Source organism: Callionymus lyra, chromosome 11 (assembly GCF_982586985.1).
Source record: "Callionymus lyra chromosome 11, fCalLyr1.hap1.1, whole genome shotgun sequence".
Classification (NCBI taxonomy): domain Eukaryota; kingdom Metazoa; phylum Chordata; class Actinopteri; order Syngnathiformes; family Callionymidae; genus Callionymus; species Callionymus lyra.
Window position 1 is genome coordinate 11,974,061 of NC_141828.1, and position 107,579 is coordinate 12,081,639.

General features: G+C 38.1%; 1 protein-coding gene across 1 annotated transcript; it reads left to right on the plus strand.

The window, feature by feature from the left end:
- Positions 1-649: 649 nt before the first annotated feature.
- On the plus strand, positions 650-70,663 carry plpp4 (phospholipid phosphatase 4). Its single transcript, XM_087803327.1, has 7 exons — positions 650-1,023; positions 33,301-33,409; positions 42,300-42,390; positions 49,935-49,998; positions 50,062-50,186; positions 63,482-63,652; positions 65,614-70,663. Exons 1-7 carry the CDS (start codon positions 935-937, stop codon positions 65,826-65,828), a joined length of 864 nt encoding a protein of 287 aa, XP_087659453.1. The 5' UTR covers positions 650-934; the 3' UTR covers positions 65,829-70,663.
- The last annotated feature ends 36,916 nt before the right edge of the window (positions 70,664-107,579 follow it).

A 107,579-nucleotide genomic window follows, 5' to 3' on the forward strand; every position in this document is an offset into this window, starting at 1 on the left:
ATTTAATTTAAGGCCAAAATATGTTTTTTTTTTAATATTATATTGTATTTTTCTTAGTCTTATCTTTTTTTAATGATTGAAATTAAAATCGTTTCTGGTCTTAATTGTATCTATAGATAAAGTCCTTTGCCACACAAACCTACGTTAATGTGTTGTAAAATCCACATTATTTCCTTTACTTTTAAAAGTCTCTTCGCCTCAATGGAGATGTGACGTAGTTAGTTGAGGCTCATTAGCATATGCCTCCAACTTCGCCTTTTTCACCGCGGTTCCAGCTCCGGTCAGCGAAACTAAATAAGACCTTTACAAACATTAAACTTTAATGTTTAAATGCATCCGCCAGACTGTGGAAAACCAAGGCAAACAAACGCACCTGTGAACATTATATTGGTGACATTCAGAGATACAGCAACCGGCGCCAATTACACGCATCAACTGAGGCGCTGCCTCACCTGGACGCACGTCCCTGGTTAAAAGTAAACTTTAAGATTGTCATTAAGAAGTGAAAACCTATTTTACATCTGTATTATATTCTAGGGAGGGAGGGAGGGAGAGAGAGAGAGAGGGAGGAGAGAGAGAGAGAGAAGCTGGAGCGTGAAGGCAACAACTTTCCTCTCACTCCTCCTCAGCACCATCATCCCTCCTCACTCCTTCCACTGATCCACCTCAAGTCCCACCTCAGGTCCAGTGAAGTGAAGCCGCAGTGGATCCTGGAGGATCCAGAGAGGGAGGAGAACACAGTTCCTGGAGACCCCCAGAGTCATGGTGGAGACCCCAGCCGCCCGCGCGTGACACTCGAGAGCATCTCCGAGCGCGTGGAAGTGGATTTACCGACACCGAGATAAAAAAAAAAGGGGGACCACCTGTGAAGAACTGAACTGACTTTTCTTTTTAAATCCATTTTTTTTCCCTTCACTGGAATATCAAGAGAACCATGAACGCGTCTCCACCGGACCGCAGGAAAAACGTCAAGGACCTGGCGCTGGAGATCGGGATCCGAGTTCTGCTGTTCGGAGTTTTTGTGTGAGTAAAAGAAAAAAAAACCAAACACAACTCGGATCTTGTGTCACGACGTGTTTCTTTTTCTGTGTATTCACGTGGGTTTCAACGGACCTGAGTCATTAACCGAGCCTTTGCTGGAGAGCAGCGGTAACAGGTTGGAGCAGCAGGTCCAATTACAAGTGAGGTCTAAACCACCCGGAACCAATGAGATAGTGTGTGTGATAGAACCGAACCAGTTCTGTAATAATAATAATTAAAAAAAGAAAAATGTTTAGCCAGACAATTTGGGTCGTCTTGTATTTGTAAGAAATCTTAATTATGAGATATTGGGTGTTAAAGTGAAACCTAGGGACTTGATATAATACCATGATGCTTTGCCGCCCAGCAAACCGATCAAAACTGTACACTGACTACAGTGTTTACCGTTCAAATAAACATTGGTTAAATAATTTGTTTATAATTTATTTATATTCGTACATAATTAACACGTGAGGCAAGAATTATAGAAGAGTAAGTAGAGTAATGTAATATTGTATTCTGTTAAAAGTCTTTATCCAGAACTATTACCGGCCATAAATTTAGTGCGAAGAAATATAATTTTTGCTGATCATTCTATTTTTTTTTTTTTTATATTAATGAGTATATTGCTAATTGACTCAACTTTGATCTCTAAGAGGTAAGTAAGTAAGTAAGTAATATTTATTTATATAGCGCTTTTCGAGACCAGGGTCACAAAGCGCTTAAACAATCAAAACAATACTCAAAAAAGTATATACTTTAAAGATCAAGATAATACTGAGACCAACAGGAGTTCCAGAAAATCAAGGAAAAGCCTGAACAAATCTGACTAAGTGTCTCTCGGGGAATTGAGAATACATGTTCAATTGCGTTAGAAGAAAAACCCTCAAACTGATTCTACATATTTACCATAACTACACATATGATACTCTTTCTGATGGTGCGTTCATGTGCGTGTTGAGTTCGGGAAATAGAGTTACTGTTGTGGGTCTGTGCCGGTGGATACGAGGCGAAGCAATGCTGTACGTTGTGTGTCTGTGTCCATACAGACTCTGTAAAAACCTGTTTACCTCATTCAGCTGCATTAGTTTTTAGAAAGAAATGTTTTAAATTTATGATCAACTTTAAGTGGTCGAAAAGGTTCCCCATGTTTCTCAAGCACTCATAAGCCATTGTCCTTTGACGTTAACTATAGTTTTGCCATCATCCCACGTATTCCAAAATGTACATTTGTTAAAATCGTCTATAAATATTCCTCAGTAACCGAAAAATCTTCAGAGATTACAGCAGTGGCGTCTGGTGAAAAATATTCTAGGTGAGGCTCTTTTCAAATACATTTCCCTGCTTATGCCGATAAAAGAATTGTCGAAAGTTGTCTAAACTTATTATTACATGTAGACATCATCATTTTAAAAGCTAATGAATTATAATGTTTATTATCCTCCATGTTTAGATATGTATGAAAACCCATTTTAATTATACTTTTAATGAACATCATAATATGCATCATAACCTACTTCATACAGAATAAACCTAATTAGCTAAAAGCTATTAACAACCTGTCCTTTGCACCAAAACATCAGATTTACTTTCTACCAAATTATCACAAATACACTGCAAAAAATTACAATAACAAACAATAATGTAAACAAAAAACTAACTCAAGTAAAATGAATATATCACATCCATAAATCTTCCAAAGAGCATGTGATTGTCGACGAATTTTTGACAACTATTATAGCAACTATCAGGGTTGCTTTTTCCACCGCCACTTGTTCAAAGTAAAGGAGAATAGTGCAGAGACCGCCATCTAGTGGACTCTGACAATAATGACACTGGTCCATGAAGCTTCATCAGATCATCACTAGTAATTGGGGACAGTAATTCAATTTATAAATCTGTTCTTTTTTGTTTTGTTATCAACATTTTCTCTGACAATCAATATTTCATTGAATTAGTAAAATCTAGTGAGGCTTCATGAAACAGCTGTGTATCACGATACAGTGTCTTCACTGGCCACTCTCTACTTTATATTCTTGGGCTCTAAGTTATTAAACCTGGTATCATTTTCAAAGTCTTTCCGTCTATCTGTATCGTGAAGCCTCATCAACCCATCACTTGTAAAATCTAGAAGAAAATGTTTCTTTATCTTTTAAGATGCGTCTTATTTATCGCATCACAGCGCCACCTACTGTCCTCGAGGTGTAATCGTTAAAAGTGTTGATATAAATTTACATGAACACATTTTGTTTCGCAAGCAAACACATTTTCTGCTTCAACTACTACAAACAAAATTGAAAACTTAATTGCTGCTGAAATACTGTTGGGATTTTGATTTTCTTTTTATTAGCTTTAAAATGTTAATCCCGTCTTCTTGCCCGGAGCCTCTCGGAGCGCCGTTTTTGTCATCACCGTGCACTGATTTACTGCGTGATAGGATTTAAATAAAGCCTGAGGTACTTTCCACAAAACATTCTGCAAACTCATTTTCCTTGTGAGACGCTGGAATAAAATAGAAAGGGAGAGGAAATGGTTGTTGTGAATAAAAAATGTTAAATTTCTTAAAACAAGTCTGGAATAAATAATGTAATATAGATAACATGTTGTTTATATATATACATGTGTATATATATATATTAGTTAAAAAATACATACTATTGAAGTTTATAAGTAAAAGACTGATCATCCTTCTTTTTAAATCTCACGTGAATAAATCATTAAACTTGTATATCTAAACCGGATGCATAAAAACGGAACAATTACAGTGAAACAAGTCAGAAATATGGCTTCAAATGAGCACCGACCACCTTTGCACTCTGGATAACACATCGAGCTCATTAAATTTTTCTTAAATGTCACGGAAAAGCTACAAAATCCCAACATATAAAATGTAAAACCAAAGTGTTATCTCTGGATTTTCCACATTCAAACGTCAATATATTTAATTTATTATTTAATGTATTATTATCTCAAACTGTATTGGGTGAAAATCGAAAATCTATTTTTTTAAACAATCAACAAATGGGGCAAAGATAATGAACAAAAATAAAAATAAATGAATAACAAAGGTGCACTTAAACAGTACAGAGTAATAATAAAGGATAACGAGGCGAAAAAATCTGATTCAATGCTCTTAATTTGAAAACAGGAAGTGTATTTCCTACTTTTAAAATGGCGTTTGGGGAAATAACTGCAAAATTTAAAGAACAATTTGAATGATTCTCGATTAAAGTGTGGCTCAAGGTTATAGAAACCCAAAATACAGATACGCCGTTGTGTTAAAATGTTGTTTAGTTACGACGGGTTGATATCACTGTGTTTAGTGATGTGTAATAAAAAAATATATATATATATACAGTATATACGCCCGGATCTGCCGTATGTTGCTTCTGATTGGTTTATTTTGTGTTGCCTTTCCGTGGTTGGCCAGATTTGGGCCAGACACACAATATTTCTGTTCAGTCAACCACGTTATTTTTAAAGTTTGCTAATGAGTGCTGGTACATTTGGTCAATTTCCATGTTCTACTCTGTGGCAGCACACGCAATGTTTGTGTGCGTTTTCTGTGTCTTGAACTTCAACACACTCCTGACTGAAAACAGCATCGCGCTGCATATTCACGAGTTATTTGGCCTCATTTGCGAGTACATTATTCATGTCTGGGGCTGATTTATGTGTGTATCCAATTCCGAGGGTGCACACATTTCAGAGAATATCGTCGTCATCATCATCATCATCATCATCATCATCATCATCATCATCATCACAATCACCAAGTATCTGCTGTAATCTGCCTCGCGGTCCCTAAACCCTTGATCACCAAGGCTCACTCGGGTCGCACGACAAGAGTGGACTCTGGCAGTCGAGTCTTATTCCTCCCTGCTGTCCTCAAACCAAACTCCAATTTATTTATCTATTCAAGTCAAATTATATCGTTTCTATTTCTGGCTCTGCTCCGGGCACATCCCAGAAGACAGCAGTGCAATTACTTTATAGTCTTCAGCTGCTATTAATAAAGTCTGATTTGAAGGATTTCTTAAAATAAAGTTGATTTTTTTTTTCTTCAAAGAAAGACAAAGAGGATGAGTAGTTGTTTAAATACACATGTATCAGACGGGGGAAGTAGACACAAACTTTTCTATGCCTAATTCTATTTATTTTAATCAGGTTGTCTGCTGTCATCGTCATTTAAATACATCTTAATTTGTGAAATTACCTCTCACTCTCTTTTTAAAAACTTTATTAATGGGGGCATTTAGAATATTTAGAATAAAAATAATTAATTGTGTGCATCGCTATATATTTTTTAATTAAATGCAGCTTATAAATGACAATAAGTCAACTAAACAAAAGTGTTAATACGTTTTTTATGCAACCTAAAACTTGTATGTCCTTGTCTCAATACAGCAACCATCTGAGGCAGAGCATTAATACTAACCTATTTCACAATGATTACACATTTATCGACTTTACATTCATCAACTAAAGTGCTAAACGGTATTTATGGACTCATGAAGCTTCATGAAACAGTGTCATTATTTCCAGAGTCCACCAGATGGCGGTGTCTGCAGTATTTTCCTTTGTTTTTAACAACTGTTCTAGAGAAACGTGACATCATTTTTAAACTGATTGGCGCCACCTACTGACCTCTAAACAACATGACACTGTTTCATGAAGCTTCATCACTACTAAACAGGATTCTCAGAACAACTCCTGAAGAGTATAAGTGATTTAAAAACGAATGTAAACAGTGTTTGAAAGCACAAAATGCATTATTGAGTTACAATATGAGCCAGAAAGGGATATTATTAATTTAGAATATTTGTAGCAAAGTGTTATTTCACATTTTTTCAATATGAGTCTCACTTAAAACCATGTTTAAATCAACTTTATTTTAGTTCACAAGCTAAAAACCTGGACATTTAATCTGTTAATTGGACAAATGCAATAATAAAAACTATTGTTGACCAAGCAAATGATTCATAGTTTTAATTCACCTCACTTTGGTTGTGTCATGTTTATGTCTCGTGTTTTCTGAAGTAATAAACAAAATCTCGTCTTTTCTCCCATTTTTCTTTCCTTTCATTATGCAGTCAAAAGCCACGAGAATGTTGTAAATATAAAATGTGCATAATCGTAAAAAAACGTAATCAAAACACTCACTCACAGCCGATTTTTTAAATAATTCTACCGACAAGGAGTCAAACCGAGGCCACCCGTATATAATTGTTGTCATGGAAATGTCATCATCCGCTTTCTGCTTTTTATATTTTCGCCCGGGCTCTTTCTTCACGAGGGTGCTTTAAAGCACCGTCGCCGGATATTATACCTTTCTGAAATGATGAGTCAGTTGAGCCGTACATCTAAATCTGTGATGTTTTATCCACAACAAGCCTGTCCACACATCCTACTCCCGCTATACGAGTGCGAGACCCCGGGGGATTACGGCTGCCGGTGAATATCGTGAACTGGAAATTGCTACCTTGAGCGTGCCTTCAGCAGTTAAGACCAAACACATTGATGACAGAAGCAAAGGTTTTTTTTCCCAAGCAGAACGTTCCCTTAAGCCTTGCACCCGGGTCTCGGTGGACCAGCCTTTCCTACCACAGTTCATCTCACTGCCAAATCCGTACGTGGATAGCCGAAAGGTAAAGTGCAGAAATGAGAAATCTTAGTCTGAGATGTCGATGTATTCTGAACACTGAAGGATTCTGAGTTAAACCTTGTGTATCATTGATAATGGATACAATCCAGCGGATATTTGTTCTCATTATCATTGTTTCCTCATAGAGATTTGATGTGAAAGGGTCATGAATATGTTAACCTTTTTGTAGTTTGCAGTGTTTGGCAGCAAATGATTGTAATCACTGGGACTGTAAAGCTTTGCAACCTACACAGCATAATAAGTCTGAGTGGGCTGGAACTGTATGGCAAACAATTCAATTCCTTTTGACATCAACCATGATTGTTAAACTGTTAAATCAATCTGTGAGTAGTACAAGTTCTCTCCATGGAGGTTTGACTTATACACCTCCAGGACACTAGGGGGCACTGTGATCCAGATTCAAAGGGCAACTAATGTGTTGATTTAAGCGTCTTGATCTTCTATTGTACTTATCAGTATGTCTCTCTTTTAATTGATTAAGCATACATCAGAAAATGTGCTTAACCCCGCCCACTGAAAACACTTAGTCTATCTGGAGATTCAATCTTGTTTACCTAAACCACGCCCACTTTGATGTGATCGGTCAAGTATAAAAGTTTGTCACCACGTCCCGGAAGTCTCTACCTTCAAGACACATTGTATAAACAAAGCAGGGTGTGATTACAGCTGCCTGGAGGAGGAGTGAAGCCATTATTACATCATAATGGACTCTGATCTCGTAACCTCTCGTCCGCTGAGAATTCAGACGGCGGAGAACTTTAAAGTAATAAGTTCAAAACGTGGTCATGATGAGGGACTTACTGCATCTTGGTAGATGAAGACTTTAACGTTTGAGTTTGCCAAGTTTTTATGGCAAATTGATTTCGACAAAAAAATCAAAGTACATTATATTCGTGTCAGTTCAGGCCCTGGGAAGTCGGTAAAGCACGTGCTTGGAATTCAAAAACCCAAAATTATTTTCATAGCCGAGAATATACCGGCTCTTCTTGTCTCATAGCATCGATTTTTATGAAACATGAGGAGGAAAGCAAATCATCAAGTCTCTGAAAACATTTACTCTAAACATCAGGACGTCTTGGAATCATGGATCATAATTACCATAAATACATGGTGAACCGAGAAATGCCATTGTGCATGTGTTCCCAGATTTCGCGGATCATGTTTTGACAGGCTCTAATATAGAGATAGATAACTTCCATGAGACTAAGGGTTGATAACAAAAGACTAACGACCAAATGAATCTCAAAGCACAAACACAAAAATCCCCTTAAGCCCCCAAACAAAGGAATAGAAACTCTGATTTTCTTTACCAGTTAATTTAAACCAATGACAAATAAATTCCTCAATTTAAGAGGAAGGGTGTTCCAGGAGTTTTAAAACAGATAGTATGTCAACTATATCCAGAATAGTCAATATTATTTAGAACATGCTTGAGACATTTCCCGCCAATAATTTTCCGCTGCAATGGGTCGGCATTTTGGAATAGTTGACCTTTCTGTTAAAAAATAAATTAAAAACAACAAGCTCACCAAACCACCATATTTTTTAGACTTCAGAAGGTGGCGCTGTCAATTGTAAAATGAAGTGAGTTGTTTTTTTAACCCTTTGTTATCAGTGGGTCAAGGTGACCTTGACCTTGTTTTTGGACCTTCGGGTCACCTTGACCCTGAGATAACATAAGGGTTGACAAAAGCCTAAGATTAAAGGGGAAAGAATGACATCCAGTCTCAATGAAATCTGTGTTATTAACTGTATTTTTCAACCAGAGAAAGTAAAATTCGCAATTTTTAAAATTGTAAAATAAAAGTTTTCCAATGACACAATAATTTGATGAAGATTCCATCAGTCTAATAAAAAACTACAAAGTGAAGCTGCTGAGTGTCGATGCTAATGAATACTGAGAAAGGTTTTTCTGGGAGTAAATTCTCAATTTTTCTGTTAAACTGGTTAAAGATAAGATAATAAAATCCTTTATTTGTCACAAAGTGGCAAAGTTCAGTTGTCACAGTAGAAACAGAAATAGTATGAGATTTAACTTTAATATATATAATATAATTTATAGAGCCCTTTTCCAGACCAGGGTCACAAAGTGCTTAAACAGTCAAAATAATACTCAATAAAATAAATACTTAAAATAACAATATAATAAATAATAACAGTACTAATCCAAGATAAATAATTACAATCAACAATTACAATTTGTCAAAATATAGTTATAGTGCTACACATTACAGAAGTACAGAAGTAAAAACTTTAATAAACAATCAACAGTTTTTATTATACTGTATACAGCAGTAGACAGGAAGGAGCAGTGGAATCTCCTTCCTGTTGAACATATAGGAGCTTTTATTTTGAAGCTCTGAATCAGATAACTCCTGGTATGATGTCACTTTTCACATTTGGCCCCCAGGTATTTGCACTCCATCAAATTTGGTGCTCCTTGAAAAAAAAAAACTGGAAATCCCTGATGTAAGTAGAAGTAAAGTCAAACTAATTTAATCATTAAAACCTTTTGTCTTTTGCAGTTACATTTTCTTCCAGCCCAGACATTTCAGATCTTTGTACCGAATCCAATTACGAGGTTTAATGAACAAAAAAGTCTGTCTGAATCAGATTCTTCCACCAACAGTATGTTTTATCAAACCTCATATACTTTGTATTGTCACAACTGTTTCCCCTATCTTTATTAAACACACAGCTGCTCACCAAAGGTGAACGCCAGGGGTCAGGGGTCGCTCTGCCTGTCAAAGGTGAAGTCTGGATAATTGGGTTCAATTCTCGTCCGTCGAGACTGTTTCAGCTTCCGCCACATTCGGCTTATTTGTTCATCAAAACCCTCTTTCTTCAATAGGATCTATTTCTGCACGTTCTATTTAAGAGCCATTAATTACAGCAGGTTTTTTTTAAAAGGCGACATTGAGAGGTTTGTCGTGTCTTTTGTTCTATTTAAACTGCTCTTCGTTCGATGCTGGTGATTTATTTCTCTCTCACAGTCAGCCTGACTGTGAGAGTCCAGACTCCGGGTCGAACCGGGCTGTCGATGGAAGGTCAAATGAGTGTCGTCAGTGTGTGATGGAACCGTTATCACAGGTATTAACCCCGACCCGTGGGTCGGACTTCCTTTTTCTAGAGGTCAAGATTGAGACCAGGGCCAAATACAATGTCTTCATTAATACGAGGAATGTGCATCAACAACAACAAAAATAGAGTTTTCACAAGCTCTACGGTTCCAGAAGAATGTCTGCTTTAAAATAAATATTCGATAATTATATTAAATTAGACATTTAATCAAATGTAATTTTTTAACTGAACTTTTTTTTGTTTTCTTAATCAAACAGCAAAACACACAGAAACATAAATACACAAAAGGAATCTTCATGAAGCAGTGTCATGTTGTTTAAAGGTCAGTAGGTGGCGCCATCTTGTTCAAAACAAAGTAAAATGGTGCAGAGACCGCCATCTAGTGGACTCTGAGAATGATGACACTGCTTCATGAAGCTTCATCAGACCATCACTACAAAACATAGAATGGGTTGGATTGATGTTTCCAACAAAAAATATATTTAACACAGTCAGACAGCGTTCAAGTAGTCTTTTAGTCTTTCGTTTGCCATATGAACTAGTGATGGTCTGATGATGCTTCATGAAACAGTGTCATGTTGTTTAGAGGTCAGTAGGTGGCGCCATCAGTTAATGAATAATGTGATAATCTGTTAGAACAGTTGTTCAAAACAAAGGAAAATAGTGCAAAGACCGCCATCTAGTGGACTCTGATGAAGCTTCATGTAACAGTGTCATTATTTTCAGACCATCACTAGTAAAAATTTAAATCCTTGTCCATTTCCCATGGAACGTCTTCCAGCGTTTCTCTTACTCCGTTTTTATTTTGTCTGTAAAATTCCATTTTCTAGATTCCAGAAATAAAATTTGTCCATTCTCTAAGTGTTGGTGTTTCCGCTTTGTACCAGTTCTAGGTAATGGTTTTCTTACAAACCACGTTTTTTACAAGATATGCGTCTCCTTTCAAAATGGTATAAGAATTCAGAAAAAAAGGTGCATATTTTTGAAAGTACAAATTGTACCCGAGTATTTTAACAATTTCTTAATGTACTTACTAGAAAATACAGGAATGGTCAACGTACATTTCACCACATTTTCGCCAGTAATGTTGGGATTTTGACAACCAGTAATTTTCGACCCATAAATTGAAGACATTTCCTGATCCATCTTAACAGTCAAATTTTGTAAAAATCAACTCCTGTATGTTGAGTTTAACAATGATTATCAGCAGAGAATGTGTCGTGTGTGGGAGGATGTAGGTTGCGCCCACGAAAAGGTGAAAAAGTTTCTCTCTGCCAAAGATCAACATGAGGTTTCTCCAATGTGTGGCTCAAGAGGTTAAAGTAGCTTCTATGGCCCCAGGAGCTCAAGTGTTCAATACTATTAATAGATCATCTCTCAGAAAGACTCTCTGCGAGATGCTCGTTTTCACAGAGCGGATCAGAAAATGTAGCTTTTTTAGCATTTGGAATATCGTTGACAAACATGAGCTCAGAAGACCAGCAGGTAGTGATGGTCTGAAGCTTCATGAAGCAGTGTCATGTTGTTTAGAGGTCAGTAGGTGGCGCCATCAGTTTAAAAATGATGTAAACAGTTGATCAAAACAAAGGAAAATAGTGCAGAGACCGCCATCTAGTGGACTCTGAAAATAATGACACTGCTTCATGAAGCTTCATCAGACCATCACTAGTAGCTACTGCCAAGTAAAACGGGAAACTCACACTTCAACGCTGAAAAGTGTTGACTCCTTCAAAATATTTGTGGGTCCAGATGGTAGGACCACGAAAAGATAATAGGCTGCCGTCTCCCCCGTATTGACAGCAAATGTCACAAAGATGTCCAAATATAATTACATTTTCTGGATTCATGGGAGTTAAAACTTGATTTTAATCTCCTGGTACAGTATACACAAAATAGTTTCCGGGTCAACCTAAAGCAAAATGCTTCCATTTCCATTTGTCAGGAGAGTCAAAGAAAAGGGAGTTAAGCACAGTTTCAAAAATATGAGCAACAAGTCTGTGGCGTCAAAGTCAAAGGACGACGAGAAGGATCAAAAGGTTGCAACAATTTCCTCCAAGATTTTCCAACCAGAACTGACCTCTGTAAGAAGATACTGAAGGAAATAAAAACGATGCTCCAAAAAAAAAACCCTCTTTCAAGAACACTGAACAGGATGTTAGAAAATATCTATTTGACGATATATTGCAAACTTTTTCCCTTTAATATATTGATATATGAGCGATGTATATTTTTTTTTCTCCAATCTTCTTTCCCAATGTTTTCCAATTAATTTTTTTATTTGGTTATTTTATGGTTTATAATTCAAGTTTGTGTAAAATAAAATAATTAGTACAACAAAATAAAATAAGATAAATGTATTTTTACTTACAATTAACATTCAAATATTTACAGAGTTTGTTTCATTTTTGTTTTCTCAATTAAACTTACCGGCCGCTATATGGCAGCAGTCATCACTTCCTCCGCAGGTAAAGTAACAATGAAATCCTGTAAAATCTCAGCAATGACTGAGGACAAGAGGATACAGTCTATTCTAGCAGCCTTTAAAGCATATTTTGGGGGCATATTTTGGTTTCAAAACCAAAGAAAGCAGTTGTGACTTTGTCAAGATTCATGTGAATTCTGCAACACCAGAGACTACTAGAAGTACTTGACAATAGTAAAAATATAAGCTTGTTCTTACAGTATCTCGATATATTGCAATATACTATTGTTGCCCCTGTATCGTGATATGTATCGTTTTGCCAGATTATTGTCAATACACAATGAACCGATGGCATTATAATCAAAAAGCACAACATGTATGTAATTTAACAGAACCTAAATTTTCATCGAAAAAGTATCAAAATTCCGTGGGAAGTAGCTCCTGGAGTATAAAACTCGGGACAAACAAACAGGACTGACTATATTTAGGAACTCATTTTTTACTTCAAGCCAAGATTAGTGATTTTCTTAGAGAGTTATCTTCAGCCATGATTTATAGGAGTGGCTCAGGGTGAAACTAAAAATCCATAAATGACCAAAGAAAGTCAGGAAAAAACAGCCTGTGCTATGTATCAATGAATGTGAATGAGTAAGGTCAAGAGAAATAAAAATCAATTAAAAGAAAGATTCCAACTCTCGAGCTAAGCTGAGATAAAAGATTTCGATGATTTCTGCCAACGGTACAAGGTTGTTGGCAACCCTTCAGTCCTGAATCTATCATCTCTCTCAGTTTGTGTTTTTCTAACCTTCAGACGGCGTCAAACTCTCACTCGGCTGCTTGAAGACGAGTGCCCCAGGAGATTGTTGAACTCACGTCTGGGGCTCGGAGTGTCTTGTTTATGATGTCACACTTGCAAGTTTTGGGGAAATCAGGTTGTTGTAAAGTGAGGAAAGTCGCTGGAGATATTTCGTGTTTACATCTCCTGAAAGTCTTACCGCTCTATCAGCAAAACGGAGTCGTGGCAGCTGACAAGAAGAGCCGGGATTCCCTGACAGCGCGATATATGTATTTTCCAATCTGAGCCGCTCTGACATTTCATTTCCTGCGATCTTTTCGATGAGCTCATTTGGCGTGACCCCTTCCTGCTGACGGGCGCCTCGTCTCTCGTGACGCTCCGGTGAGACTGATGGCTCATTAGAACATCATGTCACGTCCTTCGATCTGTGCGAAAACGCTCATCGTAGGGATCTGTTTAGGAGTGTTTTTTGGAGTCTCAGACGGGTCTACAGGGGTCAGCGTAGAGAGAAAAACATCTGAATTACATGCGTTATTGTCTTGTTCAGGAGTTTAAATGGACGCTCAAGCTGTCTTTCAAAGAGCCAAAACCAAAATTTTGAAAATTAATTTTTAAAGCGTGCACATTTATAATCGCTGCAACTCTAAAGGTCAAACCGATCTAGAAAATTAAAGTACCAGGTGATCCTGTAGTTATGAGATCATTTAAAACTTTAACTGGTGGTGTGACACACAACAGTGGGTTACAGATGTGTTATTTGCTTTTATTTTGAAGGACCTTTACAGAATGTCAAACAGTAAACAGAAAATAAGCGCTCACTAGTACAATTAAAACATCTCTCTCAGTGCGAGAGTGGAATTAAAAAGGAAGGAACTTGCACTTCAGCTCTATATACATGGTGTTGATGCCTTCAAAGGATTTCTGGATCCAGATTGTTTCGTGTAAATATAGCATAAATACTGTATGTGTGACCTTTGTGTGGAGTTTGTATGTTCCTGTTTCTTGTCCCTCTATCAATATTTCCTTTACATTTAAAAAAAAACATGCATCATGTGGATGGAAGAAATCCAGACAATCACCTCCTTGGCAGGGGTAGTACAACAAGTACATGGGGGTCGAAATATTCCATACCTTATTTATGACACTTTTAGAAAGTTTTCAATCCATCTTTACCTTATTCTAAGTTAGTAATAGTGTCAAATAGGGTTATTTCAACAAATCAGTTCTGAAAGTAGAAAACTATGACGATCCTCAAGGTGTCAGAATCTGCTAAATACACAAAGCTGCAGCAATGAGTTCACTGAGAGGGAGCGAGAGCGCGGTTGAAAATTGATTCAGGCCAATTGGTGAGTTCTAAAATAAGTTTGGAATTTAATTCATTTTAGTCAGAAGGTTTTGTGAGTCTCATTGAGTCTCACTTTAAATCATGCATGAAACAATATTTATTTTTGTTGTGAACTGGCAAAAAAAACCACGTAATAATAAAAGGAAAATGCAAAATGTACACGTTTATATTCTTAGAATGAGTTTTTAAATTATTTTTAGTTAAAATATATGTATTTATTTTGGGAAAAACTAGCTAAACACCTTTCTTAAGAAAACTCTTGTTGGGAACCAAAAATAAACCCCATAGTCAGAAAATTATTTTTCTCTGCAGGGTTTCTGGATTCTGGAGTAGGTGGAACGAATAAAAATAACACTATGGAATGAACCTTTGAAAAAATACACCTGTTGAAATACGAGGACAGAAAGTGATCATATTAGTCTTTTAAACAGACTTTACAGTTAATCTTCCTCATCTTTCCTGACTCTGTGTGTCATACTTATTTGACTTTAAGTGTATGGGTTTCACTTTGATTTGAGGTCAGGTGGGAATGATCAAGAAGATTCATGGAGATACGAAGCAGCTGTTGCCGTTGATGAATTGCACCACATGGTGAAACAATGTGTTCTTACATGATAGAGACCTTGACTGGAGGAAGCAGTGACCCACGTTCATCACTTCTCTGCTCCACAGTCTTCCCTCCTGTGGCATAATTCTGTTATTATTACTCTTCCTGTCACTGTGCGAGGAGGTTCTCCTTGGCAGGTACCTTTTTTTTTCCCGATGTGCACCGTTACTGTCACTTCCAGCACCAAACCCTTATCAGTACCGAGACAGACGAGGAGTTGGGAAGATGAAAGAGCCGCCCTCCCAGTACCAGCTCTCTCCCGGGCCCTTATATATATATCACAAAAAGTCCCCTCTGCCCCCTTATAGGAGCTTTCAGCACTTCTCTTTGCCAGTGAACCCCCTGAGCTTCTCTGTCACACTAGATTCTACCTTTACTAGCATCTCCTCTCTATTTCACTGAAACTTTACCTCCCAGTTTATCACATTGAAGTGAGTTGAAAACAACTTTGGATTCATATTTATGTGAGAAATTGTCATCACTCTGGCTGCATGTGTGTGTGTGTGTGATGAGTACCAAGGGACGAGGTCTTCTGTCACATCATGGTCTTTTAAAACAAAACAATATTTGCCTGCTGCGGAGAAATACATATCGTCGGTTAGGAAGGGAAGGTCACACGTCCACAAAGGTGTGCAGAGATGATGGACTATGTTGGTGTAGATGCTCTTGTTTACATAACATTTCCCTTGAATAACCTTCATGAGAGCAAATGAAATGAAAAATAAACCATATGGTATCGTACTTCTTTATGAACTGGTTTGAACCTCTGATGTTTTATAGTAAAGAAAGACTATTGGCTTCTAAACTTCTAGTTCTCTTGGGGCGTCAGAGGGACAGTGTCAACGTTAGTCATTTCCCTCGACCCCAAATTAGGTGGGAGGACGCCGATAAAAGTAACCTCTGAAGCCGATAGGTCACAATTTTCGCTAAACTTTACTGTGGCCGAACGATTTGACTGAGGACAATCAAATGTTGGAAAGTTACAGACCGTCGTCTGAAAATTGTCAGAGTACATTTTCGAGTCTTAAGCTGGTCCGAGGCCTTCCCTACGAGATCTTGAAGTTGACACAAAAACTCAAAAGTTGCGCGGCAATCGCCATTGGGAAATCAAACCAATATCAGGCAATTTTGAGCCCAAAGAAAGTATTTAAAAAATAGAATAATTAGGCACCTGTACAAAAATAAGAAAAATTGAGCTGCCGCCCACAAGAACGAGCTGGCTTAGCCATCTGGTATTTAGTAACAGAGGGACATCTGAATAAATGTTCACGAAAAGGTAAGAGTCATGGGACTCAAGTTGGGAATAGTTTGGCAAAACAAAAATAAATCACCTCCCTGAGAAGGCGGTTAAAGTAAATTTAGCAGAGATTCAAGTCTAACATTAACGTATAAGAAGCCACAGACGAGAGGAAGACTTTACCATAGAAGATTTTAGCTATGTAAAGACTATTGTAAAAGGTATAGACCAAAGAATACAAGTGAAGCTAACTCGGCAATTAAGAGAAGGCTAGTTAGTTAGTAAGTAATAAATGGTTATTTCTAGAGCACCTTTCTAAGAAGACGTCACGGTCTGGAGAACATCTGGGACATTGAGTTGGGACAGGGCAAAGTCAAGGGCAGCCGTGAGAAGTTGCTGTGAAGAGATAACAGTCGAGAGAAGATAAGTGAAGCCATCTAGGTCACAGTCAGAAGATGGCTGAGAAGAGATCACAGACGAGAGAAGAAATGTAATGTTCTTGGAGGAGGTCAAAGTCAAAGGACGACTAGTACATTTAAAGGGCCACTAAAGTGTTGATTTAAGTGTGTCTTAAATAAATGTTGGACTCTATTGTACTCATCAGTATGTGTCTGTTTGTACAAAACTCTTTTCATTGAAATATTTACATTAGTCATAAATCCTGGAAGTGTCCACCTCCAAGGGGCTCATTGTATAAACACAGTGGGCATGTTTACAGCTGGCTGGAGGAGTGAAGTCATTATTACATCATAATGGACTACTTTCTTGTAACCTCTCGTTCAAAACATGGTCATGATGAGGAACTTACTGCATCTTGGAGAGGAAGACTTCAACATTTGAAACATGAGAGTGAGTCAGGAAAGTTTGCTTTTCATATTAGTTGCACTTTAACTTAGAAGAGGCCCGAATCAAAAGATGAGATGTTTACCAAGAAGATTACTTCTAAGAGGTCACAGTCAAGAAAATGACTTGTAAAGTAAACTTCATGAGGTCACAGTCAAGGGACGTGTCCTTCACCAGCTTCTTTCAATTACCATCATACTCATGGCGTGCTTAATTTCATGCCTACTTTAGATGTTTCCATGTATTGATGTCTAATTAATTCAACGAGAAAGTTAACAATTGCATTTTTCTGTCTTGTTTTTGACCTTCAGCATTGTTTATAATTTACATCGTTACATCATTTACATTTCAACCTATTATACAAATGAGATAATTTCCATTTTTAAACAGTCGTGCACGTCTTTGAACTTGCGTTACTATCGTCTGTTTGACAAACAAGAGAAACTGTAATAAAAAAAAAAGCAGACGAGGCAGAAAGGACTGACGTGAAGGAGTCTGCTCATGTCAGCATCACTTGACTCGGAGGAAAACAAAACCAGAGGAGAAGATAAGATAAAAATAATCCTACACAGGTTTCAAAACAGACTCTTGTTCCACGTAATGAGCCAAACTGTCAAAAGATTTTACTTTTTTAGGTCACATGTCAGTTGAAGATGCTCAACACCAGAAATGTTTATTTATCTTACTCTCTTGTAAGCGACAATTCCAAGTATAGACTCCTGTGGAACACCACTTAATAAAATAGAATATAAAGATAGAAAGTGTTGAGTTTCGACGCTAATATTTTCAAAGTCAAATAAGGTGATCACAATAGGCCTAATAATATGTACTTGTAATAATCTTTGAGCTGTCCCAATAATGAGCTCCCGTCAGGAGAAAACACACAATCGCATTAAATGTGTCGACTCATGAGTCATTGAGCGCTCGATAGACTCACAATTCAAGCTGTTTATCAATTATTCTGCGCTCAGAATTAATTGTTTTTGTCGTGGAGGCCTTGTGTGAGAATCCAGTGATTGAAGCTCATGGTAAACACGGCTTGTTATGAGTCATTAACGCTGTTGTGATATGAAATGATGAAATCATAGGAGCAGTGGCACGTTCCTCAAAAACCTGATTAAAACCTCCCACACACAGCTGCTGTTAATTTCATATCTGAGTCTTATTGTCTTGTTTTTCATTTTAATTGTTGTTGACTTGTTTTTAATTTAATTTTAGGCTTTTATTTTTCTCATTCTGGTCACTTTATGAACTTGAATTTAGTGGAGAATCATACCCGTTAATAATGAGCTCAGGTTCAAGAAAACGGACTAATTTACCTTGTATTCTTCCAGAGAACAATTAATTTACATGAACAATGCTGGTCAAAGTTTGCGTGGAATTTGCATTTTAAGATGATGTAAAAAAAAAAAAAAGAAGCACATTTTCGGTGCGCTCCAACATCTTTTCACATGATTAAATCCACAAAAACATTAAGTCCTCCTGCCCTAAATTGTGGTTTAAAGGCGGTTCTCTCTTGGCCAAAAATGACTTTAAAGCGACGAGAGAAACAAAGGTCGTATGATTTAACTTTCCTCCTGGAGCTGAGAAGTCAATAATCTCAAGGAAGACTTGATGAACTACTAATGAATCATGACCTTCTTTTCACCAATTAAAAGAGAGCTTTGTACAAACAGACACACACTAATGAGTATAATAGAGGTCAAAGATCAGTTTAAGAGACGCTTAAATAAACACATTAGTTGATCTTTAAACTAGGACTTTCTTCTATATCAGAAATTAGGTCGAGGGGGCAGTACTAGGCGTAAAAAGGGATTCCAGATTTCCCTTTTTCCAGAAGCTTCTAAGGCCACGCCAATCCATCAGTCAGAGGATTTATCAGTGCATTTTATCTGCTGATATGACAAAAGTATGCAGATTTTGTTTGTTTATAAGATGCTATTTGTATTCACAAAAAGGATAAATAGTTATAACTGTATATTTCTGCTTATTAAAATGAAGCAACAATGGATAATGGATGAGGTAGACTGGAAGAAACACAATGTTTGTTAAGTTTCTTTGCACCTCTTTGCCACTCAAATTATGCATGCTTTTAAGAGCATGAATAAATTATAATATGCAAAATTTTTAGGAACTATACGCCATTAGCTAAGTGATTATTGAAGTTTTTGCGTTGTGCGTTTGATTAGTTCAGTGTGGTCTGAACTTATTTTAGCTTTCAAGTTTTGTATTGTTTGTTAATTATTTTCCTTTAAATGCTGTTTCTTATACAGTTTTGTTCAGTTTTATTTTTGTTATTCAACAGGTTTGTCTGATCAATAATAACAAAACAGTTATTTAATTTGCTACAGGGGGGGCGAAAATCACCTGAGACCAAAAATAATGGCATCAAAAATGATGATCATTGTGCACAACTATAACCTTTCTTTAGAGATGATGAGGACAACTTCACTTATCAACCCTTTACCTGTTTGTTTCTGCCCCGAATGATGGGTTCATTCATTGAATCGTTGTAGAAAATGATCAACATATGTATTGAGATGTCGGCCAAAAAAATAAATCCGGTCAAAGCTGTTGTGTTTACAAACTAATCTGACAAACATTCAGCTTCTACAGTCACAATATGGTCACACAGTAGTCCAGAGCTACACAGCAAATCCCCTCATCATCTTCGCCGTCTCGCTCTGCTGTGGAGGGATTGATTTTGTTTTTGTTTGCGCCCCATCTCTTTCCTTTGCTCCCCGTCACAGACCAGACCGGTCCCTGGAGTTTTATGGAAATCCTTTCGGTGAAAAGAATGAGGTACGAGCCGACAGATCTGTTTCTAGTGATGTGTCTCGAATCGCGCACTTCTCTCGGGGCACTGCTTTACAGTACACTTACTTGTGTAGTGCGCAAATTTCTAGAGGGTATTACTGTCACAAATCAAACACTGCTGCTACACACTCACCAGAAATGACTCGACAGCTTCTTCTTCTACTGCTTTTTAACACTGATCGCAACCACCTGTTGAAACACTATCGTCGACACTTGACAGAGCTTTTCGCCAATTGAAACATGTTATTAAGTTGTGTTTCATTTTGTTATTATTGTTGTTGTGTTGTTTTGTGGTAAAATTAGTGTTTTCTCGAGACATTTGCGCCGGTATCTCCTCTGAAGACGTAGTGACGTAGCTTCCGTTTAGCGTCATCTATGTCACTAAGATGGCGGCCGTTGATGGTGGAAAGTGTCCGTCGATCCACACTCAATTTTCAGGCTGTTTGAGTGCACCAATTGAGTGCTCATTGTGCACTATAGTTTCGCAAACTGCTCATCGGGAAGCCCTTCAAAATATTAAGTGTAAGTGCAGAAGTGCGCAATTTGGGATACACCCTAGTGCTGTGTCTCAAATCGCCTACTTCTCTTAGTGCACTAGCTGTTAGTATGCATCAGGATAGAGTACGTACTAACTAGTACGCAAATTCTCAACAGATAGTATGTCTCAAATCAAACACTGTCGCTACGCACTAACAGGAAATGACGCGACAGCTGCTTCTTCTACTACTATTTAATGATGATTTAAACCAGCTGTAGGAACACTATCGACACCTACTGGCAGCAGTTTGGATCAAGAAATATGAGAAACAAAATATTCGGGAGATATTTACGCCGGTATCAGCACTGAAGACGTGTCATCCTCCTACTGCTGGCTGAAAATGCACCTAAAAATGCACTCCATTTGAGTGGTAGTGACGTAACATCTGTTAACAACGTCAATGTCACTAAGATGGCGGCCGTTTACGGTATAAAGTGTCCATCTATCCATACTCAGTTTTGTGGGCGTTTTAGTACGACAATTTAGTGTGTATGGAGCACTATATTTCACATACTAAGAATTGAGACACACTTAACACACTAAAAGTAGGAAGTTTGGAAGTATGTGAATTGAGGCACACCCTAGGTCTCGACAAAATAAAGCTTAAAAATATATTTTCGTTGTTTATGTGAGCAATTGAATTTTGAGTAACATATCAACAAATAAATAGGTTGCAGTATTTGTTTTTTTGCAGCATACACACACTCCCTCGTGTGCACTAAACACTTTAAAACAAAATGAAAATGCTTTAAAACATTTGGCTACAAGACCATTATCATAAATGTGATTTTTCTTTCCTTCTTGTACTTTTTTCTGATGTGGGATATTTTTAGGTCCCCTGCGGGACACGTTCAATCCTTCTGATGCTATGATCGCTTTTTTCTCGACAAATCAAGTTATCATTGACCTCTGAAGGTCACGATTGTAGGAAGTGATGGAAGAAAGCTCTGATAAAAAGTAGTTGTGACACATTTCGTAAGAGGAACATTTTTAATGGGATCTGGTGAGATGGTTGAGAACAGATAGAAGAAGAATTACATGAACCCCCAGAGAGGATACTAATGGATTCCATCAGATGATGTAATAAATGAAGATGGAGCCGGAGTGTAGCGGATGTGGATTTGTGAAGCTTGACCTTTACTCTTTAATGGAAGAATAAAAAAAATGGCTCATAGTGCTTTAAATCTGGAGAGCACTGGGCTGGTCGTGAGCATGGTTACCTGAAGTTGTCCTCCATATAAATCTCCCAGCTTGCAGTGTTCTGGAGGAACACATTAGCGGAGACCACACCGGCGTTTATGTGAAATAGGAGACGAGCACGAGGAGACAAACTATGGTACAAGCTCGGAGACGCCTCGCTATAGAAAAGCCTCCAGGCTGCATTTCTTCTAATCTTGTTGCAGAACACAACTCCCGACGCTATGGACTCGCTTGATAGATTACCTCCATCAACATTCTCATTGACTCGGCTCTCGGTTGCTTCTGGCTTGTCATTTCCAATCCTGTACGCTCTTAACAGTTTTCTCCTCTAGCTAGGCACAGCCGGCTGTGACGCTGCTGTGATTAAGATCCGTGTTCCGTACAAAAAACAAATTAAAAAAGAAGGAAAAGGCAGTTTTAACCGAAAAAATTGGGCACATTGTTTATTGCACGGGAATAGTTTGTGGGGTCAATCTTAGCATGACAGTGTTGAGGATTTAAACGGCAAAAAAAATAAAGTGTTTAGAAAATAAATGTTTCATGGTATGCCAGGGCTGTACTGAAAAATGTGTTTTTCACTTTCATGGATTTTTCATATACTGTTATATACGACTTAAGTGACTGAATTTGGGAATACTGTTTCAGTGGGTACCATTTCAGTGCCACGCACAAACACACAGTGAAGTTTTAAGTAGAGACTGGCTTCAGAACGGCCAAAAACTACTCTCAAACCAAAGCATGCGTTAATGAGAAAGTTGCGTGTCTGTGTTATCTGCTAATGTTGCTAAGTGTGGGCAACACAAGCTACTTTCTCCACAACCTGAGCCAAAAGAACACCATCCACCATGTGAAGGATGTGATGTTTAAACTGTTACTACTGAATGAAGTTCCCCATGATTGATACTTGAACATAATGCATGTGGTAGTTGTGCCATATTATGTTATTCTTGTTTATTTTGTACTTATTTTACATACTTGTTCGATTGAAACAAAGTGTATTTTGACTGGACAAATTCATTGTAATTCTTTTCTAATTCTAAAAAATTATATAACTGCCTACCCACTGTTATTATTTGACTGCACCGCACAGCCCTATGGTATACTTTGAAAAAAGTTGAAAAAAATATCTGCCAAGCGATGTCCTCTTCAAAAGAGTATTTAATAGGAGTCAACATGAATTGACACTTAAGTCAAGAATAAAAACTAGGCTATTAGGTTGGCCATAGTTGAGATTTTATCTGAAGAAAGAGGGAACAACACGAGTGAAAATGCAGATCCATTCAGAGGACAAGGCTGAATGACTTGAGAACCAAACTGCAAAAAAAGAGCTGTTTGGGAATATTTTACCTTTGCTCTTTTATCCAACAAAACATTTTAGATTATGTTTTACTGTTATTTAAATTAATAAAAATGTAACTATTTGATGTATAAGACTACATTTAATATAGTTGACAAATAATAGGCCCGAAAACAAATGTGTTTGTGGTATCCCTTGTGTTGTCTCTGGGTCAAGGCGAACAACCTCCCCGACCACATATGTATCTATAAAAGACAGGTAGGTTGTTAATTAAAAGAAAATGTTAACAAATATTAGGTGGTTCTCAAAGTGTATCTATCTAATCACATATAATGGATTTGGAAGTTTTCTGGTACAAAAAATTGTTGATCCGATTTTGATTACCACCTGGATCCGCAAAGAGTTTTTCACTCTGTTGCAGTGCTTGTCTTCTTCGCTCCGACTGTGTGTGTTATGCAAGCAAGTTCCGGAAAACTACTGCCACCTGCTGTTCTATTGTGTTCAATTATTTCAAATGCTAAAAATGGCAACAAAATATATCGATAAATACATTAATTGATTTGGTTTAAAATACACAATATTAGCGAAAGTCTGAACTCCATGAGCCCTTTGGAAAAAATAAAATAAAATCCATTTCCATGGTTTTATTTTCACAGCCCTCCTGACCACCTTCTTTATCACCTCAATCCCTCCGAGTCTCCGGCCATTGTAGATTCCCACCAGCACATCTTCTCATGCCAACGCTCTGTGCCCTCTTTGAAAATGCCTCCTGGGTGTTTATCTCAACCGGCCACCTGCAGTCCGACCGGGCCAACCCTCTATTCTGTTTGAATCTCTCCTCATCATTTCAATAAAACCCGTGCACACACCTCCGTTGTCACGGCACGCCGACCGAGGGGTTACAGTTCCCCGCATCCGTGGGCCATCTTGAGGATTACACCGGGGAAGCCGAGGCACAACGGCTCGTCACTCCCCGGCTCTCTGTTCTCTGACAGCACTGCCGATGTGTAGTCCTGACACGTTCAGCCAGCCTCTCACAGTAACCAGGAAAATAAACACAAACTGTAGCGTCAACACTTAAATTAATGTATTATTATTTATTATCATGTGAATAAACCTTTTAACTCCTTTTAAAGTCTGTGTATGTTTATGCGAACTAATCAATAAAAAACAAATTAATAATCCATAATGTTATGCTTATCAACTTTAACATGGACAACATAATGACCTATTTTTCCACTTTTGATCTGTGATAGAATCACTAATGTGTGAAATCTGCAGCGTGGAGTGATGCAACAATTTAAATGATACTACTCTGAGCCAATTATTGTTTTTTTCTTAACACACCAGTGATTGTTTTCGTCTTTGTAATGGTTTAAATTGGGGTAAAAAAGACTAAAGGAGAAAATGTAATGAACAAACTTCATTCCGTTTCTCTGCACATTAACACCCAAATTTGAGGTTTTTGTAAATAGGATAGGACTTGGAGAAGTTAAAGTATTTGATTAAAGTTTAGATGGTATTTTACTTAAGTACAAGGACTTGGAAATATAAATATCGTAGATTAAAAACAAAAAAAGTTAAGTGGTGTGGCTCTCTTGTGTAGGACAAAAAGAACATTTAAATATTTTGTGTATTAAAATACGAAATACACCCAAATACATATGTACCTGGTATTTCTGAATAGAATTACTTCTTCATTGATCCAATGCACTTTTATAAAACTCTGCAGCAAGAATTCTGAGCCGCTCTAGTAGAAGAACTCACATTTCCCCGATCCTTAAATCTCTTCACTGGCTGCCAGTTTCTTTCAGGATCAACTTTTAAATTCTGGTTCTTACTTTCAGATCTATTCATGGTCAGGCTCCTCCTTACATCAGTGATCTGATCCAGACTTACACGCCAGCTCGGGCTCTGAGGTCTGTGGATCAGAATCTACTGATGGTTCTTCGCACACGGTTCAGGACCAGAGGAGAGAAATCCGATTTTTTAAAGCGATTTGTGACCCTTGTGGTCTGGAAAAGCGCTATACAAATATAAAACACTTACTTACTTAAGAGAGTACAACGTTGTCAGAATAGAACATAACCCAACTAGGTTTACACATTACATTTACTGTAAATGTGATAAGCTACAATGTTTGTATCATTTGTACTACTTTGAGGTACAGATTTATGTGGAACAAGTGCAATATTTCAAACAAAAACCAAAGGTATAACTATATTTGACTGAAATAAAATCTCTTAATTTCTTACTTTCTAACTCAAGAATACTACAACTTGTATCTACTATTTTCTGTGTGTTTCACTCCCTCTCAGTAAACTCAGCTGTTAGTCGGTGAATTCATGTGGCTTTATAGTATAGTATTGAAAAAAAATGCATTATTTGCACTATTTGAACTCTGGATAACATAAACCTTTGGAGAGTAACATTAAAATGAAATGCAGCTGCCAAATCCTGATGGTCAGGGTGAAGATGTTTAAACCTTTCTACTCTGATTTGTCTCTTTAGCCTCCAGTTTCAGATTGAAAGAGACAACCTCACGAGTACACACTCCATGCGAGTTAAATAATGATCTCTGGACACTTGATCCAGAAGTAGAAGGAAGTAAAAAAATGACAATCGAATCAAGGTCTGATGTATCCGTCAGTGAAACCCTCCGTCTCCTCGGTGACCTGCTCTTTATAAAAGCTCAGCAGCAACGATTTATCAAACCACAGTAACCAGGTTTCCTGCAGTCCTGCGGTGGACATGGAGTTTAATTTGACTTGTGCCAGAATCAAATAGCTTTCTGAAATCAAAATGATTGCTCGAAAATTCCATTTCTTTCTCCTGCTGGTTGAAAAATGTTACTTTTCTGTTCATCAGTAGTCGAATCTGCACAGTGTGGCAGAATATTATGGAGAGAAAGCATTTAAAAAAGAGAGATAAAACACCTCAGTGGAATTATATTAGTTATTAACTATTCAATATCCCCGGGGGGAAACCCAGGAGGAGCATTAGCCAGAAGCTAGAACTACATTTTATAAACGTGTGAATCTTATTCTTGGTGTCTAAACTCCGGCAATAACCAAACAAATGAAGCCCAATGTGAGACATGTTTGAAAACATCATACACACATGAGTGTGTTATGGTTTATTGGCAAATATATTAACAGTAACAAAATCCTTTAGAATAAACAGTGACAATGTAAGATGAATAATTTAAACCCATATTTGTACTCACACTCTTTATTTAGGGCAGGGATTTTCCAACTTATGGCCTAGATTTAGTAGAATCTACTTTTAAATTTCTCAGTGGCTGTACTGCCACATTATTAACTGTACCTCAATACTATCTATTCAGACTCAATCTTGCCTTCAGAACCTACTTGTATATTCATGGTATTGATTCCATAAGACATTGAAAGCCTTTCTTAAGATAAGATACAAGTAGAGTTTGTTCCCCTGCACCCCAAAAGACACTACAATGGATAACATTGACCGGGTCTTCAAGTTTGGCCAAACATATACGGTAAACCTCGCAAGTCTATTTAAACCAACTTAATTAGGGATAATCTATTATTGATTCATTGTTAATAAGAAATGACTTAATTAATTAAATTAACTGGAATTAATAGTTTTGAACCCATTTATCGAAAATATTTATATTTCCGAGTTCCTGTACTGAGTAAAATATCATCTAAACTTGAATAAAAAACTTTAGTAGTTAAAGGTAGAACTTTGCATCCTGAAGAGTCCATAGCTGTCTCAAATCGCAAACTTGTGTACTCAAAGTTAGTATTTTTGTTAGTTGATCCCTCCACAGGATTCAACACCACTAACTTTATTAAGTATCAAGAGAAGAATGACGACAAAGAATAAGAGCCAGATCGAAGAAACAAGAAAGATGAAACTAAACGAAGCACTTAACTTTGCTTTTCTGTAGAGACGAGAGAAACTTGACGTTGGAAAGTCAACAATAACAAACGTTGTTGTTAGTGTTATTGTTGACTTCATCATTGGAATCTGTCTCATGCAATAAATAACAACCACTGATCAGATGATTTTATTTGTTTGTTTTTTTACAACTCAGCTTTTAATGGTGATGTTTTTTTCTTTATAACATAAAGATTCGCACCATAAGATGGCAATTAATGTTACGTATACAGTAGAAATAACCTATTCACAGTGAAATTCAGGTTCTCAGAAAAATAAATTTATCAATCATTGAGCGATGATAAATCCCACACGAGGTAATTTATTTCCATTCTCCTTTTCTTCACTTCTCTGTTCTGAAGTTTTCTGCTACTTGCTTCAGTAGTTCCCTGGGGTAAGAGATGGTGATTTGTGCGAATTGATTGTAATGATTTGACCCAACATTGACCTTTCATCAGCACTAACCAGAGCCTCCATTTTCCTTCCACCTACGAAATGGCATTTTGATCTAACGCCAGACGTCGCTGCAATCCGTCAGTTGAATGGCTGTTGTCACGGTACACATCACTCGTCTAAAACTATGCCTCCTAGTCGATATTCTAACAAATAACATACATGATCAAATCATCTTTGAAATCCAATGCTTTAAAGTCACGTCAATGTTTCCTGTCCTCGCAGGTATTTGCAGGGCCAGTAGCGTGATGCAGGTCGATTAAATGAGGTGATAAAAGCCACATGTACATGTAAAATGACTCTTTATTCGACTGATGTCAGAAGTTTGAGGTATTCTCTGCATTTAAAAACTATAGATTGTAATGCCTTAAACTCACAATAGACAAGCCCATACTATTTATGTACCTTACCAAGTTGTCTTAATATTGATTCATGTATTCCTTGAATAGATACACTAGCATCACTTTAGGGTTTTGATAAAAGTAAGTAAGTAAGTAAGTAATTTTTATTTGTATAGCACTTTTCCAGACCAGGGTCACAAAGCACTTAAACAATCAAAACAATATTCAATAAAGTATATATTTTAAAGATCAAGATAAAACTGATAACACAACAGGAGTTCCAGAAAATCAAGGAAAAGCCTGAACAAATAGAAACGTCTTAAGATGTTTCTTGAAGGAGTCAGTAGACTCCATCAAGCGCAAAGAGAGAGAAGATCGTTCCAAAGCTTAGGAGCAACAGCTTGAAAAGATTTCTCTCCTCTGGTCCTGAGCCGTGTGCGAGGAACCATCAGTAGATTCTGAACCACAGACCTCAGAGCCCGAACTGGGATGTAAGGCTGTGAATATCCCCTTTTTTTCTGGTAGCACAGATATTAGTCAGTATTTTTACTATAAAGAACTGTGGTCACAGATTAAACTTGCTGCAAAAAAAAAAAAGGTACACAGATTGTTTTCATGAGGCTTTAGAGTAACCCTAACCTTAACCATTACCCCACCTTGTCTCAAAACAGAAGAGAAAAAGGCTATTTTTTAAAAGCTTCCATTTTGCAAATACGCTTGTTGTGCAACCTCTCCAACCTTCACACTTCGAAGAGCCACCAAACTTTTATCGACGTCGAAGAACAGCAATCTCGGTTTTTACAACCTCCTGCAATTGGTCCACCGAGCAAAGAAAAAGCCTGAAATATTTCTATTTGCAAACCACATCTGCTGCTCCACCGTCCCGTCCACAATCTCTGTCCGACCTCCATGTCTTCAGCGGTGCGGTTATTGAAAACCCTGCGGCCGTTAAACGTTATTGAACATCCGACTTCTCCCGGACCAGGAACAGGAATTCAGCAGCGGTAAATGAGGCGGGCGGTTTGCGGAGCGATGGGCTCGGTCCAGCCTCTGAACTTAATAGCTTGTAAGTCACTTTTCACCTGCTCCGGGTCACTGGCCTGAATCCCAGGCGGAGTCAGACGAAGATGGCATCTGGCTCGGATGATTGCTCGCCTCTGACTTAATGGCATTTCAGGCACAGATGTTCAGCCCCAATATCTGAACCGTTTTCCATCTTGATTCCTGCAGCTTGCAGCTCATTCCCAGGATGCCCTGCTGGTCGTGCAATTAAATGCATCATTTGGGGTTGTTATGAATGTTTCATTGTTGTTGACAAAACTCATTTCCTATCTGTGGTTCTTATCTTTATCTCCCTCACCTGTCCTCTCCCTCTGTACCACCTATTAAATCCTCTTCTTCCACCTCCAACAGGTCCTACACTGTCTTTCCACTCCACAAACCATCCACGCTTTTTATTGGGTATCCCCCTCCTTTTGTGAAGGGCTGTCAAACTGGGTAACAATTGGATGGAAAACTAAACACTAAGGTAACAAGAATAAGAAATATGGGAAGAAATGCCATTTCAATTTAAAAAAAATAGTTAATAGTTTTTAAATAGTTATTTTATTGTAATTTATTTAGTACTTAGTACTCTGCACAATTTCACTTTAATGATTGTGTTCTGTATAAACTGCTGCCTATCCGTATCTTGAAAATGAGACCCTGGGTCTCGATGATAATTTTATCTGTATAAATAAAGGTTAATAATAATAAAAAATAAATATCATATAAACATTTACGATAAAGAACTTTAGACAAAATATTGATACATTTTTTATTTATTTGTGGGATAAGAATTACTAGTGATGGGCTGATGAAGCTTCATGAAGCAGTGTCATGTTGTTTAGAGGTCAGTAGGTGGCACTATCAGTTTAAAAATGATATGATTCATTAAAATAGTTTTTCAAAACAAAGGAAAATAGTGCAGAGACTGCCATCTAGTGGACTAGATGATTACACTGCTTCATGAAGCTTCATCACTAAGAAATTCTAACAAAAGGAAAACATTAAAAGAAGAAAAATGTTGCATATAAAACTTATATTTTTACTCAAAAAAGGCTGTATTTGGCTCCTATGGCCAACTTTGTACTCCCTTTTACATTAAACACATGTTAAAAGATACACTGATGTATTAAGAATATTACTGTTAATAAAAAAAAAACAAGGTGAGACCAACTAAAACTGGTAGTTGAAGGTTAACCACATGAAAACAAATGACATGGACATGATAATACTGCAGAGTCACCACACAGTTGAAAAACAGGACCAATGAAGAAGAACCATAAAATGTTAATCCCCGTTTTCTTGAGATAATGTCTTTGTACTCGCTATATAGAAGAGGTCTTGTGGTTCTTTTTGTGGTTTTTCCCTGGTTCACCGACAGATACCGACACTTAAGAAGTTGAACAAACTTGTGAAAAATTCTATGGTTATCTGGCTGTTGTTTTTTGTCAACACTATTACCCCACGAAACATGTTTAACCAAATTTAACAATGTTATAGTTGGAAAAAAAAAACATTTTTTGGAAAAATGGGCTGACTCTGCTTATCTGTTCAGAAGCAGTGAGGATCTCGGTGGCACTTTATAATAAGATTGTGTTGCAAACAGATGTGAGGGATTCAATCGCTTATTAAATGAGTATTGATGCTCTACTTTCCTTTCTTTTCATAGTTTTATTTCAGCATCTGCTTCTTTACTATCAATATCTTTAAGAATTCAAGTAAAGAACAGAAATTTTCTCAACCTTCCTACACTTAGATATTCGTGGAAATACTGGAAAAATCAGATTCGTTTTTTAATCAAATTTTGCCTTCATCTGACTCTCCAGACAGGTGTGCTATGGTTCCCCGTCTGCAGTTCCCCCTCTTTCTTTGAAAGATGTGCAGATCTCTTTGGTGAACCCAGAGTCTCAAGTCACGCCTGGATAATCGTCAATTAAGTCACGACAGGGGTAGGCTGCCGGGTAGATTTCCCGATTTCAATAAATGAATGCACCAGCTCATCCACAGATCCTCTCTTTCAGCATCGGGAGACAGATAAAAAAAAGGGGCAATCGCTCTGTACGTCATTACCTTATTCAACATTTGCTCTACTAATACAATCCTCATTGTGCCGTCTCTCGTCACGCTGCCACGGTCACCCAGTTTCCACCGCTTGAAAGTCTGATTCATTGTACAAGGGATCTCATTCTCCAAGATTGAATTTTGCTCTTCGTGTAGATGGAGCTCGCTGTCGTGTTAAGGCCTTTTGAAATGGACCGGATTTATAGTCGGAAAGCAGGAATACATAATTAATCTTTGAGGTCTGGTTGATTGTTCAATGAGCCCGGATAGAGGATGAAACTGAGACAGATATTTATTGTACCTCAGAAACACACACACACACACACACACACACACACACACACACACACACACACACACACACACACACACACACACACACACACACACACACACACACATTTATATTGGCCAAAGACAGTGGGGACTGAGATGGTGCAGACCTCTGCAAAGGAGCTCCTTTACACCCATTTGTTAGATTGATTGGGTCAATATTTCAGATACTTGTTTGAGTGCTTTTTAAATATTGATAGCAACGAGCTGAATTCGGCTTTGGATGGCAGAAGCTCACATTGACAACTCATCTAAAAGGAGCAAGAAAAATTGCTGTAACTCTCTTTATCCCTCCAAAAAAAGTGTAGATCCAGATGGCATCCAGCAAAACAAAGTTGATGCTTAGTTAATCCAGTTTTATATGATCCATTGGCTTTGACTGATCAGTAGTGATGGGCTGGTGAAGCTTCATGAAGCAGTGACGTCAGTAGTTGGCGCCATCAGTTTAAAAATGATGTGACGTTTCATTAGAACAGTTGTTTAACACAAAAGAAAATAGTGCAGAGACCGCCATCTGGTGGACTCTGAGAGTAATGACACTGCTTCATGAAGCGTCATCAGACCATCACTAATGTAGCTACTGAGCTTTTGTAGCCGACAAAGACCTCACCAAAAGTCATCTCTGCCGTCTGTCTCTTCAGTTGTCTTTGGGTCTGCCCCATGCTAACGCACTTGAGCCATTCCTTGTGAGCCCAATCGTGTATAATCGCCACCGTAAAACTCTCAATGTTCACGGCCTGCTCTCCGGTAATAGTCGTAAATGCGTCTGATGTTCCACCGCAACGGTCAGCTCTGTTAATCTGGCAGAATAGAATCACCTTCTGTGTCACAGTTTGGCGAAGAAATGAGCTGATAAGACACAAAAACAAGGGAACGGAGTCGTTCGCCAGGCATATAATGTGTTATTAGCCGTGTTTAATCTGTCTCCGACCGCTCGCCGTCGATGTAATGCCGCCGACGGTAAATCGCAGATAGCGACTCAGCAAGGTGTAAAATGAGCTTGTTCTGATTACCAAACCATTATCATCTGCAGCTCTTTAGCAAACCGGCAAATAGACTCGTAATGAAAAGGACATTCCACCACCATTGACGAGGATATAAGTTACCGTCTGACTGTTTTAGCTTAATCCAGAACGATGTTTGAAGGAGATGCTGATGACTTTTTTTCTCACTTACCTAGAGTACCTAGTTAGATGATCTACTTAAGGGACCAAAGAGGTTGATTCTCAGCTCAAGGGATTCTTGATTTTCTATTTGTTAGCTGTATTACAAATTAGTTCTTGGTCTTTGAGGAAGATTGTTTTTTTTATCTTTGCTATAATCTTCTGTCAAATGAAAGAAAAGGGGTTTAGTTGTGTCAGTTTCTGGTTTTATATCCCAGTTATTATTTTTAAAGTTTGTCTCTGACCCGTTGCTCTTGGTGGTCACATGACACTCACAAACTTTTTGGGTTTTCTAATGACTGTTAAAAAAATGAATTATTTATAGTGAATGTGCAAATTTTACATTTTCTTTGCATGAATTAATTTTTGGTTTCGTCAAGATAATATGTTCAAAATGTTTGAGTTATCGCTGAACCACGATCACAACTGTCAGAATTGAACAGAACTTATTAACTAACCTGTTGTTTTACGTAGTAAAGATATGAATCAAGAAGCTCTCAGCTTGCTAGTTACAACATCACCTTTTATGGAACAAAATCCTAAACAAAACAAAACTATAAAAGCACAAAACCTCCAAGCATTCTCTTATTTACTCCGATATACTTTTCTCAAACCCCAAATGATCAACGTGAAATATTATAATATTATTTTTATCTAAATAATTTAATTCCAACATACAAAAAAAAGCAGAAGCAAGAAAGAATTTGATCTTTAAATGATTTGTGGACCTGATGCCAACATTGAACAACACTGATTTAACATATTTTAAAACCTTCAAAAACCTTCTACATGCCCTTATAAACCTTTCTCACTTCCTACATTCGTTTTGTTAAAAAGTTAAATTCACATAAGCAGATGAGATCATGGACTCTTTAAAAGTTGTGTCAATAAGAACTTTTTTCTTTGGAAAAAGGTCACATTTCTTCATCAACTATCCACAATCCTGATGATTTACGAAAATAAATTGTCGATTTTTATTGGCTTCTAATTTAAAATCATAGCTGCTGCCGCTGGCACGGACCTTCAGTGGAAACGCTCTTTGTGAACCTTCTACGCACTGTGACGAACAGAAACGCAACATAATGAACTGACGAGTGGGCGTTCTTGTTCCGTCTCCAGATTCACGGAATTCCTGGAGCCGTTTGAAAGAGTGATCCAGCCAGAGGAGCTGTGGCTCTACAAGAATCCTTTGGTGGAGTCTGACCACATCCCCAAGAGGGTCATGTTCGTAAGTACCTCTTCATTATGGATGGTTTGCCACTGAAAGAAATCCTGGTTATTCCCCAGATTAAATCTCAACCCAGGGAAGCTCAAATACTTCATTTACAGGATCAATAGTGGAAATCCTTTACCTTCCACTGCAGAGGTGAAGCCTGAAAAGTGCTGATAAGATATAAAACGTCTCTTAAGAACTGTATTTCAGGATGCCAATATCATCCTGCGTTGGACACACACACACACACACAGGGTCAAGTGGGTTTTCCATTCTTCCGCTCGCTCTCGTGGTAAACACTTGGCGTGTCCTCCAGAGATCCTCCTGGCCAACACTTATTATCAAGCACATATTGACACATCCTGGCAACCGGAAACCAGCTTCAACAGCAACATGATGCAACGCTTTCTTTCAGATGAATACGAGAAGATGATAAAAGAAGTGTTGAGTAAAGAGGAAGGCAGTTTACAAAATATTCCAGTTAGGAAAATGATGTCATGTTTACAAGGACAGAGTTCTCTATTAACTCTTGCTTGCTCTGTGATTAGCAAAATAACTTGATAAGTTCTTAATGTTATTACAATTAAATTCAAGGTAAGTGGTGACGATAGATCTAGGAACCGAAGAGTACATTTGTGTATCTCCTAGAGTTTCATCTGGATCGAGGGAACCGTTAAGGAATCTTAGCTCTATTTAAAAAAAGAATTAAAGGGACACTATTCTCAATTAAAGGGTTGTTTTTGGCGACCCCGCTGTAAGAAAAGTGTAACTACACTGCCATAAAATCTTAAATTCACCATTGCCAAATACTGCATGACAATTTCTTTTCATATCGAAATGAAGATTTCAAAAAGTCTCTTGGTGCTTCATATGAAAATACCGTGTGAAAAACAGTTTTTATGGTGATAACATGATTACTCAAGAGTCTGAGGCGGTTTGTCCAGACAAAGTTACGTAGTTATTACAAAAACAGAAACAGTTATTAATGTTTTAAATCAAAGCAATCATGATAGGAAATTTGTGGGGAAATGTCAGTTTTTAAATTGGTTCATTCTTTAAAAGGGCAACAGAAATGTTTTTTCATAGAAAATCATTCTTTCATTTAATGGAAAAAACATGCTGTTGAACTTCAAGTCATATTTTTAACCATAACAAATATGAACATATTCTAAGCAGCTCTCTTCTTGCTAAAAATGCCAAAAAGTGTAGATTTATATTTACAATGAGATTGATGTTTAAAGTGATAGTTCTTGTCGACGAAGGGTTGGGATTATTTTCAGAGTAATCTGTTCTTTTTTACAGTTATATCCTAAAAAGTATGTTCATTTTAATGTAGTGACTGTGCTTGTTTGTCTTCGTCTTTATCTTCATCCACAATGATGCAATTCGAAAACATCCAAATACCTCCGTTATGCTCGTCCGTAACGTTCATCTTGTATGGACGCCTTGACGAGAGATTTTCTTCCGGAAAAAAACTAAATTTGAGTGAACAGTAAAGGAATCATAGCTTTAGCTATGACTTCATAAAACTCACCAAACAAATAGAAAATTTCAATGCATAAACCTCCCATGGTGACATAAGTTGCTATTTCTCTGGTCGTAAATTGAATCATTTCCTGTGATTCATATTGAAAAGGTTGTGTGTTTAAGGACACGATAGAGCATATGTGATCTAGTGGTGGTGCGTTCAAGGACGCACGTGATTGTGCGCTCCAGCCTTTCTTGCAGTCATAAAAGAAACACACAAAAGGACATGGAAAGGAAATTAATCCAACATAAACTGAACAATGATTATTGTATTTCGCTCTTAAACTGTTTATATACTGATAATAATAAATTAAATTCTTATTTTGACGCACAACAATTAGCATTTACACTATCACTGTCAAACTGAGCCTGAGAAACCTGGGTGTTGTATTTGATAAAGACATGTCTCTTGTTCGACACTTTAGAAAACTGACCAGAAACTGTTTCCTTCAACTGAGAAAAATCTCTAAACTTAGGAAAATGTTGTCGGAACTTGATCTGGAGCTTGTAATCCATGCGTTTGTTTCTTCTCGTCTGGACTATTGTAACAGTTTGTTTTCATGTCTTAACAAGAAGGATCTGTCTCGTCTGCAGTTGATTCAGAACTCTGCAGCGAGAATTGTGACCCGCTCAAGTAGAAGAACTCACATCTCTCCGATCCTTAAAACTCTTCACTGGCTTCCAGTCTCTTTCAGGATCAACTTTAAAATTCTGGTCATTACTTTCAGAGCTATTCATGGTCAGGCTCCTCCTTACATCACTGATCTGATCCAGCCTTACACCCCAGCTCGGGCTCTGAGGTCTGTGGATCAGAATCTACTGATGGTTCCACGCACACGGCTCAGGACCAGAGGAGAGAAATCTTTTCAGGCTGTTGCTCCTAAGCTTTGGAACGATCTTCCTCTCTCTTTGCGCTTGATGGATCTACTGACTCCTTTAAGAAACATCTTAAGACGTTTCTATTTGTTCAGGCTTTTCCTTGAATTTCTCGAACTCATGTGTTGTTCTCAGTATTATCTTGATCTTTAAAGTATGTACTTTTTTGAGTATTGTTTTGATTGTCTAAGCGCTTTGTGACCCTGGTCTCGAAAAGCGCTATATAAATAAATATTACTTACTTACTTACTTACTTACTTACTTACTTCCTTCTACTATCAACCACTAGTCTTAAAAGTTAAATTGATGTAGAAGAGAATAGTTTGATATGTTCTAGAGGAGAACAACATGTTTCAACACTAAATCCAGATAAATTCAGCTTCCAGGAGTCAACAGTCGGCTTCATGTTTTCCTTTGAACTGTTCTTCAAATGTCACCCTATCGTGATTGACATGTCTGATCTTTTATTCATGAAGCCGTTTTCTTAAAAGTTTAATCCGATAAATGGTCGAAACCTACTTTGTTACCATTTTCTTTCATTTGATTTTCATCTTTTTTAAATTTTTCATAGTTTCTTTTACCAGCTGTGAATTTTTCATTTTTACTGGCTGAAGGAAGCGAAGGGAGCTTTCAAAAAATTATGAACGTCTCTGAACGGAGGATCTTTGGTTTGACAGCGTGTGAGGGAAGTGTCAATCACCGTGGTCTCCTCCACGCACGTCCATCTTGGTGGCGTGCAGGACTCGTAGGTGTTGCTGAGCCTCATCTTCCCAAAATAGTTTCTTATGATTCAATTTGTTCAGATTCCCTCTGAAGTCAGAAGAGATAATCCGGTTCCATTAGGTTTTCTCTTATTTATGTATTCAGGCATTAAAGAAAGATTTGAACTTCCACTGAAGTTCCCCCGCTCACCAAGTTATCGCTCAGCCGCCCTGAAGGTGCCGAGAATGTACCCGTCCGATTAAAAATAGCTCATGGAGGATTTACATGAGGCTACAGTGTGACTCACAGTGACCTTCATCAAGATACTCAGAATTATCTTCCGCCTCGAGAGGATCCCGTTTTGATTGGATGAAGGAGTGAGCGGGATTTTTTATTATTTTTTTTGCTTGTTATTTACCGTTGGCTCTGAAGTGAACACGTTCTCCTCGTCAGAGTAGCCAAAGGTCGCGCCTGTCTGTTGACTCACACAATTATCTCCGAGTCTTTTTTTCAACGCGTCCTCGCTGATCACGCGTTTTCCCCAAATGTAATTAACTGGCGACCGACTCAATTATAAACTCAATAAGACTTTGTGAGATGTGGTTACGGAGAAGTCTCCGAATGGAATGTAGTCCAGCATGAAGATGAGGTATTAATAGGCTTAAACTTCTTCTGGCGGAATTAAACTTTAAAATGGATCTCGACTTGCCCCGAATGTTTCTACGTTCTCAACGATTATAAGCCCTGGCTAGTTTGGGTGAAGAGACAGGTGACACCGGGACATCCACTCACACACACAAGAAAGGTTATGGGAAAGTTACAGTCATCTTTTTTGGACTTTTGGGAGGAAATCCTCCTATCACTGAGCTTCTAAACCCGGTCTTAAAATCGTTCAGGGGCCAAATCTGTCCTGACAACTATATATACATATATTTGGGAACAAAAAGAAGAATTAAAGGGACAATATTGTCAATTAAAATGTTGTTTTTGGCGACCCCGCTGTTATAAAAGTGTAACTGCACTGCCACAAATTCACCATTGCCAAATACCGCATGACCATTTATTTTCAAAACAAAATAAAGATTTTAAAAAGTCTCTCATGAAAATACTGTCTGTAAAACTGTTTCAATGGTCATAATGTGGATACTCAAGAGTCTGAGGCAAAATGCCCAAAAGTGTATATTTAGAATTAAATTGATTTTTTTAAAGTGATCATTTTTCCAAAATTCAAACTTTGGCACTTTGCAATGATGCATTTAAGATGTTATGGAAGTGCAGTTAAACTTTTCTTACAGCGGGGTCACCAAAAACAACATTTTAATTGAAAATATTATCCCCTTAATTCTCCTTTTAAATAAAGCTAAGATTCCTTTTACACTTCCCTGGATCCAGATGGAACTCTAGAAGATCCAAAATGTACACTCATTTTCTACTCGCCCTCAGTGCTCTGTTGCTCTGTTCCTTTTTAGAGTTATATAAAAAAAATGTATTGACTGTAGCTCAGTTGTCTTCGTCTTCATCTTCGTCTAAAAAGACACTTAAAACAGCTTTAATTGAAGCATCGACAGGAGTAATTGTTCCAGAAAAACTTAAACTTGAGTCAACAGTTTTGGTCAAAACTTCTTGAAATTTTTGAGAGCTTGTACCAAACACAAATGGGAACCAGATTCATAGAACCAACGATTTTAGCAATACAAACCTAATGATACGCACATATTCTCACTTGTAGACTCTCATTCATCATCCCTCCTTCCTTCATGCCAAAGTGTTTGTGCTTTGGAGAAGCATCTGAACTTGTGAAAGTAATGCACGTAATTAACTTGCTCGGCTTCTGCTGCCCAGCATCTACAAAACAGCTCCCCGGTGAAAGTGAGAAGTGTTAGAACTATTGCCCTCAGCTTCCTTCGCATCTCGACAAGTCCGGTCAGATTCTGTTTAATATAAATTGTTGAGGAAATCCATCCCTTTGTTGCTTCACGTTGTTGTGTCAACAACTCCCTCACACCCGGGTGACCTCCGTCGCAGCAATCATTTTCCGGAACATTTAATATAAATCCTGGTTTGATGCCAGAAGTTCCCGCCAAATAGTTCCTTGTCCTTGACTCCTTGAAACAGGCCTCTAGTTGCCCAATGATGCTTTAAACGCAACTTTATTGTCAACAGTATCTTTAACGGTTGCGTCTGAACTCATAAACAAAAAAGACTTTATCGTCAGATAACAGTTTCTTCTTTATCTTCCGCCCATTAGCCGTCCTCCTGGAAAGGTCACGACTTTTTTCAAACGAAGCCATTATAGAGACAAGTTTGTAATTGGTTGCTGTTGCTTTCCAAGGCGTTCATCCATCATACGCTCTATTCTTAACATGTTTCATTATGTTGTGCAGCTGTTGCTTTAATAAACCTCCTCACGTCGTGCAGGAACAGGTGCAGACCCAAAAGTGGAAACAAATCCAATGCAAAGATTGGATGAAAAAAAAACACTCAAGTCATTTATTCGAGTCAATAAAGGAGATCAATCAAAAGTTTCTTATGTTGCTCTGCTTTTCATTTACTACTCAAACTATTTGCATTTACTTCTTTCTTCTTCTGAGTTTTTGTTATTTTTCTGAAGCAGTGTCAATGAAACTGTTTTATTTTGAAATGTAAAAAATATTTTCTCTGAAATAAATGAAGTCTAAACATGTCAACACACTTGTTTCGGTCAAGTTCCAAAATCAAAAACAAAACAAAACTGTAAACTATTGACAGTTACTAAAACACAAACGCTTCTGTAAGATCGTTTCCGTTTCAGACCTCATATCATACAAATACTGCTAATAAAAAACTCATACACAAAGTCTGTAACAGATTGGAGACACACGAATAAAGAACAACATCGTCAGCATACGATCATGCATGGACGCAAGGCTGCTCTTGCTGATTCAGCAAAATGGTGAGATTTCTTTTCATCCATTTATCCGTCCATACATCCGACCAACCACCCATCCGACTACCCACCCTACTATCCATCTGCCTACCCACTCGACTACCCACTCGACTATCCATCTGACTACCCACCCGACTATCCACCCTACTATCCATCTGACTACCCACCCGACTACCCACCCTCCTATCCACCCTACTATCCATCTGACTACCCACCCGACTACCCACCCGACTATCCATCCTACTATCCATCTGACTACCCACCCGACTACCCACCCGACTATCCATCCGACTACCCATCCGACTACCCACCCGACTACCCACCCGACTATCCATCCTACTATCCATCCTACTATCCACCCTACTATCCATCTGACTACCCACCCGACTACCCACCCGACTACCCACCCTACTACCCACCCTTCTATCCATCCGACTACCCACCCGACTACCCACCCGACTACCCACCCTACTACCCACCCTACTATCCACCCGACTACCCACCCGACTTCCCCCCCTACTATCCATCTGACTACCCACCCGATTATCCACCCTACTGTCCATCCGAATTTCCATCCGACTATCCACCCTACTATCCACCCTACTATCCATCTGACTATCCTTCTGACTATCCACCCTACTATCCATCAGACTTTCCATCCGACTTTCCACCCTACTTATCATCTGACAATCGACCCTACTATCCAACCATCCACCCACCCTACTATTCTTCCGACTACCTATCCGACTACCCATCCGACTATCTATCCAACTACCTATCTGACTACTCATCCGACTACCCATCTGACTATCCAGCCAGCTAACCATCCGACTACCCATCCGACCATCCACCCTACTATCTATCCAACTACCTATCTGACTACTCATCCGACTACACATCTGACTATCCAGCCAGCTAACCATCTGACTACCCATCCGACCATCCATACGGCTACCCATCAGACTATCCATCCGACCATCCATCTGACCATCCATCCGACCATCAGTCTAAATATCCACTTGACTATTCCTCTGACTATCTAACTATCAATCTAACCATCCATCTACCTACCTATCTAGGCTCCCTCCGCCTGATCAACTCAATCAATCAGTTTGTTAATTTTTAATCAGGAAAATCCAGCCCTGCTCACATTTCAACGGAGGAATGTCAGAATGTCAATACACCCTTTGGTGTTTGTGGCTTATTGGGCTGCCTCTCTGCTATATTATGAGGTGCCAATCAAAACCTGTTTCTCATTTAGAGCCATCGATACTGTTTGCTCCAATCAACCACAACTTAGAAAGATTCCCCCGATATCCTTCTCACATTCCTCCTCTGAGGAAAGAGTTTTAAATTTGTGGATTGTATTGAGTTTTTCAGAGGGATAAAGAGACATTTGGAGAGAAAGTCAGTGAAAGTCGGAGAGACAATGTTGGACCAAGAATGTTGGATGGAGATACCAGTCTACTGCCAGTTAATGTTGGGTAGTATAATAATGAGATTAGCATCTGGATCCACTTGTGATATATAAAGATGTATTACCTTTCCTAACCTTTTTTTTAATATTTTACATCACATTCATTTGTATCTTCTTCTGTATTTCAAAGGCTAAAAAAGAAAGTTATTCATCTATTCAAAATGAGTGAGAGGCAGTAATACCTGAACTAATCAGCTTGTTATTATCGCCTATAATTATTTAGTGTGAACAAAAACCGTCTTGTCGCATGATTCAAAGCCGACTTCTTCACGCTGCACCATATGTCTCCAAATAGCTCTTAATGTGAGGTAACACATTCAAAGAAGCAGTGGAACCTGGTCATAATTGGTCGACAGATGGATATGTGGGTGATGTGATAATTGTAACTAAAATTAAGTCAATGGAAGTTATTACAACCTTCTGGTCGTCGCATATAAACAGACTTCACAGGTGTTACAAAGAGTTGTGCTGAAGAGTTATTTGCCTTCATCCTGAAAATGAAGTGAAACACTTACATTTGTAGGGAATGTAGACATGGTGGATGGAAATTAGTAAAAATTAGTTAAATTAATAATTTCACAAGATTTTCAATAAAAAAATAATTGATTTGCACTTGAGATGAATAGTTACAAGAAAAAATGAGAAATTACGATTGAAAATGATCTTCAAATACCATTTATAGAAAATTGCTTTCATACAAAGTTTTAAAAATCCATTGTTGTCCGACTAAGTACAGAATGTAACAGAAAATATTCATGTAGTACATTTGGTTTGTATTTAATATCATTAAATCCTTTTAAAACATTAGATACTCGTCGTGCAAAAGATTGCTATGATAACGACTTTTTAATGAATACTTTATTTTATACATTTATTTTTTGTTATCTTTGAAAGTACATTTCAATAATTTTCTTAATCTGGGTGCGGCAGATTTTTTATGAGATACATCGTCAAGATAGTATTAGCTATATATCGTGGAAAGACACCTTTATCAGTTTTTCCCCATGTTAAATGTGATTATTTTGTCATAAAACAAAAAAATATGAATGAAAAAGAAAATATACCTAGGGGATATTTATATTTTTTGCCATAAAACTGATATGGGAAGTCTAGTTTATGATACGATGTATGATATTTTGTCCATTTAAAATGTATAAGATATTTTATTTTTACATGACTTATGGCTACTGCTATAACTATCCCTCAATTATTTAAAGTATTAAACTACTTAACACACATAACATCACACATATTCTTATCTTATCTTGAAGTTTCATCTAAAGATTTGACATAAATGTGAAAATAAATAAATTTCAAAAAATATTTTTTCTTTGTTGAGCTAAAATGAAAAAGGTCCAACAAGGATAAAAATTGTGATTCTTTTTATCCACTTCCAGGCCATTTCCTTCCTCACTCCACTGGCGGTGATTTTCGTGGTGAAGATCATTCAGAGGACAGACAAGACGGAAATCAAAGAAGCGTGTTTAGGTAAGGCTGAAGTTGTTTTGAATGTCTCTGCTGTATACAATGTTGTCTCGTTTGAGGAGTCAGCCCTTTCTTGAAAGCTTTAAAAGCTTTAAAAGAGGGCGAAAAACTTCTCTACCTAGAGAGACAAACCAGCGAGAGGCATGTGAAGTGAATTATAAATGATGATTACAACGTTCCGTTTAAGAGACAAATCACAGAACGCAGCAGAGCGCCTGCATTGTGACTTCACATCTCCAAGAGAAGATCAAAAGGACGCTGCCGTTATACGTTTCCTCGCTACGCCAGTTTTTTTTATTTTTGATTAGACTCAAGCAAACTGTCCCCCTTTTCACACGGAATTCCTGAGTACAAAGTTGACCCTGTGGGAGTCAACATGCGCCACAACGTTACATCGCTCACGGTGGGTTTGTTCGAGAATTCCATGTGTGCAAAGATCAGAGTTTTCTTATCACAGTTAAAATAACACGGTGTTCACTTTATTCTCTAATGATCCGTTTACGTAAACCCGCCGCAATTTCACACGGCTGCCGGAAAGTTGTTGGTTTTTTTTAACAAGATTTTCATTAACATGTCAAAGTCCATCATCCCCTGTCGCTGGATCCACAGGGATCACAACCACAATGAGATAAGTGTTAGTTTAGGGGGGTCTGTATTGACTGTATTAATGTGGCCCAAGGAGCAACTGATTGTATTGAAAAGGTTTGAGAGCTTAATGAAAATAATCTAATACTTAAACCATGTATCAATAATTAATAAGTTAATCTCTAAATATAACTAATAGCTATACTTATATATACTTGTTTTATCACTCCCTCTTATCCTTTTATTTGTGTTTTTATACATACTGTAGTTCTTGCTCTTTAAATACATTAAAAAAAAAAAAATCCTAATTGTGTTTTTCAATTATACTCCATTAATTATATATATATATTTATATATAATATTATTTATGAAAAAGTGTGTCATCTAGTATTTTTAGAATGTAATATAAAATACTATATAACAATATTATAATTAACACATAATGGAATGTTATGGGAAAACATTGTTATTTTAACTTTTTTTTTCCATTGGGTTTCCCCATCGAATAAAGGCTGTTTTTATTTTATTTTTCTTGACCGGCCTTCACAGTATATAATTTTGCTACTTGGGAAATGATTTGCCCCATAACTTTCATAAATATAAAATAAAAAATATATATATTTAACCCCCATGACAGACAAGGTGTCCTCCATTTCAGAAATAATGCAAGTATTTATTTCAAATGTCCTAAATTTGAAAAAATAAATAGTACAATTTTGTTTTTAATTTGAAGATTTAATATATAAAAAGGGTTGGTTGTTGTAAATGTCACCGCAAACTTACTGCATCTAGCTTTTTAACTGCCAAGCTGATCTAAATATTACAGTATAGTAGTTTTTAAATATAGCATAGTAGGTTTAAAATGTTTTTCACAGTTGGAAAAAAGTGAAACCATGTCCATGGATCATGGGTTATAGGGCGGTAAGGCGTGGGTCAGTGAACCCTGTCTTAATTACAAGAAGAGCCAATAAATAATATGAAATCACTTTAACAAACAGTGTCTTTGTAATAGCCTGATGAAGAAAATTATAAATCCTTAATTATATACATCTACTGTATGTCGTCAGCTCTTCTGAATATCGTCGAGCACCTGTGCTGACCCTAGATCAGGGATCGAACTCTAGCATGAAGAGGTCGATATTAGCTTCTCACGAAGCCTCAAAAAGTAATGGATCCGAACGCCTTCTTTGAGTTTTAACGGCACTAAAATCAATTCTTCGTTATTGTTTGTCAGCCTTCAATTGTGTCCAAGCAAATCATTCTCACCGGCAAAGAATGTGAGCAAGGTTCGAGCTTTCGTGCCTGGAAGTACAAGAGACCTTGTTACAAAAGCAAAAGGAAATTCACAGATAAATTATTTTGGCAAAGTTGTTGCGATGTTGTGAAGATGGAAAACAATCTTCTCAAACTCTCTAATTCAAACTCTTTTGACCGGAGGTTCACTTGAAGTAACTACTTGTTCATTTGGTGGTTTCACACCAGAAGTTAAATGCTGCTTTTTGAGCGTCTGAGATGTAAATGATGACGGAGTTCTGTTGAAATGTTTGTCTTCGAATAGTGCAAAGTGATTTGTAGAAAAGTAATCTGGAACCATGACTTGAAAATACTGGTCATAACCAATGACCACTTAATCACAAAATTTGGAAAAATCACAAAGGAATCTCCTCCTTAATTTTCAGTGCATGTTTTTAAGCGAGTTGCCATCTATCCTGCTATCTTTGAGGAACTCCTTGTCTAAACAAAGCACACATGTTAGAGAGATCCTGAAAGACTTAGTAGAAAATAGTAAATTATTGCAGTGTTTTTCCAGACCAGACCGTGAAAAAGATTTTGAGGTTCATCAACTGCCAAAAGGTTGTCAACCCTTGTGTCAATCTCAAGGTCAAATTGACCCAAAGTGTGAAAGCAAGTGTGTTTGTGGTGTCCCTTGTGTTGTCTGTGGTTCAAGGTGGATGACCTCCACCACTGTATTTTGCTGTATTTTAAGATCACCTTGACCCTGACCCTAACACAAGGGTTAAAAATCATAGAAAATAATGCCACATCCAGACAGATGGAATGCGGCACTTGTAGTTAACAAAGCTAAACCAGGATCTAGGAGAGAATGTTGACAACATCCAAATTTGTTTGAAATTTATTCATAAATTACTGTTTATTTTCAGTCAATGCCATTTGTTTAATTTAGCGAATGTAAGAGAACACAGAGGCATAAACTTAAAAACGGAGAATCATCACGATGAGTAACTTAATGCACTTTAGAAACAAAGACATAAGGTATAGTTCAGCTATCATCCACACGAGAGATTGGTCCACACTCATGCTAAATGGGTGGGCCATAAAATACAATCCCAAGGTCCCCAAATGGCCCTCGGCTATTGATGGTCTAATGAAGCTTCATGAAGCAGTGCCACTTGATGGCGATATATCTGCACTATTTTCCTTTGTTTTGAACAACTGTTCTAATGAAACATAACATCATTTTTAAACTGAGGGCGCCACCTACTGACCTATAAACAGTATGCCACCGTTTCATGAAGCATCACTACCTGTCGGCCTTCAGATTAAGATCCCTGCTCTGACCTTATTTATTTATTTACTCACTCACTCACTCTCCTAAAGAGTCCTTCTGGACACCCACAGGGAGAGTTTCGATCAAACCAAGCGTCCCATATGTGATCAGGTCAACAGGTTCTTGTTCATTTGCGCTTCTCCAAATTAACAAGCTGTTAAATAACAACGTGAAAGTGCGTCTCTCAGGGCCGGAGCCGTTGAGTGCTGGCAGTGTGAGGTGAATTCTATTGGACGACGGACTCCACTAATCTAGCAGGGCCTGCTCGGGGGCTAATGATCTGCCCCGGTGGTCCGCTTCATAGCTAATTAGGAGGTGTAAAGTTTCAGGCCGGGGCCCCGACAAAAGCCAGGAGCGCTCTCTGGTTTCACTTTACGACAATGAGACTGCAGAGAGCCGATCGTTCGTTCCACACCGGTGGTGTCACAATAACGCATGCTTCACTTATTTTAATACAATCCATGACGAAGCAGATATTCTTGCTCGTCTTGAAACATCAGAAACAAATCGTGAGCATTTAATTCACATGTTTCTCTAAATGGTTTGAGTTGATTTTTTGTTGTTTTTTTTTCCTATAAAATTTTAGCTAGCAGGGAATGCTAATAAATCTAATTAAAGTGGTGATTCATTCCAGCTCCTCACACCATCCCGGTCGTCTTATCGATCGTCTCTGTACCTCATGGATCCTATTGTCCTTGCCAAGATTGTTTTCTCCACTTTCTTTCCCATTCTTCTCACCTTTTTATCAACTATAACGTGATAGGCCTATTTTGAAGACATGATGTCGTCTTAATCTAACAACACACATCATGTTTATTATCCAGTGTAGGGGACATTCCTTGCTGCCAGATAAAGTGTAATTGTTGAAGAATAGAAAAAACAATCAAGTTGTGCAGATTTTTCATAATTTTGGCTGAGTTTCTTAACTTTTTTATAGGTTAACTATCTAACTATACTAAACTTTTTGCAAAAAATGTTGTGTTAACCCTTTTGTTATCTCAGGGTCAAGGTGACCCTGAGGCCCGAAAACAAATATGTTTTTGGTATCCCTTGTGGAGAATCAACTCCCTGATTTATATGAACACATATGCAGTGGTGGAGGTTGACCCTGAGATAACACAAGGCTTAACACAACATTGTTTGCAATTTTTTTTTTAATCCAGTTAATGGTATTATCATTTCTTAGATTGGGACCCCAATTGGGCTTCTTTTGGTTATATTTATAAAAAAAAGTTTTTGATAATTATACATTTTAAAATAACGACCCTCCAATTGACTTAAACTTCACAGATTTTCTACTCACCCTCATGTCGACTAAAGGGTTGGGATTTTTCACAGAATAAGTTACAGAGTTACAGGCAAAAATGCATGTCCATATGTTGGTCGCGACCGGTCTCTACTGTGTACACTAGGACTTTAACCAAAGTTTTTCCTGTTTGTGTAGCATTTTAGCCATTTACTCTGAGGTCTGTGGATCAGAATCTACTGATGGTTCCTCGCACACGGTTCAGGACCAGAGGAGAGAAATCTTTTCAGGCTGTTGATCCTAAGCTTTGGAACGATCTTCCTGTCTTTGCACTTGATGGAGTCTACTGACTCCTTTAAGAAACATCTTAAGACGTTTCTATTTGTTCAGGCTTTTCCTTGATTTTCTGGAACTCCTGTTATGTTATCAGTTTTATCTTGATCTTTAAAGTATATACTTTATTGAATATTGTTTTGATTGTTTAAGCGCTTTGTGACCCTGGTCTGGAAAAGCGCTATATAAATAAAAATTACTTACTTACTACAAACAAGCTTAAAATATGGACTTTTCAAAGTCTGAAATATTCCTCATGTTCGGGCTTAAATATAAGATAGACGTTGCAGACTGTCAGTACTGAGGACAGCAAAGTACTTTATTAACAAAAAGAGCAGGCAAAAGGCACTGACAAAAAGGCACAAAACATTGGCCAACTGAACTGAACACATCCTATACTTGAGAAAACCATGTACCACAGAAACTTGGTGTCATGACAGAGACAGACAGACAAGGGAGGGTTTTAAACACACAACAATCAATCAATGTGAACTGGGATCAGGTGAGACAAAGACACAGGTTACACGTATCAGGTTGATCAGTTCAGAGCAAAAGAGGTAAGTAGAAGTTAACAAGACAGGAAGCAGGACTTCACAATAAAACCAGGAAGTGAGACGAAAGGGAACTTAAAAGACAGGACATGACACAGACGAGCAGTATGGAGGTATTTGGATATTTTGTAATTTTCCTTTTCGCCAAAAATAAGTGACGACTATTTGCTAACATCCTATGAACATAGATTTCTCTCTATAACTTCAAAAAAACAACCCTTGGTAGATATGAGGGTGAGTAGAAAACTGAATTTGAATTTTGGCTGAACTCAATTTTAACACTGAATTTAGACAATATTGACTTTTTTTTAAGATTTAATTTGGCGTCAGGGAAGCGTTTTGTCACCTGAAAACATCAGCCACGCAAAAATTGTGTTTGGTGTGAACAAACCTAACCGGGTTAAGAAAATATAAAAGAAAATACTCAAAAAAATAAGCAAAGAATCATCCAAAAAATAAAACTTGGATCATCTTTTTTCAGGTTAATAATCAGAAACCCTGAACTCCTGAATAGTTGCAAGAAAATGTGTCTTTCAGGCTGTTTTTCATTCGAACTGCTCAGATCTTTATGTTGTATAGTTGAGAAATCAGACCAGTTGACCAATTAATAAATCAAAACCCAGAATATCAATACGTGGTGATCTGCAGTGAGCCTCTTTCGAGAGGTCGCCAAGACAAACTGATTTTAGTCTGGCACCATTTCAAAGCCATCAAGGGGGCCAAGCAGGAACATCAACAAGGAAACGGAAGAGCCAATCCTCTGTCGTGAGTGCCAAAGAGTGTGGGAGTTTCTTGGCTGCTCCCTTCATTAGATAAGGGACTCGGTGGCGGCTTGAACGTCTGCTCAAATTCATCATCATATATAATTGTTTATATTTGAAAACTTTGCAATAAAAGACAAAATCAATGGATGAATAAAAAACACCAGACAAAACATCATAAGTCAAGTTTGACGAAGCACTTTCCTCTGCTTTATGTGCTGCAGTCATAACAATCCTTCCTTTGGAATACATTAAACAAACACTCAAGCAGCGAAGAAATTCATGTGGATTGTCCTAGTAATGAGGTTCTTATATACAGTGGGAGATCACGAAGCTAATTATATCTTAAAGCCACGTCCCAGTGTAAAATACATTAAGACAGCTTTACATTAGCATAATGACAGCAGGATGGAACCTTAGATCAAATGTGTCTGCAGCTTCGGTTTTATCACCAACACAAACCAATCTCAGAGCCTTTTATCAATCACTTTTATTGGATGCAGAATCTGCCATTGCTATGATTTTGCTTTTCAAACCTCTCGTGATGGATGGATGACAGTGCATTATTTATGGAGTGTGAACCCCAGACAGCCAGAGTTTGCTGCTTATGAATTAACCATTTTTTTTCTTCACACAACTGATGACAGCCATCTGTCCACCTTTCTAGTACAACACTGAGAAAAAATGACCATAAACTGTTTCCTTCAGTTGAGAAAAATCACTTAAATTCAGGAAAATGGTGTCACAACACAATCTGGAGCTTGTAATCCATGCGTTTATGTCTTCTAGTTTAGTCTATTGTAAGAGTTTATTTTTGTGTCTAAACAAGAAATGCAGTTATTACAAAACTTTTTAGCAGAAATTCTGACCTGCTCTAGTAGAAGAACTCACATTTCTCCGATCCTTAAAACTCTTCACTGGCTGCCAGTTTCTTTCAGGATCAACTTTAAAATTCTGGTTCCTTCTTTCAGATCTATTCATGGTCAGACTCGTCCTTACATCAGGGATCTGATCCAGCCTTATACCCCAGCTCGGGCTCTGAGGTCTGTGGATCAGAATCTACTGATGGTTCCTGAACATGGTTCAGGACCAGAGGAGAGAAATCCTTCCAGGCAGTTGCTCCTAAGTTTTGGAAAGATCTTCCTCTGTGTTTGATGATCTACTGACTCCTACAAGAAACATCTTAAGACCTTTTTATTTGTGCTTTTTCCTGATTTTCTGGGACTCCTGTGTTTGTCTTTTTTTGTCTTGGCCTTTTAGAGCCTGTACAGCCTTTTTTTTTTTTATATGTATTGCTTTTGAACGTCAAGCGCCTTGTGACCCTGGTCTAGAAAGTCGCTTTACAAGTAACTATTACTTACTTACTTACTTACACCTGTGATGGAGAGTCCACGGGTCCTCTTTAGCGCTTGTATCCCTGCATTATGTAGCAACTCTGGGTGTCTTTGTAAATGAGAGTGATGATCTGGCTTGTTTGACGCTGGCTTCATTTCCTTCTGCAGCCGTGTCCCTGGCTCTCGCCCTGAACGGGGTCTTCACCAACACCATCAAGCTGATCGTGGGCAGGTAAGGGCATCAGCTCCATTGGACACGGTTGAGGTGATAACACTTGTTAATTCTGATCCACAGACCCAGACCCGACTATTTCCAGCGGTGCTTCCCCGACGGCCAGGTGAACGCGAAGATGCTCTGCACAGGAGAGTCTCATCTGGTCTCAGAGGGGCGCAAGAGTTTCCCCAGCAGCCACTCATCCTGTGAGTTAATGGCTTCATTTAATAAAAGAGTAGACCTTTATCCATTAACTGATATCATCTAGTAGGCCACTACTATCTCCTACAATACATCCAATCACCAGCCATTCTTTTTATTACCCTGACTCTAGCTGAATGGTGTGAAACTCAATTACACAAGGGGTCAAATTCGTTTAGCAGTCACTTCATTCCAAGGCTTCATTTATCCTAAGTATCCCTGTTTTTCTCACCATCTCATCATGAACATTATTCTACTTGGATTTTGTGCCAGCCATCCGACAGGCCAATATTTGGCCCTAGACCATTCATATTTCAACATCTAGTACTTTACCCTTTCTCTATTTTTAGAAGCGATCTGGCCGGTATGCAGAGATATCCAATTGGTTCAAAAACGACTGCACTGTGTAGAGTTTTGAAAAAGAAAATGGTTTCACCTCTTATCCGAGAGGCTTCTTCAGTTTTACGATGATATGTACGATGAAAACGACAATTCAATGGACTGATAACTGAGGTTTCAGGCGATCCAAGTGCCACTTCAGGAGGAATCCAATGATCTCCCTAATAATTCAAAATGAACGGTCAATAAAATGCTATATATTTGAGTCCAAATATTGAAGTGGAGTCGTAATAGAATTCTAGCGCCGACGATGTCATGTAAATGATTCACAGCTTGTTTCTAAATCCTCCCCAGTTTTCTAAACCCCTCAGCAGCAGAAAGCTCGTCACTTTAGATAGCATGGCTGCCAGGTAACAAGCTTAACAATTTATTGTAAACATGTCGTGCGCGGCTGTCAGCGCACAACTAACTAACACAAAAAAGTTCTCCCAGAATGGGATTTTTTTTTTTTAGGAGTGAAGCAGTGAAGTGTGACAATACTCGAGATTTGTAAACAAATGCAGAGATAGGGTATTTGCTGAAGTGGAAAATGTGTTTTTGTTTTACACAGGTCTGCCAAAAAATACAAATAAATAGTTAACGATCAATTGGAATTATTCTACTGTCAGGCTTTTCTACTGTTCAATTTATTTTGGAAATATATCTCTGTTATGATCTATCAAAATGGTGATACCTCTTCTTGGAGTATCTAACACGGCTGTGGTATAAAAATGTATTGATCAAGCCTTGAATGACTTTAAAATATCGATCCAGTTTGCTATCAGATACTTACCCTTTTCTACAGCTGGTTTGAGAGTTTGTTTCTTACTTTAAACATTACTTATGAACAACATTTGGATTTTTTTATTATTAGTATTGTTTAGAGTATTTGGAGACGATTGGACCTGGATTATAATCCAGATTATACTTTAGTATGAATGGTTGTGTATATAGCACTGTGAAGGTGCAGTTAAATTTATTCATTAAAAATTGGCTCTTATTATTAGTTTAAATCATTTTTTCGACCCCAGGAGCATAGCAAGCCTTTCCTGGCTCATCCTGCTGAATTTCTTTCATTTATTGCCTCTATTGACCAATAAATTGACACCCATTCCCGTCATAATTGCTCCTAAGAGTCTTTTTAATATTCCTTATTTTCCAATTAAACACGAGGCTGAGACGATACTGATGCTGATTAAATCTCATTCTCTTGCACTGCAGACCTTTTGTCGGACACATTTGGACTCCTGAGCTGTTTTCCACTTCCGCAGCAATAAATAATTCAGGTGTTTGTTGTCAGGTGGTTGGATGTAAATTGGTGTGCTGAGTTTCTGCTGAGGGCAAAAAAAAAAAACCCTCATGAAAACGAACCTGAATCATTAAAAGAAGAAAAAAAAATCGAACTTTCTCACACTGCAGCATATCTGTGTTGGATACGGCTTTGAAATACCACTCCCCCCCCACATCAGCTAAGAGTTCAAAAGTAAAATGCTCATAATGTTGAAGTGCACGGAATGAAAAACGGACGTTCCGGCGATGGTGAGCTCGCCGTTTACGTTTGAATTTATATTACATTTCCACTCCATTCGATGGCTGCACTTAGAATTCATGAGGATATTTCCGAACACGGTAAAGGGGACGCACAAGTATTGCATGAGCGATTACATAGGGAATAATGTTCCGCGCTGCTGAAGGAATAATTTAGGATGTTTTGTTTGCCCTCACGTACGGTAACACCAGCCCTGCATGCAAATCTATTAGTGTAATGTCTGAGGGATGATGCTGCTTCCTTAGAAAACCTGATCACAAATAACAATCCTCCAGTCAAGCACTTCGGTTGTTGACTCAAGTGTGTGACCTGTTCGCTGGAGAATTATGATGAATTATTGTTCACTGGTACCACACTTGGGCTCTGAATGTCAAACACTTGTTTTTCTTCCTTCTGCGTTGTAGGGGCAGCACCATTAAGTGGGCCAGATGTATTCTTAAAAAGTCAGCGATTTTAAGGGGACACCTGGTTGTTCCCAGACTGACCTCTCTAGTATCTCATGGGTCTGCACCTGGGCCGCTACCTAGGTGGACAACAAACAATTGTCCTAGCTTGTCTTAACGCTTGTGTTATCACATGGTGACCTAGAGTCCCAAAAACAAATGTCTTTGTGGTATCCCTTGTGTTGTCTCTGGGTCAAGTTCAAGGATACCACAGACACATTTATTTTACAGCATCCGGGTCATCTTGACCCAGAAATAACAGAAGGGTTAAGGGCATCTGAGTGGTGGACACCAATTAGATTGGGTTAGGTTAGGTTAGGTAGAACTTTAATGATCCCTCAGGAATGTAGCATTAGTACTGAAAACCATTTCAGACTTTCCTACTGAAGGTGGAAGTGCTGTATTAGCGTCAGGCACCTACGGTCTAAACTGATGGCGCCACCTATTGACTTCTAAACAACGTGACACTGATTCATGAAGCTTCATCAGACCATCACTAACAACCACTGAGACCATAAGTTGTATATACTGGGTGGACATGTGTTTGCTTTGGAAAGTTCGTCAAAAGTTTTGGAGTGTGAAGGTCTAATTCGCTGTGCAGGAAATGTCATCTTCATCTCCATGGTTGTTGTGCAGCAAATTGAACATTATTAAAGTAACATACTTAAATGAGTCCATCTGTTGAGTTTAAGGCCTGTCTATCTTGTGAAAAGTGGATCGATCTAGCAGGAAGGGGCCGTAACAGTTTGCCCCATTTTTGGATCGCTATCAAAGCTTTTTCATACTTATCTCCAATATGATAGGCGAGATCACTCCAGTTCCATGTGTGACATCATTGACAAGATTGTTATTGCCCGGAAAAAATAAGGAAAATTTGGCACGACAACCCTGGGAGACGTGGAATGAACTGGTCAAATAATCACATCCCGGTTTATGGCACAATTGGAAAGCAATGTTGCAATTCTACCTGTAGATCGATCGAGTGAAAACCTCGGAAGTCACAGCACAATGTTCTTCATCCTTTTGTAAGGAGATGAAGATGTAGAGGTCTTGCTGAGGCAACCCCTGATACCAAAAGACACTTGATTTCTCGCTTATTTTGAAAAAAATCTCCTCAAACTGCATATTTAAAATATTTTTTGCAATTGTGTGTGAAATATTTTAAGATTCCAAAGCAGGCTTCGAATTTAAACTTTTTATGTCAAGGCAAGTGTTGCTTTAAAGAAGAGCATACATTTAGGGCACCAAGGGAAACATTTATTTCGAAGTAGCAGTAGGAATATATAAAACGGCATTATCATTCTATCAATATTATCGTTTTCATTAGCGGCTTATATTAAATGTTTACAAAAAGTATACAAATCAACGTATGTTACACACACGAATCAAAATAAACACGCACATAAACAACAGTTTTAGGAACTGACGAGTTTCGAGGGCAAACGAACCACTAAATACTTTACACACTGCATTTAAACAATCGAATAAACCTAAAAAAGTTGTGTATTTTGCTAAATTTTTCCCAAAAGCCTGTAATTTCTCGTCCTTTCCTTTCACCCTTTCCTTGCTCGGCATTTTTAAAGTTCGCTGCCTGACCAAAATTCACCGGACACCTAATGTTCCTTCAAGATGCTAATGTCATGAGTGTATCACTAGGAACTGCTCGGCTGTTTCCGTCGTCAGTTAACCTTTGGCACAAGCTTCCAAAATGTCTGAGCCCATGTTGTTTACCTTTTAACGATAGATATTGAACAGTTGAAAATGATATGTTATAACAGTCAATTGGGGACAATTTTACTATGTTCATTCGACGAAACAATTACGCTACCAGTATTTATGAACAAATGAAAAGCCAAGGGCGGTCACGGAAAGTTGTTTCCCTAAACACAGGTATATTTTTGGGGCGTTACGGCAAGTGTGGAGGACGGTTACGGAAAGTGCTGTGGTTGCCGCGGTGAAATCCGAACTCTACCAAAGCAGCTCAGAAGCCAAAAAATACTTGACGACTAAAGCGTCAAGTAAAATGTTTAAAAAATGTATTCATTTCAACAAACAGTTTTGTTAATTCAGTGAAAGTAATTGAATAATCGGCTTTTTAATCCAAAAAATATAATTCAATGTGGATATTAATCCTCTCCAGTGAGCAGAGAAGGTTTGAAGAACTTTCTGGGCGGTAAGATGATGCTATGAGACGTATTTCTTAAAGGTTCTTATTAAAGCGTCTTCAAAGACACCTAATGGAGGAGAAGCGCTTTGAAGCTCTGACTGTTTCCCCAAAAGAAATGCCAGCGAGAGACTCTGCATGGATTACAGTCGTCAGCGCAGCAGCTCTAATAGCCTTATGCTGTTGCTCTGTGACTCAGAATGTGATGGAGAGAATGTTGAGACGAGGGCACGGTGAGCGCCCATATGCCAGCACATCAAGAAAGCAAGAAGAATTCAATTTCCTGTCCGTCTCTTTTCATCGGGACAAATCTTGTCGTACCGCGAATATGTTTTCGCGGCTTTTATCCTGACAAATGTAGGAGCGGGGCGCCGAGCAGGGTCGCCGGAAAGTCAAGAGATGGAGTGGGTGTAGCGCCACGTCAGGAGGAATAAATTCAATCTCAACCGCTATTATTCCAGTGCAGGAATATGGTGAAGAGTAATCCATCAGATTAAACATTTCCGCTGACTGAGTTTGTGCTCGACAGTCAAGTAAATAAGGAGAAACTTTCTGACACGGCTTCAGGTTCCACTGATTAAGTTTTAGGAATGAAAGTAGATGTTTCCCTAGATGAGATAAATAAACAGATAAATATTCATTCCCTCAAAAACTCCAGTAAACAAACTGCACAATTCTCATTAAATTGCTTTTTTCCAGCTTCCTTAAGTCTACCTGCACCTGTCCATCATCCAGCACTCTTCTGAAATGGACATGTACCTCAGAGTCTCTCACAAATGACAAACCTCATCTCTATTGAAGAGTTTCCCTTGATTTTTTTTTTTTGGTCAAATTTTGTTGTTCTTTACCATTTTCTTTAATTATTATTTCTCTATTTTGCTCATTTCCTGTTGTTTTTATAGGTTTTTCTACAACTCTGGTTGTTTTCTTCATTATTTAACAATGTATTACTTGATTCCCTGACAGTCATCTCTTTATCATTTCTTCCTTCATTTCAAGCTTCTGAATAGATCTTTGAGTGCAAACCCAAAAAAAATTGTAATCGAGTGTACTTTTCAGATTCTGGTTCACCTTTCCCTTTACAAGGCTTCACATCTTTGAGGTTATTTTTGAAATGTCTTCCATAAAAAACATAACATCTAGCAAGCAAAGCTGCAATGATGTCCTTATAATGATGTCCCAGGTTAAAATAGAAACAAATAATTTCCCGTACTGGCATCTTCCTATTTGTAACAGGAATAGACTCGAATAGACTTCAAACCGTAGTAAACCGGAAACATATAGTTAAATAATATGTCCAAAAAATCAATGGATTATTCTCCTAGCCTTTTTTATTAGTTTCTTTCTTAGGGTTAAGGCACTTCCTGGTCTGATCGAAGTAGTTTCATTGCAACTTTCTTTGGTATTTTGACATCTTCTGTGACCCTGATAAAACTCCCTGGACCAAAACCAACAATCCTTCTTTTATCTGTCAAATAAATGATTCTCTACAGACTCATGTTTTGTGGCCATCCAGTCTGGTGCCTTCGTCCCGGAGGACGATCAAATAAAAAAGTAATTAGAAGTGAATGTTCTCAGAGGTCTTCCTTCATCACCATCCATCATCTGTGCCACAGAGATTCTCAAGAGAAGCTCGCTTATACCTCTGACATTCAAATTCGGTTAGCTTATCGTGGTGCGTGGCTAGAACCGTTCGGGTCGGCAAATACATTCCGGCTGATTACTCACAGAAACACTCTTCACTTCAAGTGTCCAAAGAGGTTGAGAAACAGCTTGCGTGGGAGCCAGAGCCGCAATTATACAGCGCTAATAATGAGTTCCTGTTAGGCTGCTGTGTGTTAATGGATGGCTCATAAGTGGCTGGTTAATATGCAGCTTTGGTGCCCAGGAACACAAGAGTTTCTCATGAGTTCCAGTCGGTGTCAGAGGTCAAGTCATGAGAGATGTATTGCTGCCATTAAAAGAGCTTCTGTGCGTGGGTTTGCTATTAAATCCTCAAACTTTAGCACTAATATTTGAGTCCAGATTTCTCTTTATAAATGGATAAATACTATAAACCTGACTTTTGAACTTTTGAAACTTTTGAAAGTACTGAAGACTATTAAAGACCGGAAAACCCGAATAAAAAAAAGAATCCCTGAACAAAACCTACTGCCTCTGTCTTTAAAGTACTGTGTACATTTTCCTCAGGTCTCAGAGAAAGTTGATCAGGTCTTAGGAAAAATGTTATCAGGTATCAGGAAAAAAATAATTAGATCTCAGGAAAAAAAAACTATCAGGTCTCAGAGAAAAAAATTATCAGGTCTCAGGGAAAAAAAAAGATCAGCTCTCAGAAAAAACCCTCTCATTTGTAAGACGGCCTCAGGAAAACGTCCAAGAAGTAACATGAAAACATCCATCAGATCGAACATTCTCAGTCTTCAAAATAAAAGTATTTCGCCAAATCGACCTACAGCAGTATTAGGCAAAAATGAATTTAACGTTTTCTTTTTTTAAGTACTTGTTTATTGGAAGTAATTGAGACCTGATACATTTTTTCCTGAGACCTGACGATGTCCTAAAATGAACTTCTTTCCTCAGACCTGACCAACTTTCTCAGAGACCTGACGATGTCCTAAAATGTACACCGTATTAAAGGCACATTAGGCTCAAAAGTTCAGAATTTGGACATCATTTGTGATCGAGTGGGTTCGGGTCCAGTAGAGTTTGTGGCATTTCCGGATGAGCGTCTTCACATCCATCACTCTCTGTGAAATGTGTGGAAAAATATTCTTGCGTGGCTTGTCAATGCTTAAAAAATGTTTTGGCTTCTTAAAAAGAAAACCATTTTGATTTCGCATCAAAACAAGCCCTCAACCTTGTGACTGTGAGTGGGAAAAAACTGCACTCAAAGAAAACATTTTCACAACCTATAAAACAGTTATGCTTTTCTTAAATATATTTTTTACTGCACTTTAGAAAATAACTAATTTGATTTTTAAGAGCTGGCTAAATCGCACACTGCACTGTAGACTCTAGAAGAAAACAAACAAATGCAATACATTTTCGTCTAAATATAGTTTTATTTTTTTTTTAACAACATATGTTTTTTCCTGTTACTGTTTTCAATTTGATATGAAGAATTGTAAAAATGTTATTTAATTGGAAATTTGAGTAAATTTCGCCTCTAGGTGACTGGAGCTAGCACAGTTAGTCAGTCCTTTTATGTTAAAGTTAAACAATAACTTATTTTCAATTGTTTCCCGATTCAGTATGTGTCAACAGGTGGAGAGTATCTAACTACTATATCTACTAAATCGCTTCGGAAATTGCCTGCCAGACCTTGGCTACGCGGTTTGATTGTTATCTCCTTCCAGTTACATCAAGGACCACAGTCTTTTGAGAGAACAAAGCGTTGTGTTGCAGGCTGTCATCCATCTTATCTTCGTAAAAATGTCTAAAATGTGATGCAATTTTAATGAAATAACACAACGAAAAGACAAGAAAACGGAGAGAATGATTGACAATTCACTGTTGTTGTTATACTGGCTCCTCGTGAAGTGTCTATTGTCCGATTCGCATGGGATTAGTATTACCGGGGGACCTCTGGTAATTTGTAATAATTACAGAGAATGTCTGAGTTTTAATCCCTTGTGAATGCACCATGTCTGTGATTTGTAATGTAATAATTCCGCCGCAAATGACCTACTGTAATTCACCAAAACACAGACGTCAGGTGATAATACTAGTCCAGTGCGAATCCGAATGTCTGTGTTTGTAATTCTGAATGCTGCATATATGCAGCTGTAATGGACTTCTAGGCACTCGCCATTGTGTTAATGTTTACTTCCGCTGTTTTATTTTGAAGGGGTTGAAAAGGAAGTAGATGGTTGTTGTTGTTCCACATGACAAAAGTAAAGAAGACGTGCGCGCTGCACAGCTACAAACTAAGTTACAGCCTCGTTGTTTCCCGCACGAATACACTCGGTTACACTACTGTAACAGACTGTGTCTCTTCTGTAAGAATAATGTTGGGGCAAATAAATGTGCCTGGCAGCGCTCTCGCTGTTGAGCGTCTGGATAAGTTGAGAAACGAAAGAAAATAAACGGTTGTCCACTTTATCTTAACGCTTGGTTAAACTAACTTTCTCTTTTAGTAATTGCGCTCCTTTTTACATCTGTATCTCTAGGTAATGTCAGTAAAAAATGACTATTTTACAGACGTCGCTTATCCCGTGTGAAAGCACTTAAAATAACGCAGAGGAGGGTCATTTGCAAAACACAGAGTTCCCCAGGTAATGCTTATCCCGTGCGAATAGGGCCTATTAAAAAAAAAAATTATATATAATTTTGTAAAATTTCTTAAATTGAGGTTTTTTCAAGGAAAGAAACTTGTCTTGACCCAGCATTGTGTTACAAGTGGCGAGAGAAGTGGGATGACCGTCATCAGATTTCTTCTGATTGCAATCAGCTACTCTGGACTGTTTCACTCAATACTTATGTTACATATTCATGAAAACTTTCATCACTACTATCAACTTCCCCCGTTTTGATTGGATTCCCTCGGTACTGAATATAATTGCATTTCCTGGTTGCTTGACTTTGCATGAACCTTGTGTTTGTTTGAATAATTAAAAAGCCATCGCACTGCACTCATCACTCTGGCTCGGTCCCAGTGTTTCGTCGAGGGAATCATTGTTTGAATCGTCGATGGCGAATTACTCGAGTTAGTCTTTTTGTCCTCTCCGTGTGCAGATCGTCGTCGCTTTAATGAGTTAAAGCTGCTCATCGAGCGAACCCGCTGCTTCTGTAATCACGTTTATTATAGCGTCGTGAGAGATGGTTGTAGGTTACGAGACACAGAGATGGTTCCCTCTTATGTTTTATTATGTTTAGACGTCTCAGCTCGTTGTGAATACAATACATAACTTTACTGCTTTAAATATAGTTAAACTATCCAGTTATAACCCTCTAGCTTAGCATGCCAATTAGCTTAGCATGCTAGCTCGAAAAAAATTGTTACAATAGACCAAAAAATATACAATAAAATACAAAAATACTTTGCAAATGATTAAAGCACATTTTATACATCAATGAAGCTACCGAAATGTTTAGCAATGAGTAAAACATTTAGCGGTTGAAGAGTTAAAGAGGATTTTGAGAGATTTTTTTTTTTTTATAGCCCATTTCTGTGTTCGACAATACTATTGTCAGATTGTTGTATTTATTTATATTTTAGACAATATCAGTCAAGCCTTGGGCTAAATAAAACGCTGTTTTTTTTCTTTCGTGAGCTGCTGTGATTATTTTCCATTTCATTTTCTAAAAAGCAAGTAACAACTTCAGTACATGTTAAACTATTTATTAAAATGGCTCCTAAGTCATTCTACGTCTTACTTTTATACGTATTTCTATGTTGAATGAGCACCTAAAATATAAGGGTTATTAATACTTGTATCGTTAAAAAAGTTTTGTTTCATGCCCTTTTTGCAGTTTTACATACCAACATGTAACACTTTCACATGCTGGCTGGTAAAAAGTATTTATTTTATTTAAGTTACGTGACAGAGGAAGAGATTACTTTGAGGAGCAAAGGTAGGCAATAAAATAGAACATGAATGATAAAATCATGTATAGATTGTTTTTGTTGTTGTGTTTTTCAGAAAAGGAAACCAGCAGGAACCTGTTCGGGTTTTGTAAAAGTTATTTTTTTTCAAGATATTTGCTGCAAGCACTAGTTCTCAGCTTGTGGGTGGTAGAAGATGAAGTGGTGTTTCTTCTTTTTTAAAGCAGGAAACTTCTCACACAATTTTGCCTGATTTATTTAATTTCCGATATCAAATGAATACATGTTTATAACAATAAAACCAGGCATGTTTTGTACTACATTGATGTTTTGTGACTCATTAGGAGTAAGTAAGTAAAGGTTATTTGTATATTTTTAGACCATCAAGGAAAAGCCTGCACGAATAAAAGTGTCCTAAGATGTTTATTGAAGGAGTCAGTAGATCCATCAAACACAGATTAGATAAGATAGACTCAGGAGATTCGGATCCACAGACCTCAGAGCCCGAGCTGGGGTGTAAGGCTGGATCAGATCACTGATGTAAGGAGGAGACTGACCATGAATAGATCTGAAAGTAAGAACCAGAATTTTAAAGTTGATCCTCAAAGAAACTGGCAGCCAGTGAAGAGCTTTAAGGATCGGAAAAATGTGAGTTCTTCTACTAGAGCGGGTCAGAATTCTTGCTGCAGGGTTTTGTACCAACTGCAGGTGACATCTTCATTATGGTATGTCGTAGATTAATTCCTCAGCTCTATGAAAAACGTAAATGCAGAATATAAATAGAGATTGTGTTAGATAGAATTGCTTGTCCAAGATGATTTTTACTTTAAAGAAAAACGGCACTGAAACTGAATCATCCAACTTGTTTTGCTATCAACATTAATTAAAAAATACTTGTGAGAAAAACAACTTAAAAAGGAATCTATGAAAAGTGCCTCGCTCAAAATATAGAACCATGTGCTTTGAAGGAGCCCGATCTCGCCGTCAACTCATTCAAACTCTAAATAATGATGTGAATTATGCAGCAGACGATTTCCGAGCTCCTGATTGTGTTTACTTTTCCTCTTGAGTGACAGACTTAAACAGCTTCCAACTTGCGTTGGCCGATTTCGTGAAGGGAGAGGAATCAGAGAAGTGGTGGAAAAATCAGAGATGTCGTCGGTAGTTTATCCATCGCATGTACGTCATCGATTCACGTCGGCTCCTGCTTGAGGGATGGAATCGCCTCGTCTATAGCTGGAGCTATTAAAATAAATGGAATGAGCCTGACTGTGATTGGAAACGTAAAGAGGTCAATTTTAACTGAGATGGATGGACATAAGGAGAAGCTGTGGACTAATGACGGGAGGATATTTCAACACAATTTTCTTTTTTTCAAGCAAATAAATTGCACACAAACTGCGGCAAACTACTAATATTTGAACAATAATAATAAACAATAAAACTACACACCCTTGTGAATCTTTTCTATACATTAAGAACATTAAGACGAACATACAAAATAAGAGTATATGTATATCTTGGGTGAGACCAGCGAAAACTTGTTTGTGTTTTGGAGAAACTTCAATTTCTTTTGATATTGAATATCTCTAAAAATGACTCAGCTGGAAAAGAGAGGGTGGGAGGTAAGAGAAAAAAAAAAGATTGTTTCTCCGATCAAAATTCTGTCAGGTTGTTCGTGTCATGATTTTATTATTTGGGGATTCAGGGAATTATGCCACAGCTTTATCAAACATTTTTAAATAAAAGGTTTTTTTTCAACCCTTTCATGACTACAGTTATATGAAGGTTTTCCTAGATTTAAGTATATTTTTTGTCTTAGAAATTGTTATACATTGTTATACATACAGTACATATGTATAACAATGTTATACATATATATGTTGTTATACATACATAAGTGATGAGGTATATTTTCTGGCAGTTATTCAGGATCACTGCGAGTTTATTTATAGACAATAGCAAACTTTAATGCTATTTTTTAAAATATATAAACGGAAACACGTTTAGCATTTTCTGACTTTTTGGTAAGTGTTGTATTGGCTGTTGTAGTAGGGCGAAACAAATGTTTCTTTATGTATATTCCTTAATAAAAACTCACTGCTTCTTACTAAAGTTAATCACTATATAACTCATTTTCTCACTTAAAAAACACTCGCTCCAAACGTTTCCAATATTGCTCTTGATATTGATCTCACTCTCTGTTAGTAAATGAACCCCTGTAGCTTTGTGCGTTAAACACATTTGTACTGACATTAAATATTTATGCCTACATTGTTTTTCAGCCCTCGGAGAGCCTTAATCACACTGATCATTCAGGAGTAGATCTTTACTTTTGAAATGGTGCCTGTGCTAAAAAAGTGCACAAAATAGTTTTCATGAATAAACCTGTAATCTATTGAAGAAGCTTCATGAAACAGTGTCATGTTTTTTAGAGGTCAGTAGGTGGCGCCATCAGTTTAAAAATGTGATGTGTGATATTTCATTAAAACAGTTGTTCAAAACAAAGTAAAATAGTGCAGAGACCGCCATCTAGTGGACTCTGAGAATAATAAAACTGCTTCATGAAGCTTCATCAGAACAACACTAGTAAAAATCTGTTACAAAACTTTGTCAGAGTTAAGTTCTGTCAGAATTAATCTATGACTAATTTGACCTTGAGAAAAAAATGTGCTTTAAGTGCTTGGTCAGCCTGAAAATCTCTGTCAGGACTATATTCTAAAATTAATCTTTCAATATTTGTTTTTTTGAATTTCAACTTTAAAATAAAAGTGAAAACCAAAATGAAGTACTGACAAGTATAGGTTGCTTCTCAGTATGGTTAGTAGTGAAAATATAATGTTTGTATATCTTCCACCAGTTGTCCTTTAAATGAAGAACCTCATTATGGATTTATGAACGAGAACACACACTTTTGTGGTTGTTTTAGAGCTTCATGAAACAGTGTCATTATTTTAGAGTCCACTAGATGGTGGTCTCTGCACTATTTTCCTTTGTTTTGAACAACTGTTCTAATGAAACATCACATACTCCTCCTCAGCAGTAACTGTGCAGAGAAAGTTGCTTCACTCTCTTCATGCAGGTCTTTGAATTTTCAGGTTATTTTCAATCACCTCAAATGAATTGTTGATGTTACAAAATGTCAACATTTCTCTTCGTCGACGTGTTTGTAAATAAAGTTGAAAAATTGTTAAAAAAAGTTATTTGTTTCTCTCTCGCAGTCGCTTTCTCCGGACTGGGCTTCACTTCCTTCTACCTGGCCGGGAAGCTGCAGTGTTTCACGGACCAGGGTCGAGGACGAAGCTGGCGTCTGTGCGCCATGGTCCTGCCGCTCTACAGCGCCATGATGATCGCGCTGTCCCGGACCTGTGACTACAAACACCACTGGCAAGGTTTGTTTCCATCGCATCGAATCAATCGCTCAAGTCAAATGGAACTGATCATTAAAAGTAAAAAGCCTTTTATTTGAGCCCACTTTTCCTCAGGATGCATCATGGGGCGACAGCTCACTAAACCACGATGGGCAGATCTCAGGGCACACGAGGGCAAGAAATAATAATGAGAGGAAATTCACAGAAATTCCGAGAACGGAAACATTAAAAGTGTAATACAAACAATCATAAAAGTTTTACTATCAGACCCGGCACTCACTCGCCAGCTCATTAAATTTGAGGGTCTTCCTCCTGTTCATTCAGTGTAAACCAAAGCTGGGGGACCCCATTATCGCAGCCACTGATCCGTGATGGATTTTAAATTTTCCAGCTCCTTCTATTTGCAGGTCAGTCTGTTTCCAATCTCTATCCCGATACGAGCTCTTGCCTAAAGTATGACCTCAAAATACGGGTTATTAAGTTTGTCAGATTGAGGTAATGAAACAAAACTAGCGCGGCTTCTTTGAGACCCTGTAGTGGAATAATATATACGTAAGTTTCACCTGCTTGCATTATCTGTCATGTTGATTTATAACCAGGGACCATACCGCAATATCCTCGAATCAGTTCATGCACATGATGTATGGATTCTCGTGGTGAATCCTAGTTTTTTGCACACCTGCAATGCAAAAAAAAGTGTAACCTTTATCCTGTAGAAAATAAATTAGACCTGATCTGGATCCGCAGAATCATTTGACTGCTCATTTACGGACAAGATTTATGGCATATCAATAGAAAGACATACATTTATATCTTCTAGAAATAAAGTATATATTATCATAGAACATTTTGCTTTGTTTGAACCCTTAAAGGAAGCAAAAAGTTTCAAACACTTAATGTATAATAACCAGAATAATGCAATACAGGAAATTTCTGTTCAACTCTTTCTGAAGATTGTCCAAGTTTCAGGTTTAATAAAATTAAATCAGGTTCCCTTGAAGGGCAACTTATATGTAAGTGACTCTTAAATAGATGTTGGATGTCTATTGTATCATCAGTATGTGTCTGTTTGAAAAAAACTATTTTCGTTTAAATATTTACATTAGAAAATTTTCACCGCATGTAATCACTTCCAAGGGACTTGTTGTACAAACAAAGCGTGGCGTGATTACAGCTGGCTGGAGGAGGAGTGAAGGCCATTAATGGAATCAGCTCTTGTAACCTCTCGTTCGCTTAGATTTCAGACGAGGAGAACTTTATAAAGTAATAAGTTCAAAACATGGTCATGATGAAGGACTTACTGCATCTTGGAGAGGAAGACTTGAACATTTGAAACATGGGAGTGAGTCAGATAAGTTAGATTTCCAAATGAGTTGCTCTTTAAATTCCAGTCAAGCTTCATATTTTACTTATGATTGCTTAAAATTAGCAAAATTAAAGGCCCAATTAGTAGGATAAATAGTGTTTGTTGCTCCTTCCAGTGTCTAAACAGTGTTACTACAATGTCATGAATTCTATTTATTTCTGTTTTCTGTGTGTACATTTGTTAAATGAACAATATTTATGCTCTTGTTCTGTGAGTTTCTCAATTTATCTCTGGTAACTTTAAAACGTTTTTCAGGACTTCATAATTGTACAACACTACCATTGACGTAGTTAAGATCAGGGTGCGTTCAATTAAGTTAAAACAAGTTCACTACACTGATAAAGTCATTATTTTCTGAAAACATAACTCCACCTGGAGCTGGCATCGAACTACTAACTCAGAATCACAAAAGCCAAACAAAGCTACTTTTTTCAAGGTCTCAATTTTGAAAAGTATTTCCAGTTTCATTCTTTTTTGGAAAAATGCTTCTGTCAATGAGCCAAGCATGAAGGCTGCCCACGAGGAAGCGTTAGCGCACCTAATGAATCGTGTTCATTCCAACAGCAGGTGTTACCTCACACCTTCTGCTTGAATTCTATATTTCCTGTCTTTACAGACGCGGTGGTCGGGGGCGTCATCGGGTTGCTGTTCGCGTACATCTGCTACCGCCAGCATTACCCGCCATTCCTGCACTCGGACTGCCATCTGCCTTACGCCAGCCTCGCTGCCCCCGCCGCCTACACCCCCCCACGGCCCCAGGACGACCCGCAACCCACCGACAACGCCACCACCACCCTCCCCTTGGAGGGGTTGACTGAAGGGCCGGTATGACTAGTGGCCCCCGCTGAGACCCCCCTCAGCACCCTCACCAAACCCCTGATCCCACCTCCAGTTGTCCAATGACTGATGACTCACACATTCCAGAGGACAGCAAAACTCCACCTCCGACACCCACCGCCATCCCGTTCATTCTCCTCCTTTTTTTTCCTTTTAAAATCTGGTTCCGCTGAAAGTGCTATAAATAGCGAGTGAGTTGAATGTGGGACGCCACCGCTGAGAGGAAAGAGTGTTTTTGGGATATCAACTTTTTTTTTTTTCTAAAGATGTAACAGGGGATGTGTTGCAGATTGTGACGACGGTGTGCGGGTGCGACGGGAATTCTAAAAAAAAAAAAACTCTGTTAAATGTCACAGCAATCGTTGCAAAGCCTTAAGAGCGTTGAATGTCACAGGTAATTTTACAGAAGACCAAAAAAAAAACAATAGAGTTTCCTCCATTTTATTTGAACCAATAAGTGTCTGGATGAGTTTAAACCGTTTTTCTAGAAAGCTTGGCAGGTCAACACGGACACGATGGTTACAGAGGGCGAGACATTCTCCAACTGGTGAGATCAATCCAATACAAAGTATATTTCGGGTAAATATTACTGATACCAATATATTTTAGGACTTATTGAAACCATTTGCTTTACTGGAACAATTATTTATTATGTTGATTTTACGGCTGTAGAATTGTTAAAACTTGCTTAAAATGAGGTTTTAGTAAGTTATTTCAACTATTGGATAATAGGGAGTTTCTGAAAGTTTAAAATCCCAAGAAACTTTTTTCAATTCATGAATTTAAACTTATTTTACAGTAAATTAAACAGAAACTTAAACTCCTAGAAATACCTAAAAGTTATATGATCTAACTTAAATAAAATCACTGACTTGCTAAACTTTTCATGGCTTTCTCTTCATCTCACTCCCTCTCATTGAACTCATCACCACTTTATACTTTCATCCTACATGGTTTCCTGCTTTATGTTGGTGTATTTAAAAGGTGACTAGTTTAAGAAGAAATGGTGGTAATTGGTTAGAACAGGGGCAAGGACAGGACATTATCTTTTTTTAATTAGGAAGTAGAGTATATATTTTGTCACGCAACTCTTACCAGGTAAATATATATCTTTATTGAAATGCTGATAGCTAATGGCCTTGATAGAAATCCCAATTTTAATCTATATTTTGTCGAATATATAAAATGTATCCAGTTTGCAACAGGAAGAGAGTTTTATAATGTGAAATACTTCACGACACCTTCTCCGATATCTTGACAAAAAGACTGGCACAAACTTTTCACCAGGATTTGGATAGATATCATCTGCTGACAGCATATGGAAAAAAAAACTCACCAGCTGATGCGAGGTAGGTCAACACCATGACATACAGAGAAGGAAAAAGAGACTGAAACAATATCTTTGGAGTGGCAGTAGTAGACGAGTCAGGACCTCATTAGCCAAGAACGAAGATTGTCGAGATTCTCAGAGTCTTAAAGTATAAGACCTTTCCAGATCAAGACCCAAACCAGAAGTAAATAGTACACACATATAGCACACAATACACAGTTAAAATATATACTTTAAAAGGCTAAGGCACATAAGACAAACACAGGAGTCCCAGAAAAACCTTGAAAAAAAGCCTACATAAATAAGAATGTCTAAGTGTATTGTTTTTGTTTTTTAAAGCACTTTGTGACACTGCTCTAGAAAGGCGGTTTACAAATAATTATTACTTACTTACAATTACTTGCTTGACTTTAAGAACATTACAACATATTGGATAATCACCAATTGTCCTCGTGTGCCAAACCAACTACTACAGATCGAAACAAGGTGAGATGGAATGAACCCGAGACCAGGAGAAAACCGTAGACCATTGGAACCCAGACCAGACCACGAATAACCTCAACAATAGGGAGCAGTAACTAGTTTTAAACGACTAGACCCAAGACAGCGATCGTGAAACAAAGTTAAGTATCCATGTTGCCATGACTACCAGTGGTGCAAGCGATACTTTAGACCAATTTGCGGAGAGAGGCTTTCAGTGTGGCTAAATGGACAATCAAAAAAAAAAAGTCACATATCGATCCATAAGAGACGTCTTCATTACCTATAGTAGTATAGTAGTATCTTGCCTCCCGTCTGCCCTCTTCGTACCAGACCTCTTCTTAAACATTTCCCCATCAGTTAGTCAGCCACTGTGTCTCTCTCCTGGAGTAACACGAGGTCCGGAATTCAATTATACCTTAATAAATTCGATCAATAACAGACAGGTGGCGGGAGTGTGTCTGGACAGACGCGCTCTCCTTACTGATTCTGCATTAATCCTGATTAAGACCGACCGGCCGCCGCCGCTTATCAGGACATTGAGACAACGGGCAGCACCTCAAGGACTGTTCCAACATTCCACTCGGCGCTCAGACCGTAATGGACGGCTCACCGTTCAGAGAGGACAGGCCAGAAATAGGCTTCTGGTGCATTATTCATGCATCACTTTCAATTATTCAATCATGTTGTGAGTCCTAATACGTGAAAGTGTCTTAAATTGAAGCTTCTCCTCCATCATCGTGAGTCATCATCTATTTTTCCTCCTGTCGTCCGCGGAACAATCGGCGCCCTTTCAGGAGTCGGGGATGATTTTTGCTGTGACATTTATGATAAGCTGTGACCTGAGCGTGAAAAGGAAGAAAAAAAGAATCGATCATTTTCTTGTCATGAACGAGTGGACCCGGTTGAGAGTTGTGGAGGGTTATTCCGTCTTTTATCTTCACGCGGATCTCACTGCCATTATCTTTTCGGCTCAGACCTTTGCACACATGAGGTATCTCGTCCATCACTCTCGCCTCGTTCGCCTTCGAGCCTCGATCGGGCTTCGGCCATTCAAGCCTTCGCTTGTTGGTTTCTGACAAGAACTTCAGATGCAATAGGAAGCGTTCTGAACGGTGCTTATGTCTGCACAGAGAAGCTAACCTCAACTAGTTACTTACTTACTAGTTTTGGGGTATCATGTTGTACAGATGCTGCCGGTTTGTGTTAGTTTAGATTTTATCATTTTGAAACTGGTGAACTATAACCTTTGTTTTATGCTTAAAAGTGATCAACTTCAATCAGTTTTTGATGCACATGTACCAAAAGAATGAATCCTCTTAAGAAATCTCATTAACATCAGAGACTGTGTGTGTGTGTCTAGTGTGTCTAGTGTGTAAATGCATTTATGTGGAAACTTCTTGAACTCATGCCTTATTTGTCAGTCAGTCAGAAGGTGATTTCAAGTAAAACGATTAGTCCATTAATTTGAGTTAAAAGTATGAGCTAACGACCAATTTCTATAATTCTGAAGTCAGTCTTTTATTTGTCTTAAATGGAGAAAGATGTATTTCTTTATTATTCAAAATATGAATTCCTAAGAAAAGTTAGTTGAGTCAAAATACAATAATTTGTAATTTTAAAGGAAGTTGTTTTAATCAAAGAAAATGTTTCAAACTGTTTTCTCTGATTGAAGTGTCTAAATCGTTCAATAACCCCAAAAGTTTCTCCAATAAATTTTTAAGTTTTTGTTTTTATCGATTGAAGTGAAAATATCGTTTTGATTGAATAATAAAGAAACAAATCTACTTTCCAGATCTTACACTTAACACTAACCTCCTTCTGCTTCTTTGGCCTTTTCTCTAGACACTGTAACTAAGTAAGTAAGTAATTTTTATTTGTATAGCGCTTTTCCAGACCAGGGTCACAAAGCGCTTAAACAATCAAAACAATATTCAATAAAGTATATACTTTAAAGGTCAAGATAAAACTGAAAACACAGCAGGAGTGGTTTCCTCCAATAATCCAAAAACACCCATTAGATGATGACTTGTCAGTGAAGACGCACGGCGATGTAGATCAGGGGGGTCCAAACTTTTTTTTTTGGCTGTAAAACGAGCGGGGGTCAAATGTGAACAGTGACATAACTTCATCATCACCATTCAGTAGAATTTAAAATATAATGTGTGTATATCTTCCACCAGTTGTCCTTCAAATGAAGAACCTCTTCAAGTGGATTTATGAACGAGAACGCACACTTTTGTGGTTGTGATGAAGTTTCATGAAGCAGTGTCATTATTTTCACAGTCCACTAGATGGCAGTGTCTGCACTATTTTCCTTTGTTTTAAACAACTGTTCTAATGAAACATCACATCATGTTTAAACTGATGGCGCCACCTACTGACCTCTAAACTACATGACACTCCTTCATGAAGCTTCATCAGACCATCACCACTTTGTGGTATTTTCGTTTGACTCTTTGTCATAAAACGTTTCAAGAAAGTTTACATCGTCCGGTCGACATATAGAGTTTACAAGCGGTTCCGATCAACATCTCATGTTACAATGACAGACTCGGTTTACAGTTCCAGAACCTTTTTACGCAAAAGTTTCCTCCACCAAGTTCGTTACCTGTTAAAGACAAATTGCACAAATTCTTTCTCGGTCATAACATTATAGTCTTAAAGTCATTTCCAGATCAGTTGTATTCCGGTGCTATAGATGACTTTGTAGCCATTTTCCCTTTTTTTTCTTTCTTTTTACTGTGACTGTGAAACAAAAAAAAAAAGCTAAAGGGCAAGGATAGCTTCTTCTTCTGTAACTTGTGTGATTTTTGTTCTCAGCCTCATCCAAGCAGATTATTATCAGTTATATTGAGTAGATGTCTGAAGAAATAAAAGCGTGTTTGACTCTTTGTTCATGGCATGCATTTGTGAGAGAAAACTATTTTCTATGATTACGCATGTCTGGCCTTGAGAACTCGCAGAGCTCTGTTTTCGCTGTTTGTATACTTAATGTGCAATAAAAGACTGCAGTGGTGTGAAATGTCTCGACGAGAAATTGCGTGGGGGTCAGAGATGTGTGATCAGTGAAGCCTGGACGTGGAGGCTCTCGAAACGTTGCTTCATGAGCAATTCTGGGTCGGAGCAACATTGGTTTTTGCAGTACAAGCTGTATTAGAAAATTACAGCAACAGATTTCTGCTCCGTCAGGTCTGTTGTGTAATTGAAAATAGTGAACAAAGTTTGTGTGTGTGTGTGTTTTTAATGAATGTATGAGTGCATAAGTTCTCTAGTCTCGTCTTATATATAAAAATGTGCTCCATTTTAATGTTTGTTTTAAAATATCGAGTCAAATCATAAAAGTTTGGAATCTAAAAAGACATATATATATAGTTAGATAAATAAAGTTTAGAAAAAAGAATGAAAATAGATTAACTGTATAAGTTTTCAATCCCCCATCCCCTGAATAATATAATTGATATTTAATAAAAAGGTAAATCTTTGAATTTAAGTTGGGTCTACTAAGAAAGAGCAATTGAAATAAATAAAATAAAGAATGTTGGGGAAAAGAAACTTTATAATCTATGAAACAAAAATTTTTTAAGCCTAAAAAGTGTTAAATTTGGAAAAAAAAAGGTTTTGTTTAGACAATATTTATTGAATATAAACCAAAATGTTTTTAACCCAAAACAGCTCAATTTTAGAGAAACATTAAATCCTAATTGAACATTTGATTTGAATCTGGAAAAAATGTAGTTTTGGCTCAGCTCTTTTTTTCAATGACCCAATGGCATCCTCATGGTTTAAGAAGCTTCTTATATTTGCCTGTACATGGACCAGAAGCTAGTTTCCCACAAGTCATTAAAGCGTTAGTGACAATGAAGGTCTCATAATGACTTGAACTTTTGTGTTGTACAAATCTGTTATTCCAGCACACGATTAAAAATGATGGCTCAATCTGGCTTTGTGTATGATGTGAAAAATAAATAAAATATTTCAACGCATTCCTGCATCTGTTTGAATTCACATATTTCCTCTAGGAAAGATCGTAAGAGCTCTCTCGCCTGCAGTTAATACAAAACTCTGCAGTGAGAATTCTGACCTGCTCTGGTAGGAGAACTCACGTTACCCTGATCCAAAACTTTTCACTGGCTGACAGTTTCTTTCAGGATCGACTTTAAAATTCTGGTTCTTACTTTCAGATCTATTCATGGTCAGACTCCTCCTTACATCAGTGGTCTGATCTAGCCTTACACCCCAGCTCGGGCTCTGGGGTCTTTGGATCAGAATCTACTTGATGTTTCCTGAACACGCTTCCGGACCAGAGGAGACAAATCCTTCCAGGCTGTTGCTCCTAAGCTTTGGAACGATCTTCCTCTTCCTCGGTGTTTGTTGGATCGACTCCTTCAAGAAACATCTAAAGACATTTTTATTTGTGCTTTTTCCTGATTTTCTGGAACTTCCTCGTTTGTCTTATGTGTCTTGGCCTTTAAAGCATGTATTTTAACTGTATATTGTATTTGTTTGTTAAAGCGCTTTGTGACCCTGGTCTAGAAAGGCGCTTTACAAATAACCTGTACTTATTTACTTACTAAACAGATCAACAACAAAATATGAATTCATCCTTGATTTAGTTTATTTCAACTTTTCTTCAAGAGCCAACGTTAAGTTTGATGGTCGAGTATTTTTTTATTTTTATTTTCCTCCCGTGTTCCAGAATCGACCGCGGAATAAATAGAGAACAATCCTTCCATCCTTGACATGTACGAAAGAAAAGCAGTGATAGAAGAAAAGGTTATCTCTGACCATAACATATATATATTTATATATATATATTCTGTAAGAATATATGTGCTGCTGAAAAACACCAAGGTTAATAAACATCCTTCACGATATGACCTTCAACTATTGGATGGACTTGAAGATCCCTCCAGATATTCACATGGTTATTATATACTAACCTACGGCAGTATAATAGGATAGAACTTAAGGTATTTTGAAGCCCTTGCACTTCATTTTTGTTGGCCTGATCTAGTTGTCTTCCCCCTAAAACTTTTCACCTACCATTACACATGTATATATAGACACATATTTGTATCCATCCCAAGGTAATTTACCACAAAACAGATCAATAACACTACAATATCCTGCCTGAGGTAAAAGGGTGAGTGTGACTGATAATCATAACTAAATTGTGCGTCTTAAACAAAGCGTCAGATCTTTTTTTTTTCGTCGCTGAATCAGATCAAATATTCTCTTCCTTTCAGAGAGACAGAACGCATTACAGTGGTTCAGTGTTTGTTTCTACGCAATTACTATCTATCATCGTTCGACTCGATACCGGGAAAGGGGGGACACTTGTACAACACTGGCCTGAAAAATGAGTGGAAATCTGAGCAAGTTGGAGAATCATCCATCCTCTGATGACTAAATTGAAGCCGGATGAGAAAAGTGGATTTCATCTGTCGCACGCTGACACGCACCTAATGGAGCAGCTCCATTATCTACAATTTCACTTCAACGCCTCTCATGGATTTAACAAGAATCTCAGCGTTTCGGCCGGATCACGACCTCATCCGTCCATCGTCAATTTGCAAAACGCGTTCCAGCTTTCTGTCATACTTTCAGAGTCGTTTCATTCGTTTGTTTTTGTTCACAAAGTTGGTTCTTTCACTCTTTAATGACTACGACTACGATACTTTAACTAAGTTAATGTACATAAGTTGTCCACACAACTTATAACAAGAGTGTAGTTTTCGAAAATGAAACCAACAACCCTTTCCTGCCCCGTGAAAACTTCCATTGTTTTCATGCTTTGTTACAAGCTCACTGTTAAGTTAGTGTGAGTTATCATACAGGTAATTTAACTACTACTACCTTTAGGGGTCGCTACAGCAAGACTTCCATCCAAACCTATCCTTGGTCATACTTTATCATGTGCACATATACCAATTTCTTCGTACATTAATTTTTAGAAAAAGGGCAGCACGAACTCAAGATCTTGTGAAAGTTTTCATCTTTTTAACTAGTTATATAATTTCAAATGACTAAAGATGGAGTCATACCAAGGCGACATGTAAGGTAAGGTAAAACTTTATTGATCCCTCAGGAGGTCTCCTTCGGGAAATTGTTTTTTCCAGTAGCCAGCAATTTTTCATAAACAATAAAAAATAATACATAAAAAATAAAATAAGAAAAGAACATAAGAGGAAGAACAAGATGACACAATCTAAGTCTAAAGATAAAGAACATAGGTCAAAGAAAAACAACAAAGACAAAGGATACAAAGAATAACATGGAACAGAACATCCAGATACTTTCACTCCACTCCTGCCCCCAAACTCAGAATTGTACAACTTAATAGCCCGAGGGATGAATGAGTCCCTGAGTCTATTTGTTTTGCACCTGGGTAGGAGCATTCGTGCACTCATTCTGCTTCTCTGCTCACTGATGACAGTGCTGAGAGGATGACTGTCATCATCCATGATGGACAGTAGTTTGTTCAATGATCTCCTCTCAGCAACTGTCACCAGTGAGTCCAGCCTCATTCCAACCACAGAACCAGCCCTCCTGATCAACCTTTCCAACCTGTTGACACTCCTCTTGGACACATTTCCACCCCAACACACCACAGCATAGAACATGACACTGGCCACCACAGACTGTATGTATGAATGTATTAGGAAGTGTCCCAAATTTCGCACTTCTGCACTTACACTTAATATTTTGAGTGCACAAGTGCAACCCGATGAGCAGTATGCAAATATAATATGCAAAGAGGATACAATGGGTACACTCAAATGCAGTGGATATGGACACTTTCCACCATTAACGGCCGCCAACATAGTGACGTAGATGACGCTAAACAGAAGCTACCTCACTGATGACGCGTCTTCGGAGCAGATACCGGCGTAAACGTCTTGAGAAAACACTAATTTCACCACAAAATAACACAACAACAGTAATAACAAAATGAAACACATCAGAAGAAGCTGACGAGTCACATCTGGTAAGTGTGAAGAGGCAGTGTTTGCTTTGAGACAGTCGAAATCTGAGCAGTGCGAAAGTAAATGCACTGTCTTACAGTGTACTTAAAAAGAACTTCTTAGCAAGTGTTTTGAATTCTGTGTTTTCATTTCTGTTTGGCATGTCAACTAAACGTATGCCTGTTTATTTGAATACTATAACTGGAGAAAAGCTCCTATTTGAGATTCAACTTTGGATTGACGATGAGTCTAGTAAAGTTGTTGGGTTTCAGTGTCAAATACTTGTTACTCTTCGCTGCTTTAAAATCTCTTCCAGTGTTAAAATGCCTCAAGCAATTTATCACATTCCTCTTCGAGAAAAGTCCAGGAAAGAAATCTCTCACATAGTGGTCTTGGCATCGGTCTCTAGACTTTTCCCGTCTAACTTTTTTGTGATCTTAGCCAGAGATTTTGTTGCACAAAAACCAAGAGAATTAAACAAGACCATGGAGACGTGGGATGGAAAGGTCCGTCTGTTTATTTGCCCACTCTAACTGTAGCCTGACGTTGATAACACAATTTACAAGTGGAATAAAACACATTTCAACAAACAACAAGATGTCTAATAACTACAATAACATACAAACAAATTGTCAAATATTTCTAAAACCTCCAAAAACTAAAGTGTCCATTGAACCTGGGAAATAAAAGGGACAGAACAGGGAACCTGGTAAACAGAATAGAAAACAAAGAGGTCAAAACACTTGGAAAAAACAAGAGTGAACTAAGCACTTAAGCACTGGGGCAAAGATACATAAATACTAGAAGTTCAACAAGAACAATCCCCGGAAGGGAGCAAGAGAAAATACGATGATAGCAGTGCAGGGAATCCATTGATCTGGGAAACACTGGTCTGGACTCAGGTGGTTGAAGCAGGTGAGTTCTTGAATGCTGATGACTTTGGTTGTGTTTTGGCCAAGACTGAAGGGATGGTAAATGCAGGTCTGCCAGATGGACTGAAGTCTGGGGACAAATAATCACATTTTATGGAGAATGTAACATTCATTTGACTGGATTTTTGCAGTGCATTATGGACCCTGTAGACATTGTGAAAGTAGTCACTGGCCATTTTTAATCATATAATGGACAACGTGTTTTAACCCTCACATTTTCTCCTGGTCTACATCATCACACACGTCCAGAGAAAGGACTGTGAAATCAACTCTCCCCATATTTCCATATTATTTAAACTTACCTGCCCGTGGGTTCAACAACTCAACAAGATCCATGACTACTTAATGATGGAGTTCAATGACTAATTGTACAAGTATTGGTGTCTCACCCTCTACACAAAAAAAAACATTTCTATGAATGTCATTTCTCATGTATTGTGAGTCTACGCAGCCTGTGTGTAAACATACTGTTTTTGTCCATTTGTAATCCCAGATGATAAAGTCAGGGCTCAGAAGGCATGAATATACAAAAGGTCTTGTGTAGATCAGACTCTGCTTGAATTATTTTCCCAGCCCTGAGAGCATTACTTAAAGATTTGACAGGAACAGCAACATAATTTAATCAAACTTTTGTACATTGTTGAACAACATTGTCAGGTGACTCTGGCATCTTGTCAGCCACAGGCCACAGGCCGGACGCAAGGATCTTTTTTTGTGTTGGGGTGTTGTGTATGTTCATTTTTCTGTGTTTGTGCGTATCTGTGTCTATGTTCTGGTGGAGTGTGTGTTTCTGTTTTGGGTTGGTGTTTGCATTTCTGAGTTGGGGTTGTTTTTGTGTAGCAGTTCTGTGTTTTTCTCTGATGGGCTAGTTTGTGTTTTTGTTTTGGGATGGTGTTTGTGTTTTGGGGTGGTGTGTTTGTGGTTCTGTGTTGGGGTGGTGTGTTTGTGTTTGGCTGGTGTGTGTGTCTCTGTGTTGTGCTGGTGTGAGTGTTTCTGTGTTGGGCTGATGTGTGTCTTTCCGTGTTGTGGTGGTGTTTGTGTTTCTGTGTTGAGGTAGTGTGTGTTTCTGTGTTGGGTTAATGTGTGCGCTTCTGTGTTGGGGTAATATATGTTTTTCTGTGTTAGGGTGGTGTTTGTGTTTGGGCGGTGTGTTTGTTTTTCTGTGTCTGGATGGTGTTTATGTTTCTGTGTTGGGGTAATGTGTGTGTTTCTGTGTTGGGGTTGGTGTGTGTGCTTCTATGTTGGGGTAATGTGTGTGTTTCTGTGTTGGAGTGGTGTTTCTGTTTATGTGTTGGGGTAGTGTGATTTTTTTTTGTGTTGGGTTAGTGTGTGTGTTTCTGTGTTGGAGTAGTGTGCGTGTGTCTGTGTTGGGGTGGTGTGTTTGTGTTTGGGTGGTGTGTGTGTTTCTGTGTTGTGCTGGTGTGAGTGTTTCTGTGTTGTGCTGGTGTGAGTGTTTCTGTGTTGGGCTGATGTGTGTCTTTCTGTGTTGTGGTGGTGTTTGTGTTTCTGTGTTGAGGTAGTGTGTGTTTCTGTGTTGGGTTAATGTGTGCGCTTCTGTGTTGGGGTAATATATGTTTTTCTGTGTTAGGGTGGTGTTTGTGTTTGGGCGGTGTGTTTGTTTTTCTGTGTCTGGATGGTGTTTATGTTTCTGTGTTGGGGTAATGTGTGTGTTTCTGTGTTGGGGTTGGTGTGTGTGCTTCTATGTTGGGGTAATGTGTGTGTTTCTGTGTTGGAGTGGTGTTTCTGTTTATGTGTTGGGGTAGTGTGATTTTTTTTTGTGTTGGGTTAGTGTGTGTGTTTCTGTGTTGGAGTAGTGTGCGTGTGTCTGTGTTGGGGTGGTGTGTTTGTGTTTGGGTGGTGTGTGTGTTTCTGTGTTGTGCTGGTGTGAGTGTTTCTGTGTTGTGCTGGTGTGAGTGTTTCTGTGTTGGGCTGATGTGTGTCTTTCTGTGTTGTGGTGGTGTTTGTGTTTCTGTGTTGAGGTAGTGTGTGTTTCTGTGTTGGGTTAATGTGTGCGCTTCTGTGTTGGGGTAATATATGTTTTTCTGTGTTAGGGTGGTGTTTGTGTTTGGGCGGTGTGTTTGTTTTTCTGTGTCTGGATGGTGTTTATGTTTCTGTGTTGGGGTAATGTGTGTGTTTCTGTGTTGGGGTTGGTGTGTGTGCTTCTATGTTGGGGTAATGTGTGTGTTTCTGTGTTGGAGTGGTGTTTCTGTTTATGTGTTGGGGTAGTGTGATTTTTTTTTTGTGTTGGGTTAGTGTGTGTGTTTCTGTGTTGCGGTAGTGTGCGTGTGTCTGTGTTGTGGTGGTGTTTATGGTTCTGTGTTGGGGTAGTGTGTGTTTCTTTGTTTGGGGTGGTGTTTGCATTTCTGTGTTTAAATTATGTTAGTCTTTCTGTGTTTAGAAAATGTTTGGGTTTGTGTTTTGGGTTGGGGTTTGTCTTTATGTGTTTGGCTGATTTGTGTTTCCGTTGAACAACACTGAGCTGGAGCTATAAGTGATTAGCTGCGATAATTCTGATTCTAATTTACATTTCAAAGATCTACATTTATGAGCTAAAATATATGCTGGTTTCATATTATTAAAAGTGTATTTGTGGTCTTCAACACTTAAATACTGCAGGAGGAAGACCTTGTGGCTGCTTTTCAGCTGAAAATGTTGCCGAAAATTATGTTTTTGGTTGAAGTGATCGGATTTTTTAATCACCTTATTCTCATCAAATATCCTCCATCTCACGTACAAGCATATCCTTGACTTCAGTTGCTCTCATTAGTAAAAACAAACTATGTATTACTGTACATATGACAGACGTGATTCAGCTCGACATCCATCTTGCCAGAGGCTCTCATGTCCATCAGGACTTTCCTTCAGCTGTTAATTTCTCCACCTGGTATTAAGAAGCCAATGCCAATATCTCATGTAGATATAATTTACAGCATTAAAGCAGCATGACTCGCGGCTTCAATCGTAACAGACATGTATAATGGATCAATAGTAACGAGCAGACGGCAGTGGATGTACCTCTCGTGCATCCGGGAATTCCTGCGGGTGCTGTGCTATATAGCACTGATGTCTGTCATGTCTGCCGTGTTTAAACCGAGAGTCTGTCAAAGTGAGGGAAACATGGAGGACACACCCGGGGATTCGTCAGATGATCCACTAGGAAGGTTTCTGAGATGCAAAAGGAGGCCCGTCTTGAGGGATGACATTGATCCACTTCACTCAGAAATCAGGCTATACCATGCAGATGATGAGGATGTGGAAAGGTTTATGGAGCGCGGATGTGCTCTGGAGAAAAGAATCCCCTGGAGAGCAAAACATGGCTGCCTCAGACTTTGAAATGTATTTTATTTTATTGAAGGATGTTTTCACTTCAACTCTCCTGCCCTGCTCATGGGAGCTCACGTCAGCCTCACTTTACTTTTCTGGTCAGATTTGGCCGGATTTAACTGGTATTAGGATATATCAAAAATAATTAGTCTTGACATGAATAACTGCAATGGAGATGGACGGAAGGATTTAGATTTAGATGAAAATGTGATGTATATTAGAAATGTAACCAAAGGACTAAATACCATACCACCACAACTCTATGTTGTGGTGGTATGGTTTTCGTTGATGTGGTGTGTATTTCGGTGTTGTGTGGTGTCACTTCTGTGTTGTGGTTGTGTGTCTTCTGGGTTGGGGTGATGCGTCTTCTGTGCTGGGGTGGTGTGTCTTCTTTGTTGGGGTGATGTGTCTTCTGTCTTGTGGTGGTGTGTCTTCTGTCTTTTGGTGGTCTGTCGTCTGTCTTGTGGGGGTGTGTCTTCTTTGTTGTGTTGATGTGTGTTTATGTGTCGGGTGGTGTCTCTTCTGTGTTGTTGTGTGTCTTCAGTGTTGGGATGATGTGTCTTCTGTGTTGGGGTGGTGTGTCTTCTTTGTTTAGGAGGTGTGTCTTCTGTGTTAGGGGTGTGTGTCTTCTTTGTTTAGGAGGTGTGTCTTCTGTGTTAGGGGTGTGTGTCTTCGGTGTTGGGTTGGTGTGTCTTCTGTGTTGGGGTGGTGTGTCTTCTTTGTTTAGGACGTGTGTCTTCTGTGTTGGGGTGGTGTTTCATCTGTGTTGGGTTGGTGTGTCTTCTGTGTTGGGGTGGTGTGTCTTCTTTGTTAAGGACGTGTGTCTTCTGTGTTGGGGTGGTGTTTCATCTGTGTTGGGTTGGTGTGTCTTCTGTGTTGGGGTGGTGTGTCTTCTTTGTTTAGGACGTGTGTCTTCTGTGTTGGGGTGGTGTTTCATCTGAGTTGGGGTCGTGTTTCATCTGTGTTGGGGGGGGTGTCTTCTGTGTTGGGGTGGTGTCTCTTCTGTGTTGGGGTGGTGTTTCATCTGAGTTGGGGGGAGGGTTTCTATGTTGGGGTGGTGTTTCTTCTGTGTTGGGGTGGTCTGTCTTTGGTGTTGGGGTGGTGTTTCTGCTGGGATGTAATAAGAAGAGGGAGATGAAGTGCTGACATGGATGCACAGTTAAAAATGTGTGTTTCTATGAACTTTTTGACAGCTATGCAGAAGAAGTGCTATATTTCTGGAAGAAATAACTGTGAAAAAGAAATGCCGTAGGAAAGTAGCGATCTCTCTGTATCTCACCATCCTCAGCTGTTGTTGCAACTTGTAAATGAAAATGTATTTTTCGGCAATAAGGTCAGAAATCTCACACTTCCTCCTTCTGCTTCTTACAGTGAGGCGTAAACAGCGTGACAACATGAACGAGAGACAAGCTGTCAGACTGTTTCAAGTAAGACGTATAAATAACCCAATTATACAACTAGATATTTGATGGAGTCATTGTCAAGTCAGGTGTATAAACTCACCTGCACCGCATCATAGCACCTAGCTTGGCTGCAGATCTATTCCTGTGTTGAACCTACAGTTCTTCTGTTCATTTATGTGGCCCACATGTCGATATTGAGACAGGAAAATGCCTAAAATGTTTTGTGTTGATGTCTTATGTTATGTTTAAGATACATTGATCCAGTTAATAAAACAAATGTGATATTGATATATTTGGATCCTGACTCGTTACATTTGATTTGTCCATAGACTTTTTTAGTTTCTCTCCTTGTTTCCCTATGTTTGCCGGCAGATTAGAAGAAGGATCCTAAGGTTGATTAGTTAAACCTACTAAAGACCGACGGCTGTCGACAATCTGCAATCATCCAGCCCTACATATACCTACCAGACTTCCCATAGACCGGCATCAGCTCGTCTTACATTTCTGCTTGGTAAGCTCTGACCTTTCCGAGCCGCCCTATTGGCTTTGTGACTTAAATGATTGAAAGAGATTCTGATTTTCCCTAAAACTTTTGTCAGTATTTTGGTTACTAGGTTTTTGGTTATTTATGATTCAGTTCATTGACTTTTCGTTTCGATATTTTTATTTTTGACTTATTTAAGGAAGATGGTCCCCCATCTTGTGGACATTTTTAAGTGTTGCTTGTTTTGTATAATTTAAGGCAGTTTAAATTTAATTTAATTGTGTTATCTCTAACCCTGTTTTGTTCAGTGTATTCCACTCCTGGGGATTGTTGTTAATTATTCTTGATATGATCAAGTATCAATCAGTGCCGCAGTGAATGAGCATCTTCTGTTAATTAGAAACCTTGACGTCTCCATTTTCACCTACACCTTTTTTCAAACAAAACACTTTTTATCAAGATGAATTATCAATAAATCCACATTTAACATGCGCAAATTTTAATGAAGCGATCTCTGAGACTCTTTAAAATTAACAAAATATCACCATGGAAGTGGCTTTTGGACCCAACATCTTCCTCACTGACAAGCCGTGACCAAAAATCAAGAAAATACACCCAAAAATAAATAAATGTTCTTATTATCTCTGCTCGTTTTTAACAACATTTTTGTTTAAAAAAAACCCCCGCATTTACTTCATTGTTAAATCATGTTTTTTTTGGCTGTTGTTTTTTGATATCAAGGTTAATTAAGTTGATGTTTTTTCTTTTGCGCTGCTGTCAATATAATTAGTTTGTCATTTTATTGCCCCATTTCTTTTATTGTGATATCATTTATGTTAAAGTGTATGAAGCGAAAATCTGATTTAGGTCAAAAAAATCTATTGTGGTAAACAAGATCGTACATATTTAGTACATGGTTGATCTACTGAGCTTCACAGCCGCCTAAATAAAGGGAATCACTGTTTGATAGTGTGTTAAAGTTTCTTCCTTTCAGAATAAAATCAGGAAAATGATGCGACCAACTTTTAGCGACTGAAGCATTACTAATAGCTCCTGCTAGTTCAAAAGCTAAAAACTAGTGATGGTCTGATGAAGCTTCATGAAGCAGTTTCATTATTTCCACTAGATGGCGGTCTCTGCACTATTTTCCTTTGTTTTGAACAACTGTTCTAATGAAAAAACAGATCATTTTTTAACTGATGGCGCCACCTACTGACCTCTAAACAACATGACACTGCTTCATGAAGCTTCATCAGCCCGTCACTACTAAAAGGTATTGAACCGTTCAATAAAATAAAGTTAAATAAAACCAAGCAAAAAACAGAGTATGGTTTTAAATAAATAAAAAAGGTGCAAGCTCGTGAATCTATTTACACATTGTGTAGTTGCCTTTACACTCCGACAGCGCAATTTTCACCTGGTAGATGTATTAGCAAGTGTGCCGACAACAATCATTCTTCTGTGACGATATAGTTGATTTGTGGCTATTTCCAGTTTACCTCATTACCATGGAAATTCAGTTTAAAGGCAAGAGCGGGACGGAGTCGGAACACAAGAATGCGTGCAGAAACACAATTAAATAAATCCACCGTTTGTCCCACTTTTAATGAGAGCGCTAATGAGGGACGGAAATAGAACCTTTAGAACCTTCCCATGTATTTGTGTCATATACAAAGTTGTATTAATCATCAACGAGCATCAACTATTTGTTTTTCATGTAAAACCGATCAAAAATATGAGTATATCCATGGAGTATCTGAAGTAACACGTAAAAAAAAGACGTCCAGCCCAGTAACAATATCTAATTAAATTAATATTTTCCACGAGCAGGAAGTGGTTAATTTCAGAGGTTGGTTTAATTCATTCACACACACATGGGGCAGAGCAGGCTGGCGTCTTTCTGAAGTGAGGATAATGTGTAAATCTGGGGCAGGAAGTGACTGATGTGCGGCGCTGATGGGCATTGGCACGGTCCCACACTGCCGGACCCAAGAGGCATGGTACTGGTGACGGAGGAGGCATCTGGTCACCATAAAATCCCCATCAGGAGTGACAAGGAGCTGGCTCCGAGGAGACAAGTGTTACTCGCACCACTATCACTTCCAGGGTGTCAATGCGGTTGTTATTGTGTTACGTCTTCGTCCCTATCGCTCATGGAGGGCCTTGAATACTTTTTTCTTTTTGTCTTTTTTTTTTTTTCGGGGACCACATTAGCCAGCTCCTGGTGGGAGATGTTTTCAGGCCATATGTGTGCAGATAAAATGCCACCATCTGGTCCCTGCGCTGCCTCAGGATGTCCTCACAGCTTGGTGTGCTTGGGTCAAATCCCAAAACCTTCAACTGACTTTCCTAATTGTGTTTAGAAGAAGAAACAAAATCACCAGCAAAGACGCTTCTGACAAGATAAATAATCAAGCTGGTGTTTGATTGAGGATCAATCCAATAATCACAGTGTCCAAAATAGATTTTGAGATGATTTGCCAAAACCCATATCTCAGTTTTCAAGTCTTTGTTAGACAAACATTTCCACACTGTGTTACAATTGGTATCAAAAGTAGGATGGTGATTCCATCTCTAGAGCACAAAAGTCCAAAGGAAAACACACCTTTTCCCTTTCTGATCCTTTTGATGCACACTGGCTTTTTGATTCAAGAAAAAAGATGTGTAGAATACCTTAAATTTATCTCACAAAAAAGAGGAAATGGTAATGGTTACCACTCAAAAAGCACTTGAAAGCATTGATTATTATCATAATATCGTTTTGTACCGTATGTTTTACGTCAGTCTGTCCCGTTGAACTAATTCAGGTTTTTTTGCCTATGTAAAGCACTTTGTAACTCGGAGAGGTAATATATAAATTAAGATTTATACGTCATAATTTTAGTGTTATCTCATATTATTATGATGATTTAATATTTATTATTATTATTATTATTGTTGTTATTGTGATTATTCTTGTTTTATTATAAATCTTTTATTATTATTATTATTTTTATTATTCTGACAATGCCTATAAATAAATGGACATTCAAAGTAAATTTATTTCTTATCAAACTTAACTTAACAAACATAATTTATAATAATCTACAGGTCTGTAACTGACCCACCTGCTGAAAAATATAAACATATTTTCAACATTGGCAAAAAAAAAACATCCCACCAAGTCTTCATTTTTTTTGGTCTGTGCAAATGTATGTAATAATTGTAATAAATAATAAGACATGTAATAACTAGTGATGGTCTGATGAAGCTTCATGAAGCAGTGTCATGTTGTTTAGAGGTCAGTAGGTGGCGCCATCAGTTTAAAAATGATGTGATGTTTCATTAGAACAGTAGTTCAAAACAAAGGGAAATACTGCAGATACCGCCATCTAGTAGACTCTCAGAATAATGACACTGCTTCATGAAGCTTCATTAGACCATCACTAGTAATAATGCTTGACTCTGTCATGTTACATTCTATTAAAGAAATTGTAAAGCAACCGAAATAAAAACTACAAAGGACCATCATATGACAGAGTAACAAGCTGAGTTTTACAATACACCTTGTGTTCTTGTATTTCTGCTGTATTTATCCGACAACAATAGAACTTGCAGCCTAAATAAGTGTTTTATTCTTTCCTCACTGCACTCTTTTTTTAAAACGCGTCGAGAAAATAAAAATACATTTATTCAAGCTGCCACCAGCTTCACACACACTGAGTTAACGACCGCTGCAGCACCGCCCGAGATCCAAGCTCCTGTTGAATCCATTGTTTCTTGCTGCGTCCTCACTACTCTTAGTGCATGCTAAGAGATCCGCGAAGCCCCTCGTGAAGACATTTTAATCTTAACTTCGGCTGAATATGCAATCTTTGAGAGAGGCAAGAGCCTGGAGCACGCTAGCTTTCATACTAAACTATCGTAGAGGATTTCACGGTCGGGTTCCTCTGCGGCTACAACTGCGTACGCTCGTGAAAAATCACCGGCTTTGTTTGGATGAATCCGGAATAATTACCAGTATGTTTTGAGTCTTCACAGAAAGTGGAAGATAAGGTAGCTGCGAGGTGACTCGGTGATTACTCTCTCCTTCATTTAAGGATCTCTAAGTTTGTCCTTGAGGGATGGAAAACATTGCATCAAAATGTTAACATCCAACTTGTGTAGAAGGTCGAAAAGGAATTTTTTTAACATGCAACACCGCCCACGCTGCACAAACTTACCTCTAACACTCATCTATCCTGACAGAACCACACTTTTTCTGAAAGAAGATTTCTTTACCTATACTTACACAATGACTCCAGGAAAAATTTGATTTGGAATCTATTCTACAAGCTTTTCCTTTGCTCACAGTACATACATTTTGATCTGTTGCTTTGTGTTATTAAATTGTATTCTTACAATGTTTTAAGGGAATTCTTAATTTCATCTTCATATCTTCTTTTACATTTATTATTGCTCTTTTAGCTTTTGAAAATATTTGATTTCACAGCAGGTGACAGCATTATCCTGGAACTGTACGACAAAAAAAATTAAAAAAAAGTCAAGCTTGCACTGCATCCTTCAAAAGAGTCATGGATCCATATTGTGTTGGTGGATCAACCCTTGTGTTATCTTTTGCTCAACGACCTCCCTGGCTTCCACGAATACATATGGAGTAGTGGAGGTCGTTCACCTTGACCAAGAGGCAAGACAAGGGATACCAAAAACCATCGGATACCTCCGGGTCACCCTGACCCTAAGATAACAGAATGGTTTTGGTGTGGTATGTACAGGATATGGAGCTGTCATATTTCCTGAACAACAGAAAAGAAAATGAGTTATTTTCTGTTTTGTGTCTTTTTGTCTGCTACGACAGTAGAAAGCGGGTGTAGCTGGGATAATTGTGGGTCCCCTGTAGTCTTCTCGTTCTCTGGATCCCCTTTGTTATCCTTTACAGAATGCGTTTTGGATTTCTCTGTTTTGAGGATTTTTATTTATATAAAATGTTTTCTTTGTGCTCCTGAAACCCATATAAACAAATTAAAAACTTAAAACAACGTACAATTGAATTAATAGAATATGACTTTTATCTGGCTCCACTCATATAAAGAAGCCTTTTGTTTATTTGTTGCAACATCGTGAATTCTGGAAGTTTTTATTTTATTTTATTGTTACCTGTCTTTGACAAGTCATGTTGAATGGCGCTGCTGTTATTTACATTTTTCTTTTTCTTGTTGTTGCAATCCTCGCCTTTTCTTCAAATAAATGCTTATTTAAAAAAAACAAACATTTCGTTTCACGTATCCTACTTAAAGATGTGTGTTGTAATCACTCAAATTGTTCAACCGGCTTTGGTCCAACTCTCTGTTCTCGTAAGATTCAGAATTTTCAATTAGTCTGGAACAATGCTTTAAAAAAGGATTCCAGTCATTGTGTTCAGTGTTTGCTTAGTGGGAGGCAGGATGCGCCTGGGAATTTGTTTGTCCATGCATTAGCATTTAGACCTGCGTCTCTCTCATCCTCCCGAAAGGCACTTTGAGAGATGATGCCTTCAGGCTGGTCAATGGGGTGCAGTCTGCTCACAGCTCTGGCACCATTATCATACAAAGCAGAAGATGCCTCCTCGCTCAGGTCCAGAATCTTCTCTCCTTCATCAAATATGCATGAATCATAACAGTGATTTACAGATGATTTCTGGTCTATGAATGTTTAATGGTCCTTAATATGTCATCTGGCAGCTCCGCTGCTTTGAAAAATGTCACTTTTTTCGTTGCATCTTTGACAGAAACGTGACGCGAGAAGCATGTCTGGGCGAAGCCGAGTCTCTGGAGTTACGACGCCATCCATCAAGCAAACATCACGGTTGTTTCTCTTTACACTCAGTGTGCGAATAAAGGCGAGTAGATGAGAGCCAAACTTTCAGACAAGGCTGTGATTTAACCTCATTCCATCGACTTGTTCTGCCCAGATCGCTGATGCAAAGGTTGCATCATATTTTGAACGTTTTAATTTAGGAACCTTCTGATGTTCCCGGACCACAGCAGGGATGAAATAATGACTTATTTATTTGTAGGATCTCCTCATGAAGTAGATTCAACGACTCTCCAGATGAGGATAAATATGTCTTATTCTTACAATAAACAAGAACTATAAAGGCTGACTCTGAATAGAAAACTTTAGTTTTAAAGTTGATTTTGTATTTCTTAGACGCTCAGTCCATCCTAAGAGATAAAATCTTCTGGTCAATGTTGGATGTTTCTATATGAAAAAAGTCAATAGGTCACCTACAACCGACAGAAATTAAATCTTTATAAATGAAATGCTCCCAGTATCAAAGATGACAAAATGAAGGACACATATGGGTCGAAAAACATAGCTAAAGAAAAACTTATCCAACAGACTGAGCAAGAAAGCAGAAAAGTATTAGAAAAGTGTAACATCTCACACGTTAAATGTCTTGAAAATCAATCTTTAAACTGAAATCTCAGCTTCTCTTGGGACACAAATAGTTTCCGCCCACGAAAAAAAGGCTGAAATGACAAGTACTTAGATTTATAAAGACTGTATTTTTGGCTAATGTTGGCGAACCTTAAGCTTATTGGTCAAGATTTATACATCACACATGTCCTCTACATCACTTTAGGTGGCCTGAATAAGCTTCATACTCAAAAAGTATTCTCATTTAATATACACCAAACAATGAGTTTCCCAATGTTCATGGAATTCCAGGCGTGCCATAATTAGAAATAAAAAGCCTGAAACTGAGACATACTTTTTTGATACTCATTTATATGGCTATGCGAAAGTAAATATACACATACATGTGTAAGCAAATAAGGAAATACCAATATATTTTTTTATTTATTATTTTATTTTATTTTTATTTATTTATTTTCGCTTCCCCAACAACTATCGTACCGATTAGTTTTCCCCTCCTTATCTTTTTCCTCTTTGTCAATTCCCTCTCATTGGTTTTCCTTCTGTCAATTACAAACTGGGACATGTGGAGATTTGGTGGATATTAACCCCGCCCTTGTATGGCAGCAAGCAATCATTTTGACAGGAGACATGAGTTCACAGCGCATGTGAACTGTAGTCCAGATTTATAACATTTAGCAATTTCACTTATCAGCAAATGTTAAAAAAAACTTCCACAGCAACATGTGTCAAAGAGAGGGTGATATTTGCAATTTATTTTGAGAATCTGCTGGATGAAAATGATCCACTATTTTAAATAACTTTTAGTACCTAATTATGGCTCTTGTAATGTTCAGTACATATATTGTTTGTATTGTACTGTAATGAACTTCAATCATTTATTGTATTGTATATGCTGTCATGTTTCTGTCATTCGTGTTTTATTTTGAAGGTGTGTTTCCGTTTTTTGTACGTGTTCCTCTGTTTTGTCTTGACAGACGCTGGCAGGTGCGCGGCTGGTGATGATTGAATGGCGGGTTCTTCCCACAGATAAGGAGCATCTCTAACCGGAAGAACTCGCCAGAGTGTTCAGTTTCCTGACCAGGTTGGCATCTCAGATCTCTCCGTGCTCGTGTTCTGAATGAACGATCTTTTGAGAACCCCTGACGTTGTCAGCTCTTTACTTTACTCACGTGAGTCTTTTTGTCTTTTTGTTTTTAGTTGCTGTTCGAGACCCCGATCTCCAGCCGTGCCCTGCCTCCGTCCCGAGCGTCTGTTTTGTTTTTTGTTCCGGTCCGTTCCGACCGTTTGGATCATTAAAAGACTTTATTCTGAGCTATTCCTCCGAAGGATTATTCTCACTTCCGCATCTGGGTCTCCTGTCCTGCTCGACTCATGACATGCAATTAATTGTGTTCAATAAATTATAATCACAATGTGTAAATAATTTTATTTATCATATTTTTAACCTTTTTTTTTCCTTTTTGAGCTTAAATTTCTAAGCTGAGAACACCCTAAAGTGGACAAAACTAGTCAGATGAAATGTATAATACCTGTTTTTTTTAGTTAATGGGTTGATTTTACTTTTATTTTCTAATTATTTAGTAAAAAAAAACAGTGCTATTCACCCCTGATTGGAAAATTAAAGTTAACATTCATCCATTAGGAGTCTGTGCAAAAGAATATATTATTTTATTTATAAATGTTTTTATCTGACCCAATTAAATTCAAATTTAAGAAAAACTATTTTGGAAGATTCTGCGATTAGAATAAAGTACCCCAATTGTGCGGTTGTACCGCTAATGTAGACGTTACGTTACGAGTCCGCACGAGAGATGTTCTTCCCTTCCAAATAAATTGCTCAATTTAAAAGATTGGATTATTTGATGATATGCTAGTGACACTAATGAAAGGTCTACTTTTAACTAGTTTAATTAAACTGTCAGAAATGATTGCCACTTGAAAGCTGATGCACCAAAACATAGTCTGATTACAATTTATGATCCCAAAGGTGCTTCAGCTCACAGATTTTAATATATGTAATTAAAGCAAATGACTTCACAAACCGTGTGGGCGAGAGGCTACGAAAACATCTTTGAGGCTTTTAAGCACCGATAAACAGGCCGGCGGCAAACTCTACAGCTGGTGATTTTAAACAACAAATGAGCGCGACTGTGGTAAACAAAACAACAGTTCAAGACATTTGTTATTGCTCGTGTATCTTTAAATGTCATTCTTCCTTTTAAAAGCAAAAATGTAAATGTTGTCTTTGGACCTGGAGACCTTTAATAAACCTCTGCATCAATCTAGTGAATTTTAATATATATATATACTCTCTACTGCAACTGAGACTTGATTAACGCTTGAATTTTATATACAGTATTCCCCGGTGAGACTTCGATTCGCCCACTGATCCAGAAAGAAAGTCTTTGGATTTGTAATAAATCAAATTGTCAAACATGAATAATCGTAGGGATATTGTTTGTGTTTGTGGGGAAGAATTCATACCTCATTGTAAGTCCAGTGAATAAAAGAGTGTGTGTTTAAGACCCTAGAGAACCACTTGTTAAAAATCTGGACCCTAAATCAAGAATGAAAATAACTTAAAAGAAACATACTGTATAACATGATAAAAACTGGCTAAAGGAATTTGCAAATAGTTGCAGCTCATTAAATTTTAGCTTCAGGCTGGCAGCAGAAAGACTGAAGGTCAAAATAGTTTGTTCAACAAACATCTTGACTCTTAACCAATAATTTAAAGGGAAACTAATAAAAAATATTTGAAATGTTCAATTCTTCCTCTCCAAGATGCAGTTAGTCCCTCATCATGAACATGTTTTGAACTTATTACTTTATAAAGTCCTCCCCGAGAAATCTCAGCGAACAAGAGGTTACAAGAGCTGAGTCCATTAATGGCTTCACTCCTCCTCCAGCCAGCTTTAATCACGCCCTGTTTTGTTTGTACAACGAATCCCTGGGAGTTGATTCATGTGGTGAAAACCCTCAATTTTCACAGCGTAGTGGGTGTGGTTATGTTAAACAAGATTTAATCTCCAGAAAAACGACTTGTTTTCAGTGGGTGGGGCTTAAACACATTTTGTAATGTAAATATTACAATTAAAACAGAGTTTTGTACAAAAGTTTACCTTAACTCCAGCTTTTTTTTCCAGGTACAAGGTCCAAAGTTTTTACAGTCTATAGTCTCGATTTACCAGTTGAAAGTCACTTCTATAGATGATAGAGAAGTTTCTATTGAAAGTATAATTACCCTGTTGAATAAGTCTGGACTACAGCAGAAATAAAGAAAAGATATACATCAACGCTAACATAAACTTGAGGCATCCATACAATGGGAGACGTAATGAGAGTTGAAGCTATTTTAATATCACTAGAAATATTTCATAATCAGGAGAACAGTGTTTCTCAACTGGTCTGGCTTCATGAAACCAGCGTGTGTTTGGGAAAATGTATTTTTTGTTGCAATAATCAGGTCTTATATTTATTGCAGAGGCCGATGCCCCCATAATTGGGCCGACCTGTTTGATCTCACAGTTGCCATCCAAATAACATTTGGGGAAATAGATATTCCCTCATGTTACCATGCGAGAGCTTCCTCTGGAGAAATGGGGAAATAACACAAAAGAACCAGATGATGTTGGTTTAGCAAAAATAATACGTTGTTTTTAATAAAGAAGGTACAAGTGGATCAAACAGGAAGAAACTCAGGGAGGAGGAAGAACGTACAAAAACCAAAACAGAATTGGAATAAAACCTTTTTTTTTTACAATTAAATCAAGTGTTTGGCCACAACAAAAACTGAAACAAAGGAAATTCCCCACTAAGGGTGCGGAGGACAAGCAAACAGCTAACAAGGTTAATCTAGTGGCTCAGTTCTAACTTATGGCTAACAACATTGAGAAAATGAACTCATGCAAAGACAGTTCCAAAGATGAACAAAGCCGAGCGATAGGTAAGCAGAAGTAGGATTGGGGCGGGTGAGCAGAAACAGGGTCCCCCAATCAGGGTGTAGAACAGGCAGGAAGTTGTATGGGAAGTAGCCTACCAGACAGGAACCATGGGAGCCAATCAGAAGCGAGCATTTGCACACCATAGCGGACACACGGCAGACACTGTGAACAAGGTAAACAACCAATGGCCTAGCATGTCAGTTTAGGAGTAGTCTTAGCCCCAGACAAAGGCAAACTACCCAACCACCAGTTGAGAATCACTGTCCTAGAAAAGCTTAATAGGTTTTCAACTGTGCTAAATATTAAATAAGAAGAAAATTAGAAGATTTTATGGTCACAATCCGTCTCTGAAGAACTTCCATAGTAAGAATTGTGAAATGAGTTAAACTGCTTTTATTACTTCAAATTGAAAACCAAGATGAAGTGTCTAAAAAATGAGTGTGCATCAAGAAACAGCCTTTAACCCAGTGTTCTCAAACTCAACTTGCCCGGGGTCTATGGTGGTCAAAATCTTGTGTAGATAATCCAGAAACACTTTCCAGAGACCAATTTCAATAATTACAAGTGGGTTACCTGAGACTTTACTGATGGACTAAGGATGTTTAATATAAATCTGGAAACTATACAGAGTGCTGTAGCTCGAAGGAAATTGATTTGGGTTTGCAGAATTAAATCTTTAATGGCGATGCTTCGACCCTGATTCACTGCAAGGCTGAAGTAATATTTCCGGTCCTTTGAAATTCATCATCTCCCATCGTCCCACTGCCTGTTGGATTACCTGACGACTCATATGTTACGCAATCCTTTGTGTGATTTTCATCTCCCTCCTCCTTCCAAGTTCCTGTGTGTTCACCCTGCAGATGTGGCTCATTTTCATTACGAGCTGGCAATTTTCGAAAATATCGAGGGAATCAGGCTCTGGATTCGAGGTGGTGGAGCACTGAATCATAAACGCGAGAGCAGAGAGGACTGAGAGCTATGAAATATCAGCAGATCTCACTGACAAGCAGAAATTCAGTCATGTCAGATTTTTTTTAGAATCAAGTGAGCTTTCATTGCACTTTGTCCTGGTTTATTCTAGTATTCTTTATTCATTGATAATTTATTGGTATGTTTTTGCTTTTGCCGGTTCAATTTCTGCATTATTTACACAGACCCATATAGAATCCCATTTAGATGTTTCACTGACCTCTGCTACTAGAAAGACTCATTATAAATAAACCAAAACAAGTCAAGAGTCACAGGCTCAACGTAAAACACCTTTCAGATAGTAATGATTAATACAACATTAATTAAATACTCGGCTGAAGATAAATCCCTCACAGGTCCTTTTCTCCATGTGAGAAAAATGTCTTGCAATAAAAGTAAGACAAAATAAAAAGAGCATTAACCCGATCCTCGAGGTTCAATCCAAGAAGAAGAATCGAAAGTTGTTAACCTCAAGTTAGCTGAAGCAATAATAACACAAAAATGTATTCATTTATGTTGCATTTTTCTCTGGTCAACTCAAACAGTGTCTGATCTATCCATCCATATATATATATACATATATATATATATATATATATATATAGGGAGCAGCAGGCGTATTGAATGAGGCTCAGTAGAGAGGACAGGGTAAAGGTATAAGGCTTCCCAGGTGTACACCAGTCCTGATTCTTAATGGCCCAATCAGCAAGAAGCAGATGTGAAATGTGAATATATTTAAAGCATAGACAAGGGTCAAGATATACCTAGAGATTTTCCATTTAAATCTGAATTAATAAGCCATAATAAGTCTTTGGTAAGACTAAAAATGTGATATCCCAATTATCCACCATTGTCCATAGTTATATAGGTTATGCACTGGCTTCACAGGACACTCTTTACAGTTTGCATCTTAATTATCGTATTTATTTTAGGTTGATTTAGGAGTTCTCTGGCTTTATTGTTTTTACAATTGTTGTATTATTGCTTGTTTGTGGATGGTGACAATAAAGCCTGAGACGATGTAAACCTTTTTATGACTCATTATGTTTAAATATGCTATAAAAGAGAAACAGGAAATATTTGTAAGTCATTGAAATATGCAGAACTGTTCTCAAGGGCGACTTTAACAAGATTTTATAAACAGCACAGTCGTTTCTCAAATTGTAATGGAGCCAAAAAAGATTTGATGATGTCTTTTTGTCTTTTGACTTTTGTTGGATATTAATGTTAAGACTCTGAATGTTGACTCCTGTCGAGTCTGCGTTCACTTCCCACAGGTGTAAGATTTCGACGTCAAGACCTTGTTATGTTGGACATTGATTCCCATGGAGCATCTTAAGAGTCTCTCAGACTTCGTCAAGGTTATTATTCGTCATAGGAACTGTTGCCTCAGGATGTTTTTTGAGCCACAGATTTCACAAGAAAAGATTTTCAAGACTATTGAGTTTTCGCCATACTATTCAAAACAGAGTAGAGAGGATGGAAGGATAAGACGAGAGAGATAAGTTAAGAATAAGAAATGTTGTAATTCAATTAATGAAATGTGAAAATGACCACAAAAAACCTTGAGGTTAGAATGTCTTCTTATTACCTGCACTAATGAGGTGATGTTTTTCACTGGTGCTTGTTTGTAACTCCAACGTTTTATATTTTTCTTCATGAAATGTTCAGGTTAGAAATGGATTAACCAAACGGTGATTTTGTGGTGTTCTGCAGTTCCATCTGGTTTGGAAGATTGTGTTTTATGGTCACCAGGGGTTGCTGCTTTGGTGACCTTCTCTACCCAGAGCTAGCAAAAATAGACAAATAAAAAAATATAATTCCATGTGGCTTTAATAATGTGTCTAGGGTTGGTCTTGGTAGAGTTTTGAAAACTCAGGAATGAAGCAGTGCCAACTACCAAAGATGTGTATGATAATGTTTATTCTATATAATTAGTTAGTAATTTAGGATTTGAAACTGACTAATAGTCTAATTCAAATGAGCTTAATTGTATGGTAGTTGTTGATAGTTTTCAAAACTCAGTGTCTAAATGAAAATATTACACAAGAAAGAAAAAAATGGTGGTTGTTCTCTAGAAAGAGATGAATCCTTCAAAAGAATCTCGGACCCAGATGGTAACCCAGAACACGATCAAAATGATTTGGTATCCACATTTCTGGAGAATTTCTAATTCATTTTATTTAAAGTATTATTGAGTTAGATTTCAAACAGACTCTTAAACCTCTTAACATAGCGAGCTGAACACGATTCAACAGTCCCGGACTCGAAGCTACCAATGCATAAACAACATAATCATGTTGTTTATGCCGCTCACCTTGAAATGTTGTTCATTTGACAGAAGGCTGGACTCACACCTTGATAATCAACAGCTGCTGACGGCGACTTAAAGACAGAAGCTCGGAGTGTGTAATATCGTGTGACATCCCACGAAGGACAATTAGTCCTTTTCGCAGAGTTACCTCGGGCTGTGTTTACCACCACGTCTTCGCACACATTCATCGAGCCGCTAAAACCCCCCCCACACAAACACACACAAAAGCTTGCTCGGTCAAGCTTTTTTCATCTCCTCCGTATACCATAAGCCCCCGAACTGGATACAAAGACCTTGAACACTTTTGATTTAATTTCCTCAGCTCTGCTTGAGTTGGTGCAACAGCTAAATGGCAGCTCATTAGAGAAGATGTAGCCGCGCCGGTGTCCAAAATCGACCTGCCACTGTGTATGGCAGGATCTACTTTGAAAGTAACATTAAGGGAGAATGGCCATTAGCAAGAGCACGGCAGAGAAACATAAAAGAGTTCTGCTCGATGGCAACAGAGTTGTTATTCCCTTCCTCGGCATCTGCGTCACGGAATTACAGCAAACACGTGTCAAGAATTACGACTTTAATCAAGATTTTCTGCAGATAATGAAGCCAATTTTGGTAATGGATGATGAATGTTTTATTAGCGTCACAACATGGTTTTTAGGGGGAAAAGGTGTCGCAGTCGCTCACAGACGTGATAAAACATCAACACTTTCATTTACCTAGAGGGGACAGAGTAGAGAATTGTGGGTCACAACTTAGCATTTGAAAGATCCTGCCTAGCCCTTATAAGCACAGTATCATTGTTTTACTTTTCAAAATTGTCTGTCTGTCATCAAAGCTACACATTTTTTTCCTCTATACAATTGTAGGTTTTTCAAATCCCCACAATCTTGTGGTTTCATTTCAAACCCCTGACTCTAGCTTAGATAACCTTGTTATCTTTTTCTTTTTTGGCCCTTAAAGCCAGTTCTGATTAGATTTAAACAGGAAAGAGATTCATTTATACAATTTATTAAAATAATACAGAACGATTGATGAAAAAGAGAACGAAGAAAGACAACAAACCAGGACCGTACAGTATAAACTAGGGGTATAAGAAACAAACAAACAAATCAATTAAATTATTTTCTTCTGCTTATTCCTTTATAGTGGTCCCGATGGGCTTGGGCTTATCCCAGCTTTTTTGAGTAAGAGGCAGGGGACACCCTGGACAGGACGCCAGTATGTTGCACAAAGACAGACAACCGTTCACACATTCATACCTACAGGTAACTTCTCAAAGTTCCCAATCAGCCTCTGTATGTTTTTTGGTCTGTGGGAGGAAACCGGAGTGCCCGAAATAAACCCACGCCACACGTGGAGAACATAAACACACAACATCACAAACTCCACACAGAAAGGTCATAAGTGGCCTCCTTCGGGACATGGAAGCGAAACTGCAACCTTCTCGCTGTGAGCCGATATGGCTAAATGAAAATAACACAGCGGTCAAAAGACCCGTGCAATATAATGGACAAATAGAGAATGAACAGAGAAACACATTTAAACCCTACAAGTAAAACACTTAAGCACCAGCAAATACACAAGATCAAGCCACAACAGAGAAGTCAACTTTATTAACAAGGGAGTGTGAACGATGTGACAGAGTGACAACAAGAGAGAGGTATAAAGGGATGAAAGAAATGAAAAGAGAAATCAGAAACTTTTTTATCAACGTAAAATGTAAAGAGTAAGATTTCACTTTTTTTTTCATATAAATGTAAAAAATTGGAGACTTATATTGAATTGAACCTAAGAGTGACTGAAGCTAGCACTGTTATGCACTGGCTAAGCTAGCAGGTAAACCATTCAGTTTAAATTGTCCTTCACTCTCCATAATAATTTAAACACGACCTGACAACACCGGGCTACATTTCTCGACGAATATCTTTCACTCTCATCTCTTTTTGATCTTCATAATGAAAATCTTAAAACAAGGCTTTAATGTCTCTGTGACACAGAATTCAATGTAAGCTTTCGACTGAGCACGGACTGGTGACCTCCAGTCACTGTTGTTCCAGTGAAGATAAACCGAACGAAGCCTTTGAAATGAGCCTTTTCATCAGAGAAGAGAACACAGTAAAAAAAGCAAGTACATCGACGGCGCCGAGTTTGAAGTAATGTTTTATTCAGGAAAGCTCAATAAAGAGAAGCCTTGGGATACATACTTGAACTTGGAAATGTGACAGAAGAAAAAAAATCAATTGAAATAAAATTACTTTTCAGACATGTTTATGCTCGTTTAATTTGTTATTTGGCCACAAAAACAAAGACATAATTCCACTTGCTTTTTCCAAGAATTGGACACATACTGTGTGGGTCGATGGGTGTTTTAATCAACAGGTTTACGAAAAGATGGACAAAAAGTACTTAAATTTCCCCTTGTGGGACTAATAGAGGAAAATCTGATCTAATTCAATCCGATGAATGTATATGACCATATGGATGGAAGGATAGCTTTGCTGTGTCTCAAATCGCATACATCTCTAAGTGCACTGCTTTACAGTAAACTGTAAGACATTGCACTTGCGCGGTGCTCAAATTTCAACAGTGTAGTACTGTCTCAAATCAAACACTGTCGCTACACACTCACCAGAAATAACTCAACCCTTCTTCTTCTACTACTTTTTAACTCTGATTGCAACCGGCCGTTGGAACCCTATCAGCAACACTTGACAGCGCTTTTCACCAATTGAAACAAGTTATTAAGTTGTGTTTCATTGTGTTATTATTGTTGTTGTGTTGTAAAATTGGTGTTTTCAGACATTTACCCTAGAATTTGCTCCGAAGAGGCGTCGTCAGTGACGTAGCTTCCCTTTAGCGTCATCCACGTCACCAAAATGGCGGCCGCTAAGGGTGGAAAATTGAGTGCACACTGCACACTACATGATATGAGGTTTCATTGAAATAGAATCAAAGATTTTACAGCATAGAGTGCTGTATCATACTGTTTCTTGATACCTCATCAACCCAATACTAGGATTTTATTAAACAACTGAATATATGAATCTGTAAATGGGCTTCATAAATTAGGTGGTTTAAGAAATGATTGAGTGAAGTAGAAGTGAAGGAGGTGTGGGGAGAATATGCTGGGTGGACAGGAGGATGTTAGGCGAAGATAAAAAAGGTCTCAATGATTGGATGGATGGATGGATGGATGGATGGATTGATGAGTGAATGGATGGATGGATGGATGGATGGATGGATGGATGGATGGATGGATGGATGGATGGATGGATGGATGGATGGATGGATGGATGGATGGATGGATGGATGGATGGATGGATGGATGAGTGAATGGATGGATTGATGAGTGATGGATGGATGGGTGAATGGATGGATTGATGGACGGAAGGATGGGTGGATGGGTGGATGGGTGGATGGATTGATGAGTGATGGATGGATGGTTAGATGGGTGAATTGATGGATGGATGGACGGAAGGATGGGTGGATGGGTGGATGGATTGATGAGTGATGGATGGATGGTTAGATGGGTGAATTGATGGATGGATGGACGGAAGGATGGGTGGATGGGTGGATGGATTGATGAGTGATGGATGGATGGTTAGATGGGTGAATTGATGGATGGATGGACGGAAGGATGGGTGAATGGATAGATGGATTGATGAGTGAGTGAATGGATGGATTGGTGAATTGATGGATGGATGGATTGATGAGTGAATGGATGGATTTATCAGTGATGGATGGATGGATGGATGGATGGATAAATCTATGTTTAACATACTGGCCCCTCAAAATGTATTTTATTCAGTACTCGTCCCATAATGTAGTGCAACAGTTGAAGCCCCCACTACTTTTGGGCCATTTTTTTTTTAATGTAGGTATACAAATTTAAGAAAATGGGTAAAATTATTGATGATGTAATAATTTCTTTGATGGAATAAAAGCGATTGAACATCCTTCGATCGATAAATGATGGAAGCTGCTATGTTACGAGATGAGAAGATGACGGATGAGTGGATGAGTCTGAAACCGGATGTGCACAGAATGGATTGATGGGTTGATTTTTCTGCGAGGCGTTAAGTGAGGATGGTCAGAAAGGGTATAAGAGAGATGGATTGCTTCGAAAGAAAGTATTGATGAAAGGATGGATCTGAGTTAAGTGCTACTGTTTTGACAAGTATAGTGTGAACATCTCCATCAATGTCCTCATCATCGTGTGTCCTTGGGAAAACCGGTGACAATAGTCACGAGATAGCTTCATCTCTTTTGTTTTTTCCTGCTCTGAACTTTCAAACAATTCCTAAAAATAACTGGCGGTTTCCAAAAAACATCAAATTTCCTGTACACGTCTTCCCTTTATCAGCACGGCCGGGCTCGTTCTCCCCCCCGTCAAACCATTGTTACCAATATTGGTTCGCTCCGAAGCCCAAACCACAGCCGAGCCCTGATACGATTGTTCATTTGAAAGCTCTCGCTGTGTTTCCTAGGGAAAGAATAATCTGCTGAATACGGTGGAATCTGTTGTGCGAAAAATCAAGTTTCTTCTCTCAAAGTTTGGTGTCAAAGTTGAAGCGAAAGTTCCTCCGTCAACGCTCTGCCCTCTGTCTCGAAAGCGAGCGTCTCGCAGCAGGCAGAAGATCAAATCCAGCTTTCGTCTTTGCCGCTCCGCTGCACTTTATCCCGCCCGTCCCGGTGTCCCGCCATTGTCCCCCCCGCCCTCCTTCCTGCTCGTCCTCGGCGCCTCGGGGTCACCGCGGTGGAACTTGCTCTCATCTCAGCGGCAGCCGTGATTGATCACCCATCACCGGCCGACTCATCAGCGGCTGATGTGGCTGCCACTCTCTCTCCGCGCTCATCTTAAAGTGGCAGCGCTGGAAAAATCGCCGAAAGCCAAGAAAAAAAACATCTCAAGGACGACCTTGAGATTTTTTGTTCTTCAACTTCCGGAGGCTACATATTTTTTTTACCTTTGCCTTGTATTATCCGAACATTTTGTCCGTTGTTGTCGATGAGTTCGTCCTCGATTAAATGGGTTAAAAAACAATACGGAACTTTAGCTTGAAAATGGGAAATTTCTGCTGAAAGAGCTGAGCAAAAAGACGGATCTCGACCTATTGTGAGACCACAGCAGGAGCGGGCCAAATTCTAAACTGGGATTTGCACTGTTGTGTAAAATATTCTTTTCATTGAAATATTTTCAAGTGATTCACACTGTTGATGGTCTGATGAAGCTTCATGAAACAGTGTCATGTTGTTTGGAGGTCAGTAGGTGGCGCCATCAGTTTAAGAAATGATGTGACTTTTCATTGGAACTGTTGTTCAAAACAAAGGAAAATAGGGCAGAGACCGCCATCTAGTGGACTCTGAGAATAATGACACTGCTTCATAAAGCTTCATTAGACCATCACTACTTGTATTAAGGAAAAAAACTGTCTTGATTTTTAATTAATTTCAAAAGTGAACTTTCTTAGTAGATTTTTTAGTGGTGATGGTCTGATGAAGCTTCATGAAACAGTGTCATGTTGTTTAGAGGTCAGTAAGTGGCGCCATCAGTTTAAAAATGATGTTTCATTAGAACAGTTGTTCAAAACAAAGGAAAATAGTGCAGAGACCGCCATCTAGTGGAATCTGAAAATAATGACACTACTTCATGAAGCTTCATCAGAACATCACTACTTGTATTAAGGAAAATATTTATCTTGATTTTTAATTAATTTCTAAACTGAATGTTCTTAGTGGACTCTTTAGTGGTGATGGTCTTGTGAAGCTTCATTAAACAGTGTTATGTTGTTTAGAGGTCAGTAGATGGCGCCATCAGTTTAAAAATGATGCGATGTTTCATTAGAACACTTGTTCAAAACAAAAGAAAAATAGAGCAGAGACTGCCATCTAGTGGACTCTGAAAATAATGACACTGCTTCATGAAGCTTCATTAGAACATCACTACTTGTATTAAGGAAAATATTTATCTTAATTTATAATTAATTTCTAAACTGAATGTTCTTAGGGGACTCTTTAGTGGTGATGGTCTTGTAAAGCCTCATGAAGCAGTGTCATGTTGGTTAGAGGTCAGTAGGTGGCGCCATCAGTTTAGAAATGTGATGTATCCTTAAAACAGTTGTTCAAAACAAAAGAAAAATCTGAAAATAATGACACTGCTTCATGAAGCTTCATCAAACCATCACTGATTAACACCATTTTGAAAAGTTTTTTGATATAATATCATGAATATAGGTTTTTTCCAAAAGTTTTAAAATGTATTTCATTTTTGAAAATGTGTTTTTTGGCCGTATATTTGTATCAAAAGCTTGTTCATGTGTTTTAATTGTTGAATTGTTGTTGTTTAAAAACGTGTGTGTTTATATTGAAAATGTAATTCATTCATTTCCTCTCATTGTTTCAAAATAGTGCATTTGTTTCAAAAGTTTGTAAAAAACAACTCATTACTTGTTAATGACTGTTTCATGAACACAGCTAAAAAGTAGTCTCTGTCCATGAACAGACAGTGCTCCAGGAAAAGAGGTCAATAACTATTGAGCTGCCATGCATCTCTGCTCCTGAAAGTACTCCACTGTAATTCAACAATAATGGACACAGGAGTCTTCACACATCTACGATGCCGTTTTTAAGCAAACACCGTGTCCATGTGTTCTTGCCAGATTGCAGTTTGTAAACACACAAATCTCAGTGAAATACGATCTTGAAACATGAACTACATCTACTTTTAAACAAACGATTAACTAACTAGAGCCAGTGCTTTTATAAATGGAGCTCGTTGGTGTGGGTTTGCACTTTCTTTCTTCAAGTTGTGTACTTTATCGACTCCCCTTTTTTACTTTAAATATAAATATTTAAGGTTTTTTCGCTGGGAATGCTGCGAGGGGCTGAGGAAACCACAAGATGGAAGAAAGGAATCAGTAGTAGTGATGAGTTGAAGAAGCTTCAGGAAGAATTGTGTTATTTTCTGAGGTTAATACTAGTGATGGTCTGGTGAAGCTTCATGAAATAGTGTCATGTTGTTTAGAGGTCAGTAGATGGCGCCATCAGTTAAAAAAAAAAGTGATGTTTAATTGGAACAGCTGTTCAAAACGAAGGAAAATAGTGCGGAGGCCGCCATCTAGTGGACTCTGAAAATGATGACACTGCTTCATGAAGCTTCACCAGACCATCACTAGTTGACAGGTGTTGCTATTACCAAAAAAAAACATGTGAGATTTGATTAAAGTGTGTCTTTTGAACAATACTATAGGAAGCGTTATTGGCACATCAATAAGAAATGCCATTGCTGGATAAAAAATAAATTAAAAAAAAAGGTAAAATGCCCGTAAATAGTAGTGATGGTCTGATGAAGCTTCATGAAGCAGTGTCATTATTTTCAGAGTCCACTAGATGGCGGTCTCTGCACTATTTTCCTTTGTTTTCTAATGAAACCAATCATTTTTAAACTGATGGCGCCACCTACTGACCTCTAAACAACATGACACTGCTTCATGAAGCTTCATCACGATTTTAAATCTGTTTTCATGTTTTTATACATGTGTGTATATATGTAGGAAATGTAATTATATAATTCGTCCTAATCCTTAATATAGGTTGTTGTATAGACGCACTAAAGGCCACAAAGATACATTTCAGGCCTTGACACTTCAATAGATTAACTTGCATGGACATTTTTTTTAATGATCAATTAACCTGTGCAAACAAATGTAAAACCTACAGATTCCACGAGATGCCTCTGGCAGGAATAGAACCTTTGACAGTCTTGTGGGAGGTTGTAGCAGTTGTTGAAGTAATTGAATTATAAAAAAAATCTTCTCCAGCAGTTTTCCTGCTTAAGGACATGACAAGGAATTATTTCTCCTCTAATTCCTTCGGATCCAGTAATGCCTGACATTTAAGTGCTCGTGGATACGTCGCACTGTAATCCACGGACTTCCAGAAGCTAAAGGTCTATTCATTTCATTGAGTCGGATCGTGTTTGAAGTTACTCTTTCTAATGAATATCTGCTTTCGCATGTTAAGCGTCGACTTGAGGGGGAAACAGAACGACCGCAACGCATCAGGTCCGACTTGATTTCCTCCATCGACGATGCTGGGAAAACGTGGAATCGTCCGCTTTTCCTGCAGCTAACCAGCCTCGCAGGTCACGCTTGAAACACAAGACCCGCTGTTTTATTAATACATCTCACAGTCGAGAGTTCATTCTTCAGCTGCTGCGAGCTCGTGGGGGAATAATATTCTCGTTAAAGATGTTTTACAAGCCGCCGTCCGTCACCGAATGATCATCTCGATAAATATTCCCGAGCCGCAGTGATCGTATGTTGTCCCGCGGTCACGTCAGCGCTCGTGGTACGTGTCGAGGGGGGCGAACGTTACATTGTTTGTTCGAGGTCTGAGCTAATGAGTCCATGTGTGTCACGCTGCTTATCGGTGTTCAACACATGCAGGGTTTCATTTATGACACATGACAGGCTGGACGTTTAATTCACCGAGAGCAAATTCAACTCATTTGCATTTGATTCATCTAATATAGACCAGAATGTCAAACATGTGTAACCATTTCAGTGTGTTTGTGGTGACCTCGGCCATCATCGTCATCATTCAGGTCCCATCAGAGGAAAGACCATCACCCTGGAGCTGTAAGGTACTTCCCAGACACAGTCAGTTATCAACATCCATCCATCCATCCATCCATCCATCCATCCATCCATCCATCCATCCATCCATCCATCCATCCATCCATCCATCCATCCATCCATCCATCCATCCATCCATCCATCCATCCATCCATCCATCCATCCATCCATCCATCCATCCATCCATCCATCCACTCAAACATCAATCCAACTCTCCATTCATCCCACAGCCCATCTGTTCAATCCAATCCACCCCTATTGATTCAATAATCCATCCACTCCACTCCATCATTCATCCATCCATCCATCCATCCATCTATTAACTCACTCACACGTCGATCTACCCATCCATTGATCCACTAAGTCCATCCATCCATCTATCCACTCATCCATTCATTCACTTACTCATCCATCTGTCTATCCAGCATCAATCCATCTATCCATCCATTGAACTCTCTATGCATTAATCCATCCAACCCCCGTCTTTTTTTCACCCTTTCATCCATCGACTCATCCATCAATCCATCCATCAATCCATCCATCCATCCATCCATCTATCCATCCATTCTTCCATCCATCTTCCCAATAACCCATACACCCATCAATCCAGCTCTCCATGCATTAATCCATCCATCTATCCCACAATCCATCCGTTGGTCCATCTATTCTCTTTAATATCCATTGATCCAATTCTCTATCCATCCAACCATTCTATAGTCGATATATTGAACTCTTCACCTGCCCATTTATTCAATACCAAGATATGAAAAAACATATTGAACATGTCTAGAGTGTATATAAATCTATTTCCAGTTGGACATGCGCAGAGGACCATCACCCAAATGAAGACAACATGAAAACCATTTGGATTCAAAGTTAAAGTTTAATGAAGTCCCAAAAAGGGATCAAAGTTTAGTTCTGAAGGATTAAGGGTCCAAACTCAAATCATCTAGATTGCCAGGTTGATAAAATGATACAGTTAAGTACATAAAACTATTATTTTTAGAGCCCTAAGTAAGTGACTCTTTTTTAAAAGCCGACATGAGTATTCTCATGTTGGACCTTCAAATAGAAGATGACTTATCTGTAGGGAATTTGGCCCCTTTTATGTTCACATCCCAAATCATCCTCACATCCCAATATCAGAGGGAGAAATTGAAAGTCCTATGGCTTCATATGTCGGCCCCGCTGATGGGATGTCGGGAACGTTCAGTGGATAATTCCTCATCTGTGATGTGACGTGATAAGACTTGCTAAACTAACTTCAATGAGTGTCAACTTCTGAAGAGAACGAATGTTTCAATTTTAGCCATTTGATATTGGAGAGAGAAAGAGATGCAGAGAGAAAGAGAGATTGTTGGTCCAACACAGAGATGAGAATCAGAAACTTTCATGGCCAGTGTTGTAAACACAATACTGTTTATTTGAATATTTTGTGGTGAAATTAAAGAAAATAATGGAATCATATAAATTTAATTAAATAAAAAAAAATCTGACATTAAAAGAAAGTGGCATATAAATAATAAAATGACTTAAGAGGCACCGAGGTTGGTAAGTTATTATCAGAACCAATACAAAAATATGTTTTTGTGCATTTTAATTATTTTGTTCGTACTCAAGACAGTAAAAATGATTTTTGATTCATGACAAAAGAGTCGAAACAATAAGGAGGCTAAAACGTGGTCTTATTCTGATTCTTTATTCGTGAAGTTGGACGATGTGGTCTAAAAGATTTCAATGCCTAAAGGGTTTCAACTTTTTCAACTTCACAACTAGACTTCCAGAGCAAGTCCTGAAGCTGTTGCCGTCTATCCACGAGCCCAAAGTTGAGTCAGTTGTTTGAGCTCTGAAGTCTGAGATTATGAAAGAAGGAGAATATCTTTAAAAAATATGTGCGCAATAGTTGAAAGCACCGTTAAACTTAAAAGGAGACGCTGCTGTTGAAACCTCTCCGTGCTGCGACAGCTGAAAGCAGGTGCGAAATAATTAAAACTAAGATTGCTGCTGTGTTGACCTGCAGGGGTCACCGTGAGCTCTGCTCGCTCCCGCACGTCGACATGTTGACATTTAAAGAGATGCATTTGCTTCACTCTTGTTTGTTGTAGATGCATTTATATTCTAAAAAAAAACCACTATATCATTTTATTTTATTCTCCACTCTTTCTCTTACTCTTATCAAGTTAAAAAATAAAAGCGGTAAAATTTGAATGTAAAAAAATTACATTAAGTAAATATAAAATGAAACATTTAATTTCATCATCATCATAATTATCATAAAAATAATCATAATAATAAATGTTTAAACTATACAATTAAATACAATTTCAGGCACATAAATGTAAACGATAGAGTAGTAGTTTATTTTACGTTACATTTTGTTTTTGAAAAAGGTTTTTAAATGTTACAATAAAATAAAATAGACCCATTGCAAACATTAAAAGATGGTGTTGTTATTCAGTGAAAAGAGTGTATAGGAAAAAAAGGAGATCAATAAAAAGCCATGAAGCTTTGAATTAAAATACTATTTATTTTAAAATACTTTAACTATTATTTGAGCCAATGAGTGCACAGCTAAATTACTAAAAGTGTCTTGTAAAACCCCTTTTGATAATCCTGTCATTTGTTTTAGTTTCCTATTTCTATTTTTTTCAAATACTGTAATTCCTTACAATCACAGACTCTCCTTAATAAGTTTATTTTCTGGTGCTTATTCCCTTAAGGAGGTCGCGGGAGGCTGGAGCCTTTCCCAAGTGTCTCGGGGCGAGAGTTGAGGGACACCCTGAACAGGACGCCAGTCATATATTAGAAATGCATGTTATTCTCATAAGATCGACTTCACAAAAACAGAAAAACAGTTTTATTTTCTTCACTTTTTTAAAGCTATTATAAAGTGTACATCTCTTTGAATTTTCAGAAAAAAAACCTCAAAATGTATCCTTATTTTCCAGATACATTTCATATAAGATATAAAAAAGATTTAAAAATATATATTTAAATGAGACACTTTCCTGAAGGAGACCTCCTGAGGGATCAATAAAGTTTTACCTTACCTTACCTTACTGTAATTTTAAAAAATCAACTTCTCAAAGTAAAACCAAAATAACTCAATTTATTATTATTTGTTCACATACTTATTTTCCTTATCCAAAATTGTCCTCTTATAACTGCCATAGCCACAGTGGGGGTGTGAAGGATCCACATGTGGCTCTGGAGCCGTGTTGAAGCTCTATACAAATACTAAAGATTTGATTCTTCTTTAAAACTGAATAAAGTGACTAAGAAAGACAGATTAGAGATTTTGATTCTCGATCAAGTAAATTGCTACGAGCAGGCAGTAAACAAAAGCAGAAAAGGAAAAACTTAACATCTTGGGATTTTTTCAAGTTTACAAAGATGTGTATTTATAAAAATGTTTGTATACAAGACACCAAATAAAAATGTATTTGAGAAAAATCATTTATTTTTTGTGTCTTAAACATCTCTCTTTAATTTCCATTTATTCCTTACTCTCGGCCACTGAAGGTCAATGAGTGTTTAATTCTATTTTTTCCTTCTTTGTGTTTTACTGAAAATACAACACTACTGCATTCTCTAAACTCTGTAGCTGTAGTGTTTGCATCTGGAGCAAATCCAAACATTGCTCTGTCAACTTCAATCCATACGCACTTTCTTCGAAAGGGAAAGTCAATATGAAGAACATGAGCATATGTGGATTTAACGATTCCTTTTGTCACTTCAACCTCAAACTAGCGCCAAGAATTATTAGAAACAAAGCTTTCATTATGGCGCAAACCGAAAATACTTCCTCCTATGTGAAGGCGGAATCATACAAGAGAGCATTTAGCCTGAGGGATGAATTTGTGAGCATAAACAAACAATGCAGGCAACATATTAATAAAACATGTTGGCTGTGTTCGGCGAGAAGCCGCTCCATCCAGATGGGTTTGGGACAAAATGGGGCTATTTCACGTGGCAGCCGGCCAGCACTCAAAGCACTCAGGCCCTATTTGGGTCGACCCATAGTGTGATTATCCCCCACTCCCTGTTTTTGTTTTTTATTGTAGCCGGTGGTCGCCATCACTCCTCCAGTTTAGTGACAGGTACAAAAAAACTTTCTCAAAACAAGAGCCTGATTTAAAGTTTCACAGTATAAAAGAGCTGTTGATTGTTTTCAACAATCGATTTATTCATGTTTAATGACTGCGATAAATAGGATGTGCTCCTCGCCAAGTTATTGTCAATGTCACTGGACATTCTTCACTTTGGCAACCAATTCAATCTCCTTTTGTCCTTCACCGTTCCTTTGGCTCACACTCAAGTTCTAAATTGAGATTTGTCTCTTTACCCTAATGGCGTTTTAAACCCTTGTGCCGTCTTACCTCGCCTAATCACTGCTGTACATCTTTCCATAACACATTGTCAGCGTCTCCTCCTTTCATCGGCCTCACAGCTTCATCATCTGATGGTTTGATTTATTGTTGTCTGTTGATAAGATGTGGGGAAAATTCCCACATAAACCCATATATATAAAATCCTAGAAATATACTACATATACTGTA

What these genes read in the sequence shown, in the direction of transcription:
- plpp4 (XM_087803327.1), top strand. Translation starts at nt 935, where the DNA reads ATGAACGCGTCTCCACCGGACCGCAGGAAAAACGTCAAGGACCTGGCG. An exon ending in TCCCCAAGAGGGTCATGTTC is followed by an intron (nt 33,410 to 42,299) that starts GTAAGTACCTCT and finishes ATCCACTTCCAG; the next exon opens with GCCATTTCCTTCCTCACTCC. An exon ending in AATCAAAGAAGCGTGTTTAG is followed by an intron (nt 42,391 to 49,934) that starts GTAAGGCTGAAG and finishes TTCCTTCTGCAG; the next exon opens with CCGTGTCCCTGGCTCTCGCC.